General features: G+C 40.6%; 4 protein-coding genes and 2 long non-coding RNA genes across 13 annotated transcripts; 4 read left to right on the forward strand and 2 right to left on the reverse strand.

Moving 5' to 3' along the window:
- Positions 1-555: 555 nt before the first annotated feature.
- Positions 556-20,126, reverse strand: OXNAD1 (oxidoreductase NAD binding domain containing 1). Of its 5 annotated transcripts, none has more exons than XM_064673720.1 (10): positions 20,042-20,126; positions 16,907-16,961; positions 14,544-14,706; positions 14,221-14,284; positions 10,581-10,687; positions 6,943-7,084; positions 4,162-4,198; positions 3,956-4,053; positions 1,569-1,677; positions 556-925 (listed from the first exon to the last, which is right to left on the reverse strand). In XM_064673720.1, the coding sequence occupies exons 3-10, from the start codon at positions 14,672-14,674 to the stop codon at positions 771-773; spliced, it is 843 nt and encodes a 280-aa protein (XP_064529790.1). In that variant the 5' UTR covers positions 14,675-14,706; positions 16,907-16,961; positions 20,042-20,126; the 3' UTR covers positions 556-770. The 5 variants fall into 5 exon arrangements, with proteins under 5 accessions (XP_064529790.1, XP_064529781.1, XP_064529753.1 ...); XM_064673711.1 differs by having other exon boundaries at positions 3,956-4,056; XM_064673683.1 differs by having other exon boundaries at positions 3,956-4,198.
- On the forward strand, positions 20,116-22,440 carry DPH3 (diphthamide biosynthesis 3). Its single transcript, XM_064673758.1, has 3 exons — positions 20,116-20,248; positions 20,394-20,468; positions 20,892-22,440. The coding sequence occupies exons 1-3, from the start codon at positions 20,141-20,143 to the stop codon at positions 20,955-20,957; spliced, it is 249 nt and encodes an 82-aa protein (XP_064529828.1). The 5' UTR covers positions 20,116-20,140; the 3' UTR covers positions 20,958-22,440.
- Positions 22,441-22,592: 152 nt separating this feature from the next.
- On the forward strand, positions 22,593-62,553 carry LOC135423470 (diphthamide biosynthesis protein 3-like). Of its 2 annotated transcripts, none has more exons than XM_064673744.1 (2): positions 22,593-34,617; positions 60,388-62,553. In XM_064673744.1, the coding sequence occupies exon 1, from the start codon at positions 33,476-33,478 to the stop codon at positions 33,740-33,742; it is 267 nt and encodes an 88-aa protein (XP_064529814.1). In that variant the 5' UTR covers positions 22,593-33,475; the 3' UTR covers positions 33,743-34,617; positions 60,388-62,553. The 2 variants fall into 2 exon arrangements, with proteins under 2 accessions (XP_064529814.1, XP_064529804.1); XM_064673734.1 differs by lacking the exon at positions 60,388-62,553 and having other exon boundaries at positions 22,593-33,803; positions 34,459-43,441.
- On the reverse strand, positions 36,339-65,439 carry GALNT15 (polypeptide N-acetylgalactosaminyltransferase 15). 2 transcript variants are annotated; one of them, XM_064673639.1, is made up of 11 exons: positions 65,316-65,439; positions 63,838-64,383; positions 58,463-58,629; positions 57,542-57,746; positions 49,161-49,328; positions 48,444-48,561; positions 47,470-47,664; positions 43,311-43,442; positions 42,127-42,228; positions 41,132-41,272; positions 36,339-40,197 (listed from the first exon to the last, which is right to left on the reverse strand). In XM_064673639.1, exons 1-11 carry the CDS (start codon positions 65,339-65,341, stop codon positions 40,051-40,053), a joined length of 1,947 nt encoding a protein of 648 aa, XP_064529709.1. In that variant the 5' UTR covers positions 65,342-65,439; the 3' UTR covers positions 36,339-40,050. The 2 variants fall into 2 exon arrangements, with proteins under 2 accessions (XP_064529709.1, XP_064529718.1); XM_064673648.1 differs by lacking the exon at positions 65,316-65,439 and adding an exon at positions 64,589-64,756.
- On the forward strand, positions 63,435-65,201 carry LOC135423486 (uncharacterized). Of its 2 annotated transcripts, none has more exons than XR_010434824.1 (2): positions 63,435-63,516; positions 64,755-65,201. It is a non-coding gene; the product is annotated as an uncharacterized LOC135423486 (long non-coding RNA). The 2 variants fall into 2 exon arrangements; XR_010434825.1 differs by lacking the exon at positions 63,435-63,516 and adding an exon at positions 64,035-64,148.
- A 44,541-nt stretch (positions 65,440-109,980) lies between the features above and the next one.
- Positions 109,981-121,458, forward strand: LOC135423496 (uncharacterized). The gene is made up of 3 exons (XR_010434826.1): positions 109,981-110,089; positions 114,830-114,997; positions 119,078-121,458. It is a non-coding gene; the product is annotated as an uncharacterized LOC135423496 (long non-coding RNA).
- Positions 121,459-126,207: the final 4,749 nt, after the last annotated feature.

Here is a 126,207-nt window from a genome sequence, read left to right on the forward strand (position 1 = left end):
AAGCTCTGTGCTTTATGCAGCAGGATTGTGGAGATTTCCAATCTTGGCCGTTGCTGGCCAGTGCTGCTTTTGAGGATGCAGCACACAAAAGCACAACCCTGGATGGACAACCTCAGCACTGGCACGGGATACAGGTTCAGGTGGGAAGCTGTACTGATGCCTAACACTGCTACACTCAACACTTCTAACTCAGGGCTGAATAGGATTACAAAAAAAAAAAATGTCTTTTACTGTCAACACAGCTGAACCACATAAAAGGTTGGGTTTTGCTTTTGACACGAAATGGCGAGAAGGAAGTCACAACACCGCGGCTGTACTTCTATAGAAGTGGTACTGTGTTATGTAGAACTGGGGAGGGAAGGGTATTGACTCATTTGGAGCAGATTCAGAAGTTGTGGCCTCATTTATTTTTATAAACAGACCTGGCATTGCTGCATAACTAATTCTCTGCAATTGCTGAATCAGGCACTGAAAGCCTTTTAAAAGCTGACTAACGAAGTGTCTAAAGTGAAAATATGCTGCTACTCGTAAGAAGAAGCAAACTAGCAAAAACCATAACAGTTAATGTCTTTAATACAAAATCACTTTCTTTCCCCAAAGCATCAGCACTGCATTACAGGTATATTACAGTTAAATTAAAAGGAACACTGTTACAATTGAGGACATCTTCATCTATGAAGTAAAATCTTCCAAATAATTCATAGTCCATTTCTGTACATTTTAGCTTATCAAAATGCACTGGAAAAAAGAATATATTTCAGCAGGTGTCACTACCACCATTTCTCAAAGAAAACACGGTTTCCAGGAACACCAATGTTAGACAGTAGTTTGGATATGGATTCTATCATTGGAGGTGGACCACAGATGTACCATGAAGTATTGTTAGATACGTGTTTTTCTAGATCCTTTTCAGATATTCTTCCCTCTGACAAAGAAAAAAAAAGTAGGAAATGAGAACAGAAATATTAATCGTGAAGTCATTTCAAAAAGAATGTCTGGTTAGAGGTATTTCAAGCACTCCTTTCTTAAAAATGCCTGGCCTGTTTCAGAATAATAGGTATTGAGATTTGAGGCTTCGAAAGCCATTTGTTCTTTTGGGGATTTAGATCAGTACTTCTGCTTGGAATGCAGAGGGTATTAGTCACTGAAGAGAACACAGCTTACATACAAGCAAAAATCCCACATTCATGAAAAAAATAGGTAAGTATCTCTAACACAAATACAGCAGAAATGGAAACATGCTGAAATGTCTCTTACAAGCAGTCAGATTATCCTTCATCAATCCCACCTTAAGCAAAGTAAATAGGAAAGAAAATACTTTGCTTAAAAATTTCTGGAATAAAGTTTGAAGTGGGAAATACCAGTATAAAGTTTTGAATTAAAAGAGGAAAACAAAAACTGGAAAGGGAAAATTTTTCTGCAAAGCATAGTATGGTCAGTGAAATTATTTAGGTTTAACTCACATCTCGATTTGAACCTTTAAATGTAAAAATACTGAGTTATGCATAATAACTTCATCCTTTAGGATGTAATCAGACTTGGACTTTGATACCATTCTGTACATTTACCTGTAACATGTGGCTGAAGTTCTTTACAGATCTGTGAACGCTGTTGGGTAACGTGGAAACAACATGTGATCTTTCCAGGAAACGTGTTCATCAAACCAAGAATATTTTTCTGTAATGTTAAACACACTTGCTTACACCACAGGCCATTAAATCAAAGCAGATGTATGCACACACTCCCAGAACACCAGTGATTATTACCGAGAACCAAGACTTTGCATTTCAGCACCGAGAACCTGATGGGCTTGATTCCACAGGGCTGACCTGCACACCTACACACACAATTCCCACACCTGGAATGTAAACTCCCTGCCAGCTATGTTAGAGCTTGTCTCCTTTGCTGAGATAGGCTGAATCTGTAAGATTTGAACCTAAGAACCAGTTATGTCATTTCCCAGTTTCTTCCCCTTTTAAATTCTCACTATTTCCTCCTTCCACTTCCATAGGGGTTTTCCATTTAAAAACCCCCCTGCAGTACGTATTTACCATTTGTTAGGAACTTTTTGAGTCTTGTCTGCTTTATGTGGTAAGATTACTAGACCTTTTACTGTCTCACATCCTCCAAGTAAAACCAAATACAATGTAATGGTAATGTTACTTTTTACCAGAGTAGAAAGTAGAAACGGTAATTTTCAGTTCCCTAACTCACAGCTGTGATAAGTTACAGCCAAAAACCCAGCAGCTTCAATTCAAATCATAGTAAAAAAATAATGTGTCTCTCAGATGCTGTAGTTAATTCTGAAATTAAGATTTAGCTGTTGTCTAGATTCTGCACTATTTAAGATTTTCACTGCTGGAATGGACACTGGAAATTCTTAAAAATATTTTGAAATACAAATAATGTCTACTCTGCAAATAGGTAAATTAGCTCATTTAGTTGTGTTTGCTTGCTAACTGGTTACTACACTAGAGAGTCTGCCATGGGTTGCTTAACAAAAAACCCTAGACAGATACTACTTAGTAGGCAAATCTGTTCCTGAACCCCTAAAAGACAAGGAATGAAGAGCAGCACAGACTGACACTGTTGGACACTAGTTCCACTAGTACCTCTGCTGTTGACTTGCTATCTTTTGTAACTCTCACACTGTATTGCTTCTACTGTTTGCACTAAGGAGATTTTCAGAAGCAGTGCCTCAGCCTGTGCCATGAGAGCACATCCAGAACAAGCATCACACCCAAGACATTGGTGTTTCCCTTTGCCCTTGTCAGCCTATACAGAGCTGGTCCTTCAGGGAACAGGTCCTCCAAACCATCAGTGACAATCCAGCAGTTCCCCCTGGAGAGTTGTACAGATGTTTCTTGCAAGAGCATAAGGACTCCTAGTGATTCTATTTCCTCACTCCTCTGCACAGAGGTAAAGAATTTTGAGAGACATGTTCCGGACTTGAGGGACACATGAAGCATATTGTAAGCACTGTAAATATCATTGTGTTCTCTTCTGTCCCAGAAGCTTTAATACAAAAGCTCTGCTGTCACAGCACGGCTGAAGTGAAACTCGAGAATGTGAGCACAGGCACTGAAAACACCTGTGCTTGCTCAGAACACGCTGGCACAGCAGCAGTTGGCCAAACGGAGGAGCAGATTATTCTGCTTCTAGCAACAAACAAATGAGTTTTCAAAGAAAGTAAATATCTCCATATCTAGTAACATGGCAGAATTACAGAAGAAAAACTAGTGATGGATCCTATACACAGTTTATTTTCACCTTTATCTTACAATCAAAAGCCTTCAATACTTTGAAGAAACCTAAATCATTTTGGATGCTTCTTTACAGAAGCTGGGCTAATTTGACCCTAAAATGTTATCAGTGACCCTTAATGGCTGAGTGTGACAACTGATCTTTAACTGCTGAGTAAATGTTGATGAAGTGCTGCACAAGAAATTTTAAAAGCAGCTATAAATCCTTCATTCATACAATAGTACTCAATAATAACTAATGCATCATCAATAAAGCTCCCCTGTTATTTTAGAAAGTGTTTCCTTTGGATATAATTGCTCTTCTCTAGTCTTTAAATTCAATACAATCTATACCAAGACTATGTGGTTTCAGTATTATAACATTATGCATACTATTGGTGTGTATATATACATATAAATATATATGCTCTTTATTATACTATGATGCTCTTATGAGACTATAGTAAAATGCAGGGGTACAGTAAAATTTAGGGGTAATTGACTTATCACCAAAGTCACTGAGACCAGGTATATCTAGTAACACTGGCCTAAGAAGTTAACAAAACACACATGGGATTTGAGGCAGGAAGTGAGTTTTGTCTCCATTTGTACACTGTCTTACACAGAAGGACTCTCTGGAGTTTGGCAACCAATTGATACACTCACTAGTAGCTGAATAGCTGAGACCTATTTTTAAAAAAAACTTTATTTACCTTAAATAAGAGTTCACTTGTATTTTTTGCACTGTAGTACAGCTTCACTGTTCCCAATTTGTGTCCATTTCCTTTACCCTCTTGGTATCCATGAAGATCTGCTATATGCAGCAGTATAGAAAACAATGGGTTAATTCCAACACCCCCTGCTATCAGCACTAGGTTTACTGGGGAGTCACCAGGCTGAGGATCAAAGAAGAAATCACCTCCCACTCGCAGAGCCACTTCTGAGTCAAGAGTACACTAGGACGGAAAAGAAGATATTTAATTTCAAAATGAAAAGCAAAACTGAAACCTTATTCTTCTCGCATTCCAGTCACAAGACTTGCTGGGCTGTGATTTTTTATTTTTATTGACCAGTGAGGGAAAACCAGAAATACTTCAGAATATTCACAAAATTTCCAGCTATCTGAGGTAACCCAGTGTCTCTAGGGATCCAGTTCTACTTTCAAAAGCTTCAGTCTTATGGTGAGGCAGGATGGCAACTCCCCCTTTTCATCCCCATAGGACTTGAAAGAGGAACGATTCACACAAGAGTTTTCCAATGCAGGATGTGGTTGTGAAAACCTGAGGTCAACGTGAGATCATACTTCTACCCAAACCCAGCCTCATGTCAAGAAAATTCCCAAAAAACAGAAAACACCCAGAACTGAAGCAGTATCCACAAGAATATTTCTTACAGAATCACTTCTGCATTTGTAACTTCAGAGGCACAGAAGAATAAAAATCAGGGGAAAACCTTCTCTCTTATTCTCCACTCGAAGGTAAGGTATTATTTCTTAGAGAAATTTGTCCAAGCATGTTTTTTTGTTACATGGAAAATGAAAGCTACAACAAAAAAATCCATTTGGGCCAATATCTTCTTGGTAAACCGGCACTGCATCCCGGTATGAAGGGTGAAACTGCAGTACAGAGAAGTCAGGTGAGTTCTCCCACATCACTGCAAGCAGACAGAACAAGTAAGAGCAGAAAACACAACTCACTTCAGGCCATATACAGGTTTTCAAAAAAAACCCCGAAGAGGATAGGGAAACCAAGGAAGGTAGGAAAGGAAGAGGGAAAAACAAGGAAAGCTACAAGAACTGCTAAAAAGTTAGCTTAGAAAATGAAAACGCTTCCTCCAAAGAATCCTGGTATCAGGAAACAGTAAATTGCAACAAAAGGAATTCCATTAATGACAACTGCATAGACAGCAAAGGTCTAAACATGCAACCATTCCACCAGGACGAAGGAGGAGGCCTTTGGATTCAGGTATTGCACAGAACACACAAGTTCCTAAAGTAGTTAGCATGATCATTAAAAAAAAAAAAAACCACCCAGATTTCTTGCCTTTCTTAATTATTCCGTGAAGTATTGTCTCTCAATTATAGTGTAAGACAGTCAGCGTTCATTATCTGAAACCAATTTCTCTCTCCTTGTTCATATACACCACCAGGCTTTCCCACCATGTTTTACTCTGGTTTAGAGATACATGAATCCACAAGTGTTCCAGATTCACATGGCAGAAGGAGGACACAGAATATGGTATTGAGGAAATAAGCCTTTTCAGGGAGAAACAACCTCTGTCATCTAACCTGCCACCTTAACCAGATGTAGCTCATCAAGATTGGACATGAGGAGCTCTCTCATAATCAGCAGTCTCCCACATATTTCCATGCTTTGGCCATGACAGTGATAACAATAAGTCAGTATACAAGAAAAGACAGTAAAATTCTGGAGTAATATGATGAGAAAATGTTGTCATTTAGTCTAGTTTATAAATACAGCTCAGGTAGAGAAGTGAAGCGATCAATGCATTACATGGACATTTTTCTACAAGGCTACATTTTCCTAAAGCTATAAATTACACAGTGCTAAAATTTATGATTTATATACAGTAATATTAAGAAATAAATACCTCTAAAAAACCCCAAATACAGTAAGTAAACGAGTGCTAACTATTCCCATAACATCTTCTACCCTGAGTTACCAACTTCCTTTAGAAGTAACTTCTAAACAATTAAGTACCAGAGCTTTTTCACCACATATACAACATTTTCAAATTCTAGGTTGATATTTTTTTTCTGCTTGTTTCCTAAGGAAAAGCATGTGGTTTTGTTTAGCTAGAAGAGTCCCTGGTGGTTTCTCTACAGCATCAGGTTTGGCGTAGCTTACCCCTTGATTAAAGATTTATCCTAAAATTCAACCAGTAAATTCAGCAACAACAAACTAATTTATGACATCAGAAGTCCTAAAAGAGTCTTCAGAGATTGTGAAAAGAACAAAAGTTGATAGGACAGATCACTGATGAAATATGTGACTCCTCTGACTGTAACTAAATGGGGTAAATGATGAACGAAACACTGCAAGAGGCCAAGTGTCAGGCTTTGCTTTTAATATAGCAAAAAAATCAAGCCTTGAGTAGTATGTCTATATTACAAAAATACTGCATATTTAAGAGAATATTATAGAAATCCTAAAGTATTCTCTTGTTTTGTCATTTGAGAAAACCTGATCTAAATATCTCCCTTGTCTCCCCCTTAATAATCTATATTTATCTGTGATTTATCAATGATTTCCATTTTATATTTGTAGAAATGCTCAGGAATTATGGAATGTTATCAGATTAGCCTTGTAAGGTGTAACACTGTTGTCAGGGACACAATTTAGAACAGAGAGTTTTCAACATTTTTAAGTTCATTAATTCCAAAGGAGTAAGAACCCCTATATGCACTAACTACAATATCACTTTTAGTCCACTGTAAGCACAAGTGGAATCAAAAGGTTGCAATAACCATATTACCATATAAGCATCCAGTTTCAGTCTCTTACTGAACAATAGGTTTTAAGATTTATGTTGTATTAAAAATGGTTGAACAAGTCAACATGAGTTTTGCAGTCAATAGCACAAAGTGGTCTAAAACCACACACACATAACCCCCTCCACATCCCCAAAATCCCACAAACAAACAAACAAAGAGCCAAATCTCACAGTTAATGTAATTTACCTCAGTGTGAACCCAGTGAGCAGGAGGATGAACAGTGTGCTTTACTGCCAGCTCTAGTATTCCTTCTCGTTCTAAGAGGCCAGGGCTTGAACATATTGAGAATCCCCCAACTACAGATACTCCAGGAATAAAGAAATCAACCCTAAAAATAGACCAGAAACAGAATTTTAAAAAAGAAGCCAACAACCTCAAACATGGAAAACAACAGCCAAAACAATATGGCTGCTTTTGTTTCAGTTATCCTTCCTTTACAACATCTTCATTTCCGTAACATAACTTTTCCAGAAAAGGAGTTAATCTTGCATAACGCCATTTCCTTAGAATTAATTTCATCTAGAAACAAGTCATCATGTTTTTTAAACTAGAAGGTTTTAAAACCGGACTGGTTTTAGCGTTAGATGTCACATCTTACAACAGACTAGAATTCTAAGTGTTTTAAATAAATTATTTGCGTATTACAACAAAAACACAATATGGTCTGATAGAGTGGCTTAAATCCCACTCTTTTTGGTCCCTTTGATGGGCTCTTCAATTTTAAAACATAAGAAGATTGGGATTCTAATTTTAGGAAAATTACTTTAGATTAAACACTTTCTTTTCCTGGGAAGATGAAACAGTAGAACCAACAGTGTGTAAAAAATTTCTCATGGGAAAAGTCGGTTACTGGTAGCAGAACTGCAGCTCCCTCTGGTGGCAGATATCACTTTCTAGGTTAGGAAATTGAACTGGAATAAATTCCTGCTTTTTCAGGTTTTGTGTCTGTTTGGGTTTTTTTTAAGTTAAAAGTGAACCACGCCTGGGTTTCTACACATTAGAAAGACTAAGCTTCTGTAACACTAGACACTAGACAATATGGAAGGTAAGCCATTACTACATAGGAACTATAATTCATTCTCATAAAAGTAAGGCTTTGGTATTCCAAATAGTTAGCTATCAGAAAAAAATTAGAAGTTGTTTTATGACCCATCATTTGAACTCCTCTGTGTTCCATAAATCTTAAATACTTTTGTTTTCTACAGCACATAACAAAATCCCTGTATTTCAAAATAAACGTAATGTTTATAACCAGTTCTTCTGCTCCCTTTAACAAACAACCACACTGCAATGCCAAGTACTACAGAATCGTTATTCAATTCAAGCCTGGGTTAGGCTGGCTCAGTATTTGTTAAATGAGGATGCAACAAGAAATACAGACTGGCTTCCACAGCACAGATATCTTCTTTAAACAGCAAAGCTGTATCCTTTACAGAGATCACAATTGCTTGAGGGAAGAGAGAAGCACTTTGAATAGTTCACGACTTTAAACAAAAAATATCTCCCCACACAGCTTCACCCTTTGAAGAACAACATCCTCTCTCTCGAAGAATGCACAAGGTGTGAAAGATACAACAATGATATCATTTTTAACTTTATGCTAATAAACTTGATGGTGTATAAAGGTATCAGACTGCAAAAGAAAGGTTAACAACCAAAAACGTTGAGAAGGCTCAATTCACTGTGCTCAGCTTCTGCAGCCCCACTGCCCCATGGGGCCCAGCTTTCCTGGCAGTCAGGCTCCAAGAAATTAGAAAGGACAACTGTTATAATGCAGCATTTATCAGAGCAAAAAACACCTAACGATGCTACTGAAGCTCTTTACCTCCCTCTGGTGGAAAACAATCTTACTACTTACATTAACGAAAAAATAAGAATTTGTGCTGTAAAGTAACAATTTACATTCAAGTCAATCTGCGCCCAGTGGGGAAACACACACACAAAACCAAACATTGCTGCAAAACCTCAATCAAACATAGTTTTTCCCTTTCTAAAATACTAATGCAGATGTACCTTTCTTTCCATATTAGTAGTTCTTTCCCAGTTACATAATTGTGAGATTGTAGGGCACAGTATACTGTATTATAGTGGACAAGCTCGTATTTCTGATGGCTTGTCTGTCTTAGCCATGTTAGGAAGGATAAGAGGGCTCCTTAAGAAATGCTACCTGTGACAGCTTAAGGGAAAAGAGTACCTGAAGGGGAAAAAAGAAGGAAAACCCTTACATATAAACCCACAACAAGGAGAGGCAAAAAAGATGTAAACCAGAGATCTGAGAGTGGTTTTGCATTTCCCTCCTTTTAAAGGCTAGCTAAGCCAAATCCTTAAGAAATGAACAATAATTACTGATTGCTGGAAGGAGGAGATTAGAAACATTAAAACCACAAACACTTTGAAGAAGCAGCTTTGTAACATGCATATACCTCAGTGCATGTTTTAGTAAACCAAAATGGGTAACAGCAACAAGTCTCTTCATCATTATTTGTAGTCAGATAAAGACCAGTATCTGCCAGCGTGCTTGCAAAACAAATCCACTTTTGCTTCTAAAAATCTCAATAATTAGAACACTTTCAGAAAATTTAAACATTTTAGTGACAATCTTTGGCTGTGACATCTTACTACAGCAAATCCTAACAAGTTAGCCTTTTTTGTTCAGGAAATTGTGGTCTGGTATTTTGTACTGCTCATCAAAAAATGCAACCACAGTTTATAGCTACAAGTACAGAAAAGTTGTTGTGTACCTTACAATAGCATTAGAATACTTTCAAGGAAGGAGAAAATGAAGAAGAGTAATTATAATTAAAGCTTTCAGTTTTCAGCATGATAATTTCAAAAACATTTTTGAAGGGTAAATGCTCTTTCCAAGTACTGGCAAGCAAGAATTTAATATGAGTCACTGCACATGTGCAAAAACTGCAGCAAATTACTTCACAAACAAATTACTGCAATCAACATCTTGTGTTCTGGTTCTAAATTTAAAAGCCAGCATATTAGCACTCCATGAGTAACATATGCTGTTAATACCCTAGCAGCTATACTTTGATTCCAGCAAAACCACTTTCAGATGGCCTAAACCAATAAAAAGTTTAAAAACATTTAAATGTCCATTGCCAAAAGCAACTACTCATAGTTTTAAATTAATTTCTAAGAGAAAAAAAAAGTGACAGAGTGAGAGTAATTTTAACAAGGAGGGATGACAAACGTGAATATTCACTACTTCCTTGGAAAAAAAAAAGAACACCTGTAAAATTGCTTAAACAAACAACCAATTGTTTCAAAGGCTTAATAATTCAAGTTTTTTATTTTCAAATTTGCCTTTCTATATTATTAATCCAACCTAACTGGCTTAATTTTCAGAATTAAAGAAACTTCAAGGGGAAAAAATAAAACTTAGCAAGGAACTCTGATTTAATTATAAACCAAAACTAAGTAACTTGCAAAGCAGCAGTCTCAGCTCCACTGTAAAGTAACTAGTAAATAAAGACAGTAAAGACAGTTTGCAGAATAAAGTGCATGGAACTTCAAAGTACTCTTGAAGAAACAATGTAATATACATAAACCAGAGGAAAACATCAAAACAATCAAACTGAACATTTAAAGAACATCCATTTCTGCCCTTTTATTAGTAATATTACATATTTTATAATGACTATTTAAAAATTATGGCAAATATCAGCTAGTTGACAGGGCAACCAATAAGAAAACATGGTATTATATAAACTAACAATTTTTTTCCAAGGTTCAAGGATCAGAGAGGCCTTTTAACACTTTGCTGTAGTAGACTTCTCCTAGTAATTTCTCCCACAAATACTGAAAGATCTTACCATTGTCCTGCTTTGAACGTAAAATCCTTATTTGCAATAGCCAAACGAAGTCTTTTGACTGTCTCCGATTCATTGGTGATTCCACACACTTTGGCTTGTGTAATTACCTGACAAAAGGAAAATAAGCCATTGTGGTACGTAGATATCATTTGCAGCAAAAGTAGTCAAGAAGTTGTGCATGAAATATCTATCCCTTCCATGTTCTCTGCAGCATTTCATTACCTACAGCACTAATATTTTTTCACTGGCGTAGAAAAACAGAAGTGGATTCCATCCCTGGAATTGTTCAAAGCCAGGTTGGGGGGGGCCCTGAACAACCTCATCTAGTGAGTGGCATCCCCGCCTATGGCAGGAGGATTGGAATTTGCTGGTCTTTAAGGTTCCTTCAAATCCAAATCATTTTTTGATTCTATGATTCACTCACACAGTCATTGAATGGAGAAATATTTTTGTACTTACAGTCCATCATGTCTGTCACTTTTGTCAGATTTATTCTAAGATTATATACAAACTCACTTTCAGTTGAAAGCTTAACTATAAAGAGAAGTGATTGCTACTTATCCCTTTTCAGGTTCTTTACACATCTATACAAGACACACACTCCTGCATCTTCCCGCAACAAAGTAAAAAGATTTCTGATATAAAGACTGACAAAGGGCATTTGTTAAAGATCAGCTGCAACTGAAGTAAAAGGGAGAATTCTGGAGTTGTATCTAGTTTTATTTAAGTAATTAAATGCATTGCTGAAACATATGTATTAGTGCATCCATGCAAGAAAACCAGTAAGCCTTGTGTTCCTGCATTTATACCTCCCCATTTGACCACATATTATATTTATGAACACGGGGTAACTATGACACAAGGTTTTTATTGCTGGTTAACAGAGGAATTTTTGCTTGGCAATCATGTGGGAGGGGATGTCAGAGCCATGGCTGATACCACTTTTAAATAGCTATTAAAAAAAAAAAAAAGATGAAAAATGAAAAGCAGATTTTGCCACAGGGCCATTGAGGACGAGCACCCCACTTAAACTCTTTGACGACCATCAGTACAACATGGATTTTCATCCCCTCCCTGCCCTTCCTTTTCAGGTATTTTTGAGTTATAATTATTAACCTTTTTCCTCCACAAAGAAAGCAATGCCCTAAATATTTTCTACACAGGGTGACACACAGATTTCACTCTGTTAAAAGACGCTGATGTCACTTACCACAGTAGGAAATACTCACAATACCATTGCAACTTTATCATTTCTCATTTGTGTAAGATCAAACAGATAAAAAAAATAATTAAATTTTAAGCAACTATGCTGTAATTTAAAACACATGGCAGGAAATTAATTTATTCATAAAGTAACATCTGAACACGTCCCCTGTCCCATTAAACAGCAGGACATTTGCTAATTTAAAATGAAGTAGCATAGATTTCTGTTCCACTTTGGCAGACAGTATTAAATGGGGAAGACAGTCAGTTTAAGTTAATGAGAGAGATGTCAGATACAACCACTTAAATGGTTGTTCTGATTGAGAAACTTTAAATGCAGGAAACGGACATTAAGTTTAGATCTTCTTCATTCCCTTCTTTACTCTTCAGCACACTCCCTAATTTGTTATTTGGCTGAGAGAGCAGACAGAGCACTGGAAATTTAATTCTTAATCAGTATAAAGTTATTTCAAAAACTAAATTTACATCAGAGTGATTAGTATTTTGGACTATCACAAGAGTATCCAACTGGCCCAGAGCAGGCTGCAGAGAGAGGGAGAGGACACAGGACTCCAGATTTTGCAGCTGTATTTCAAGAAAGCATTAGGCACATTTTCTTATCCTGGTCCTTCACATTATCACTCTTCAACAGGCAATGTTCTGTAGCATTCACACTAATGCAACACAGATTTATGATTCTTTCATCTTTTACAGGACTGAAATAGCCAAATAAGGCAATATTGACTGCGGGAAGCCAACTGCTGATTACATGGAATTCGAAACCAAGCCGAGGATTTAAAATAAACTGATTTTAAAGTGGTCAGAAATAAAGTAACAAAGAATAAATTAAGCATTAAAAAAAGAAACTGTATAATCCTCTGATATGCAGAGAATGTGCAGTAGCAAGAATTGAGCCTTGCTCTTTCAACTATCCCACATAGCTTCTTTCTCTTCCTCGGGCCTTACAGTTCCCTGCACCACCCCAGAGCTTCCAATACCTCATAAGGATCCATTTTCCACATATTATCTAGCTACCCACACTGAGCAGAAAAAGTAAGCAAGCCAAGCAATCAGAAATATCCAAGATAACTAAATCATGGTTGCAAAACTCAAAAATGCCATAATTTTTTTCATGTCAGAAGCAAATGAGAACGTGCATCTCTCTGTGCCTGTCTCTACACTCATTTTCTTGGATAAACTGGATCCACCTGAGCAGCTGTATGTCCACGAGGAATGCTACACTGTACTCAAGTAAGAGCTGGCATTAGGTGTGAGTAGCTGAGGCACAGTTCTGAGACACATGGTTCCCAAAGCTGGCTCACTCTCTGACAGCTCTGGCAACAGGCAGAGCAAGGCTGCATTTGTCTCATCCATCTACAGCCCATGTCACAAGTGCTGAATCGTCTGGTTTGGGGGTGACCTACATATCCTCTCCACCTGGCTTCCTTTTGGGAAGAATTCACTTGGCCTGTGACTTATTCTCAACTAAAGTTAGGGAAAAACCTAGCAGAGAAGCATGTAATTATGTACACATACACACACTGACATCTGTGTGGTGTGTTTGTCCTGCTGGGTGGCTCATGCAAGGCTGGCTCATCACAAATAGCTACCCAAGACTGAGAGAAGCTAATTAAACAATGGAGAAAAAACTGGACACCCTTTCCCAACTCCTGAGCATTAAAGATGGGATTTTTCAGTCAAAAAAGTGCCTTAACTCCTGAAAGGGCTAAGAAAAATGAGGATTTTTTTCACTAGTCAAATATTTTTGAGAACTGAAGTAATATTTATTCTCCCAGTATTAAAATCTTCAAAACATGTACTTCAGCCTAATATAGAAAGGAAATATCTATATGAAGTACAAGAGTATGTTCACCTCTGAAGATTATGAAAAAGAATGCTTTCTGTATTTTGATGGAGAAAATGCTTTATTGCTCTTGTATTTGCGAATTAAAATAGATACAAATGAAGATCCTTTTTACAACTGTCTATCAGCTCTCCTTTCAAAATGTCTATATTTTTTCTTACCTCCCGTGCTATAAAAGGACATTTTCCACATTCTTTAATCTCAAATCTGGATGAGAATTATAGAAATCCATAAAAATTTGAGAATTCTGTGTAGAGGTGATAGATATCCATGTGCTTTCGTTACTTATTATAATTCATACTTGACCAGAGTTCTATTAAATTTCTTGTCCAACATAAAATAAATAGCATCACATCATCGACAATTTTCATAACTCATTGCATTTCACCCACTGAGTACAAAATATGCTAATTTTATAACAACATCAAGTATGAAAAATTACGAGAAGAAGAAGTAAAACAGACTCCAGCAGTACAGAAAACGGAGCCTAAGAATCAAACGTGATTATCCAATACAATTACCTTCACAGCAAAAAAAAAAAATTACTTGCATCCTAAAGAACACAACACTAACCTCCTGGCGAAAATTATTTGCCGTCCTCTCTAGATGATCCATTTTCCTTTTTGATTTTATTGTGCTGCAACAAAAAGCAAACAAAGATAATTGTCATTCTGACAGCTGTGCTACTGTCCCTTACTGATACGAATTTCTATTAACATAACAATTTACCAGTGTAATCCAGACTACAGATGACATAAATCTAAATAAGAATGAAATATAAATATATAATTGGGAGTTAAATTAAGTATTTATAGGTCTGTAGTACTTTGTCAGCTTGATTTTGGCAGTGTTACCATGGCACTGTCTCAAAAGAAAAAAGAAAGTGGATAACCTACCCGTTCACTGTGCAGTAATAAAAAGAAGAGTGCCTCAACACTCCCAATGCAGAATGAGAAGGAAAAATTCTGCTAGCACCTTTCAGTAACTGAGGAACAGTGCAACCCAAATAAATAGTAGTATGAGCCATGACGACTGGGCACTCTTCAGAATCACAGGCTCCTGAAAAAAATCATAAATATTTGTTAAATGAAACACTGCTTGACATGGCTTGTTTTCACCTTTTATCTTCCTTCAAAACAAAAAGGCCAAAGGTCAGCTGGAGCTAAAACTAGCAACAGACATATAGGATAATGAGAGGGAATTTTAGAAGTATGGAAGTATCATAAAGAAGTGAAAATGTGCATCAATCCAGTGAAGGGGTGTTATGACCTGCCCCTGAAGCCAGATAACTGACGCTCTTGTTAATAGATCCCTTGGGATGGATTAGAGTGAAATGACACTGAATGACCAGTGTTTATACACATATATACGGCAGGTTTATTGTACAATAACTCGGTTGCAATGGAAAGTAAGTATGTAGCCGTTTTGGTTATTATCTATAGAAATACATCAGCATAAAAGTATCACTTAAGAAAGTATATAGGTGATACTTATATAAAGAGTGATACCTTCTAAGAGAGAAGACTTGACAGCTGCCTCTCAAATCAGTGTAGTTGAGCCAGTTATGCCCCTTGAGAAGTGATGAATATCTTCAGGCTTACATGTGAATGTTATCATATCTCCCCCGGGGGGGGAAGGATTTTTACACCTGAGCCAGTTGTGTAAGGGAGGAAATTGGCACGATAAAAAGCATTATCCTGCCTCTACAGGATCTGCTTCTTATCAGCCTTTCCCCTTACTTGGCTCAAAACCCAGTTTGTTGTTGAACAAAGGTTGGTTTGTAATGGTCATCCTCCAGGGTGGATACTAATCCCTTCTGCACCTGGCCTGTTCTTATGCAGATCAGAAGTTTCACCACCTAAACCTCTCCTCCTCCCTTCGGCTGGGGGGTACAAACTTTGGCCTAAGCAAAGCACTCGCTGTTTTTGAAAATGGCCGATTGTTTGAGTCATTAACATTTCAGTCTCTCACAAGGGGAAGATGAGCTTGTCATAGATGATATAGAAAAGGCTGAAGTGCACAGCACTGCTTCTGCCCCAGTCTTCACAGGCAAAGCTTGCTTGCACACCGACCTCTGCTTGTACCAGTGGTGTTTGGGAAGGATAGGGATAAGCAGGAGTAGGGCCAGCAACTGCTGAAAGAAGCTGGATGTATTCAGATGCACAGAGCCAGATGGGTTACACTCAAGGTTGCTAAGAGACACAGCTGACATGCTTGTCAGGCAATTGTGTATTATCTATGAAAAACATTTACCACACAAAGTCTACAAACAGACTAGAAACAGACTAACAAATGGTCATTTTTAAGAGAGGCAAGAAGGAGTGCTTATGTCCAGTTGGCACCATCTCAGTCTCTGGAAAAATGCTTAGAGCTTGTCCTGTTAGCTCTGTGCAAGCTAAGAAAGTAATCAGGAATACTGGACACAGATTTACCAATGGTAAATTATGTTTGATAAATCTGAACAGCTACCATGATGAAATAAATGTCTGGTCATGCAACCATGGGGACAGGACACAACACATCTTGATTGACCTGTGGCTCCTGACACCACCTCCCATTGCATGTTAGTAAGCCGAGGCCAGATGGACTGCTGGAGTGTTTGAAAACTGGGCAGACAGAATTCATGGCTTCAAGTTGCTTCAGTTGTTGGCTAACAACAGTAATAAGAGTACCCTGGGGTTGTTATTGGGGCTGACACAGACCAATAAATCTATCAACAACTTGGATGATGACACAGCAGGTGTCCCTGTCCATGGCAGAGGGGTTGGTCTTTGAGGTCCCTTCCAGGCCATTCTATGATCAGCAAACTTGTGGATGATGCTGTGTTAGAGGGATGGTTGACATCCTGAATAGCAGAGCTTCACTTCAAAGTGGCACTGAGAAACTGAAGGACTGGAAAGCAGAAACCTTGTTAACTTAAAGACTTACCAAGGTCTTACAAAAGACTTACCTGGGACTGGCTTAATCCAGTGTGAACAACTGTCCTGCTCCAAGCAGATCTGACTGGATGACCCTCAGAAGTGCCTTCCAGCCAACATATCTTTGATTTTAAATGTTCAAACAATATTTGAAAGAAGATCAAACAGTGACTGTGCATTCCCTTTCTATTGGTATAGAAAGGGTTCTCGTTGGACAATTTCACAAACTTTAATTAAGCCTGTTTGTTCACAGGTTTATTTAAAAGCACATTAATCCCTCACACTTCCATGTACCCTATATAACACATCTCTACATAGTTAAGCAAGTGGAGGACACTTACATGCACTACAGTGGAAACATGGTGTGAAGATTCAAAACTGGGCACTCAAACGGAGCTGTGACACAAAAGATAAACCGACATGGTCAACACTCAAAGTAAGGCAGAACCACAGTTCATTTACAACATGAAAATCAGAGAGCCAAGAGATATTTCTCATACCTTGTAGGCCTTTGTTTTTCCTAAAATGGATTAGAATAATTCTCTATCGTATTATCATCACCCATCAAATTGTATTATTTCTGCGATGCAGTCCATTGCTTCTTTAAAGCATTAATATTTTATTTCCATTAAAATCTCTTCTTCTGCATTCTTTTAAGGCACGTAATTTATTTTCGAAATGTTTTTCATTTTGAATCCTTTGAAATGGCAACAATCCAGCTTGTTCAGTTAATCAGGCCTATACTCTCTAGGCTTTCATTAAAAACTGTATTGGCTGGTCACTTAGTATTTTGTCCTGTTTGTAATCTTGTACAAATGGAGGCAGAGCTTCCTTTAATTAGGCCGCTCAGAAATGGAATGCATTTCTCAAAAGTCACTACTCAAAATGCCCACTTTCAAGCATAAGAAATACTTCCTGCAGTTTTTAACTGTCCATAATTTTTAATAGCTTTTCATCATTTAATTCCACAGCAGCTTGCAACTTTTAAAAATGGAATTATTTAAAAGTCATCTACCACCAGCAAACAAGATTACTTAAAAATTTTTTTTCACCCCATTACAGAGGACTTAAGGTGTACTTAAGTGTTTAAACAAAACACTTTAGCACTTTCTACATGCAAATGTGTAGAAGCTATTGATAACAAAAGTATTAACAATCTTAAAATATTTTAGCACAACAAAGTACACATCTAATGAAGAGTCCCGTTCCTCTACCTTGGCATGCTGTATGTAAAGCCAGAGTGCTTGAAAAACATTGAGTTTCTCAAATTCATGAGGTCAGTTTAGGATTTGGAGTCTTTCAGACAGCATATCCATATACAACTCTGCTTTTTTTTAGGCTTCTTGGTTTTGGATTCATGTTTTCATGCTTTTCACTCTATCACATTAACTAATTCAATGTAAACATGAAGGATGTTTGAAAGTGGACACTTATGTAAGCTGTTAATGCCAATAGCTGTGACTTTAATTAAATCACCACAACATCCAAATGAACCACATATAGTCTGACACTTTGCTTCAGAGGCCTAGGACTGAGAATAAAGATTTATTTTTTTTAATCAACTCACAACTTTCAAAACCCTTTCTGCAATTGCTAATAAATGCAGCAACATCTGCTGGTCAAAGAAGTGGCACAACTTTTAATTCCAATCAGAGATTCTGGACTGTTTATTTTACGTACTCGGTTTAATTCTGCTGCTGAGGTGGACAGTCAGTTAAATAAGCCATCCTCATTCTCCTCCTTTTCACTGTTACCACTTTAGGAAGCAAATATGCTCAGTTCTACAAATGAAAATGTAAAAAACCAACCAACCCAAAGTTCAGTATCAACACATAATGCTGAAAACAAAATAAATGGCAGCCTGATTTTATAGTCATAGCTGAAAGATCCTATTCATACAGACTACTTTAAGACTGAGACTGTCATAAATAAGAAATGACTCTTGAACAGTAGTTCAAGATCCTTGTTCCATTTCCATTGTCATCAATCACTTTCCAATCACGAAGATGACAATAAAGTCAGTTGTCATTTTTACTCTGGAACTAATAAATTCCAAAATGTCTTTTAATGAACCCTGGTTCTCCTCTACCACGGACAGGTGTGAATCACACCTTTACACAGTGTGAACAGCTTCTGCCCCATCTGTCACCCCTGTGACTTTCTCCACCCAACCAGCTCTTTGGTAACTCCCTGCCCTCCATGGAGTGCACTGCTTCAGTCTCCCAAACTCCTGTGGAATGTTCTCCCTTTATTCCCTTCTTACTCTAGCTGGTACAGGAATAGCCACTCCAAATACCCCCTTACTTCACAAAATCACTGAGTGGGTGAGGTTGGAAGGGACCAGAGCGGGTCATCTGGTCCAACCTCCCTGCTCAAGCAGGGTCATCCTAGAGCACATGGCACAGGATTGTGTCCAGATGGTTCTTGAATATCTCCAATGAGGGAGACTCCACAATCTCTCTGGGCAACCTGTTCCAGTGTTCAGTCACCTGCACAGTAAAGAAGTTCTTCCTCATGTTCAGGTGGAACTTCTTGTCCATCAGCTTCTGCCCATTGCCTCATGTCCTAGCGGCAGGCACCACTGAAAGGAACCTGGCTCCATCCTCTTGATACCCCCTCTTTAGATATTTTATATGCATTTTTACACTTCCTTTGCTCCATGGAGAGAAACAAGTGCTACTTTTATGACTGTTATATGACTCCTTCTTCTCCTCACTTATAATCAATCATTCATTCTCCTTCTCCTCTGACCCACTGGCCCTGGGTTAGTTAGTATTGCTTGAGATCTGTGAACACATCTCTTCTTTCTTTCAATCCTACATTACTATCTGAAGGGAGAATTACTTTCAGCTCTACCCATACCACACTGAAGAGCAAATTACTGTGTAAGTTAACGCAAGAGAGTGTTGAGGGGGCATCAAGGGTACTTAAGCAAGCAGGATAAGGAAATCTTTTACCAGAAACTATCTCTCGGTAAGAGGTACAAACAGTGCCTCCTGCAAAAGTCACCAGCCAGAGTAATGTTTTTCCCCTTTTCCCCGGACTGAGGAGCGCACGGTGAGCGCAGGGGGCGCTGGGCAGCCTGTGCCCGGCTGAGGCTGGGCGGCACTGAGGCGGCCAAGGGGCGGGGGAAGGACAAGGACAAGAGGCAGAGAGCAGGACAAGGGGCAGGGGAAGGACAAGGACACGGAGAAGGACAAGGTCGCGGCAGTCCTCGTCCGTCCCCCCGCAGCCGCTCGGGATCGCCAGGCAGGAGGTCAGGGCTGGCGACGGCAGCGCCATTGGCCGCAGGGGGCGGCCCGGCCACCGCTTCCGACCGGCGTGAGGGGCTCCCGCCAGAGCGGAGAGCGAGCCGGGGGTACTCGAGTGCGCTGAGCCTCCGCCTCCCGGCTCTCCCTCGCCCCTCCACCCCCTCCCCAGCCGATCCCTCCCTCAGATCCCGAGGACCCCCCGACCCCGCTGCCCACCGCCCCTACCGGCGCCGCATCACATGACGGGAGGCTCCGCCCGCGTGCCCCGTCAGGCACCGCCTCTTCCCTTCCGCCCCGTCCCGGCTCCCGCCGCTTCCCGCCGCCATGTCGGTGTTCCACGACGAGGTGGAGATCGAGGACTTCGAGTACGACGAGGAGACCGAGACCTACAGCTACCCGTGCCCCTGCGGGGACCGGTTCCTTATCACTCGGGTGAGGGGCGGCCGGGCAGGGGCGGGGAGGAGGGCAGCGCCATACTGCCCATCGGCCGGGCAGGGGCGGGGAGGAGGGCAGCGCCATACTGCCCATCGGCCGGGCAGGCGGCGGGGCCGTGACCGCTTTCCCGGGGCTTTTGCAGGAGGACCTGGAGAACGGGGAGGACGTGGCCACCTGTCCCAGCTGCTCCCTGATCCTGCGCGTCATTTATGACCAGGTGGGTGCGGGCAGGGCCGCAGGGCGCGGCTCCAGCCGGGTCCCTCCGAGTCCCGGTTCGTCGCCATAAACGGGAAGCGCAGGAGCGGCGTTTAAAAATCGCTGATCTAGGACTGGATCTTCTACACCAGCTCTTATTTTTCTGGTCTCCTGCTGCCGTGTTTGGGTTTTAAAACGCACGTGGCTGGGTGGGCGTGGAGAGGGGCATGGACAGAACGATCTCAGTGAGGTGAAGAGCTGCCTGTGACTGACTCCAGCAGCCTTGTCGGCAGCCTGGCAGCTTATGGCATTCAGGTTTTGGGGGACAGATTCATACCAGTTAAAATCACTCGGTTTTTCAGCCTGGGTATCTGGTGGTTTTTTTTGCCAGAGAGGAGATCCAGAAATAATGTAAATCAACTAAAACCCTACTTGCTGTCTTTAGGAGCAGTTCATGCGTGATGAAGTCGTTGCAGAACCTTTGCCAAACAAGGAGTTGGTTAAGTGCTGATAAATCCATCATGGACTGTTGCTGCTTTAGAGTGAGAAAGTATGGGGATGGCGACTTTGGAAAGAGACGAGGTCCTCCTCCTGGAAGTGCTTGCTGCTGTGGGATACAAGTGCAATAAGTGTCCGTCTTCTTAACGTGAATAAGAATTTGCTGGGACATCAAACACATAAATGGGTTTTGTTCCAAAGGGTTATACATTTAAAAAATATATATAAGTTGCTATGTGTGTTCCAGAAGACTTGAGGGTTCTGATCCTAATTTACAGCAAGTCAATATACAGAAGAGGAGCGCAGAGTTTGTGAAATCGTAACATTTAGTCTAGCAGTGGCTTCTTAGCCTGTGGGGATAAACAGGCTTGGTGTGGGTGAAATGGCTTAAATGCCAACTGAAATGCTGGGGGACAAAATTTAGGAGTCCATAGGACATGATGCCATACAGAATTGACATGGTGCAGCATCTCCCAGGATTTGGGCTCGTGTACTTCCAGCCCATACTGAATATGGAGGGAAAATAAGAGACCCAGAGCCAGTGTTTACTCAGTGTTGGTAAATTGTCTTTACTACTGCAGGCATGAGGAAAGTGTAGTTGTCTTTATATCTGCAGTGGGGGCAACATGTGAATTTGGGCAGATGTGTTTCTTAAATTACTTCTAAAGTTGCTTTGAAACATCTTTGGTAGCTGTTACCAAATGGCTCTGACATAATAGTGATGCCCTTTTGTGGGTGCTGTGTGAAATGAAACAAAAGGAGTCAAACCTTTTACTCCTGCACAGCTAGTAATGTGCAAGATTGTAATTTACTCCTGTTTTCTCAACAGCTTTGTGATTTGACTGTTGCAGCAGATATAAAATGGGCTGCAGCTCTTTGTGCCATTTGTAGTACATTTGCTGAATTTCTCAGCCTTCTGTTAGGTTCTGTCACCTCCTGGATAAGAGATGCACACATTTCACTTAAGAAGGCATTTTTAGGGTAGAAAAGTGTTGGGAGAACATACTCCACATGAAGTCCAAGACTACTTCTTGTATTACAAGCCACTGCACTTAAATATTTACTTAAAATTATGGTCATTCCTGTGTTTTAGTAGGATTTGACATCTGTGAAGTTAAATTTGAGGAAAAATACTTGTGAAGCATTTATATAGTTAGTTTGCTCTAGGCACTAAAGATCAGCAGGTGTTACTGGATCCTTGCATTTAGCTATTTTTGTTCTTAAAACATTCTGTGAATGTTGAAGATAAACATTTTAATTACTTTAAAAAAAAAAGGAAAAAATAAAAAAAAGAAAAACTCTACCTTTCAGTTGAAAGTTTTGAATGCAATAAGCACAACCCAGAGTGTTTCCATGCCTAAACCAGGAGGTGGCACTCATGTTACTTTGATAGCTGTGCTTTAAAGAAACAAAACCAAACAGATGTGGTACTTTGGTTAGCTCTATCTTATCAAATATTTATTTTGACTATTTAAATAAAGATGTTTAAGACTCCACCAGTGGTTATAATGGGCTATTGCTTATTCTGTTTCTGCACCAGCCATGATGATTTCCACAGGTCTTGAGTTGCTGCTGCTGCTCTGGTAAGGACACTGGGATTTCTTCAGATTAGTTAATAAAAATTGTTTCAGTCTATCAGTAGATGCTGTAAAGCAGACTTACAGAAACCCTACTTAAGCCCCTGTTCAAATTTCTACTGCATAAATATCTTCAGGATTTTTCCACAAGTATTCTACATAAAATAGAACTGTCTTGAGTTCAGAAAGTGTTTGGACAATGCCCTCAGGCACATGGTGTGATTCTTGGGGTGTCCTGTGCAGGCCCAGGAGGGGACTCGATGATCCTGATGGGTCCCTTCCAATTCAGCACATTCTATGATTCTGTGTCTAAAAGGAAGTAGAACAACTTTCAAATGCAAGACCAGGGAATGTAATGTATCAAAATAAATGGCCAAGTGTAGCTTCTCTAAAGGTGCATAGATTTTGCAGAAATCATTGACCAGATTTCATTTTATATTGAAGATCAGGCCCTGTTAAAAAGACCTATGAAACTTTTGTAGAGAATTATTTGTACTCCATATGGTTAAATTCCTACATGGTTGTAAAAAGTGCTTATCAATTGAATTTCCCACTCATCTAAAATACTGGTAGTGGCTTTTTTAACAGTAGTTTTAGCAAAATTAATTAGTTCATTAAATCAGTTGGGACTGGTTTAAGTTTGTGCTTAAGGTTTCTTACCAGGTGTGAATAGGATCCAAGTTGCAGAATGCAATTTATAGGCACAGTAAAATTACTTGATGACATAGTGTATATATCAAAGATTATGGTTGCTTTTCTGGAGTTTTTTTTACAGCATAACAACACTAAGGTGGTGTGGCTGTTAGAAAAGGATGTGGCCACATTTGCCCACATAAATTGCTTTCAACTCTGTCTCATTACAGTGTCTCGGAGGTCTCAAGGCAGTAGTTGCTGTCCCCCCCAAAAAAGAGGCAAAACAGGAATGGGTGTCATGTATCTCTCTTTTTGTTGTCCTTTTTGGATCTGAAAGAGATGTTTAAAAACTTGAGCTGTTTTGTTGCTTTCCTTTCTGCTGTGCAGAGAGGAGTTCTGTAGCATGAGTTCATTCTTCATGAGAGCTCAGTGATGCTAAAGCCAAAGAACTGCCCACTTCTGTCTTTTGTTAACTTGTAAGAAGCTTTTGACTCCAGTGATTGCAGTCATCTTTTAAAATATCCTTTCATACTGTATAATTCCAGAACACCAGTCAGGGCAGTGTGAGTAACCCGTCAGAAATGTCCCTTGTCAGGATTTCGGTCACAAGGTTTCCTCACAGCACCACAGGCTCTGGCCTCTCATGCATTACTTGTGTATTACATGATCTTTGAAACCAGTGGCTCACTTTTCTTCTGAAAAGGCAATTGTGTAGGACACAAAAGTCTTTTGTTTGCTGTTTGTATCTGACAAGCAGATTGATTGATTATGTGTTTGATTAGGTCCTTGGCTCTGCACAGAGGAGTCCAGTGCAGTGAAAGCAGCATCACGTGAATGTTAATGCAGTAATTCATACTTCCGAGAGACCAGAGAGAGTGGGACAACTTATGGTCAATTTTAGATGTTCAAGCTCTGAAATTGCTCACACTGTAAACACCTCCAAACTCCTGGGTAATACTGAAAACAAGCAATACACTCCATTGCCACAGTTTTATGGGAAGAAATGGAAGAAAATTTGCTCTTCATTAAACTAAAGAGGCTTAGCTTCTCTGAGCTGTCAGATTCTTGTTTGCATTTCAAAGAGACTCACTGAGAAGGTCGCATACTTTTGGCTGATTGTGCCTGTATATCAGTGGCATACATGATTAGCTTTAAATAGCTGTTCTAGAAGTCTGTGACACAGACCCTGGACCTTCAAGAGCTGGGGTCATTAGGCCACTAATTTTGCTGTTACACTTTTTTCATCATCTATATGTTAGGGAAATCATAATGCCCTAGAGGAGCCTTATGTAAATACCGTGACATTTCTTCCCTCCATCATGTTTTTTAATTTTTATTCTCAGCACTAGTCAGAAAAAAAGGACGTTCCTTGCAGAAGATCAGTTAACTAAAGATCATTACATAGATTACCAAGTCTATCTACCAAGAAGCACATACTGAATAATTTCAAGTCAACAGGCAAAATTTCAGTTAAGAAAGTGATCTGACAACTCTGTATTGTCACTAAGACAAGCAGTTTCTGCATATTCCATTTCCATCTCCTCTATTCCAAACTAATGCTCAGATCAAGCTAACTGTAGGGATAGGTGTTTGTTACACTGAAAACTTCTTGAAATGTTTTTACAAATAGGATTTATCAAGATGTTTAGTGCACTAGTTAATGTTTGCCATGAATTTTCTCCTAGCACAGTTCCACATGCATTGCTCTGAATCTACTTCATGGTAACTTAAAATGCTAATTTCTTAATGTCTCTCCATAGTAGCCATGGCATGAAGGAGACAGAGAGGATCCAAAGGATCCTGTGAAGATGCTGAGGTCATCAGCCCTGAAACTGGTCGAACATGTTGAGTGAGAGAGGCAACAACTGACAGAAGCTGTGCCAAGCTGGAAAACAGTTGTCCCAGTGTCACCTGTGGTCAGGGAGGAAGTGGGTCAAAAGAAACTAACCAAAAGGGTAAAACCTTAAGCAACCTGTCATCACTCCTTCCCACCCCTTCCTGTCACCTTTGCAATCTGTTTGCATACCATGTCATCTCTCCAAAATTCTTGGCAGCTCACCAGCCTAGCACAGGCTTCCTGTCACGTGGAAAATGATTGCCATGGCATTTACCCTGTCACTGAGCACAGCCAGCCAAGAGAAGCTCGCTCCAAAGGCAAGGTGGTGCGTGAAGGTCAGAGCAGAGCTGCCCTGTCCAGGGGTCGTCATCTTTTATTTTTAAGTCAAAACCAAGGTCCTTATATTGTTGTTTGAATGCTGAAGCTGTTGCATTATCACAAGGCTCAAGGTAAAATCAACAGGAGCTGGCAATACACTGATTCTTTAAGTCACTTCTTCAGTGCCCTCTTCAGGACCTTTGTGCTCCATGGCAAATGGTTTTACCTTGGTCTCAGTTGTCCTTCTGGACAAGTTGGAGGACAACTTTTTGACACATTCATTGCTTCAAGTAAAAGATTCCCGTCCACCAGAACACTAAATAGCTGCAATGTTTCTGAGCATGATCTTTTTGTGGGTAGTCCTGTGGTATTTACACAAAAGATGAATTTCTGGTATAATCTTAGGAAGAATGACTATTTCACACTCCATAGGAAAAAATTACATTTTTCAAGGGAGGGCTTGTGTTTTGTTTTTTTTTTTTCAAATACATTGAAAGAGATATCTGCTTAACAGTTTTTGTTTCTGCATGTTTGATCATAGCCCTGTTGCTGCTTGTTTCCATGAAAATTGCATACCTATGCAATGCAATACCATCTTAGGGTATTTATTTTTAGGCAATAGTGAGACTGCAGCACAAATTTATCATTTTTATCACTCTATAACAGAAACTAGAACTGATGTTATAGCTTGTGACAGATTTTAAGATTAATATTTCTTTAAATTAAATACAGAAAACAGTACATAAAATATGAACCCTACATTATCCTACCTTTTCTCTCATTTTGGTAGAACATATTTGGCTTCCTATATTATGCAGAGGCTTCTGTGACCCCCAGTGCACTGCACAGGTGTTCCCACAGTGATGGATTCTGGCGTACATCCCTTAAGTAGAACCAGACTTTGAATTTAGGTATGTAAACAGTCCAGAGGCAGTGATACAGACAAACCACTTGTCAGAGGGCCATTTCAGAGCCAGTAGCAGAAGCTTCTGTCCTGGAGGCTGAGCTGAACTGTGGCAGCAAAACAGGTAAGTGCATCAGAGTAGAACTGGCTGTCCCAGGGTAGACCAAGGGTCTCCTTGGTCCCATCCCATCCCCAGCACTGCCCAGAAGCTAATGAAAAGTCTAATAATGACCAGGCCAAGCATTTGGGGGCACTTCCTTAGTACACCCTCCCACACAATTTGAAAGTTATGGACTTCTTGAGACTGATGCATTGGTATTTAATAGCATAAATAAATAGATATTTCCATGAATTTGTCTAATCACTTTTTGAATCCACATCTCAAAATGCACTGCATCCCCTGGAAAGGAATTACCCGAGTTAAGCGTGCTTTGTGAAGAGACATATCTCTTTTTGTTTGTTTTGAACCCATTGCCCTGTAGTTCTTTTGAAGATGCTTTTTATATAGGAAAAGACAGTTTTGTGCTCTCACCTCTAGCCTACTGATGACTGTTTTTTTTTCTTACTTTTTTTTCTCTTCCAGCCTCTAAAAGTCCTTGTCTAGTCAGGCACATTCCACACAGGAGCTGTTCCATACCTGCAATTGTCACTGTTGCCCTCTCTGAACCTTGCCCAGCTTTCCTACACCATTTTTGAGAGGGAGATAAGAACTGTGCACAATTCTAGACACAGGTGCATCACGTTGGCATAGAGATATTTGTTCTCTATTCTGCTCTCCATTTTGCAAAAAGTCTTAACACGATGTGTTTTTCTGACACTTGCTGAGCACTAGGCTGACATTATCTTAAAACTTTTTTTTAATTAAGGGAATAACTTTTTAGAATCTAAGCCTCAGAATAACCATGTCTTTCACCTCCTCTCTCTTGCTCATGACCCAGATAGCTTTTAGAAGACAAGGTGACCATTGGCTCAGGTAGTTTTTCTGCCAGTCCCTCCCAGTAGTCATTCTACCACAGCCTTCTAACAGCAGCTGATGAAGGTGTGCAAACTCCTTGCATTTTGGTAGGACTGTCCCAGACTGGTTTATCTCCACTCCTTTCATTATTTAGCTGGCTTTATTTGTTTAGTTTTGTAATTTGTTACTTCCCTTCCATGTTAGTTTTAATTAGCCATATTGCACTTTTTACATGGCTTCATCTCTTTCTTCAAAGCCGCATCTGTGTGCCTCTTGTATTTCCTTGTCTTTGCTACAGTGGCTTTCCTGATAGGTATCTGACTTTTCCGGGCAGTGAAGCCTTTTATTGGAGTTGGTGGACTGTTTCAATGTGGGATTTCTTTTGATTTTGAATACAATATATTTACTTTTCTAAGAATAATTGTATTTACTTTTCTAAAAGAAGCAGGGATACTGCCCAAGATGCACAAATACAATAGTGTCCTTTTTGAAAGAGCAAAGAATATTTTATTTCATGCAAATCTACTATTTACTTATAACTTTATTTTCTAATATTAGCCCTGGGGGGGGAAGTCTTAGCCTGAATAAATAATGAGTGATATATGTGATAGACTGAAGAATTCTTGCTTTTCCTTGTGAAGAAGGGGTTAACTATAACTCACAGTCTCTCTCCTCTTGCAGAACTACTCAAGATAAAGCTATTTCTTGGAAGAATACCCTTAGGAAGTTAGTGACCTAGAATGAGCTTGGCATAGAAGTGCCTTTTAGCCTTAACTGTGATATTTGCTGCTGCGATCTAGACAAATGGGTTTTGACAGGCTTCACAAACAGCTTGAGGTCTGAGCCTATGAGCTTTCCTTGGGCAAGTAAAAGCTGTGGAGTCAGGTGTTTCTTCGTGAGACAAACATCAAAATTCCCAAACCCCAGGATGGTGCACAGTGGGGCAGTTAGAAGTCCTATCCCTTGTAAGACTATGAAAAGGACATGGCAAGCAGTGAAACATGCTCCCTGCCAGGGACAGGTCATGAAGTTCAAGCACTGCTTTGAACTGGGACCGAGGTTGTATTTTTAATATCCCTTGACATAAGGCCCGGGGAGAGCTGGTGATGGCACACCAAGCTGGCAGCCTGCCTTGGGCATCAGAATATGCTTCTGTGGCCCCGACACCTCCACCACAAGCTGCTGAGCAATCTAGAGACAGGATTTTGCTGTGGAAGCAAGGGGGAGCAGCAGAGAGGGCTGGTACCTAAGCCCTTCCTATGTGGATTTCTCCTGTATGCACTGAGCCCATGGTAGTGGGGCAGCTGGGGGGGATGCACTGATTCAGGGCCCACCTCCTCCTGCTTATGAGAGGAAGGATTTTCCTCCTACTCCAACTATTTTTTCAGGCACTAACCTCAGAATTTATTGCTCGCTTGGTAAACGTAGCAAGTAGCCTAGCAGTTAGGGTTGAGTGGTTATCTCCTGTGCATACACAAGTGAGGGGTGATGTATAGAAGGCACACACTGGAAGAATTTAATCTGGCCCCTACAAAACACTCTGATCCTTGCAAATCTTTTATTTCGTTTGTTTTCCTTGATCCTTTTTTCAGATCTGGGGTTTTTATAACTGAAGGAGAATTCAAATAAATCAGCAACCAGAGAAAATGCCAAACAACCACAGTCAAACTTTCCCAGTATTTTAAACTAATAGACTCCCTTCTCAAGATATTAAGCCTAACAGGATTTGATTGCGCTTTCTCAGCCGGAGAATTTCTGTCAGTACCTCTGCCAAATGCACGGTCTCACGGAGGGAGGATTTGATAGAGATCCAGGTTAAGTCAGCCTCTTCATTCAGAGACAGTGACTGCCAGCCCCACACAGGCTGCAGCGAGGCCACCCAAATGTTGAGTTTCCACTGAGGAAAGCCAAGTTCCCCACACTCGTTTTTTATTTTTGCAACCGTAGCAGGGCTGTGTCCTTGGGTTCTTTCCATGCCAAATAAAGCGTCTGCACATTTTGTCTAGTTCATTATTGTACTGTTGAGGCACTTCATACCAGGAACACCTGCAAAAGTAGAGGTCTGAAGAAACAGAGTCATTTCTGACAGGTTAATCAACTCGAGGGTAAGAAATTATTGTGCTAGATCTGTAAACACATTTGCAGCTTGCCTTGCAAGGGCAGCTTGTGAAGATTAAACTGGCTGGGAATATTCTGAGCCCTAGGCACAGAGCACTCTGTGAGACATGGCTAACATAAAATGCTCCAAGGTGGAACCTGCCATCCAGCACAACCACGTAAATCTGGAGTAACACAGGTTGCTTCGAGGATGTTACTTCATATCCACTTCACCCAACAGAAGGACAGAATTTGAATGAATTACCCATGAACAGGGAATAAAGGACATGTCCAGTAAATAATACATTTCTGGGTTTTCTGCCCTTCATGACTCTCTCTCATAAATGTTTCAGCCTCAGTCTGATTGCTGCTTCACTATGTCAGCCAAAAAACCAAACTGAGCAGGTGCATTTTGGTGTTGTTCACATCTGAGGCTGTTAAGGCTCAGGGTGAGGCAGACACACAGGAAAAACCCCTGATTTCTGAGTGTGACATTGTCCTCTCCAGAGCCATAACCGAAATGCCCCAACACACATTCTGTGACTGCTCTTGGTCAGATATGGCTTTTGTTTATTTTTTATCTATTTCTGAACTGAAAAATAGGGGAAGCAATTTTAAATTCATAAAAATCAGTTTGGTCCCAGAGTGTCAATTGAAGCATTTCGGCATTTATGGAATGATTCATTTCACTCTGAAGAAGTCAGTATGAAGTCTCACAGTATTTCTCACCCTGCACAATGCCGCCACATAGGCTGGCACTTGACACCAACTTCTGAGTAGTTTTGGTTCCTCCAAAACTTAATTTTTCGGGGGATGTTCATTCAGTGAGTAATGAGTCAAATTTATCCCAACATTACTGTTGGATCCTTTCTATTCACTTACTTTATTCAGCAGCTGCACAATCTCTGTAACAATACCTTCCAGAGGTAAGATACCTGATTAGAACCAGCCTCTGTTCCCATAACTTGCTGCATGAGGTCAGGTTGTTGTCCCCATGATTGGATGCACCCGGACACACCCCTACTGTGTCACAGATGCTCCTGGTGCTCCTGACCAGCAATTCAACACTAACTTGGGAGCAAAATGCCTTAGTGAGATTTGAAGAGCTACATCCATGACTGGAGACACACAGACTGTTAAGAAACATCCTTTTCAGAAAATCTGAAACTACTCAGTTTTAATTTCAACTTTCTTGCTGAGCTGACCATCGTATTTTAAGCCTGTCAAATGTGTTTTATCAATGTGAAATACTGTTTATTTTTGCTCATTTTTGCACTCTCCAGATCTTTACTGAGCAGACTCTTTCCGGCATTTCGCCCCCGATGTAGCTTATTGTAATTCATTGCTCGTGACTGCCAAGAAATGACAATTCCAAAATACAGTTATTTTGCTCCTAGAAATTCCATCATTTTCTCATTATAGCCAGTCCAGCAGAAAGCAACCAGAAAACTGAGATGAGCCTCTTAAATAGGGCAACGATGAAACCTCAGTTATAGATTTGTGCATAATTCTGACATGTCCAGCCACAAAAGAGTAACCTTAGTCTCAGTAGAACAAATGACCACCTGCACATTCTCACTGTCTGAGAAATTACTTCCTCCATCTTGTCCATTCTGCTGTTATTTGCTCTCCTGTGTTCTCCATTAGGACTGTCTTTCCATTGCCAAAACCAAGAAAAAAAGGATACGTTCTTGCTGGATGTAGACTTTGTCCTCGTGTAGGGGTTTTATTCACTTTACTATTTATTTTGCAGGAATGTTTTAAACATTTTTAATAGTAGAATTACACTGATGAGACCTAGTAAAGGAGTAGGTATAAATTACTCTTGCCCTTTTTGCAGCTTAATATTCCCTCAGTTCAGAGGGAGAAATTGCTGGCCTGGCAGAACCAGATCCACAAGGGGTGGGGCGTTTTAATGGTACTGGCACAGCTGGAATGATCTGGCTGATGGGTGTAGACAAAAAACAACAGTTTTTTGTTGTCAAGGGTCAAAATGGTAATTATCTAGAGAGACAGCATTCCATTATCTGCAATACATTTCCAATGTTCATTGGTATTCCTACTGGGAAGCAGAAAATTAGGGGCTATCCATACCTGTCATCTACAGAGTCACCTTGAAACCCCATAATGAAATATCAATAACTGAGGATAGGTTTTTGCTAAAAAGATTACTGACAGGCATAAAATAACAATCACCAGTAGCTATAAATGCATTTTATGTCTTGGGTATTTTCCTGGCAGACTATATAGTCTTTCACTGAGTTAGGCAGTAGCAGTCCTAGATTTGGATAACTTGTGTTCAGAAGAATAGCAGAATGTTTTTTGAGGTGCTGGAGGAAAAAAAGTGGAGCTTATTTTTTAAATCAGTGTACCATAATTCTCCTTGGTTAGCACAACAGCATAATTCCCTCCACATATTGAGTGGTCCATTTCAGTTTATTCTTTTTGCAATATGCTGTACGTAAAGAGGAAGGAGATGAGATAACTCTTCCTGGAGAAAATCCAGAATATTAATTAAAGAAATGGCATTTTGGCATTCATTCCTTACTTGCCGGAGTTCATGCCCATACTGGTATTTCATGTCTTGCTTTCCTGTTAAGAGCTTTCTAAGATGACCTTCTCTACAAATGTCTTTTTTTTTTTCTGCCTCTAGAGTTCCTAAAAACAGAGACACAACATAACCACTTATTTGGCACTAGAACAGTCACACAAGGTGGACCTGAGTGTCAGGTCAGCGGAACCCCCAGTGGGCTGGGTGACAGCATGGGTTAGTGCTAGACAGACTGGAGGAACGGCATCAGATTTGGACCCAAAAGATTAGAAGTCACATTCCTATACCTTGGCACATTGTATGTAAAGCCAGAGTGCTTGAAAAACATTGAGTTTCTCAAATTCATGAGGTCAGTTTAGGATTTGGAGTCTTTCAGACAGCATATCCATATACACCTTTTTTTTACGCCTTCTTGATTTTTGATTCATGTTTTCATGCTTTTCACTCTATCACATTAACTAATTCAAAGTAAACATGAAGGATGTTTGAAAGTGGACACTCTCATGTAAACCATTTATGCCAATAGCTGTGACTTTAATTAAATCACTACAACATCCAAATGAACCACATATAGTCTGACACTTTGCTTCAGAGGCCTAGGACTGAAAATAAAGATTTTTTTTTTTATCAACTCACAACTTGCAAAACCCTTTTTGCAATTGCTAATAAATGCAGCAACATCTGCTGGTCAAAGAAGTGGCACAACTTTTAATTCCAATCAGAGATTCTGGACTGTTTATTTTACGTACTCGGTTTAATTCTGCTGCTGAGGTGGACAGTCAGTTAAATGAGCCATCCTCATTCTCCTCCTTTTCACTGTTACCACTTTAGGAAGCAAATATGCTCAGTTCTACAAATGAAAATGTAAAAAACCAACCAACCCAAAGTTCAGTATCAACACATAATACTGAAAACAAAATAAGTGGCAGCCTAATTTTATAGTCACAGCTGAAAGATCCTATTCATAACAGACTACTTTAAGACTGAGACTCTATCATAAATAAGAAATGACTCTTGAACAGTAGTTCAAGATCCTTGTTCCATTTCCATTGTCATCAATCACTTTCCAATCACAAAGATGACAATAAAGTCAGTTGTCATTTTTACTCTGGAACTAATAAATTCCAAAATGTCTTTTAATGAGCCCTGGTTCTCCTCTACCACGGACAGGTGTGAATCACACCTTTACACAATGTGAACAGCTTCTGCCCCATCTGTCACCCCTGTGCCTTTCTCCACCCAACCAGCATCTTTGGCAACTCCCTGCCCTCCACGGAGTGCACTGCTTCAGTCTCCCAAGCTCCTGTCAGGTGGGATGTTCTCCCTTTATTCCCTTCTTACCCTAGCTGGTACAGGAATAGCCACTCCAAATACCCGCTTCCTTCCTTTGCTCCACGCAGAGAAACGAGCGCTACTTTTTTGACTTTTCCGTGGCTCCTTCCTCTCCTCACTCGGAATCAATGGATCGTTCCGACCGCCTACCCTGACCTTCCTCACCCTGATCCCGATCTGAATCCCCCCGATCCCTCTCTCACATCCCGCGAGTCCCCACCGGCCCCGCCGCGCCCCGGGAGGAGAGCTCCCTCCTCCCCACCCCGCGTCCCGCAGGAGCCGCCGCTGCCCTTCCCCCCGTGCCGGCTCCCGCCGCTTCCCGCCGCTATGTCGGTGTTCCACGACGAGGTGGAGATCGAGGACTTCGCGTACGAGGAAGAGACCGAGACCTACAGCCGTCCCTGCCCCTGCGGGGTCCGAATCCTCATCAGGCGGGTGAGGCCCGGCCGGGCGGGCCGGGAGCGGCCTCGGGCCGCGGGTGCGCCCGTGGTCCGTTCTGTGGCCGCTTTCCCGGGGCTCTTGCAGGAGAACCTGGAATGCGGGGAGGACGTGGCCACTTGTCCCAGCTACACCAGAGTTCGACCCAAAAGGTGATCTCTGCTTCCCATCCAGAGTGTTTTTCACGTGTTCCTGCCACTTCCCGGAGGACTGAGAGGTAGGCTTCCCTTAGCTTGGGCGTGCTCAGGTGATTTGTCCGGCCACCCAAGGTAGGGCAGGGAGGGCTGAGGTGTGGAAGAAGCCTCTGAGGCTGACCTGATCCTGACTGTATCTTCCTGACCAGTGAAATGCTGGGGGGCACCCCGAGTGAATCAAATGCCAAGATATTAAACAGCAGGACCGCTGCCTCCAGTCGAAACAGCTTTGAGAGCTCAGTCCTGGGCCCTTTTCTCCAGCCTTCTGCTTTGTCCTTTGCCCTCCAGAGATTGCTTTTGTAGATCAGAAGAGATGAAAATCACCCCAGGTGCCAAGTAGAGCAAAGAGAGAGCAAATGGCCCGAATGCATGATTATTTAGAGAAAACCATTTCCTGCCTGGCATATCATTATGAACCAGTACTTGCAGCATAAACCTAAGGCTATTGTTATTGGGTTGTTGGGTTGTTCTGCAGTGCTGTAAAACGAAATTGGGAATTGAAATTAAATTCAGCCTTTCCCATTTGCCACTTTATTCTTTCCCTCTTAAAAATCAAATATTGATTTTCCTCATTCTGCTCAGTTAACAGTCTTTGCTAGTTTGTAATTGTTATAAACACGTTCGCTGGAGCTGTCAAAGCAAATTCCAGCAAAACAACTTTTTGTTGAAATTTTCCAGCTTGTTGAAAGCAAGACATCCCAGAGGAAAAGGTTCTTTCTTATGATGGGTCACAAGGAAGCAGAGCCCAACACCTTGTTGTGAGCAGCCTGGCCTGGGAACCTCTCTGATCACTGCCTGTGTGACATTCCAGCTCTGTTTCAGAGAGCAAAGGAAATGGTGGGTCTTGGTCCACACTGAAGCCAAACTTGGAAACCTTGGTAATTCCACAAAATGGAATCAGCACTATCTGCCAAGCCTGAGCATCATGTTATGTGTCATCTTGAATGAAACTGTACGAAATTGTGTATTTTTGAGAAAAGACAGACATCTTCTTGTAATTAGCAAATTATAGTCTTGTGGTTCTTATTTTGCTTATCAAGATATTTTCCAGTGTCAAGACCTATTTTGTTTCACCCTTGCCTCTCATTGCTGATTTAAGAGTTGTTCTTGGCACTAGACAATCCTAAGAGTTCTGTCACGGGCTACACTCAGAAGCAGCAGCTGGAGCTGAAACTGTTCATTGTTTATGTAAAACTAGAAGTTACTTCCTTAACATCAGCACCAGGCTCTGTTCCTGGGCTTGTACGTGTGCATATTTACGCAGACACCACAGACTGACCACAATTTGTTACTCTAGGAAATTAACGTTCCCTTTGCTTCTGCAAATAAAGGGATCAACAGCACACTGCCCTGAAGAAGCAGCTCTTGCCTCTGTCTGGGAGCTTGCTAGGGCAGCTGGTGATCCATCAGCTGAACTGCATGAGCTCAGGAAGCATGGATGCTCAATCAGACTTAAGCGGCCTTCCAATGGTTTGGTGACTGATTGGTAAGTGAAGGCAGATCCTGGCAGCACAGATGATGAGTTTTCAATGGGTATGACACATACACGAACTAGATAAGACAACAGAAAGGCAGGGGTTTAGATGGACAACTTGTCTGATGAGAAATTTACTGCAAGGCTTATTTTTTAATTGACATGATGAATTTTATGCATCTACCTGCTTGAAATACTCTGATTATGAAACTCTTTGTTCACTGCTTGGCTCTTGAATTCTAAGCGGGCAAAGTGTGTGCTAATAAGAGGGAAAGAAAGAGAAGATGACAGAATGCAGTGACCTGTTGTCTCTGTAGGACTGTTTTGCATTAAACATTTTGGTTTGACTACAGCTTTTGATCGCTTTTGGTTCGTTCAGTAATCCCAAACTGTATGTATAAAAAGAGATTGACAGAAATAGCCTCCCAGTGGCTCATACTCAGGTGTAAATATCTGATGCTCTCAATCTTGAGAGATGAACTCCTGATAGTCAAAGTAACATCTGATTTTCTTTCAGCGCTGAGGTTAAATTTTTTATGTAATTACTACATTAAATGATGAAAAAGAGACTGCAAAAAACCCCCAGTTTTCACCTAGTAGCATATTAAGTTAAGAAAAAAATACAGTGAAAAATATAATACTAAAGGATGTAATCCTCTAAAGCTCATTTATGCCTGTAACAATACAAATGACATTATTAGATTATTTGTTGTCAGTCTGTAAGACTGAGGGATTAATAAATGTGGGAGCAATAAGCAGCTGTGAGCTGCCTGAAGTGTGTGCCAGAGATCACGCTTTCCAGAGACTCTCCTTTCCAGGAATTCTACTTCTGTAGTCCCTATTCAGACCTTTCCACTGAAACCAATAGAAATTATGGCAAAGGTCTACAAAATCAAGCCTCCTATAAGATGTCAGTGGAGGCAGAGTCCTACTCTACATTTCTGTAAGACTGTTAGGTGATGGCTAAATGAGAATATTGCCACTGGAGGCTTTCTGACTGGGTTCTCTGCAGACCAGCTGTGCTGCAGCATGAAGAAAATGAGACATTAACAAATCATCACACAATGAAGAAAATTAAAATACATTTAACTGTGCACTGATATACTTTATTCAGGGCCGACGTGCAGTTTGCATAGCTTAAAAACACGAGCTTAAAAACATGTGACCAATGTTTGCGAAACACTCCTTTTTTTACTCTCTTCCAATACGTTTGCAATTTGAATCAAACTGATGGAGATAAAATGAGATAAAAAGTCAGAATCTGAAAGCTCTCTCTCATGTGTCACCTTCCAGCTGTTATGGAAACCTAGGCTGTTACTGTTCTTGTCTCAGGTGCCTGAGCATAGCTCCATTCCTTCCTGAGGAAATCTGTAATGGAAGCTATTGGGTTTTAATCAGCAGACAGTATAACAGCTCAATCAGCATCTCTAAGGGAGGACCTGGAGGCACTTATATGTGGACTGAGAGATACCCTGAACATTTCTGTGCTGCAGGATTTATCATGAACGTTGCTCTAACCTTCCTTCCCCCTGTTTAAACTTCAGGTTAACACAGAGAGAGAAACGCTGCCATTGTGTTTTTCTGCGTCAGTGATGGCACCCACCTCACCCACCAGGACAAACCCCAACCATCGGCCAGCACTGACTGCTTCGACTGGGTCTTGGTTTAAAAGTATGTTTAATAATACTTCAAGTCTTTATTTTCTTCCATTTGTCATTAGCTGGGAGAGGAATAAACCAGGCTGTTTAGTTAAAGTGTTGTCAACCATAAGGTGACCTGTTCTTGAATCTGACCTTTTAGCTCAGCTTCACGGGTGGGTTTGGCTCAAAGCATTCATTATGCCTGGATTGCCAAATTCAAGGAAACAGGTGGAGTTAGACTATAAGATGTTTATTTGTGTTTTGCTGGAATTCCTTTGTTCTTGCCCAAGGCTATACTTTGGAGGCCTTCAAAGTTTAAACTGCTTCGTTCTTGCATGGAACATTCTGTTCTTATGTTTCTCTCCTGTCAGTGGGAATTAGCAGAACCTGGAATGTTGACCCTGTCTAAATACAGAGCTGAAAGCATGTTTTGTGATGCTGAAGCCATCACTATTGCATGAAAGATGGGCAAAAATGAGGAAAACACACCAGCACCCTTAGCAGAGACTCTTTGTTGAGCCCATTCCCATGAGGAGAAGGTTTCAGCAGATGGACCCAACCACAGGGGCAGGGTGTAAACGACCACAATAAGGAAATAGTATTGGTACAACCAACCAATGCATTTAAAAGGTATAAAGGAAGGAATCTAGGAAAAACAGGGATAAATGCTTTCCCTTTGGGGCTTTTTTTGTGTGTAATAATAAGCTGTGTTTATATTAGAGGGAAGTGTGCTCCATGGCATGGTACACAATCTGTGTACCCTGGATGTCGCTGTACAGAGACCTCTTAGACCACCTTGTAGCTCCCTTCTGGCCTGTGCTCTGGAGTTTAGTTTGCTTGGAAATCAAACACACATTCACTCTATTACTAAACAAAAGAAGTATTTTAACAATTATTTTCTAAATGGTACCGAACCATATATTTTCATTTTATTGTTGGAAGAGGTATTAGGTAATGTATTTTTCTATTGTACGTATATCTACAGCAAACCTTACTTTCTACATTTTTATCATTATGTTAAAAAGTAACATAAGATGAAGATGTCCATGTCTCTGAAATTTAATTCCAAACATCTCCTTTCTAAACCAAAAATCTTTTCATTCTTCTTTGCGATACATCCCACTTCTGTTCAATTACCATATTTATATACACATTTTTTTAACATTAACCCAAATGCTGAAGGAATGATATTCCTAGTGTAGTGTCCAAAATAAAATAAATAATACATAATTTAAAATCTGGAATACTTATAATTTTAAATAAAGGAATCATGTGTCAATAAAATAGCATTTTACTCAGCTGTTATGCAATTCAAAAAATTCTCTTTTCTCACCCTAAATTTGGGCAATGGTCAGGGATCACTTCGTGCTCTGGAAGAGGTTGCTACCATCTTCTCAGATGAAAGTTGAAGCATTTTAAGAATGTCACAGGAAATTTTAAGCAACACTGCAGAAATAGTATTAGATTCTGATGCTATCAAAGAAAGCAGGAGTAATAATCAGGATGATTGAAGTGATGCCTGAATATAGTGTGGAATTTGTAGCACTTGAAGTAGACAGGGAACTAGACACTGGGAAAAATTTTGGACAACACTGCAAACATGATTTTTGTGTCTTCTGTTGTAACCAATTTTATATGCTCAATATCAGTTTATTATGATTTACCAAGAGCAGGTGACTGGAAGGCTCCGAGCAGAATATTCTGTTATTCCTTCCTTTCTCTAAACAATGTGCTGTACATTAAAAAAAACCACAATTTTTTCTCTTGAAAAACATCTCAAAACCTAACTAAATTTCCTTAATGATGCCCCCCCCTTTAATAAATACATAGGATCATGACTGATTTATACTATAAATGCTGATGTGCGAAGACTCCCAAATCTTTGTTCTTCTGTCTTAGCTGGCTCTTGGGAAGTGTCATCATTATTGATTTTAACTCCAAAATTGAAAGTACCCTAACAAAATACTAAAGTAGAAGTCTGCTTGGCTGCTGCATGCTGTGTGAGACCATTCTTGCTACCTAACCTCAACTCTCATTCACCCCTTTGAAAGACAGCAGGTCAGCAGCAATGCAGGCTCTACAGAAGAAGTTTCTCTAGGAAATTTGGTCTTTTGAGGACCAGCCTGGAGAGCCATGACAGCAAGAATCTACAGTTCCTTCTTGGCTAAAACTCACAGAGTGAAAGACTTAACTGAGGCTGCAAGCAAATGGAAGCAAGCACCAGTATTTTCTTCCTGGGCAGCCACTGTTGAAAACTGTTGTTTCCCTTCACTTGCTGTTTTCTGCCAGCACTTCGGTTACTGTAGTAATAATAATAAACTCAGCCCATGGCTTTACAAGAGCAAATGGATGCCACCAATTCTGCTTATAATTCTCTGCAAATAAGCAGAGAAGCTAAGCTGTTACCCTTCTTTCCACCACAAAAGTTTCCTCAGGAGTTGTTCCTAAATGTCATTAAAACAAAACAAAAAGTTGTTTTTTCAGTCTCATTCTCCCATCCAAAATAGATTGTGGACTGAGGATTTAAGGAAGGGTGTGCCAAACGCTGAGGACTGTTAGTATTCCAAGTCGATTAGTGCCTAATTAAGTGCTACTTTATGCTCTGTGTAATCTCATAGAGGGTAGAAATTTGACTCAGGCTAGTTGGAAAACAAAGTTTTTGCTATTACATGTGGAAACATCTACTACTTTTATACATATAAAACTTACTTTTTTTTTATATGAGTCGAGTGCACTGTTAAACAAGGCTAAACTCTTATCCTGGTTTGGCTGGCTTCCTCTTACAGTTTCAAAAGTCTCACAAACATTAATTTTCCTGTATCCTCCGAAGTCACAGAATATGCTGAAGACAGGCTGTCTGGAAGCCAATTTTCCATGTTGTTTCAAAGGGCAAACTTAACTGTCTTCTGCAATAGCAGAGTTGAGAGAATCTATTGGTGCTCAGTCTCTTTATTCCCTGCTTCTCAGAATAAATAGAAATTTTAGCTAGAGCTGAATAAACGAGGAGCCAGGCTTTTAGATAAGAGACCTTCCTAACTTCCCTGCATGCTACAGCAAACACAAACATCTTTCTTGTCCATGCAGGAAATGCATCTTAAATCCCAAGCAGAAGTAATGTTAAATTTTGGAGACTTGACCTCCACAGAGACTTGTCAGTCATCTCTGATGTAGCCCATGGGAACGTTCAAATTGCCACACCTGATTTGCGTTCTTGTTACACACAGACAAAACCAAGTCCATCTCATCTTCACTCTTTGCTGCCTCCATGCATTTGCTAGAAAGGACGTGGACAATCATTCCATTCTACAAGGTGAGAGAAGAAGGGAAAGAAAGAACAAAATAAAAATAAAGGATTTCCAGTAAAAGCTAGAAAATTTTTATATACAGCAGATCACCAGTAAGGACTTGTTGTTCAAATATTTTTAAGTATTACTCCAAACACAATGAGTAGGTTTAACTTTGTGCTCAGAGCATGGTAAATATTCATAGTTCGTTCTGAAGCTGACAGGAGTGGTAGGTGCAGAATTCTTTTCCACCACTATTTGTTTCCTGTGGCTACAGATTGTCATCAGCATCAGCCTTGCTACTACCAGCCACAAAATTTCACAGTGCTTCCCTTAGGAATCAAACCAAATTACAGCAGGAACTGTCCCAGAGGCTTTCTGCATCCCAACAACTACAGTAACTGCTGTTTTCCAGCTGTCCCAGAGCATGAGGTTATTCAGTCCTGTAGGAGTTCCTGCTGGGTGAAGTCCACTGAGTAATACTGAATTCCTCTGATATTGCTCTTCTCTTACAGTACAGGAGGAAATTTAATGTTTCCCACTAAGAGCTCCTCACAAAGGGCTCTCATTTGGGAGGGTTCAGGATTCCCAGACCCTTTCTCTATCCAAAAGAAGTCAGCAAAGATTCACCCTGCTCTTATTTTCACAACCACTGATTCTGATTCTATCCTATAAGACAAACAGTGAAAACAAGAACATAGGAATAAAGTTAGGATCTCTGTACTTTGTATTTCTAAATGAAATGTATTTCATATAGTGTAAGTGGGCAAGAGGCATCCTATCCTAAGTTTTCTGGCTGAAAATGGTACAGAAGTGAAACTTGCCCTTCAAATACCTCATCCCTTCCCCACATGAATGCCAGTGATCCACCTCATCCCTTCCCCACATGAATCACCCAGTGATCCCACAGTCACCATCAGCTGCCTTCCCCTCACAGCAGAGACACTACTGACCTCCTGGACATCCCAGTGCTGGTGGCTGTTGTCTATCTCCTTTGTACAGTTTTGAGGGATAACCTTCCCGTGTCTGACATCAAAGCAAAACAGTGGAGCAGAACCAAGCCGGATTTCCTTCATGCTGTTATATTCAAAGTGCTGGAAGAGGGAGGGTTTGTTTGAACAATGATGGACAGACATCCCAATTAATTTCTAAATGCTAATTCCAAAAACAATTTCCTGTACATGTTTGTTAAGATGCAACCCAAACATGAGTGACAGAGACCCAACAACCTTGACCCTTCAAAGCAATCCCCCCTGCTAGCTAATTCTGGCATAACTATTTACCTAAGAAAAGGCCTTGTGAACTGCAATTATGTATAAAGTAAACCCATCCTGTAATAAAATTTTCTAGTTTAATAAATATTTGAATAGAAGGGTGTTTCTGGCAGTGTCCTCACACAATGCAGTTAGAAATGTGCCTGCAGCTCACCCTGAGCTCAGTGTGAGCAGGAAAACTTGCCTGGGACTTGGAATAAATATCTGCAGTCAGTCTACATTGGTTTGGCTTCTTTTAAAGCATGAACTTTCTAGACTAATTTCAGTTTGGGAGTCTACATGAATTTTCCTCCTGCTTTACACTGCAGTGTAGACACTAAACTTCAGTTTTAGTCACTAATGGGGGAAACCCATTCCCATTATTCTGGAACTGTTATGTATTTTTTACTCACACGCTTTCTGTTCCCCAGACACTACCAAATATACCAAACAAATAGGCACTTAATGATGTGTGCTGGAGCAAAGTGTGTCTATCAGTGACACATGAAACATTGCCATTTTTCAAATTACTCATCTTCAGAAGTGTGGGCGTCATTACCTTAACATATGCCTAATTCTGAACACATCAGTTATTTCCATGAGTGTCAACCCAGCTACTTACACGTTGGAGTGACTGTCTTCAGGATGGTTCCCTAGATCTGACACAATGCCTGTATACTCAAAGTATACATTACCTGGGTGAGACTGTCACTGCAAGGTGAGAGTTTGATAGAGCTTTCTGCAGTGGCTTTTCCAGGTCTGTAATCTGCACAGAAGCCAACACCAGTATTGTAAAGCTGTAAGTAAAGATTTATACTGACATAACTCACAATTGGATACAACCAAAATATCCTTCAGCTAACATTTTGTAATTGTATCCCTTTATGATACGTTTTTGTTCATAATTCAGGCACTACTTTTTTCCAGCATAGATCTTGAATATTGATCTTGCAAACTGATCTGATATAAAAGACAGAGTTTCATCACTGCTACCCAGTGAGTTTTGTTTAAATTGGAGATACCCACTCCTGGTTTTAACTATTATGATAATGGAAAGAAATCTTTCAAACTTTTTATGCTAATGGAAAATTGCACTTCAACCGGACACTGTAGTCAGAAAAAACCCGAGATGTTCCAAAAGAAAAGAAACGTGACAATTTCTGTCATCTACACTCGGTTCTTGCACTCTTCTCAAGCAAACTTGGAAAATAAAGAGCAGACAAAATAGTAAAAGGACACAGTAAAACCCAGCTCCAGATAGCAGACTGTGAATTAATTAGTAGACCTTGTTGCCTTTTTGGGGGAAACTCCCTTCTGTTAAGGCTGCTGGGAATAAATTGATGTTTAATGAATTATAATTATCAACTATGAGTTATTTTAAAAAAAACCAAAAAACAACATTGAGAATATTGCCTCCTGTACACAGTCAGCCAAGGAACTGCTATTGCTATCACTTCTGTCCTTGGGAGAAGCGCAGAACTGAAGAAATGCTTTTTTCTCTTTGTGCACATGGATCAGCACAGAGATATCTCAGCTGCTGTTGCTGTTGCCATCTGCATGAGGCAACACAATTCTTTTCCTTTACTAATAGCACCTTAAAAACCTAGGATCCTCTGAGCTGTGACACTGAACTGAGTCAGACAATCTGGGTTCAGTTCCTGGCTGTGTTTCAACATCTATGTGAGATGTGTGCTAGCCCTTTGTCTCTGTCCTTTTCTTTCTCCTCCCACCCTTGTTGCATTGTCTGTTTGGACAATAAAGGTTTCAAAGCAGGAACAGCCTCTCACTCACTCTATGCTCCCTGAGTACACGGAAATGGCAGTGGAGTCTTTGAACAGTGAAAAACACTGATCATTCTTTATAGGATGTTTTCTCTTACCTTGCCAGAGAATCTTGGCATGTCCCCAGGTTGGGAGAGTTCAGGGTACACATTTGATACAAACCACTGGAAATTTCTACAGCCCAGTCTCTTCTGTAGCTGGAGGCGCTCGCTGCAGTCTGGCTTCTCTGCCTTTGTGGAGAAAGGGAGAAAGCATAAGAGCAACAAGGTTACTAGTGTATTTGTGTTAGAGATGCTAGGAGTGAAAATAGGAATTGTTTCTACCACCTTTTCTAGCCTACATGTTACAGATACTGATATATGTCTCTTATCAATATCTCTTGCAAAGGAGGAAGTCCAGCTATAGCGTTTCTCAAACTTTGTGCTAAAACAGCCACAGTCTGGCATTGTGAGAGAAGTAAATATTTCAGAATTAGCATACACTGCGAAAATAAGTATTTCCTCTAAAAATGTTATTATACTGCAAGATAAGTCAGTCTTTGTCATATTTTTATATTAAAAAGTCAAGACCAAATTTGACACTTGTTGCACTGAAATTCAGTGGTATTGTATTGGATTGTCATTCAGTATAGAATTTGTCCCTCTGAGTAAAACTCAATTTCCTGGCCTTTTAGCAGCCCAGATTATGCAGTTATTGTCAGTCCTTCATGACCAGAGGGCATAAGTGATGACAGAATTTAGCCCAAAATATATTATCTGACAGTTACTAAATCCAGTAAACAAATTTGTTTTGCAGCTATAAATGCATAAAACCTTTCCTATGATTTCTGTGTTTTCTCGAATTATAAACATACACAATATCAACTCTTCCTCTGTTCTGAAAAAGGACAAATGCCTTCAATCCTTGGTGCAGTTACGGGCATCTGCACTGCAAAGAACCGACAGTCTGAATATTTGAGGGTATTTAGCACTGAGGATGGCTAACAGGGTTCTGAAAACTCTAAGTAGTTAAGTGTCTAATCCTTCAGCTTCAAAACCACACAGAACAGTTTTCTAAGTCTCTCGGTGCCCAAATATTAAAAACATCTCACAAGCCTTAAGAGTCTTTCTCCTCTTTCTTTCCAGCAATACATCTACCCCCTTCATGCTTCTACTTTTTAAAAATGCCGTTGGGATGGGATTCCAGGAGACTGGTCTGGATTTCTACATCAAAAATTAGGATTGGTAACATAAGCAAAGAATTGCCTGTAAATAACTTTTTCCTCAGACCAGCTATTTCTCTGCATCCATAAAAAGGACTTTGCAACATGGAAAACACTGACAAATTAAGGGTCTTGGAGATCAAGGGCAAAGTATGGGCTTCTAAAGACAGGGATCAGTCATGCTATGTGGCACTGTTTGCCAGCCCCTGTAAACTGCACAGGCAATGCTCAGCAGTTGCAATATGTTAAAGAGAACCTCATAGTTTAGTGTCAGTCTTAGATTCAATAAATGTAAGAACAAAGTTCAGCAATTCAGCACCACACAACCCTGTCCCCTAAGAGGTTTTCCTGGAAAAGGGAAGGAGAAGAGTAAAATGCTTCCCTTAAAAAGAGATGTCTCTCATGCGACTGCTTTGGCTGAAGAAGATAATGGCAGTAAATCTCATTTTGTCATACTAGTTACAGTCTGCATTTGATGCTGAATAAATGGTGTAAATAACACAAAGAAAATCATTATCCCTGTAAACCAATCTGAAAGGAAACTGTGCTTGTAAATTAAATAAGCAAACCACACAAGAAAAGGAACAAAAGAGATGGTGGCTGAAATAGCAGAGAGCTGGGAAGAGCCTTATTCATCTGTTTAATGCTCACACCATGAACATCCTGTGCAAGATGTGATTCAGATCATAAACCGAGAGGGCTTATAAAGGAACCTAACAGGGGTCACTGGTTGTTTTCTGCAGTGGGCAGTATCAGCAGTCAAGGCTCACAGAGAATTTTGTGGTGGCCCATAGGTTGCTCTGCTCACTCTCTCAGTGCAATAAATCCCCACAGGGCCCTTTGCAGCTGAGCAGCAATAGTGTCATTGCTTGTTTGTGCCTTTTGAATGACATCCAGCTGCACTGACATGCTGAAAATATTGGCTATGAAAGAAAGAAAAAGAGAAAAAGAGCTGTTTATGTTATGGTGTGTTGGGCACAGAGATAATAAAATGGATCATTTGAGGGAGCATCATACTTAGAAGTACTGAAAGTATTCTGGCTAGAATAAACTCAGGCAAAAGGTCATGCTGCTTACAGCTAGTAAACTGTATCATTGGTGACTGTAGTTTTTAGTACAGAAAATTGCTTCTGAGCTGACAAGAAAAGCCTTCAGGAAATTTTTAAATGATTTAAGGACCTAACTGCCCATTTAAAAAGACTTGGCCTAGTGTGCTCCTTTCGGGTACAAGGCTGAAACCCTTGTGAGTCAACTGACAAACATGTGGCTAGTGGATTTCAAACCTACAACACAGACAAGGAGAGAGAAGCTTTGAAAAAGATGTGAAAATAGAGTAAAAAAAGGAAATGTAGTAGTCACAGACTGTAGGATTAGCAGACCAACTGGAGAGGCAGATCTACCCATGGAGTGTAAGGAGGTCAGACTAGGTGACAAGAGAGAAGTGACGCCGGCACACAGCCCCGTTCCTCTCCCCACTGTAATGCAGCTCCTGCTGGATCTGGCTTTCTTAGGTGATGGCCAGCCCTGCAATGACTGAGCGTGCAGGACTGTCTGGGTATTAGACAAACCAAACAGAAGTGAAGCGTTGCTGGACCTGGTGGTGCTCACCAGTGTGGATGAGCTCATTAGAGCTGCTGGGATTGGTGGCAGCCTGGGCTGTAGCGACTATGGCTTTGTTGAGTTTGTGATTTCAAGGAATGTCAGCCTGGTGAAGAGCAAAGTCAAGACCCTGAACTTTGCAAGAGCAAACTTCCAGCTGTTTAAGGAGCTGGTGAAAGAGATGCCCTGGGAAATTGTCCTTAAGGACAGAGGGGCTGACTGGAGCTGGCAGCTCTTTAAGGCCACTTTTCTTAGAGCACAAGAGCTCTCTATCCCAGTGTGTGCCAAATCGAGCAAGGCAGGCTCGAAACCAGCATGGCTGAGCAAGGATCTGCTCCTCAAACTGAAGAGGAAGAAAGAAATGCACAGACAGTGGAAGCGGCTACACAGGGACAGGTGACCAGGGGACAGTACAGGGATATGGTTTGAATGTATAGGGATGGGGTTAGGAAAGCCAAGGCAAAGCTGGAACAAAACTTGGCAAGGGACATAAAGAATCACAAGAACTGATTCTCTAAGTACATAGACCAGAAAGAAAGGCCAAGGAGAGTGTGTCTCCCTGATAAGCAAGAAGGGTGAACTCGTGGTGACTGATATGGAGGAGGCTGAGGTACTCAGTGAGTTCTTTTCCTCAGTCTTTGCAGGCAGTCAGGCTTCCCACTTCTCTTAAGTCCCTGACCCTCTGAGTGGGTGGGGAGCGGGAGTGAAGTCCTTCCTACTATAAGCAAAGAGCAGATTTGGGATCATTTGATGAAGCTGAATACAAATGAAGGCTTTGAGGAGACCTTAGAGCAGCTTCCAGTACCTAAAGAGGTCTTATAAAAAGGAGCAATGGTTTTAAATTGAAAAAGAGTAGGTTTAGTTTACATGTTAGGAAGAAATTCTTTAATGTGAGGGTGGTGAGGCACTGGAACAGATTGCCCAGAGAAGTTGTGGATGCCCTATCCCTGAAAGTGTTCAAGGCCAGGCTGGATGGAGCCCTGAGCAACCTGATCCTAGTGGGTGGAATCCTTGCCCATGGCAGGGGAGTTGGAACTAGATGATCCTTAAGGTCCCTTCCAACCCAAACCATTCTATGATTCTGTGATTCTGTGAAATACAGAAGCAAAACTGTATGGGAAACTTTGCACAGCACCTACCTGTGTTCTGCCTAAATGCTTTCAGGGAGTCTTTTTCTCCTTAAAAGCATGGCTTTGTTAAATGAACAGGAAGGTGAATGACACTTTCATTCAAAATTGCTCACAAGTTGGCCCACTGCCTTGTAGGAGAGGATATTCTTTCTTCCCTTCCTGATCCGACAGCTCTTCCACTGGAAGGTTTAATAAAAAGTCCATCCCCAGCACCATGCTCATTGAATGTTTGACTCAACACAGACATCCCCACCCCTATTCCACCTTCTTCACCTACCTCAACTCACATGCCTTCCCTCAGAAACAAACCACTACAGATGTCTTTACCTTGCTGATTAAAAAAGCCACTGTGTCGTGCTTGTAGAAGTTCTCTTTAAATGGGCCCAGCCAGGTCTCTGCTATCCGGATTTTGTTCCTCACAATGGCCTCTTCATAGGCGAAAGCAGCGGGAACGTGATGTCGATAGACATGCCCAACTCGGGAGCATGGAATAATTTCTACAGAGCCACCACAGAGCCAGGTCTGGAACACAGGTGAAAGCACAAAAGGAGATTACCTTATTTAGATTACCTTTATCTGAAAAGGAGAAGCTCCTTTACTGTAGACTCTGCCTCAGGAAATCCTAAGCTGAACATTGCTGGAAACAGCAAGAGCCTTATTATATTCTTCTTTATACACTGTTCCCTACAGATGCAGAGGCACAGAGAACATACTGGGCATTCAGACCTCTGATTTGACCCAGGATGGCTATTTATGTGCTTTTATTTTTTTCTGTGCACAAACAGTGCAGTGTAGTGGAAGGACCTGGGAGCACACCTTCTCTTGTCTGGAACATTAAAGAGACCATACCCTTCATGCCTGCAATTTTCATTGCTTTTTAATCTTAGTTACTCTTTGTATTCAGCAAAAATCAATGCAAAGGATTTTATATTAATAATTTGTTATTAAAACTACAGGTTGGCAAAGAAATAAAGGTACTCTCCCTTTGGTGCATGTTACATGCCAAAATAGAAGAGGCAGCTTTCAGAGGGTGCCAAAAGCAGTGACTCAGTCCTCAGGCAGATACTGATAGCCAACAAAACTTCCTTCTCCCAACACAATGCTCCTAAATCAGAGCAGCTGCATGTTTTTGTCCTGACAGACTGCAGAGCGTGGGGATAGATTTCTGCAAAGGTTTTAATCTGAATACCCTGATAAGTTTTGCACTTAATTTATTTTATAAATATCTTCTTGCCTTTTCATTTAAGTTCCTTAAAAGCCCAAGAGTTACCACAGTTTGATGTTTTAATTAAGGTTCTTACCCTTATAGACAGCTCCAGATTTTCTGCTCCCCACATGGTCATGTCAGAATCATAAGCTCCGGTATTTTGGAAGTAATGCCGATCCATGGCCACCACTGCACCAGCTACCACAGGACTCCTGTGTAGAAAGCAGTTTGAAAGTGAACACCTTGAGTTTTGGATAAGGAATTATGTGAAGTGTGAAAATCCCACCGTTTCCATAGAGATAGCATTAAAAATGATTGAATACTGCTCCTATAAGCTTGAATGAATTGATTATCTAACCAAAAGAAAGAATAACTGGAGTCTAATTCTAGGATTTGCCTGGGGAAGGGAGTCAAGAGCTGAATTATCAAATAAGGCTCAGAACAATGGGAAATGTGGAATACGTGTACATCCAAAAAAAAGAAACAAACGGATCATGATTAAGACATCTCTTTTAACTCTTTATGACTTGTTCTTGCTTTCCCTACAAACCTCCACACCTTGTCTGGTCAGGCTGTACACCAGTTGTGTCAATGTGTGGAAAATATTGGTCATGTTGAAAGCATGACTGCAATCTAGTTAGAATAATTACTAAGGGCCAAAACAAACAGTGTAAACAAAAAACCTATCCCTTCAAAAATATTAACTGAGGATATGCAAGTAACCATATCTCTCCTGTGAGCTGGAAGATGACCCAAACTGTACAGTTTGCTGCTGAGCTGAGTGGAGGCGCATTGTCTGATGGACTGTTACCTGATAGGGCTGATGGGAGACTGTCGTACCTTCTCTTCATGCTCTGGCACTGGTTCCCAATGAAAATCTAATTTCCAATCAAAAACACCTCGATGCAGGCCCACAGAGTGATAGTACTGAAAAGTCTTCCAGTCTATGACATCTATGACGGGGGAGACGACACTGTTTCTGAAAAAGACAATACCATTTATTTCCCAAACCAAAGCATAAATTAAGTTCACTACTCTGTTAGCAAACATTAGTTCTCCACTTTGACACTGTCGAGCATAAGCACTCCTCTAAATGTTGAGTGCTCTTATTTTCCCTGCTGATAGAAGCTCAGGTGCTCAGGGCATGAGGCATGCAGTGCAGAATCTAAAGATCAGTAATTTATTGATACCCTGTACCTTGCACTGTCATTTAAAACTATTCAGGATTTTGCTATGAATTAACTATCACAATTCTTATAAAGCTATTTCACACAGAGGCCCCAGCCTCTGATGTTACAGGCTCTGCATGGATGCAAAGTTTATAACAAAAGATGATTTGGGCCTCACACACTTTACCATCCTTTGATTTTTCTGTAGCTGTTCCACACACTTCACAAATACTCTACACATAAACTGAAGTTTGTCACTTCAGGCCAGTGAAGAGTGCACTTATCCTTAGTTTGTTCTGCTGATTGTTTTGCAAAAACATCTATTATTGAGTTCATAAACCAGTTTCTGTTTGTGTTTTATCACAAGCTTAAAATGCTCCTGCAAATGCACTGTCACAGTGTAGAATCTACTTTTAAGAGCCAGAACAGAGCCATTACACCATAAGTGGCAATCCTTCAATTCCTTTCTAACTGGAGTTAAATTTGGATTAGTCTGAGAAGAGGCATTAGACATTTCCCCATGGCAAACAAGTCAGTATTTTGCAGCATGCTTGCATATCATCTTGGAATTAACTGGTAGTTCAGAAGAGCCTTCAGTGTTCCTTGTTTCCAGGTCAATGACATATCATATTTGGAAATTGTCATAGTATAAAGGCAATGGTATTAGGGACTTCAGGAAAAAGTGTTGAAGAACAACATTATCTATTTCTTCTCTGTTATGCAAAAAGGATAGCCTCTGGTCTCAGTGTAAGGGCTTGGCTATAGTTCCTCTAGAGAAAAATCAGTAATATTTAAGAGATATTAAAGTATGTTGGAAAAAATTACTCTTGTTCTAGAGTAGGAATGTCCATATAGGAAATTATTCTTGAGTAGTTATTTTCCTAGAAAATAACTTCTGTTTAGAGAGAGAGAGAAATGAAATGGTCAATTTTGGGGCAAAATGTAGATTTTTTTAATCTCCTCTTTTAAAAATTTGTATGTTGGTCAGAAATCGCTTGAGACAAATTTGCTTAAAACACAATCCTATTAATGAAGAACGGACATTTCAGAAGTCTCCAGTGCAGTGAGGCATTTGTACTTTTCCACAGCAAAGACCAGAACCAGCTGAGAAAGAGGGTAGCTCTGGGCGATGTTAACGTAATCTTGACATATCTTCTCTGCCTCTACAATCATTAATGTTTTTTCAGTATCAGAGTGGGGGGAAACTCCAAACTTAGTTTTATCATAGTTGACATTTCCTGTAGAGAATTTTAGAAGCCCATGGAGAAACAGAGACTACTGATTGTCAGTGAATTGTACAAAGACAAACTATGAAGGGGATTTCTTTAAAATGACTCTGTTATTTTTTTGTTTCCTAATAAAAGCAGACTGTCCTATGATAAGCTAAAAGCAGGAAGATTTAAAATAGAAAAGTGATTATATTTCTCTGCTCACATGTAAAACCATCCTTTGTAATATGCAATAATAGGCACTCTTAGAAACAAACATTCGGTTTTATAAATAGATGATAAACTTTTATAGTCACATGCAGCATTTGTAGGCATATACATTAAGGCAGTGAGTTGCTGTCATCCCTCTTCAGGAATCAAGAAGAAATGGAAAGAAATTATGCTAAAAATAATAAAGCTGATATCCTCCCCTGATTCTCTTAATGATAACCCTGTGACACAGTTTTGCATCCAGGACAGGAGAAACCACTTAGTGCTCAAGCCAGCAGGAGCCTTTCTACTGAAAGTTTTACTCACTAACATCACTGAAAGGAAACTGTTTCTAAGTTACTGAAAGATAGTGTCCTGATGGACTCACGTAAGCAGGTATTTTTGCTTTGATATGCTGGGAAAAATCCACCTAACAAGTTAAATGGATTTTATGTGACTAAACATCAGAAATTAAAAGTCACTGTAATAGTAATTTCCACAGCCTACTGCGTTCTCCAGTGTTTGAGTATCTCTGACCACTGTCTAGTTAGGAGAGTAGCTGCAGCTGTACACTTCCCACCTCGGTTTGCTGCTACTTGCTGAAACCCACACTGTCTATTGCTCCTGCTTTATCCATTCTCATCCAGACAGGACCAAGGAACTAATGACCCCAGGGTAGTTTATTTTGCAATTTCAGAGTCAAGAGGAAAATACCAGGAGGGAGTATTTGAGTGGAAGCCAGAGGAAATGTGGATTAAACCGTTCAAAAGACCTTGACCATGAAGACTAGACCACATGAACTGAACTGATCTTGAATAGTTTGGACAGAAACAGTGCAGATACTTAGATATGCTCATATATAGTCTGGATTAGATGATTTCAGACTATCCTACATTTTCATATTGTTTCATCCGTTTAAAACCTGTCCTTCTTTTTGGATCCACCTTAAATTGTTGCCACTATAAAACTCCAAACTCCAATGATGCTTCTGGTATCAGTGCAACTGCTCACAAGAGTAAGTACCACAGTAGTAGTTCTTGTAACTGGGCATTGATTCTTCAATGCTGTTCAAGAAAAATACCTGTAATGACATAACAGATTCTAACGGTTTGGAAACCGAGCAAATATCCAAACTATCTGCAAAGTATGATGTGAAAAACTACAGTGTTTAAGACAGCTGAAAATAACTCACTTGAATAGGTCCCATTCTACATTCTACCCTGGCTAAATTCAACAGTAAACCAGAACAAAATAAAATCTACAATTGTAGAGTGCAAACTTATAACTGTGTTTTAGAGCTACTAATCTAGTAACTCTTTCAGAATGCCAAGATTAACATTTTTCAAGAGTATGTTTGTAAGAGTAATTCTAGATCTTCACCTAATATAAACTGGTGTTGCTCTGATGAAACTAATGGAAACACACCTTCTTAAAACTAAAAATTGGGAGGATCTTTCTGATCCGAAATAGAGAAATCCAGAAATTTTCTCTTGTGTGAAAAGTGGTTAATGTCCAATTTTAATCTTAATCAAGCACTGTTTACCTATTTTTTTGGTTGGTATTTTCTTTAAAAACAAAAAAATCTGTTTTCTGCATATTCAGAGATGATGGTTCTAAATGCAAATTTGCAGAAGAAGGTAATTGAAAGTTGGAAGATGTTCTTACGTATTCTTCTTGTTTTTAACTGCATAACTGGCAGACAGCAGCTTCTCAGCACTTTGAAGTGAAACACTGGCAAACTACTGCTAATTTTACTCTGTGGAATCCAAGGAAAGGCAAAACAGGAAATTCAAATACGACTAGCAGCAAGGCTTTGAACCATTTGATGAATTTGTGAATATTTCAAATGCTTGGAATGCACATGAACTACAAAAGGTCACAATTCCATGAAAAAGAGAAACCCAAACAAGAACAGTTTCCTGGTTTGGGATTTCTCAACCAAATACAATTGGTAAAGAAATGTCTTCCCATGAGCCTTTACAGTCACCATGGACATTATGTTCTTTTCTGGTTTTAGATTAAGTAACATGAGGAGAGGAAGATTTAATTAACATATCTGTTTTGAAGTTTTAGATACACTTTCTTTGAAAGTGTTTTTTATTGACTTACTTTGTATTTTGTGTCTGTACCATGAAGGAAACAGATTTTAATCTGTTGAAATCCCCCCTTTAATAAGGAGGGAAAAACCACCAAAACTAAACAGGAAGATCATGCATTTTCCTCAGTTTCAGAGGGGATTACTCTTGCAAAAATTAGATATCTAGGAAATTCAGGCAGTTCAAGTTCTCTGTCTCTGCCCATAGTTTAAACTTCAGTGAGTAACTGAGGACCCAAGCCGTTTCCACAGCATGCTGCACTTTCACTGAAAGCACCTTCCTGGCTAACTAAAGTCTTAGCAATGCAGAACATTTGAAATTAGATAAGGTTAATAAAAAGATAAAATGCAGTGATCAGGAATGGCAAAGAATTACTCAAATACTGCCCTACGGACCAACTCCAGACTAACTCAGGGCATACGAACGGTCTCCTTGAATGGACGGACTATTCATATGCTATGCACTAAACAAATCTTGGCTAGGTAGAGTGCAAAGGGAATGCTGTATTAAAAAGTAACAATTTTTGAAGCTGTCTTTTCTGCTAAAATGCTCAAATTTGTACATGGGGTAACAAAATCTGTAGGCGTAACCAACACGTTTTTACACTGGACAGTCAGGGCGCTGTGCCATGAATTGCACCTAAATCCTCATTGCTCCTGTGTTTAGCAGTAATATTTGCTTTTGGTTTTAGATTCTCATCCTCAGTTTCTTTACCTCAACTTCTTTAAAATAGGTCACCTTTTGATCCTGATTAACTGTGAAAGATTGTAAAGAGATAGCACATCTTCCCATAACATACCATGTAAATGCAGAACATTTACTGAATTTGAAATGAAGGTTATTGACAAATAGAGGATATAAAAGGATCAGGCAAACACAGAAATCCCAGGAAACAGGCTGTTAAATGTGAAGGATATGGAAGGTTTTCAAAACAAGGAGAGTAGCATGGACTTGCATGCTCACATGCTGGGGTTGTATGGGATCGGAATGGATAACATCATGCTTGCCTATGAGAAGTTAGAAAACAGATGGCTTATGTATTTTGTAGCTCAAAAAGCTGGGATATGGGCCACTGAAAAGTGGAGAGTCATATGAAAAGAGATGAAGGAGCTGTTCATCGTTGGTGCAAAATATTTGTCTTTTCTCTAGTATATTGCCACAAAATCAGAACCAGACAAATTTTCTGGACAGTAGAGCTCTGTTTTACTTCCTGTATCTGCAAGCTGAGGCTCCCATTTACTCCTGAATGGGAGCAGACAGATGATGAAATACCTTTTCACTGCTATGCTAATTTCTAATTCTGTTTATCAGTATTTTCATTAAAGATTGGTGACCTAGAATCATGGTGCTAAGTGGAATTTTAGAAATTTTTAAATAAAGCTTTTTAAATAATGTTACGGGCTTCTGTGGTATAGGCAGGAAGAGGGAAACACCCTTACAATAAGGAGTGGGAGAAAGGTCCTGAGGGCCAGCTACCCCTTTGCAAGCCACCCCTCTGCCACAGTTATGGTGCTCCGACATTTTTTAGATGTGGAATTCCCTGTCAAAGAAACAACCAAGGTTCATTTTGCTTTCATGAGTATTCTCAGGAAACATTCTTTGGATCTTTTTTTTTTTTTTTTAAATCATCCTGCTTCAGCATGATGGCCACTGGTTTCAGATTAAGGGAACAACATTTTCAAGGCTTCATGGTACAGTTCATTATATGCTCCCTTTGCCTTTCACTGCCTTTGGACGGAATACAAAATAGCAGCTGTCTTCCGCAGTCTCCTGGAAAAGGCAAACCTTTCAAAAGATGACTGTAATAATGGCAGAGCTGCATTGCTATGCACCATACTACTCACCTGGAATTAGCTTGGAACACAAACAGTTGTCAAATGAAATTATCTGTGGGGCATCTGCTCTAGTTTTCTAATATTGCCCAGGTACCTACAGTATTCATCCTTGAATAATCAAAATGTCAAGGAATGCTTTACAAACCGTTGAACCATTCTCTAGGCAAAATACTAGGCTGATGCACAGCTTCCCAGTCAATTTGTTAGGTATGGTTCACAGAACTAATCCCAGTCAAGGTGCCCATAAATGCACGTTCAGTGATTTTAGAAAGACTTAATACTTCTGTGGAAAAATATATTTGATTGTGCTAGTGAATAAAGCCATCATGTAGAGAGATGAAATATCATCACCCAGAGCAAGCCAAATATCTGTCAAATATTTCCATACCTGTAAAACTGGAATAATTTTTCTTGTATTTGTCCTATCTGTCATTTCCACAGGCTACTAAATGCTGGGGGTAACTCTCTTGTTCTATGTTCAACTCACAGTGAGGTCTCAGTTCGGGCAAGGATCTCAGCATCATTCTAAGACAGGTCACAGTAATAGCTGTAGATCTGCAGTCTAGAAAATTAGGCTTAATCACAATTTTCAAAGTTAAAACATCCATCCAGATCCTTTAAGCTCCCGCAAAGGTTTGAGCTTTGGAAGGGCTGCATTTTTCCTTGCCAGCAAACAACTCACACACTCCACATAAGTAATTTCCCATCCTGACTCTCCAGCAAAAGTGCATGAGTTACAGCTTGATTGGTACATTAAGAAGAGGAAAGATGGATATTTCACCAGACACTGTAAGCTTTTTTTTCACTGTACTTTCCTCATTTGGGTAGTCTCAGGGAGTGAACATGATTCAATTTAACAGCTCCTCAGCTGCTAAATGAAGCCAAGTTGACTATGCTTTACATTTCCATGGTGATCCCCATGCAAGCATTACAAACAATTTACAAAAAATCATGAATTAACTTCCTTATCAGGTCAGTGTTATTATCACCATTCTTCAGTTGGAGAAAGAGGGACAGCATGAGAAAGTGATTGCCAGATGCCTTAGAGCTTGTCTTCCCTGTGCAATGGAGAATGTCACAGGTTCTCCCCACTAGCAGTGACAAAGCTTCCAGGGTCAGGCACAATGACTGATAAGGCATAAAGAAAGGGGTGGTGTAGCCCATACTATTATCCAAACACTCTTCCACCTTTGCTTCATTAATCCAATTAGACATTAGCTAACTCAGTGTTAAATTCTGCTCTCCTGGAGGAGTGAATGAGCATATGGGCCTTGTAGAGGAAGAGAATTCCTTCCTCACTCCCTGGTGACAGGGCTACAGAATCTTGGAATGATAGTAGATTTGGTGGCCTTGCATTTCCTCAACAAAGATAATTTTTGACAGTGAATTTTTGACATTTGTGGTGGGGTCCTAACTTCTCTCTTGCCATTGTAATTCTCCCTTCACTATAGCTCTCCTGAAAACTTTTTGTAACTCTTTATTTCAGCAATACACCCTTGAATAAGGACTGACCAACACACAGGAGTTTTGCATGAACATCAAAAATAGACTATAGCTCAAGGCAGAAGAATCATGAAGTATATTCGTAATAAACCATCCAATTAGCCAGCAAACAAAAATAATCTGCTTTTCCAAGGAGGAATCTTTTTAAAAAGAATATTCCTGATGTCCTAGGGCAGCATTACTCTTGCTTTCAGTATTCTTAATGTTTTCATTCAAATGATGTAATAATTTCTAAAAACTCACATTAATTCTCTTATAAGCAAACATAATAAGCCATAAAAGCATCTTGTTCCAGTGCCTGGGAACAGCCTTTGAAGGTCTTTAGTGTGACTATTTAATGGTCTGGTAAGAGTTTTAAGGACTTTTTTTTTTATTTTACCCCCTCTAGCAGGTAATCTTTTCCCAAGTGGTTTATGGGTAATGATAGACAAGTTAATGTACAAATTTTTCTTTCAGAAAAGTCCCTTTAATAAAGGATTTACTGACATGCAACTCTAGAAACATTTGCAGTAGTTTTAATCTCTTTGAAGGACTTGTGGACTGCATAAATGAGCTCAGCTGTACACTAGAGAGCAGGCCCAAGCACCACCCTAAATATGAAAGACTCAGAAATATGAATGTCTACCTTACTCTGTCAATTTGGTGTCAGTGAAAGTACCTGTGATTAACTGGAACTGTCTAGGCTGCCCAGGAAGTCTTTTTTTTTTCTGCAGAAGAGAAATGGCATGGGTGACATTTGTACATAGCCAAATTGGCACAGGAGGACAAAGAATTTTGTTCTTGGCTTTATCACCGAGACAGCTAAAAAGTAAAAGTAATGGAGTCACACAGTAGTTTCTCTGGTGGATGTTTGCCCATTTGCAAAGAAGTTGAGAGTGCAACCTTTTTAATCCAGACCACCAGGAAGCCTTCTTATAGCTCTAACTGGATTCAAACGCTGACATTTCAGTGACACTGAAGTGTGTGAGGGTTAACAGCTGTGTGACCTGTCCTGCTTCCCACATATCAGAGTGATGCCTGTGGGGATAAGGTAGAAAATAAAAGCAATGTGACCAGAAGCAAGAAGGTAACCAAGGGAGGATAAAAAAAAGCTACCCAACACTTTCCAAGTACATTTCTTTCAGCAGAAATGAGCACGTACAGGGAGCTCAGAGGCCACAGGGATATTTACCGGTTGCTGGACAGCCTGGCCAGGAGGGGCTCCAGCCAGCCCTTCTGACACTCGCAGTGCGAATCCATGAAGATGAGCACGTCACCGGTTGCCCGTGCAGCTCCTAGCATCCGACCCCGGATGACTCCAAGCCTCTTGTTGCTCCGGATGAGCTTCACACCATCCAGCTTAGAGATGTATTCACTCAGAGCTGACTTCAGGGGCCCTGTCAGAAACAGAACAGTCACTGAAATGTTTTAGCTTTGATTCAAGATTTGTTAAAGAAAAGCAACAGGTAGTAGGAGATGCTACTTCTTGCTGGTAAAATGTTTTGGGGGCATTTGTTTTAAATGGCCAAGTAGGCCACATTCCAAATATTTCCACAGTGGCATAATGTCAAAGGGAAGTAGAGACTAATGGAAAATGAGATTCACTAGGTGTGAAGTTATTCCCGTGGGAAGCTTAATAGCCTCCTCTCCTGTTTTCAGCAAAAGGTGGATGTTCTCATCATCTCAAAAAAATACACAGACCACAGTGACATACTACAGGTGTTTGGCTTTCCCAAGCACTTTGGATTACTTTAGCATTGTGGAGTTTTCCATTCTATGTTTCAGCCAAAATCCAAGTCTGGAAATTATGGCAGCAGATCTGGTCCAGTGGGAAAGCTAAGATTTGCATACGGTGATCTTATTTTAAAGTAAGAAATTTCAGAGTGGTTGTAGATGATGGGGGAGAAAAAGAAGCATATTTCAAAGTTGAAAGGCTGAATTCTAAGGCTGGAAGAGTGAAATCTTGGAGCCAGCTCTGGGCTCTGCTTAGCTCTCTTTCTGAGAGTCCTCATTGCCTTCTACTCTCCTCATGCACTTCTTGGAGGAGGACAGCTTCTTCCCTGAAGCTTTGGAAAAAAGAGGGCAATTTTACACACAGAGAAATAGGGGCTACCTTGCTGGCTGAGATCGTCAACAAGGATGATATCCTTGAGGGAGGCCTTTGGGGCTGTGTCCATAATGCTGTGCACGGTTCTCAGCAGAGTAGACCAGGCTTCATCATGGAAACAGATGATGACACTTGCAGTAGGCAGACTGGAGTCATACTTTTGCTGTAGGCACCTGCGGGATCAAATGAGGAAGACACTGGAAATGCTGGTACAGCTGGCTACTTTTTTCTCAGAGCAAAGTTGTTAGCAACTCTTAAACCTTCAGGAACGGAAAGCAGTTTAAGATCTCAGCTTAGTTCTAAGAAAAGGAAGTATTAATGTGTCCAAAACTGGAATACAAAGTGAAAACATGGGGATGACACTATAAAGATTAAAATACAAATGAGGAAAGTTTTCCTGTGTTCTGGGATAGTTTGTTTTCTGCTCTGGGTACCTCAAAAAACAGAGCTCAAAATAGAAATGGTCCAGAGAGCAAAGAAAAACCATAAAGACAATTAGACAGAGCAGAGAGGGAGATAAAGCAAGTCAGTCAGCCTCTACCAATTTCCACATTTTCTCAAGTAACAGAGAAAAGAGCAAACTGAAATGCAGTACCTTTAAAACTAACAACTGAGCAGTAGACGTGACCAAGATCCTAGTGAACAAACGCAACATCTCAGTCCTTACAGGAAAGAAATGGATCCCTACATGGACCATGAATACAAAGACAGATATATTTAAGAAAGTAAATGTATTTTCACTATAAATTTTGCTTTTTCCAATGAAAATGAGCCACTGATGAATGAGGCTGACAACTGGGCAGATTCTATCTATACCATTTTCTGCTATTACTTTACAACTCCAGGTACTAACACAACCTACTGCAAGACACCTGGCTATGTGGGTCAGTGTATGGCATTCCTAGAGATGATCCAGACTGCAGCTGGAGCCCATGGCTCCTCAGTTTTCCACAGGGCTAAGATTTCACCCATGACTTTGAAACAACTTCCATCAAAATTACCATGAATTAGATGCTACTTTGACAACTCAAGCATTCAAAGATGAAAAACACTTTCCGTTCATCCTCACAGAAACTGCACGTGAAAACCATAAACCCTCGCCAAACAATGGCTGTTTCATAAATGTAAGGAAAGGACCTACAAATTGCCTTCATGGCACAAAGTGTTTTCTGATGTACCAGTCCTAATTCAGAGACATAGGACACGCTATCCTGGCACGAAGATGCACATTTTCCAGAAAATGCCTTCCAATGCCCCTTGCAGAAATGCAAAGACTGTGTCTGTATATCTGCTTTGCTTACAATAGAACACACATTTTAAAATATTTTCATTTCCCAAGTAACAGTCATTCAGTGCCCTAACTCATTTAATCTCCAGCAGCAAGAACTTCAAGGAATTACAGAATTGGTTGAGTGTGGCCCATTGTTATTTCAGCTTTTTTGTATTACCAAGCAAATCACTATACAGGTTTTACAGTGGTTGTTAAACAATTAGCTACTTAGGAGAAACTCATGTAAGGGATATAATTTTAATATTGCTATGTTTATTAGCATTTTACTTAGTGCTTCCATTTATTACCATTTTATTTAGTACTTCCATTCATGGACTGAGGCCCTATGTTGCTAGACACTATACAGACACAAAGCTGCTAATCATTGAAGAGAATCCATAGTCTGAATGATTTAATTACAAGTACACATAAATGAATATTATAGATACACTTTTGGAAATATAAATTTTAAATGAGCACAATTGTAATGATTTTTTATAGTTTTAAATAGTTCATATTAATATTTTTTTATAGACAGGCAAATTTTCTTGATGATTTGTGCACTGTAATAAATCTATGTTGCCCTTGGTCTACTAATTTTCTGTAATCAATAATGCTTCTTCCTCACAATTTCATATGGGATAATTGTTTCTATTTTCAGCAGGATGGAGAACAGAATACTCTCGTGACTTGGCAGTGAATATTTTCAAGCAGAAGAATCTAGAGGTAATTAAGAAAAGTGAAGATCTGATGCAGTCCTTTTACTACCAAGCAGCTTCTAATCAGAAACGTTCTACAGATATTAGCACCTATATTTTGCACCGTAACACTACAACATCTTGTTGCTAGTAGTGTGGCTATAGCCAGAAAATAAGGCTGTTGTGAAATCTTAATTGGAAAAAGAATTGAAAATAACTGTACTTGAATACATAACCTTGGTGGCAAGTGCTTAGTTGCCATGGAGATTGGCAAAGACTTGCAATATAGATATCTAATCTTCAGAAAAATTCAAAAGGGTACTGGTATACAGAAATACCTTCCCTGTAATTTGGAGCAGTTTCATAGACTGTCCATCAAAAATTGGCATTTCAAAAAATCAGGAGTGTGACTGATATGAGACATAGTGATTTAATCCAATTTGTGAAAAACAAGGAATTGTCACATGCAGCAATGAACAGAGAGCAATTCTGACATGGCAAAGGCATAGACTCCCACTCACCTTCAGGAAAATGTCTCATTGAGATTCAGCTCCCAACAGCACTCCAGTGGAAGCTATACTTTTTTAATGAAACTTAAAACCTTTGTAGATATATTGTGAGTTTCTTTTGCCTGGATACGTTTGACACTCAAGCCCAAGAGACCTTCTTAGAACACCCATCACAAAAGTCACAATGGCAGGCTTGATTGTGGTGTCCCAGGAGGGTGGCAATTGCAGCTGGACCAACTGATAGCAGCAAAAAGTATGAAGGGATGGAAGTACCTCGGAGTAGTCTTCTGGTGTGAAGAATTTCCCGTCCAATTTCAAGGAAAATTAGAGAGACTTAGTCTATGGTACTAACTCACTGAAACATCTCTAACTGGTTGGCTTCCCTCTAACTAAATAATAACAGACATTATTATGAACAACACTACTCAAATGGATTAGAGATATACACAGTCTGATTCTGGTTCACCCTCGTTTTAACACTGGTGTAAAACTGGACTGACACAGTTGTGATCCAGGCCCCCAGACTAAACTACACCTAAAAAATACCATTGTGGTTTGTGTGCTGTGCTGTAAAGGACAGGACTGGCATAGAGATATACCTCTGCTGCAGGTTTCTGGTCTGGATTTAGATCAGCTTCAGATGTTGAGATCTGAATTTTCAGTCAGGGCTCTGTGAGCTGTGGTGTTGAGAGCTCTTTAGGCTGTAACTAGTCAGACAGCAAAATCCATCCAAGAGCTCTGAGACCATGGCTTAAATCTTACCGAGATTAGTATTAACTAAACCTGTCTCTTTTTGGATGGCCCTTCAGCTGCCAAAGTAAAATTGTTTTTTGGCTCACATCACAGGCAGTAAACCAGGGTCGTCATTCCTCCTTTGAACATTACATAGTTCAAAGAGTTGCCAGTGAAGCATGCCAAAAAATAACTGAAATAATATCAGCATCTCATTATTTAATGGAATTATCCAAATTAACACTGAACCTAGTCACCAAGTACAGAAAACAGTTTCATTTCTCTTTCTTTGAGACTGTCCCCTAAATTGTAGCTGCCAGCTGCCTTTAAACATGTGAAAATGAACACTAGAAAGCAAAATTATTCTGTGTCTTGCTTAAAATGTTTTCTGTTGCATCTTTCCACTATGTCCTGGAGGAAAGCTACAATAGTTTTCATTACAGAGGGCAAGAAATAAAGATACCCACCCACATCCTTTCCCTCTTCCTTGGGCAGGGAAGCATATCACAGAATCAATTAGGCTGGAAAAGATCTCTTAGGTCATTGAGTCCAAGCTTTGACTGATCACCCACCTTGTCAGTGAGACCATGGCACTGAGTGATACGTCCAGTCTTAAACACCTCCAGGGACAGTGACTCCACCACCTCCCTGAGCAGCTCATTCCAATGTCTAATCACCCTTTCTGTGAAGAAATTCCTCCTAATATCCTGAACCTCCCCTGGGGCAGCTCGATAGTAGATACACCTCAGATCCTTTTTAAGAAGTGTGATCAGCTGCCCCTCCTGGGCTCCTGGGACAACTGACTTTCAAGTATCCAGGCTCCAAATGTAAGGCAGTGGCCTTACAGCCACTTATGGTGGTGCTGGCAGCTCTGGTCAGACACACCGATCTCCACCTTCCTGCCTTCCAGGAGTTTCCTTTCAATGTTTGTCACAGAATCACAGAATATTCTGAGTTGGAGGGGACCCACAAGGATCACTGAGTCGAATTCCTGGCCTGCACAGGACCATCCCCCAAGAGTCACACCATGTGCCCGAGAGCATCATCCAAACACTTCTTGAACTCTGTCGGCTTGGTTCTGTGACCACTTCCCTGGGAAGCCTGTTCCAGTGCCCAACCACCCTCTGGGTGAAGAACCTTTTCCTAATATCCAACCTAAACCTCCCCTGACTCAACTTCAGCCTATTCCCTTGGCTCCTGTCACTGATCACCACAGAGAAGAGATCAGTGCCTGTCCCTCCTCTTCCTCTCACAAGGAAGTTGTTACTGCAGTGAGGTCCCTCAGTCTCCTCTTCTCCAGGCTGAACAGACCAAATGACCTCAGCTGCTCCTCACACAGCTTCTGCCCTAGGCCCTTCACCATCTTCATTGCTCTCCTTTGGACACTCTCTAATACCTCGATATCTTTTTTATGTTGTGGTGCGCAAAACTGCACACAGTATTCAAAGTGAGGCCGCACCAGCTCAGGGTCGGGTCCATTTTGATATGTGACCATTGGGTCACTTTTATTCTAAAAGACCTGAAAGCCCCAACTCCCGACCGCTTTATCGCTTTGCAAGCCCGTAGCCCATCACAGCCCCGGCACGTGGGCTGAGCCCGGGGCCTGGCCGAGGAGAGCAGCCGCCTTTCCCGCTCGACATCCCGGCGCGGATTCCCTTTCCCGCCCCAGCAGACGGACGGACAGACATCCGCGGCGGCGCTCGGACCTCTCCCTCCGCTGCCACCCGCCCGCACCTGCGGAGGGCGCCGGGAGGGGGCGCTGCCGCCCGCTCGCCCTCAGGGCGGCGCGGGGCCGGGGGGGGGGGAGGCGGCGCAGCCGCGCACACGGCAGCAGCGGTCGGCTCTGCGGAGGTGGGTGCGCTGGGCTGTGGTTTTCTTTCTGACTCAGGAAGCCGTAGCTGCGCCCACCAACCCCGCGCCCCCCTCCACTTTTGCCGCCCGTCGGTTCCTGAGGGCTTGAACCACCTCCGGAGCGAGGGTGGGAGCGCCCCTGCCGCTGAGGAACGGGGGGTGCTCCCCACACAGCGCGGGGAAAAGCGCTCTCCCGACCCGGAGCGGCGAGTTTGATAGGAAAGACGCGGGGTTTGGAGGCGGAGAGGTGCGGGGGGGTGGGCGCGGCGGCGCGGAACGAGAGAGGTTTTCCCCCAGAAGTGAATAGGGTATTTTACTTACAACGGGTGTCGTACCTCAGGCAGGTCCCTGCGCAGCGCGATCCGCTCGCTGAGCGCTTCGTTAAAGCCGTGGGTCTCCAGGCCGAGCGGCCGCTCCCCCGGAGCAGCCCCTTCCCCGGCCTGCAGGGGTAGGGACAGCGGCAGGGACTCAGGGTCCCCCTCCGCCTTCCCCTCTGGCCGCCTGCTCTGCTGCTTCACCACGCGATAGCCCTTCCTGGCCTTGCTGTGGTTCCTTTTGCCCGTGGGCGACACGACGGCCACGATCAGCTCATCCTCCCGCAGGGAGATGAAAGGCGATAGACCATCCAAAGGGTAATACTGCTGGCTCTCCTCCTGGGTCTCCAGCATCTCTTGGGTCTCCGCAAAGTCCATCTGATACCCTTCCCGGGGGTTGAACTCCACAGGCTGGAAAGTCCCTTCCTTGCTCTGGTTGCTGGGTGGTGGATTCAGCATTGTAACCATCAGTAGCAAAAAACCCAGCATCAGAAACAACAAGAAAAACTGCAGCTTACGTGATCCATATCTGCACTTCTTCCTCAAGAACATGCTGTTGGTGACAAAACAATACAGATGGTCATGTTAAATATCACTTCGATCTTCCTCAGATTCCAGTCCTTGGGTTGCAGAAAAGCCCTGTTTTTCACTATCTGCCAAGAGGATTTTTTTGCTCCCCTCACATTTCACTGATGCTGTTTCATGCTTTCCTTTCTATTTACAGAAAAAAATAACATTCCTATAAATATTTTACTTACTGTAGTAAAATGTAGCATGGATCCAGTGAAATAAAGTAGATCCTTTATTGAACGGAGTCCCAGCTTAGTTAGGAAAGCACATATTTTGCTGATTAAAAGAGTAACTAAAGCTTTGATTTTTTTCCCTTTTAAAATTCTAAGTCAAAAGAAATCCCGTTTCTTATAGTTTCCTTCCAGATAGATCCTGTTTCTTCAAAGTTTCCAATTGCTGCCTGGATTGAAGCACTGTATCTCTGAAAGCAGATCTGACAGCTCTCCTCCCTTCAGAGGCTTTAGCTTAACTGCGATCAACAGATGAGAACTAGTCGGTCCGTGACTTTGTTTCACACATAACTACGGCACTCAGTCAGGAAGCACTTTGCCAGACATAATACAGAGCAATGTGTGTGTCTTTCTCTTGGTCCTAATGCCCTCGCTGTGCTTGTCCTATCAAATCAAAACTTTGCAAAAGCTGTAAGAGGTGAAATACAAGAAAAAAAACATTGTATTAGAAAAGAAATCAGGGCACACCATCGATTGCTGTGCTTCTGAGTAGCTGTATTAGACTGAGAATGCTTGGAGCAAGAAGCAAGAATTTTATAAACTGAATAAAAGATAGAGTGCACATGTTTTATTTAAGGTTATATTTATTCATATGATAATGTGTTAGCTGGAGTATATTTCATATCCAATAAATATTTACAGCTGTAGGGATTTTAAAACTGACATAAGGGTGCCAAATTATCACCTGGCAGGCTGAAGTTGTCTCCTCATCCATAAATTTGGTATTGCAGGACAAGCAGCACTTTAAGTTTTCGTTAGTCCAGAAAGGTGTAGAAAGCCTGGGCTGGAACAACAACCACTGACAGTGAGAGAAAGCAACAACTTGAAAGGGGAGCTCAGCCTCTGAGGTCTGTTTGCTAATATTGCTGGCAGTGGTGCTACTGGGCATGGACTGTGGCTTTTTTTGCTGTGAGATGGATGCTTGTCCAATGGGAGAAGGAGTGAAAGAGTCCACATGCTTCAGCATCACACGTCTCTTGGTCTGGCAGAGATCAGGGGTGGAGGTAACTCAGGTGTTACCCACCCTTTTGATGCTGGAGCATGGCATGTGGTGTTTTGCATATCTTGTAATATTTGGTGGGCAGAAAGCTCCAGCTTCAGGAGGCATGTGATTACTGGAGAACTTTCACATGTTTATTTAAAAGTACATTTCTAGACATTATAGCCAAAAGAAAAATCTGAAGATAAGAATGCAGTATTACTCTAAAGGGAACCAAGGATCTGTTCTTTTTTACTTTTTCCCTGTTACTTACTTCCCTCTAAGATGTTCTGTAAGTTCAGCCTATGGTTCCTGGTAGACAGCTTCCAAAAAGTTAAAAATGAGAGGACACCTACTTTCAAATTAAAATGAGTCATAACCTTCAAAACTCATAACCTTAAGATTGCTGAAGGGATGTAGGGTCTCACACTTCTGTGTGTACTCCCCTACAGAATGCCTTGAGGTAGTATGACCAGTCTGCTGTGTCTTGGCACCTTCCCTTCCTCAGCTGTTCTTTAAAAGATACAACACTGCTTTAGTCATATCTTGGGTAGAAGGAAGATTGAAACAATATTTTGATACTTCACCATTTTATGTGTCTCCTTTTTTTAGCTTTAATTCACAGAAAAGCAACATCCCAACCCACCTTCAGCCCTGAGAATATTACTCTTTAGCCTGTTTTTCGTAGAGAAAAATAAGTATTGATGGTTTCAATTCAATAGGGAAGCAGCATACATTTGCATTAAAAAAATCTGAGTTCAAAAGCATTCATTTAAATAACAGTACGTGTCAGCCAGAAAGACAAAACGAAATGGAAATGAAGAGACCTGTCCAGGGCACTCTGCGAAAAGCTGGCACCAGCAACTTGCAAAAGGTTTAGTTCCACAGAGTCCCATTATCAGGCTTACAGAATAAAATAAAAATAAAATTAAATTGAAAGGAGAAACTGTGTGGAATAAATGGGAGAAAGCATTATTGGCTTTTTTTTTCTTTTTTAATTTTTTGGGCTGCCCAGGTATTTTGATTTACTTCAATTAATATTTTATCCTGGGTAAAATATCTTAACCAGATGCTGTAACAACTCTGATCAAGATAATTCTAGCCTGCACTAGTAATTGCTGTAAAAATGCTGTCTTGTTAAATCCACCTAGGTCACTCATGCAGCTAAGTTTCAGCTACAAATGAAAAGAGACCCAATTAACAAATTTACAGCAATCTTAGACACTTTTGGGACAGAGCTGATAGGCAGCATTATCAATGAAACATATGCACATGGAATCCAGCCTTTTAATATGTCCTGACCATTTTAACAAAAAAGATTATAATTACAGAAGATGTTAGGTCAGTGGAGTCAATTAAATGTGCAAGTATAAAACACTGGGTGGCACACTTCCAGCAGCCTCTATTCCCTCTCCTGCACAATGAGCCTGCCTGAACCATCTCTCTTCAACCAGTATGTTTTGCAACCTCATCTCTTAAAATGGTGGTTTTCCATTGTCATCATATAAAAGAGATATTGTCTTTCCAATGGATAAGCCCTTAAGTGTCTGAGAGGACAGGTCTTGCTTCCGAAATGCATTTGAAGAATAGCATCACTTTCTTATCACCTCGCTATCTGGAAGCCAAGAAGACATCATCCATGGTATTTTCTTTTTACCTCTGGTTACTCAAAAGTGGGCCCTTCACTGGGAAACAGAATGGGTTGCTCCTGCTGCCTACTTCTGGGGGGTTCCTTCTAGGACTCTTTCTTGTGCATCTTTTGATGGAAGAGGAAAGAGCACTGTGTGTCCCAGGCTCTATTGTCAGACCTAGAGCCACTGCCTTCTTCCAGAGGTCCAGATTTTTAAGTGCTGCTTCATGCAAGTAGCCCATGAAGAGGCTGCCCACAAATGGTATTGTTGTCCTTGGACTGCTGTTCCACAGCAGACTCTAGAGCTCCTCAGTCAGTGGGAAAGGAACATATTACAGGTTGTGCCAAACATATCAGCAATTGCTCCAAAAAAAGGGCCAACCTGCAGTGCCGATGTTGGCCAGTGCCAATATTGTGTTGACTTTTCCTGCTGCTCAACCTAGGCAAGAACTGAAAGGCTTATGTTCCTACCTGTTCTGCTCAGGTAGGAACATTTATACCTTCACCCAGTTGTGGAAGGTATAAATACCTTCAGTAAATGCAAAGTCAAGCATTATTGACTACCCCATTCTTTAAAAAAATATTCACCATCTTTTACTATTGCAAATTTTGCTCATTAATTGTCAAGAACTAGAACATGAATTCAAATCTAGATCTTATCCGTAATTCAAAAAGCATAGGAAACGTAATTGCCTCATCCAGAGTAATAAACCTTTCAGTCAGTGTGCTGTAGCTGTTTGTACTTACTCTTTCTTCCCCAGCTCATTTTGACTTGCATTTTTGCCCAAACTGTTCCCCATCACATACTCATTAAATATTACGTGACACGTTATGTTATCCATACATGAAGAAACAACAGATATTTTCAATGTGCAGAGCCCATGTTTTACTGCCAGGAATATAACAAAGCAAGAACAAAACCAAGGCTGGATGGAGGAAAGAGTGTGTGGACAGGTCATTACTTACTCTTTAATAAACATCTTGGATTGATTTACACTCCTATGCCAAAAGCAGATGTGCCACTTCCATTCAAAGACTCAACACACAGCAGCACTCACGGTTTTGTAGCTGCATGTATTATATGCCACAGCACTGTAACAATGGCTTTGTTTGCACAGATGTGAAGAAAGTCAATGCATAAAATGAGACCCATTACATGGTGCGCTGGATTTGTGGTGTTTTTGTAATGAAATTACTTTCCCCATTCTTCTCATGATACAATAAGAGATACGTATTTTTAGATCATCAGAAGATGTAATTTATTTGCAAGTGTTGCAGATGTTTTGTGTGCTTGACGTTGTAGCAAATACCGTTCATTCAATGACATTTTCTAATAGACAATACTAAATTAGAACAAGCTCTGCGGACTTGGTTTTGGAGGCTATAAAAGCTTGATAAAATCTGTTTTGATTTTGGCAGGGTTTTGGTACTAGCATTATAATTTATAACATGTTTGCCAAACATTGTCAGTGAAGGAAATGCAGCTGAAATTCTGTTTTTATAAGATTTCTACTTATAAATCATGTGGCCAGTGTAAAATGAAGCATGGAAGCTGTGGACCTTTGCACTGCTTTGCAAAAGCAGTTCTGTGGGCATGAAGGTTGGCTGCACTTGATGGAAAGGAGAGGAAATATATATCACAGGAGGGACAGCTTCTGGATTTGCTGTACCACAGTCCCTGGCTAACTCAGAAATAATAGCTCTCAGGACTTTCAGGGCAGTATTATGTACTCCATGCCTCAAACCTAGCCTCTAACACAGGCTTAGAGAGCTACCTGCTGTCTGTGAGGGGTGATACTATTGATTGTTATTAACCCACCTAGAAATGATGCATCTGAAGTGCTGTGGGCAGTGCACAGGCCATCACTTGTACAGGCCTCTCTTACTCAACCACTGTTAATATCCTTGAGCTGGAGAGGATTCTCTATACCTTCAACACCCAGTGCCCCAACCCAAGGTAGTCTGAATCCAGCTTTGAACTGATTGTGACTATTTTGGTGTTAACATCCTTCACTAGAAAATTATCCCGCATTGAGTGTAAGATCTAACCCAGTATTAGGGATAGTGGGACAGGTTCTTTGCTGGCTTAATTGCTGTAGCTTTGCAGGCGGAAATGGAAATAAGGTAGTTTATTCTTTCAGAATGGCTAGTCTGGCCTCCTTGGCTTTAAAAATGAAACAAATGAGGTAAGGGAAATTGATCCCTCATGTAATACTAACAACATCAATACAGTTACTTCAAGGATAAATTCAGCCCAATGAGTGGAGTGTCACAAGAAGGAATTCTCTGCAATGGGTCCCCCCGGGGATCTCTGCCTGTAGAGTTCCATCTGTGGCTGGGAATTTACTTAACTTCCACAGAACAGGCCATGAAACCATTTGCAAACAGAAATCTCTAGAAATCTGAGTGATACTAAAGGTATCACAGCAAAGCCTTTTTTCCCCACCAAGTACTCTTTTGCTGGTGGGCAGCTCTAACTTCACATCTGCTCTATTTCTTTCTGCATATACAGGCAGTACATAAACAGCATATGTTTCCCAGAAACTCTAAATACAGACAGCATTTAAAAGTCACAATATTCATATGGAGAGGCTGTCCCCATAATAAGTATTTTTAGTTAAAATGGGGTTTAGAAAAAAGAAAGAGCTTTAAATGGCTCTGGCATCTCTCAACACATTTAAGTGCTAAGTGACATGCAGTTACATAAACAATTGCTCCTATTTCAATGCAGTGGTCATCCACATCACCTAAGGTGAAAATTACCTTTTTTTTTAATCCTAAATAGTTACATATTTGTCTGTAGCTGGTATAGTAAATAGTTGCTCTTCAGCTACCTGCTGAATATTAGGGCTTGGATCCATCAAGGAAGTTGGCAGAGAGTACCATGATGAGAAGAAAATATTGAATGATAGTGTGAAAAGCGAATGATTTCACTGTTGCTGGAGTGGGTTAAGAGCTGGGTAAAGCCTGAGTTAAGTCACTGCAGGTGTGCAGCTTAATGATCTGCAGTTGGGTAGCAAGTGCATACAAACTGAGAGTATAGAGGACATACTTGGGAATGCTGTTATGGTGGAGGAACTGAAGTAAATGGATGGAGGTGTGAGAAGAGGCTACAATAGGTATTGTTTTTCTGTGCTTTTGTTTTTAATATGAGGAAATACAGAGCAAATGAAAGTAAGCTGTGTTGATATCATAGGTGCATGAGTGGGACCTATGACTTCTCTCTGTATCTCTCAAACAAGAGTTATATTCTTCAGCTATTTGGTAAGAGGAAAGTGGAAAATACTCATTTTTGCAAGCTTGTTGCCTTTGTTAGTTTTTTTCTTTCTAAAATACCAATTTTGAAAATACATTAAGTTCATAAGACTTAACATTGAAGTTATGATGCAGTTCAGCTGCGTGTATGTAAAAGTTCACTTTCCAGAATAAAGGACTAGATTTCTTCTCCCCCCACTCCCTGCCCTGTTGAAGTGCAGCTCATGATGGGATGGATATTTTGTAAAATATGAAAGATAATATACTAATGTAGATCTTGAATATATTTGTTCAGGAATTCAAAACAGACTCTGTGCTTTTCTTTACGTTTGTTTAGAATCATCAATATTCACATAGCATAAATAAAAGTTAAGTATGAAGCAGTATTAAAAATGAAGCTGGGCTTCATGCCTAAGATATTCTAGGTAAAATGGGTTTAGCCCAGAGATGTGCACTGATATCTGTAGGAGCTGTGTGTGTGGCCTACATAGTTAAGAGCAGTACTGAATTTCAGTCGAAAACCAGAAATATATGTGTTTGTATGTGTATAGAATTTCAGTCTGTTTATATACTATATATATGTGCATATACATATGACAATATAAACATACAAAATAAACCCCCCCGGTTTACTCTCATAGCACACACATCCATTTTCACATGGATTGTCCTACTGTCTTGTCCTCTGTACTCTGTTTGGTTTGTGCCAGGATTACTAAAGAAAGGAGTAAACCAAATGCTGAAGATACTTCCTTTCTTGCTTTTTTTTTTTCTAAACTGCAACAGATTGAGATGAGAATAGAAAAGCTCCTATTCTCATCCCTTTAGCACTAGAGAACTGAATTCTGTACAGATGAATTAAGTATATGACTTAAATAGGTTAATATACTTTAAACTTTGCTATCTATATACATTTTTGGCTAACACTGACTCTCTGGGAAGTTGCTCAGTAATGTCTGACCTTACTTCCATTTTGGAGAATCTTACTTCCATTTTGTCACTGCAGATCTGGGTTTGTTTTGGATCAGCTATTTTCTCTGTCTTAAAATAGAAGACCCAATCCTCAGTTAAGGAAGTCTGCTAGGGGACATGAAACCCCTTTGTTTACTGTTTTGTGAAAATATCTACACATTGGCAAGCCATTAGAAAGATTAAGGGTGTGGAAGGAAGTGGCAAGATAGCTAAAACGTGTTAATGTAAAAAGCTCCATATACAAGTCTGTGTTTCCAAAGGAACCACTCTGGTAGAAAGGAAAGGAGTGTCCTTTCCAAACAAAGTCTTTGAAGGAGGTGAAGCAAATAGCTACAAGGGACATGTGCTATGAGAAAAGCCTCCTCCTGCCTGTAGTTTGCAGGAATTTTCTTCGAGATTTTTTGAGCTTTCTTCTATTCTTAACAAAAACTTAGACAAGAATTGGGAGTTTGAAAACCAAGTTATAAGAACTAGGATGGTCATAACAACAGCTTAGATCTCTCAAACTCCTGACTTCTTGGCAGCTTAGGAAAGGGGCAGAGGTGGTGGAAGGTACAGGCTGTGGTCACTTCTGACTGCCAAAGAGGCAATAGGAGCAGTCATGAACAGTGTTATTGTTGTGATCACAAGCAAACAGGTTGTTAATAGATACTGAATAATCTGTTAAGATATGGGTCTGCAAAAATATCATCCATGTTGTAAAGGTCATTGAGGCAGGGATTTTTGACTGTCAAATGCTAGGAAAACTGCTGTCATTCATCGGATTCTGGACATGCTTTATGCTGCATAAGAACACAAACCGAGATATGTATCTGATTATTCCAGTTTGTTTTTTCTGTGTTCGTGATTGAAGTAAAAGTTTGTTTCTCCTCTCTTACTTAATTGCTGCATATGGTACTACACAACTGTGATTTTTCCCTGACTCCTTTTCAAGTGAAGTCTTGATTTGTGTTTTCTTTTTTCTTTGTTTAATTTTGGCTTTTTGTTTTGGTTGTTATTATTATTTTACTTTATTTTTTCTGTTTAGGGAAAAGTCTCTCTAGGCATAGATGGAGTACTTGGTTTGTGAAGGTGGTTAGCAGATGTCTGAGAAGCCAGTTTTGTGGTTAATGGTCACAGAAATTGAAACAAATAATAAAGCTTTCGAATGAGTAGAAAAGGAGGTAGGCTAATTACAGTTAGTAATTTCAAGGTTCTTGAGTTTTTCTCAGAAATCGTACTCTTGGCTTGAAAATGTGAAGCAGACAATTTTGGTAGGAAGAGTACTACTTTTAAAGGTGAGTACCTGGGGATATCATCATTTTTGAAGACCCTTGTGACTGCAGATTTGTGTCTTGGTGCAGGTACTAGAAACCTGGGCTGTTCTTTTGCTACTCTAAGATTTTTGTCATCAGCCTCAAAAGACTAAGCCCGTGTGAGTTTTTGGACACTGTTTTGGGAAACAGTGATTCAGAGATTCTGCACCAAAGGGGAAGAAGAGGGAGCAAAATTTTCAGTAGAAGCTAAAAAATGGTGCTGCAGGCTTCTCAGGACTTTTCCTATGTACAGAAAGTCAACATGCAGGAAAAGGTGGTCACGGCTAGAATCATCACGGGAGATTTCTCATTGGGGTCAAAGATGGTGAGAATTTTGGCACTGCCACATCTGAGCCCAAACCCACCAGTCCAAGGCCTAGTCAAGATCAGCATCAGGCTATGAAGCTGGTCTGCTGGGTCATCTCAATATGTTAAAATGCTGTACCATTCCTACCTTACAGTAAACCCGTATCTCCAAACAGCTGTCTGGGTTATAGAAAGGCTGACCTGTAGTCCTAAAGCAAACAAGAAGCTGTACACCAAAAGCTGGAAAAGTGTCCTACATTTTAAGAGGAGTTCTCCAAACCAGAACACCAGAGTGTGTGTGTTCAGGGAGTGCCATTAGACTTCTGGAAACTATCGCTCGGCAGGTATATGAGCAAAAATAACAAGTCTTTATAGTGGTTTTAATAAAGTGAACTTTATAGCAGCTTTCATCTTCAAAGAATGAACCACACTTATTGTTGGTATAAACCGATGGGAATCAGTGAAGATGAAGAGGGGAGTGCAGTTACCCCTTTAGTAATCAGGGTCATGATTCCACAGGACTATTATTTTGTACCATGTCAGTAACTATTACAAAGTCTGGGAGGCTGCAGTACAAATTTAGCTGCAAAAGGCAAACTGAATCTTGTGACTGCAGACTTAATGGCCATCATTAAGTATAATATATATGCATAGCTGCACTTCTTTTGCCAAGATTCTGGAAAGATCAGCTGAGTAACTGACTACAGGAGTGTAAAATTTATAATTCATCTCACTAATGACTACTGCGTGCAGTATGAAATTCTGTAAATCATATTACACACAAAACTGCACTTCATTTTCTCTCTCTCACCCTCTTGTACAGCATCACTTTCAGTGCATTCCTTGACAGTATGGAACCTGTCAAACTTTGAGTTAAGGTAAGTAAAACACTGAACATCATACAGGCGCCCAAAAAGAAGCAACGCGTTTGTACCTGTTAGTAAAGCAAAGACCTTTGGAAACAAGGACACAAGCAAGCTGATGTTTCAGCAGGGTATGGAGAACATTTCTTCCATGTTGCCTTAGTCATTTTATGGTGTGGAAAGGGCACAAGGCAAACATATAGGGCTAGTTTGTTTTCTCCTTGGCTCTACATACTGGGAGTGTAAGCTAATGCATTTTGCTTGGCTCTTGCAAAGAAGTTTGAGGATCCCCTCTTTATCTTAGCAAGCTTTGGCAAAATCTGTCTGCATTTTGCTTCTTTAGTGTGAGCTTTACACAGAACTCCATTTGGATTACTAATGGCTGGCAAACTAATGTGCTGGAATGTCTTAGATGTGACTAATCTGTGTTACACCTTTGATGTTTTATTTAGGGGGGAAGGGTAAAAAACCAGGAACACTAGCAAAGCAAAGAAAAAATTTAACATTAGATGCTTGAATACAACATGCAAACCCAAAATCTTTCAAGGTAGATGTGAAACTGTATCATTACTACCAGTATTTCAGTAGTTTGTGGATGGGATTCTTTAAGCAAGCTTTTGGTCTCGTTTCGTTTGACTTGGATGAATTCTTGATGGAACAGCTATTGTCCATGTAAAAGTAACTGGTTAGTGTGGGACTTCTTGAAAATATTTTGCAAAGTTCTGTTTTAATTACAGAATCCTGCAGTAAGGCCAGATTCCAGTCTTACTTTTCAAATTACCTTTTCAGAGTTTAATTTAAAAAATGAATGGCTGGGCATTGTCTAACATGGAAAAAATTATAACACCTATATATAAATAACAGCTTGTATATATTAAATACTTGAAACGCTCTGAGAATTTAACCTACTTTGGTAGTGCATTGCACCAAATTTTTTGCTTTGTGGTAATTTGTCTCTCCTCTCGTTTATGCTCTTTGGTTTCTGTGAAATGATCATCTGTTCTTGGCGTATAAACATCGCAAAGAGCGGTAACCAGGAAACACATTGGTATTATGATAAACGCAGAGTAAGCGCCCAGGAATTCCTTTGGAAGCTGCACAGACTACTCTGTTACTTGTTGCTCTGTAACAACACAAAGCATATGCCTTGTGGTGGACTCTATGCATGGAGGAAGGTAGAGGGAATTAGTGAACTCCTTGAAAGTTGCTTCAGAAAGATGTAGTGATTGCTGACAGTGCCCTGGAAGCTGTGCAAAGGGGGGATATGAGATGTGGATTCCTCCCCCTTCCTCGTATCTTAGCCTCTGCTGGTGGATCACTCACTTATGCATTTCCTACATTTCTGTCTGTTTAGATTTCCATGTTCTCTAGACAGGACCTGTGTTATGTCAAGCGTTCTCGCAGCATCTCTGTGATGCTGGCCTTACTTTAAAGGTAGTTGTTTCAAGGCTGGAGTTACAGTGGACAGTGAATTGAGGGGGTGCTTCAGCTCAGGGGAAGCTGTTCGTAGCTTGGATCAGGATATCACACAGTGAGTCCCCAGTTACAGTACTGTAGCATCAGATGTATTAATAGCCATACTGAGGCCCTTTTGCAAACCTGTAAAAGAAAGTAACCTCACAGCTGGAACTGACTCATAGATGGAACTGACTGGTGTGAACTCCTGTAGCTGTGAATGACAGATCCTTCTTCATAAGAGAAAATTCACTGGTGGAACAGATTTGCAGCCAGAATGTCCTTTCTACAAGGAGGCTTAAAATGGTTAGGATGTCTCAACATAGTAGGATAAGAGATTTGTCTACTGATCCTCTACTGGTTCTTCCAAATGTGGGCTCACTAACCACAACTTACAGAGTGCTGTGAAAAGAGCTTATGATGTGTTGCTATTCACAGCTCAGTGTGCATGTTAACATCTACAAAAAATTACCTGTTCTCCTGCAATATTTAATTATTTCCTTGCTGTTCAGTGTATTTTTTAAGCTATTATATGGATGAAAATGATATTCACAAGTAGTCTGTATCCTTCAGACTTGCTAATGGTCTTGGTCACCTCTTACAATAGCGCAGTCTATACTGTTGCTTAAAAAATATCCTTTTAGCAGTACAGTACTAGATAATATAAGATGAAATAATGTAATTTATACAAAGATTGTAATAAAAATTCCTAGGTCTATATTGTCACAGGCATTATTCCTGCAAGTGATCAGAGGACTGTGTAGTTTGGTCCTCTTTCCCACAAATAACAATGGCTACCACAAGACTGTCATTGCCTATTTCCTGACAGATTTTGTATGAGTGTGCTAAAATCAACTGTCCATGCTATCTTCTTGTTCCACTGAGCTGAAAGCAAATCCACAGATTACCAGGCTGCCTTAACTCCTCATCTGCTCCACACTTCTGGCATGGTGTGGAGTGATGAGGGACCTGTGGTATGTGAGGATCTTGCCACTGTCTTCCAATACTCAATTTTTTTGCATGCAAAAAATATCTGCCATGGCTAAGAGGGCAGCCTCCAAACAGGGGAACCTTGATGAGGGGTAATAAATAATGCTGGATATCTTGTATTTCTTGATGCAGGGGCTGCCTGCTAGTCAGCGAAGCAGCTGTTCATAGACTGAGGGATGGCAGCCCTGGCTTGCAGAGGTTTGCACCCCTGATACATCTGTCTCTGTGATTTGTGCTCTGTGTTGAATCCATGGCAGTGGAAATATGAGATACATGCACTATTGCTCAATAATTGCTTAATGCCAAGGGTGGACTGAGGCAGAAGAATAAGTTGTAAACAAAGAAATAATCAGCAGTACATTTATTTGGACCTGTTGCCTCAGCTGATGTGAGGGGTGTATCTAGTGACAGGGTACCAGGCCACGTGTCTGAGGCCTACAGCTGTGGTAAACAGAAAATGTGATTTATTTTTGTGGTGGCAACTCTTTAGGCTCATAGAAGGAGATTCATGATTACTTTTGGAATTGGGCAATGTGCAAAGGGAGGGTCAAACTGGTTGAATCCTGATGAGGACTGTCACTCCTGATGCCCGATCAGTACCCTCAGCCCCTTGAGATGCTCTATATCTATACTGCCTTCTGCTCATCTATGCCTTCGTCATCGCATGCTGGTCTGCACTGCTCCATTTGCCCTTTGTTTCCAGCCAGCAATTTTCAGCTATCCACATGGCTCTGTGGTTTGCCCCTTGTTATCCACAGTTGCTCCATCCATACAGATGTCTGGGCAGCAGTGTGGCAACCTAGGCAGCAGCTGGTGTGCATCATCAGCACACAGATACCAATGGCATTGACTTATCAGTTAGACAACTGAGATGATTCCTACCTGTTCTGTGATGGGGTGTGGCTGGATGGAGTTGAATTCTGAAAGCTAAAGAGTCGAGTGTTGCCTACACAGCTGAACATTCCAGCCTTGTGGAAAGCCAGGTTGCTGTCTTCTTCCTGGCTTGGCAAATCTGGAAAGGGGATGTTGAAGCTGCTGGCCTCTCCTAGTGCTGTCGTTGGTGTGGCTTGTTGTGGTAGGGAGCAGCAGTGTTTGGTGTGGTGTGTCATCAGCGCTGGTGGAGAGTCTTGGGCCAAGAGCTTCTTTTAATGTACATGTAACAACCTTTCACATCTCTCTGCCCAAACAGACCATGTTGCAACAAATATCGTAGTTGTGTATGAGTTGGAGTTAATCTCTTCCAAGTTGTTAATATATTAATTTCATGTGGTCAGTTTAGTCAAACGTATTTTGAAGTTTTCCTGCTTGACAAAAGCATGTCAAGCTTCTCCTGCTTTTGATTGTAAAGCGAATCTAGGAGTTGCCACCATCTCTCTGGAAATAACAGCAAAGACTTAGCAAAACACAATTAAACTCTATCTATGCTATCTAAACCTAATTAGAAGTCCAGATTTGTTCAGGCAAATATTGTTTGAAATGGTACTGACTACAAGCCACCTGTGTAAAGTCACTCATTTTAAAGTGACAAAAGGGTGGTGAGGAGAACAATTTTGAAGCTTTCTCTCATCTAACAATGAGCAACTAGCTAGAGAAACATGTATGTCATGGTATATATTCTGTATATATATATATATGTATATATAGAAGTGTATTGAAGTGCTTTCAAAATTAATCTAGTCATAAATTAAGTCAAAATAAAATTATGATGGTGAAGAAAAATGTTTTACTGTTACAAGAATTCCTTCTCTTAGGGAACTTTTCCTGAAAATGCCTGTTTCAAACAAATACTAAATTCCCTGAAAACAATCAGCCAACTTGTTCTGCATTTGTGTGGTTAAGGATCAGTCCTCATCTCACCTAGATTAGTGTCTGGAAGTCTTGCCATTGTTTTCAGTGGATGCAAAATCAGGTTTCTAACTGGGAACTCCAAGGTTCCAGACAAATCATATTCTGTACATCACCATGAGCTTGTCTGCTCTTATGCCAGGAAAAACGCGCCTTCATTACTTTTGCTTCTGCCAAGCTCATCTAAGTCTTACAGTGAGGGGTTTTTTTGTTTGGTTTTTTGTTTGCTTTTTTGTTTTCTGGAATATGTCTGTATTGCTCCCCTGCCTTTCCTAGAGCAGGATGCCATTGACATGTCTCTGAATTGCTTTTAGACAAAGCAACTAGCTCTGCATATTCTGCTCCATTTGCTGTTGTACAGAATTTGTCAGAAATTGATACTGCAGAATATCCCTGTGCACTTTGCCCTGTGGAAATGGACAAGGATATTTGTCTCCCATCACTTGCTGCCCAGTGGGGCTGTCCCCCATCAGAGGAGACTCAGGGCTCTTGTGCAGGTCTTGAAAATGACCCTGTGTCATGGTCCAGCTAATGAGCGGTGCCCAACAAGAGATCTGTTCCTGTCGGGTCTTCCTCTTAAAACTGAAAATATACTTGTATGGTGCTTCTCGAAACAAACATGTAAATGACAGTGATGTAATATCCACATTGATCTGATGCTGAATTCCAGATGCGTTAGAACAACCTAGGGCCTTTTATACTCAGTTAGTCTCTGAGGAATGCTCTGATATTTATTATATGATCTTCTGGTCTCCCAAGGAACATGGGCCATGTTGGTGCTGGATAAAATCAGTCCATTTGTGCCCTGCCATGCCAGGGTGGATGGCTGACATGGCCTGTTGCCTTATTGCCCATCTTGCAGAATGAGTGGCCTTGAACCTGATTATCTCACACCTTTTCTGGAACAAGAATTTTCTTCCACACACCAAGTTCAGTTGCAGTGGTGCTTTTTGTATGTTATTTATGTATATATATGTGTGTGTGTGTGAGTATTTATATCTTATGGAAAAACAGACATTTTAATCTTACAAATCATATGCACAGAGTCATTCCCAGGACACTGAAAGCTCCTGGGGTTCCTAATCAGATGCAGGGTTTTATCTTGCCTGTTTATGGCTCTCTAAATCCTCAGCAACTAAAACATGAGTTTGTAACAGAGGAGACACTCTTGCTTTCAACCTTCTAGCAAAGTTGCATCAGACAACCATCCATTCTCCACTGGTGTCTTTTAATTTAAGAGTATTAAATATGGATCACAGTCTCATTCTATAGCTTTCACAGTAGGCGTTTCATTTTGACACTGTTTTCCCCAAGCCTTAATTGGGGCTAATGGGAATTGCTTGTTACATCTCTAAATTCAAACTTTATTGCGAATGATTTAGACCCACACTTGTTAAGCTGTAGCCTACTGTCATACATGGTCTCAGTTGTGCCATTCCTAATGAAAATTATTATTAGGCTCACTGCTGTAGTGTGCTCATTTCATTAATGTTTTGCACAAAGGTCTAAGACAAGTACATAATATTTTTTCCCTGCTAATATAAAAAAATGTTTGCTTGTGTTGCTTTTGAAGCAAAGATGGGCTTGTTTACCTGAGCTGCTCTCTGTTTTTTGAAAGAATTCTTGCCATACGTTCCCTCTGTGTCTCTCTAAGTCCAAAGGTAGTCTGTTTCTCTCATGGTCTGGGTTCTTTCTGATTAACTCTCTTTGTAATGAGAATGTGGATACAGTGCATCAACTGGTTCTTAACAGTATGGTCTTCTGCACTTACTTTGCTAGTGACTCACCTAGGCTTAGGAACATCCATGCTATTTCTAGTCTTTCAGATCAACAAATTTGCCTCATTCCTAACCACATTTAAGAGATAGGCTCCTCTTTGGGCATGGAGTTCTTAGTCTTGCTTTTTCTTCAAGCTTCAGGAAGCAGCTGAGAAAAATCAAATCTGGCTGCTCTGCACTCCCATGTATCATGCAAAGGAGATTTCTAGCTCTTAGAGTTTTCTGGTTCAAGCCAGAGAGATTGAAGACTCACTGCCAAGTCTAGAGTGAGGGAGGATTGGAAAGAGCAACTATAGTCCAGGTTGAAGTCTTTATGTCATGTTCTCTGTATGTTCAAGGCAAATACTCTGTACAAAATTGTCATTAGAGCAGCCATCTTCTACCATCCCTTGAAGCTGCAGATCACATCCATGGGACCTCATTTGTTGTCTCATTTTCCCATGGAAGATGCCATCCTTGCAGTCCACTCAAGGGGTCATCCCAGCAGCTGCCCTATCTTCTTGTATAGCTATTCCTTCTGGAAGATTGTAGCTTTCTCTAGCAAAAGGTGCTGTGCTTTGAATGCAAGCAATTATCTCTGGCCAACGTATTGTCTATTTCTTAAATACATTCATGAAGAAAATCTTTCCCTTAGCAACCAAAGGCCCAAGTTTAGGAGCATGAACAATCTTGGGATGCAGGGCTACTACTTAACCAGTTTTTCATTTTGACATTCAGTCTTAGTGGGGATTTTTTTTTTTTTTTTTTTTTGTTTTTAATCTTGGCAACATCTTCCCTATGTTTTGCTGCCTTGGGGAACATGACAGTGATACTTGTTTTAGATGCACCTCTTAACTGGGTGGGTTTGACCTGTTGGAGGCAATCCGTGAAAATAACCCTGCAGTGAATCTTTAGATTGTAGTGAAAATCAGCACAGGAAAAAGTTCTCCCATCTGGAGGTTTCCCTATTACGTCATAGGGGTGACAGACTGTCTGGAAGAGGGAAGACTGTTGAATGCTGGGATATAACCTGCTTGACTGTTTATGTAAGACAACTTTATGAGCTGCATCTAATCTTTGTTGCTTCTGTTCTAAATGGCTCAGTGCTTCATCCCACTATGAAACTCTGCTTTTGCTCAAATGCAGTGTGCTAACATCTTATTTCAAGGACAATTTTTGCAGAAGTTGGGAGTGCTGTACCTTAGCCTGCTTGAATACATTCCATTATTTTAAAAATCATTGAAGAGTTCAGAATACCTCAATAACACTGTGAGGTTGTGGGATCTGCTTCTATGCTTTTATATGCTGTTGCTGTAGCCAAAGAGGCAAGTTTTAACTTCTCATGCAGAACCAGTACGATTTTAGATATGGGTTTCCGCATTTTAATGTAGCTCCTATGCCATTTCTTAAATCTGCCTCCTCCGTGGATACAGCCATATCTGGTTTTCATACTTAATTTTACTAACCATTTCTTCCTAGATGAATTGATGCTACTTGGAGGCATTGAACTGGCTATATATCTCATCTACTGAGCTGCATAAGTTGCAGATGTTTAAGTTGTGTAAACCCACTGGAGTTTGCACAGCTATCGGAAGGCACAGTATATGAGCTGCCAGCTGCGGTATAGCTGTTGTGATACTTGAGAAGAGCTACAAGCTACAATAAGTGAGGTTTATTTCACATTTCAAGGGGTGTTTACAGAGATTGTAATCTGAAAAAAGGAAAGGCTTAGAGTTAATGGTTGACATAGAAATGACAATAAGAAGTGGAACTTTGCAGTGCTACATTGACAGAGTTAAAGTAGAGTTGGCAATCACATTTCATAAGGAAAATTGTATTTCAGGCTTTGATACCATATAAATAAAGAACAGGAAAAGAACACTTTCACGTGATGTTACAGAATGCTTAGTAGGAGAGGCAGCTGAGGCAGTGCAGTATGGCTTGCCTGCTGCTTTAGTCTTTGTTTAAATTTCCTGCCTGTGCTTGTTGTTAACATTCAGAGTAGCTATTTACTGAACTCAAAAGATATTTGCTATCTCTGTATTTGACAACTGAGAGATACTTGGCATATCTGCTGATGCTCTTTATCTGTGCTTTTATTAATATATATTTATCTCTATTTGTTACATCTAAGACTGGATTACTGCATCTAGATCCTTCATAAATAGATAGCATTATTGTAGCCACAATCATCTAGGGTATAATGAAAAAGCCTTACCTCCTTGTATAAATTTTAGCTTTCCTACATGATTATTAAATGGTGTGATTTTCTCCCATCAGATTTTTTATTATTTTGCCAGCCAAAATAGTTTGATATTGTATTTTTTCTGAATAATGTATTTCTGATTATTTTAAGAGGGTGTTTTCTTGCACATAAATGAAATCCCATCACAGCAGCTGTAGTTCTCTTTAAAATGCTAGCTACATAGCAACATGTTCAATGTTTAATTAGCTTTGCCATGTTATTAACATCTCTTTAATATTCACTCAGAAATACTTGGCTGTTAAAATGTAGAAAAGATAATGTGTGCATATAGCTTATTTATATGCATAAATTAGTATGAACATGAAAAACACAAATGAAAAATGTAGGCTAAGTGCCCAGATAATCTCTTTTTGACAGTCAACTTTGCCAGAGTGTGGAATCAAACCTCCTTGCAAGCAACCTTGAACACCAGAAGATACACTGTGGCATGCAAGGGACAGAGATGTGGTTTTGCCAAGCTGTGGGCTTGTTTGATTGCCACTGTAGTGGCCTCTCTACTGATGGCAGTGCTCAGGTGCTTGCCTGGTGAAAGGCTGGTTGAGGCTTCCTGCCTCCATGTAACAGGGTGATTTATGCTTTATCTGACAGGCTCCATCTTCTGAGTTCAGATTTGAGAAGAGGATCTTACAAGGGACCACTAGCAGACACTATGGATAGAGAATGAGTAGACACCTCTGGAGAATCAATGGAGAAAAACACTACCCCCAGAGTGAATGGGGAATAACACTCCCTGTGTAGTGTAGTGGAAGAAGGAAATGATTGGGCTTTACATCACAGTTTCCAACTTACTGATAGAGGAAACCTTTCTGACGTTTCAGACATTCAGGTTTCCTGCTTCAGCTGTTCATGATATACTTTTTAATGCCTTCAGCTAGTCATCACCTTCTCTCCCATGGAGTGCTTGAAACTGGAGGAGGGAAGTGAAATGGAAATAGTTATCCTTCTTTCCTGGCATTTTAAAAACATGAGAACATGCTTGAGACATTGACAGTTTTTGGCTCTTTCTGCTGTTCTTCTCATATTCTTCCTCCCCTTCCTCTTCTTCCCTCTAATAGCAACTGCAGGGGAAGAAGGATGGGAAAATTAATAAACTTTCTTTCCAAAGCAAAAATTAAAGGACATAGGAACTGAGAGAAAAAAAAGCTCCCTTTGTTTCTCACTGCATAAGTAGACAAAACATGTTGGCAGTCAGTCAGAATGGCAGCTAAGGTACCGGCAGGCAGATGACTATAAAGCTATAAGATTTATGGGGCAGCTTGATGTAAATGTAGATTATGCACCATTCATATTGGGCAGGGGCTAATTGAACCCACTGGGATTCTGGCAAGGTGTCAAGTTCATTGCCTAATTTTGTTACTTTTGCTTTGTCCACTTTCATAACTGCCTAACTGTAACAGAAGACAAGATGTCAGTGTTGGGTCCTTACCTCTTACTCAGCTGCTGTGACTCATTACAATACATTGAGGAGTTGTGTTATGGAACACAAGATTCAAAGATCCTGTTTGGAACAGAACAGAAAGGTTTTGTCAGCAAAGTCCAAGGCTAATTGGTGTCCATTTAGAGAAAGAATAACGATAAGTACTTTCATTATGTGACTTTAGTAGTGTAACCTTGGACATGTCTGGCAATTGCATGCAATTATTTGCTTCCTTCATTCTGAAGGCAAAACCCTGCAAACATTCCCACACTACTGTCTGACAAGGCATAACTGTGGCACCCGCAAGGCAGAGATGTAAACTGTTATCCTTGCAGTCTCAAGTTGTACTAAAGCCAAGGCTTTCTGCCATCTCATTGATATATTAAATGCCAAGCAGCTGAGAAGAAGAAACTGTTGCTTCATCCATCTTCATGACTGATCACCCTTGCTTCCCTTACATCTTGTTTATTCATGAGTATTTAGAGACATTCCTCAGTGTGGGTTCTGTAGCTGCAATTTTGTCTCCTGTCCACTTCATTAAACCTTGTTCTTGCGTTTAAGGCAATGCTGCTTGTTACTTAGTCCATGACAGCCTGTTTTAGGAAAAAGTAGAAACTACAGTTAGAGGAACAAGTGCAAAGAGGTGCGTGTGCAAGAGGCAAGGAATTGGGTAGGGAAAAGGACAAATATTGCTTGCAAGGAGGGCAGGGGGAGAAAGCCAAGCCACTTCCTAAAATAGGAGGATAGAGATGATGGGAAAAAATATGAATTCCTTTATTAGTGTGTAACATATTTGTAGGGTAGTTTCATTCTTGGGTGGTGAGACATGGCTGATTACCAATTAAAGAGAATGAAGAGGGGAATGGACTGTAATGGCTAAAGTTGAGGAATAAAGAAATTTGGCTCCCTTTTTGGTCAGCCCTGTGGTAGCACTGGGAGCGCTCTGGTTTTCCTTCCCTACCCATTCCCCCACTGTAATCAGATTGGCCGCAGGTGATTGAGCATGGAGGGAATGGAGGGAATTAATAAACTTTGTTTTGATTCAAACTGAGGTAATTCCATCTAGAATTGTTACCAAATCTTGTAGTCTATGAGTCTGGTCTCATTACCCTTTTTCTAGAATTCATTTAATTCTTATTTTCAGCTATTTTGGAAAACCTACAATGTAGTCAAAATACCACACATGATTTCCAGCTTAGTGGAGGCCTGAAGGCTCAATATTGGAATATTATAGGAGTAGTCCAAGAGTGTCAGGCAGGCAAGGAATTGAAATCCCCAGATTTAATGCATTTCAATGTTATTTGCCTCCTAAGTTTAAAACTGGCTTACAAGTACACAATCTTATTTGGCCCCCATTTCTGATACAAGATACTGAGATAAGCTGGCCTCCCGGCTGAAGGAAAGGACAAGAGTTTCAAGAGGAACCTCAAACCGTGCAGTGAGGCAAGGGAAGACATGGAGAGCAGTATCGTATTTTCAAGGCACAGTGATGAGCAGATAATACCTGCAGCTTTTAAAATGCTTTGTGCCAGAGCTGGAAATGCAGGTGCTGGGGCATCACATAAAGTTAGGTTCCACTACAGAGAGTAGAACAGAGATCTTGGCACTTTGGAAGAGTGAGTGGAGGGTTGGATCATATCAGCCTGTGGCCTCTGTCCCACCTCAGCTGGATGGGCTGCTGTGAGCCATGTGCTGCTGCCTGCAATGGGTGTGGAGGAAGCTTTTGGGACAACTGCACTGTCGGCCACCGTCCCTGCATGTGTGTTCTAGGCTGTGTCTCTGTGAGGGCATTTGGTCTTGTTGAATGGGCCTAGCCACATATGGAGGCTGAACTTCTAACCACACCCTTTGTGTTCCACATCTCCCTACTTGTATATGTCAAGCCCCATCAAAGCAGTACGAAGTGGAAAGTCTTTACCTACTTGCAGGTTCTCTTCCACCATATTTTAGCATATTATAACAATGTTGTCCCTGACACATTGAATACTGTTGTGGTATTTTTATGTTCCTTTCCCGAATTAACTGTCTGGGCTAGATTCTGATTGTGGTTACAATAAACTGTTCTGGATTTAGGTGGTGTATATGGTAAGTGAAATCCAGCTGAGAGACAGGATGAATATTATGCTTAAAGAAAAGCATACACTTAACTGTACCCATAGAGAAGCCACAAATTGTCAGCTCTGAAGTCATGATAAATAGAGATGATTAGTGCTGGGAAAATAGTATTTTTGTTGTTGTTATTACCAAAACTGTGAGAACAAAACTTGTCACAAAAGTAGCAACCACTGTTATTCTGGTGTAAACAAAAACAATGCCCAATCAATATCAGCAAGTAGGGGGAAAAAAAAAAAGAAATGCATGTTCAGAAAACAGTTTAATGAAAATGAAAGTTTATGTAACCAATAAAAAGTGTGACTCATCTGTACTATTTTTACCCCAACTGCAGATTGGTGTTCCAAAAATCTTTCCCCTAATTACTGTGTAGAGAGTGTTTATAAGTTGAAGTCTGCTTATTAGTTTAAAACTCAAAAGCAGGCAGCTAGTGCACAGAGGGTTTTGTTTTTTCATCTTACTCATGTATAATCCATAAAAAGGGTGGCCACTCAGATCAAATAGTCTATGAATGGTCCATGAAGATTGAAAACTGAATGAAGTCATTCTCTCTTTCTTTGTGGCTTTGGGTTCACTGGTGTGTATGGGGGAAATGGCTGTGCAGTGTATCTGAAGACTGATTTCACTGTACAGCCTTGCCCACAACAAGAATAAGCCACACAGCCTGCCAGGCTGGAGAGGGCTGGGCGTTGGTGGGTACAACTTGCTCAGCAGTGTTTCCATCTTCTTCCTTCTGTTATCGGTGGAATCTGTGTTTGTGGTTCTGTGCAGCCATCAGTAGTGATGCATTGATTGTTCAAAGCTGCCTTTTGTTTCTCTTATCCTTCCATTTCCAGCTATTGTGAGTTTGTTATGATCCTCGTAACTGCAGGTCACTGTAACAGCCTTTTCAGGTGTTATTCCAAAAACATTGTTAGAATGTTTTTATTTATTTTGATTTGGTATTATTTAGCATCATTATGTAATTATTTTGTTAGTCATGGAATAGTAATTTTTTAAAATAGCTAAACCACCAGGTGTTAGATGAAAAAGATAATAATCACACTTAACACTATGCTTTGAGGACACTTAAGTGGTCATTATAATGCAATGATGCATTTAAGGGTTTTCTATATGAAGTATCAGAGGTTAAAAGTTGTTCACTGTTTTAGATGATAAGGATACCAAAGACATCCATCCTAACAGATCAGTTCATTAAGAAGTACTGCTAAGCACTTGGCCAATGGAAATTCATTCTAATATGAAGTACACAAACCAAATGATCTCTTTTTATTAACAAAACTCTTTTCAGTTGGCGAAACTTCTAGTTTTTCACCTTCTAGAATGAGCAAAAGCAATGCATCAGTGTAATGGAATGATAATTGCACAGTTGGACCCCTTTGGGAGCAGTGATAGGCAAAGATGAAACTTGGGTCTGGCGAAACTCATTCATTTATGTCATCATCTCATGACGTAGTTTGTTTATTTAACATTGGCCTTCTTACAAAGAAAAGATGTTTAATTGTTACTTTTTGGTGCATTTTCAGTGCTAGTTTGTTTCTTTCAGTGCAAGCAAATAAACCCACTTTTCTTCCTTATTTTTTTCTTTGATATGTACTCTTTACTGTCTGAGTAATCCCCTCCAAAACCTGTAGTATAATGGATTAGGCATACTCATGCCATCTGGCTCTGATCAGATCAGGATTTGTGATCTGTGAATATCAGGAGGAGTAAAACCATTAAAAGTGAAAACTTTGAACAGACTTAATTGACTTTAGTTTCTTATCTTCCTTGATTAAGATGTTATGTGGCTCAAAAGAGTAAAATGTTATGAAAACAGAGCCAAAATATATAAATCAGTCCAACTGAGGTAAGACTTGGTAGGTAGTGCAACCACACAGCAGGTGTATTTTATCTGAACCTCATGAATATTTTATATAATCCTTTGTGGAATAACTGCATACTCTTAAAAAAACCCCAACAAAACAAACCAACAACCAACAAATCAACACTCACAAATCATTTATATAAAGTAGATAATACAGAATGGGGAAGGAACTGGCTTAACCATTTCATATGCAGAACACAGCAGGCCAATTATTGATTTATTGAAAAGCAACTTTTTCTGCTGGTGTAGAATACTGCTTCTGCAATAAACAAGATTCACCCAGTGCCCAGCAAGTACCAAAAAGGCAACACAGCTGAAGAGGCTATACCAAGTGTCACCTCTAAAGTTCTTCTTCTCACATGTTCTCACTCCTCTCTCTGCTTGCAGTTGCAGGGTTTTTTCCACTTCTTATATTTGTTATCACATGGGCACTACCATCATCGCTGACAGGCTCAGTCTTGGCCAGTGTTGGGACCATCCCAGAACCAGCTACCATTGACTCCATTGGATATAGGGAAAGCTTCTAGTAGCTTCATACAGAAGCCACACCTGTAGCCCCTCCTGCTACCCAAACCTTGCCACACGAACCCCATACAGTAAGTAGCCAGAACTTTCCTTCAGATGTCAAATTGCCCTGGGTAGGAAAAAACCTGCAAGCTAAAGCAAGCAAACAAAAGTGCCATAATCCTATTTCATTTGCTTTGAAGCACTCAAAAGCCAAGGTGTTTGTGCTAAGGGAAGTACAATAGGTTACCTGAGGTATGACTCAGTAATATGGACCAACAACTTTCCTCTTCTCTTCTTAGGATAGCAGATAGCCAAAGGTTCCCAGGTCTTTGTCTCTGCATCCCACTTGTGCCCACTTTTTCTTTTGTTCTTCCTGTGGTAGGAACAGCTCAACCTTGAGTTCAAATCCCTTCTTCCAGGAGGCAAAATCCAATTTTGCCTACCTTGCTGAGAAGTCTTGAGATTTCCCTGTTTGTAGCCATGATTCTATGTGAATGTTCCTGGTTTTGTCTGTTGGTTCCTCATGTTTCTGAATCTAATTTGACAACAAAAGTTCAATGTCTGCTCTTAGCAGAAGTTAAACCTGGAGTTTGCCCCTGAATATCTTTATAGACATAGCTGATCATCACTAAACACTTTTCCTCATAGCAGTTCTTTTGGAGCTGTTCCTTGTTTTCCTTGTTTTGCAGAAGACCTTGTAATTGGAAAGGAATTGAACAGAATCAGGCTTTATGAAGTCTTTCTATAAAGACTTGAAAAGAACAGAGTTTTAAGACTGAAAGTGAGAAGAGTAGTCAATTATTTGAAATCTTACTCCTGGGGAGAAAAAGTAGGAAACACTGTTACATAAATAGGGGTAGGAATATAAGCAGTGACTTCACTGTTAAAGCCTGGAGGTTTTTTTAACTCTTTGCATTTTTATTGGGGGAATATTGTTCAAGCTTTTAGTGTTGCCTGTCCAGAGAAGTGTAACCCAAAAGCATCTGGTCCTTTTCTACATACAGTCAGTGATCACCTTATACCCATTATGTTCTTAAAAAAATATTCAGCTGCAGAGCACAGATTGTTTAAAACCAAACAAAAATAACGGGGGCCTTTCCCGTAATCACACTTGTGTCACAACTGACTTTTATTTAGGCTTTCATAGCAGAACATCTACTGCATATGAGTTGCAATCTCATTCCATGTTCCTGATAGGTTTGCTGTCTTGATTGTGTGAGAGGCAGGGGGAATAATTTTCTGGGGAAAGTGAGATGCTCTCACAGGTAGACAAATAGCAACACTGAAGCTGTGGCATGAGCAGGGGAATGTAACCAAGACATTTGCTGTGGATTTTTCTTCTCCACCTTTCTGCTCTGCAGCAGAGCACAGGGCTTGTACTCAAAGACACACTGTCATGACTCTGCTTTAACTTTCTTTCATCTGTTTTTCTTTCTTCCCTTCCTCTCTTACATATTTGTAATGAAGCTTGTTTGACCCAAGGACTCTGTTGATGCAAAATCTAGCCCACAGGTCTGAGACTTTACAGGCAACTCTAGAGGCTGGCTGTAATGATAATTTTCATTATCTAAATAATTGCATTTTCTTTAAATTTTTCTCACTTCCATTAGCAAAGTCCTTAGAGAAATAAAACCAGAAAGCTGAGCCATGACTTTTTCTTTTTGGACTTTGGCTGAATTTGTTTTGGTTCTGCTGGTGGGCTCATAACCAGTTTAAACCCATTTAAGTTGGAAAATGGACCATCTCAAAATGGAAAACAGACATTGATAGCACATAGCATGAGAGTCCTTGTAGGGAACAGATGCCAGGCGGGACCTTGAGCAGCACCAAGCCCTGTGGGCAGCACAGAGGCTGGAGTTGCACCTCTTGGGAGCTCTATGGATGCTGAGGACATAGGCTAGAAAGGTATAGGATATAACACAACATTGCAGACTTGCCCAGATGCAGACAGTCCTGGTGCCTGGCAGGTGCCTGTCTGGAGACAGTGGTGATAGCTTTGCTGTTACTCTTTCTGATTAGCAGAAATTGCAAAGCTGGTATGAGTTTAAAAAGACCTTAGAAACATTGGTTCAAATGTATTTTGATTAGGGTTAAGTCTGATTCAAACCTATTTTGCAGTTTTGCAAGGGAGACATAGAGACTGCTTTCTGATCCTGGGTGTTTGCAAATAGCACATGCTCTGGCAGCAGATTCCTCTGAGGAAAGGTCTGAACATCAGGCCTGAGGACACAGTTTGTTTCTTGTCATAGTTCCACGTGCCAGGAGAGCCTTTACTGTCCATGATCTGTCTGCTCCATGTTTCTTTGATCACCTTGATGCTCCCAGCCCTTGTCCTGGCTTTGAAATATGGTAAGCCCTTGGCTCTTCTAAGGTCTTCAGCTTTGGCTGGCAAGCCTGGCATACTCAAGAGTTTTATCAAACAATATTAATTGAAGAAAAGGGTTTAACCCTTCATAGCAAGCCTCAATCCTGTGGCACAAAGAGCAGCCAGATAAGTGAGCTTAACTGTAAATAAGATTATCCTCATCTTTACAGGACAGGAGGATACACAGCAGGAGAGCCATGATTCAGTTAGCAAAAGTCCATCTCAGACTTGCACCACATCTCAGTTCCTGAGCTGGTTTTCAAAGGTGCAGTATCTCTGGTATCTGCAGTTTTCAGATACCCTGAGAAACTCTGTGGTTCCTCAGACTTGCTGTCAGCATTTTTAAAGAGCCTGGAGAAGGTTCCCTGCAGGAACCTTCCTGAGAAGGTAGTACATTACTGGGGGAGCCCTTCCTTGTTTCATCCTCAGTTCCAGGACTCTGGAAATAGGCCACTACTTTCTAGAAATATTTTTTGCCGATTTTTGTTGTTGTCAGATCCAGGAAATAACCTAATTAATTCTCCTTTAGGTTGTACCAGTCATTTCAAGCACTTTTGATCAGTAGAGATGGGGGTGAATATGTAGCAGAATTAAACCCAGAAAAGATGCCCTTGCTTCTATTCATTACTTTATACAGTCCTCTTAGAAGTAGCCTGCAAACCTCCAGAGTCCACTGAACTCAGGTTGAAAACAACTGTTTATCACTATATGCACAATTATGGGAATTGTGACAAAATATTTTCACATTTTCCATATAGCTATTAAACCCCTTTACCTAGTTTAGATCAGCATGCCCATAAATTTAACTCAGAAAATTTTTAAAAATGTAGAAGCATTAATGTGTTCAGTGATGCTGCAAAGCCTGTGCAAGGTGCAGCACATTCTACTTTGGTTACTTGTCAACCTTATCAGGTCTGTATTGATCTTAAAATCCATAGTTCATGACCTGGGGACTTATTTTCTAACAAATAAAGCACATTTTAAAAATATTTAAAAGATCTTCAATCTCTTTGTTGTTTGGAACTCTCAAAATAGATGTTCACTTTTGGAATCCAACTGGAACACTCAGCGATACTCCACATTAAATTTCCATCCAGAAAAAGATTAGTGGAAGTTCCAATGAGCATAAATATAAATGCAAGTTCTACTTCCCTGGATTTGAAGTAAGTGTTTTGGTTCATATTAGAGGAATTCTTCTGTTGACACTCATGCAACATATTTTGTGGTAAGCTGGAAATATGAGCAATGAACAAAGGCTGCAGGGTGGACAAAATAAATTATAGAAAAAGCTGATAGGAGGAGGTTGTGCCATTGAAAAACAGTATGTTTATTAACATCTGGATGCTGTTTGTGAAGAAGTGAAATGATGGCTGATGGAAGTTTGGAAGGAAAAAAAACCTAGAAGGGTATTGAATTTCTCATGCCTGTTTTCATGCAGACTGAAACAGCACTTGACTGAACTGGTGCATTTTACAACATCTGAAGCAGCAACAGAACAACTGTAAAAATGTGTAGTGATGAAAAAGGGTGAGGTGGTTTTACACTACTTCTCTCTTAAAGTGAGATGGAGCATGTTACTTGGCAAAAGAATGTGCTACAGATTACATAGTTTGCTTTACAGGAGGAAAATGCCCATCCCTTTCAAAGGTTCAGTAATCTATTTTAGGCTGTGCATCAATATTTTGTTTTGCTTCGTAATTACTGGGGTTAAAAAAAAAAGTAAGAAGTGGGGTGTCTACAAGAACTATTGCTAATACTCCTTCTAGTCAAAGCTCAGCTGCAAGGTGAGATACCAGTAGAGATGAATGGACATCACTACTTGAGCACAAAATGTGGAAGAGGAGAAAGCTTTGGAAGAAAAAATCCTTAGGGAGTATCTCATTACTGTTACTGTCTGTCTCTCTACGAAATCAAATCAGGAAACATTTGATGACTCTGGAGTTGTTGGACACTTTACTAACCAGGGACACGTTATAAACATTACAGGAGCTAAAAAAGATCACAAAGGGCTGGCTCTAATAACATCTAATTGTGCACATATACATGGTTAAAGAAGGAGTGCTCATAAAGCTGGACTTTGGAAATGCATTTAATGTATTTTCACCAATGTATTTGCAAGCCCCTCAAACAGCAAAATTATATGAACATAAAATTCTTTTGTCTAAGCACCCTTTGATGTTTAACTTGTAAGGTTTTGTGCTGGCTGCCTCACCTTTCAGTTTAGAAATACCTTCAGCTGATGGCCGAAATCCTGTCCCTATTGAACTCAATGGTAGACTCCTGTGCATTTCAGAAAGGACACGGTTTCACTCCATATACTTTTGCAAAGGCTGTGGTGCTGTCTATATAAATAGATTTGTTGTTCTTTGAATTAGCCAGAATTTTTTTTTGTCCATGAATTATCACCAGACCAAAATGAAAATGCTGTATGCATAAGGCAAATAGTAAGGAAAAGCATGAACTTTAAAAACAAAATCCAAAAGTTTTCTACATGTTAATTATCCATAAGGATCACCATCTCTTTATTTATGACTGTAGTTTAGATCAATGTTTTTTAACTGTTTCCTTTCCTAAACTATTACAACCCTCTGTACTGATGGAGGAGGTCCCTTTCCATACCTATGACAGTGAGCAGGATATAATAGGAGTCACCTTGCCAGCAGTGTACAATATCAAGGTTGCAAAACTTTGTTGCCCTGTTTTGATAGACAAAACCAGGGGGGAAGGGAGACTGTTTTTCCAGCTTGGAACATAATGCCTTTTTTTCTATATAACATTTTCTATATAACAGGATGGTTCTGTTTTTCAAAAATGCAGGTTTGTGCCAAAACTGGCAACTTAAATGGCAGTACTGAAAGGAGCCATCAATTTCTAGATACATACATGCCTATAAGCAATGACTTTGTTTACAAAAAATGTTTGCATTCTATTATGAGCAGCTCAAGATATCGCTGTCATATTGCTGAGAAAGAAGCATTTCATCCAGCAGACTTTCACTCAACAAAACTGCATGGTATTGTATAGGAGAGGGAGGAAAGAGGATGTTCCTTCTGAAAGTTGCTTTAACTCTGAGGGTTTGTTTTGCTTTAAGTGAAGTCATCCTTTCCCCTTTTCTGTATTTCCTCTTTACAGATTTAAGTACAACATACTGATGTCTTCTGAATAGTCTCTGCTCTTATCGTTCATAATTTTCCTTCTCTTCCTAATTAACAATCCTTACAGGATAGAAACAAAATATATAACAGGCAGAAGGATGTTACCAGAGGCAAAAATAGCAACCTCATAGCCCAAGATGTGATATACAATCATTTGGCTATTGCCTACCCTCTACCATTTCTCTATCCTTTAGGGTTTCAGCATATAGCTATTAGGCAGATAGCTTGTATTGAACATTTCAGTGTGCAGGGTGTGTAACCTGTTTGTTTTGATTCAGAGCGTGATTCATTCGTTGCTTTGTGAGGTTTTGGTGCATGCCTTGTGCATGCAGCCACATGAATTATGTCCCTGTAGGAATGCTGTCTATTATTAGCTCTGCGAAGTAGACACCAACTCTCAAGGAGGCTACTGTGATAAAAAGCCTTATCATAGAAAGGTTATGTGCTATTTCTATTAACTCTTTTGAGGCAATTGAGAAAAAGCTGTAGACTAATAAACTGAGAATGAGACTGGAGCTGGGACTTTCTGATCCTGCCTGTGAGAGTAATAGCTCCAATGGCTTTGCAAAGATACAAAGGACCAGATCGTGTGAAGTGTTTTGGTACCTAAATCCTACCAAACTTGGACTAAATGAAATCAGGAAGCATTTAGATACCTGAATACTTTTCTGTATCTGGCCTTCTGAACCTTTATCTACTTGTTGAATAGGACATATAAAACTCATAGTAGCATTGTTGGAATCAATCTATAAATATGGTGTGGTTGTTATTTTTGAAAATATCTTAAAGAGAAAGCTGCTTTCAGTGCTAGACTTTGGTGTTAAGATTTAATTCCCCTGTTATATTTACTAAAATTTCCTAAAAATCTTCCCCCCAAAATAATGATTTGATCCGTTAGGATGTAGTGAAGAGCAAGTATAAATAATTCAGAAATACACACAAAATGGTGGGCCTCTGGTCTCCAGTGTTGGTTTCTCTAACTCAGGCTCATATATGGCAAGTTTACTTCAGATCTTCTATTTAAGTATGTATCTGTGTCTATAGTTATATGGAGCTCTGCTTGACGGTTTACAAACTCTCTGCAATTAAATGTTACAGAATACATATCACTTTCACAGCAGTTTGTGGCAAGAATCCCTTGAGAAGTGGTTGAGACAGCATAAGTTTGTTGCCAAATAATAATGTTAAGTGACTCAGAAACTGCCATTTCTTATATAGACACATAGCTTGAACTCTGCATATTGACATAGACCCTGAAACATCTGCAGGTTTTCTCTTAATGTTTAGGCTAAAGCATCCACCTAGCTGGAATCTCCCACCTCAATCCTCAACCCTTCCCCCAGACATATTTACTTATCATGGTTGTTTGGGGTTTTTAACTTCCCATAACATACCCTCAACCATATCCGCTCTTAATATCTCTGATTTGATGCTGTTAAACTAATGCCTTATTCCAGCTACTATAGCCCAGTATTTCTACAATGTTCCCAAGGTGAAAATTATGCTCTTATAGACTTTCGAAATCCCGAGGGGGAAATGAGAGTTGTACCACCTGTGGGTAATACCTGAAGGATATGCTCCTGTCCAAATTAGAGTTTGTCATGTGAGCTGGTTTGCTGCTGGGCACCTGGATTCACCATAGCAGCCCCAAGCACATCCCACACTGCTGTGTGCTTGGGAAGCAGCTGCACAGCCCTCTACAGAGCTGCTGTCTACTCACTTGGCATTGGCCACCTGCTCTATGTCTTGCTCTCTGGATGCACCCTTGGCGACTGTGTGTGCCCCTGAAAATGTGCTGCAGGAGTGGAGTAAGACACAAACGGTCTTGTAAACTTGCAGTTCCTCATCAATCTGGCTCTGAAGTCTTCTGCACTTTGTAGTCAAAATTCAGTCTGGTCTCTTTTAATCTTCCAAAGCTCCCTGCTGCTTGCCACTTTGCATAGCACAGAATTAACCCTAATTCCAGTATCTGAAGGAGAAAAATAGGCCATTGCATTAAGTGGTGTGGTGTTTTGGTACCACTGTCTCTCTCACACTGTTGTGATCTACTGTGCAGTATCCAGAATTCATCCCTATGCACAGGGATATTGCAGGCAGAGGTGAGCCACAGCAGTCTACTGAATAGTCAGCATAGCTTGACTTTCATCTTAGATTTTCCTTCTTTTGGGGAAGGTAAAGAAGGAGGAAGTTAAGGAGCAAAGGCTGGAAGCTGAAAATAGTGTTAGACCTGATGGAGATCTGCGCAACATAGCTATGAAATACAGAGATGAAGGTATTGATACCGAGGCATTTGTGAAGGCACATTACACACTCTATTCCTTTCGTGAAAGCAGAATGTTAGAGGAAGTGACAGGCGTATGGTTTTGATGCTTGGGTTTGTTTTTATACACTGAAAATGAAGGTCAAGGAACTGAGAGAGAACTCCAAATTACGGGTCAGCCACAGGGAATGCCTTTCCATTTGTTTATTCTGTAGTTGTTCCAATATGTATAAAGACATTGTAGTCCAGGAAAATGTCCTAATGCATTTATATGATATGATACTGGCTAAGGATAGGAATAATGTATAGCAACACACTAGTTTTAGCCAGAAGCTGACCTTGTCCAAATATTACCACAAAATTCAAGTTTCTTACCAGAAGAGTAGCTATGAATAAATCTTTTCAGAAGCACAGAACAGAGACATTTTGCATCGGATGTTTCAGAGAAATGAGATCTCTATAAAGGAGTAAATTCCGTCTGGAGATAGATTCTTTCATGGACAAGAGCAATGATTCCTCTAAAAGACCTTTACATGATAGTACTCGCATATGATTTTTTTTTCCTACACAAAAGGAGACATTGTTTAATTAATTCAAACAGTTACTTACATTTTGAATTTACAAGATTTGAATTCTTAATGATGGGGATGACTCATGAATTAAACATCCCTGGGAAGCTTTTACTTCTGTCTCACCAGTGAAAATCCAGATATATGATCCATACCCCACTGCCTTTCCCCTCTTTAGTGGTGGCATATGCCCAGTGTGGGCACAGCAGCAGACAGATATTTGAGCAGCTGGGGCTGGTTTCCTTTGAAAGCACAGGTGAAGGGAAAGATGAAGAAAGAGTACTGAAAATGGGGGCAGAGCCACAGAGCTACAGAGAGCTGAGATGTTGCTGCGGCCCTTTGGGCAGCCATGGGAAAGAACTAAAACATAGGTCCAGCCTATACTGTAGAAGTTTTGCTGGCATAGAAATGTCAGTGGGGAGTGAGAGCCTTTTGCTGATGTGGCAATAGCAGTACAGCTCCAGTGCAAATGCTGTCCAAAAAATCCATTTGCTACCATAGTATGTTCTGCTTAAGGACTAGATACAAGTCATGGTAAAGAACTTTTTTTTGGCCAGTTCCTAATTATGCTTACCCTAGGAGGAGTTGCTGGTATGGCTGTAGTTTTTAAATGCAAAAGGGCCATAGACCAAGAATTAGAAGCATGTCCTCTCTCATTTTGTCATGATCACGGCATGTGGGTAGGTTACAGATTAATTCATGGATCTGTTGTCTGTATCAGGAAAATTGTAGGAAGTGTAGTCAAAAGTAGATATACTAGGAGATACATAAACAAATAATGTGTAATAGGAAGGAATCATTGCTTTTCTAGAGGGATCTCAACCCATGTAAATTTATTAGAGGTTTTTCTAGAGTAATTACTAGAATAGTGAAAAGTTGATATGGTAGGTCTGAATTTCCAAAACAGCCTTTGCCAAACACTTGAAAAGGAACAAAACTATTAAGCAATGTGATTGTCCTTATATGACTCTGGAATTCATTAAGAAACATGAAACAAATAGTTGGGTTCAGTGGCCTAAAAATAAGCACTTTGTGCCACCTGGGATGCTCCATGGTATCCAAGACATCTGCACAAAGCTGACAGACAAGACCTGGGATTTAAGGGACACCTGCTTGTTGGCACCGTACAGGCTGTGCAATACAAAAAATGACATAAGATATTTTTCTTTGTACACCGGATCTCACTCAAGCTGTAGGAACAGACAATGGGTTTTCACAGGGAAGGAGATCATTGGAGTCTCCTGGAGATCAATACTAGAGCCAGTGCAGCCCCAGTTGTTCATGGGTAATCTGACAAAGGGGGTTAGAGAATGATGAAAGGAAGTTTCAGGGAAGAAACGGAGCTTACTACAGAAAGGTGTGGAAAGATCACATTTCATAGCTAGGTGATAAAGTGCCATCTGACACTGTTGATAAAAGCCAAGTAGCTGGGAGAACAGCCTTAATTTCACATATACAGTGATAGGCTGTGAAGCAGCTATTAGTAATCACAAAAGAACCTGGAGTAATTTTGGACAGTTCTGTCAAAATGTCTTTTGAGTGCTCACTGAGGGTCAAAGAGGCAAAAAGAGTATCAGGTAGTGTTAAGAAAGGAATAGAGTAGAAAAACAGAAGAAACAGTGGTGCTGCTGTAAGAGTCAGTGGTGTGCCCACCTCATGAATCCTCCATTCCCAAAAGGGATGAGTAAAGAGAATGGCTTCTTTCCAAGGCATGACTTAGTAGGTTACAGGTCTTCAGCATGAAAAAGAAATTATTAGGAGGGAGGAATATGACAGAGGGCTATCAAAGAGTAGAGGAGAAGATAGACAGAGAAAAGTTCATTCACTATTTTCTCCACTTTGATGACATGTTGCCAAGTGAAATAACAGGTTGAAAAGTTCAGAATAGGCAGAGGAATTTTCTTCTGTGATCCATAGTTCAGCTCTGGCAGCCTTTGCTACAGAGCATTGTGGGGACCAAAACTCTACCCAGGTTCAAAAGCAACTAGATAAGATCATAGGTGCAAAGTCCATTAGCAGTTAGGACACATGAGCATATGCTTCTGGTTTTGGAAGTCCTGAAGCTGTTGATTGCTGGGAGTGCATTCTGGCAAAGCATCACTGTATGCTTAGCCTGTTCAGATAGTCTGACTTCAGCATCTCTTACTGGTCTCTGTGCAAGGAAGGATACTGAGCTGGAGGAGGCAGCACTCTGGCCTACTGTGTAGCTGTTCTTACCTTTCTAACCTGAGTCTTTTTTCCTTGTGAGAGAAGTGTCTATTTGATTCAACAGCTCTCCTGAGATACAGGTGATAAAAACAATAACTTACATCTGGAAGTGAATTAGGCTTCAACCAGTGGTGTCCCAGTTTTCCATTCTGCAAACCTGTCCATAGTGTAAAGTGCTGTGAGACTGTGAGCCAGTAATACAAGCAGTACAGGATATTGATGCTAATTCTCACCTACTGATACCTTGCAGCTTTTTTGAATGCTGCATTTCTCTAAAAAGCTCCAGTCTTCCCATCCTCTAGTGATCCTCAGGCAACTCTTGAACTACTTGTGTTTTAGCTTGATTTAAAAGTGAACTCCTTATCCAGATGTGTAGAAAATTAAAGGATATCTTTTAGACATAATTTGGAGCTCTGTTAACCTAGTTGAGAGAAATACTCCCTTATTATATACATTTTACAAAAGGGTGAGGGTGGATAGAAACAATACTGTTTTTGGCATTTCTGCAATGTTTATAATCCTCTTAGCTTTAACCTTGCTGTCAGCAACTACCTTCAGACATTATACTTTGAAATATTTTTTCTCCATTTCTGTTTCCTGACTCTCCCAATTTTTCAGTTTATGGTGCCTTTGTGGGTTGGCACAGAACTCTCCAACTTTTGACTTGCTACAAAACAAGTTGGCAATTATTAATCCACTTCAGAATAAAATTCTGGCTTGCATAGGTTTGTATAGTTACCACAATCTTTTTCAAACAGCAGACATATTGTAGACTCTAAATGCTGAAGTCATATATAACTGCTAAGTCGTAGATAAGATATTATCAAGAAACTAATTTTTTTTTTTATATACATTTTTCATAGTTTCTTGGACTAGCCAACAGGAGAAGTTCTTGGGGAAAATTGATAACAAAATACTCACTGGTGTTGTCTGATTCCCTTTCTCTACCGCATGCAGAAAACATGCCAAGCAATCAGTTAGGAAGTGGCCCTATGTCCACCAAATTTCAATTGGCATAAATGACAAGTCCACACTGTCCTCCCTGGTTTGTTTTTTGTTTTGGGACTTTGGGGGTTGGGGTTTTTGGAAATTTTTTCCAAGGTTGGGATGTTTTGGGTTTTTCTGAGTGTGGGTAATTTTAATGAGTTAAAAGTGTTTTCTCAGAGGAAGTTAAAATCCAGATAAAAGTGGGTTGTCACATAGGCCACAAAAAAGTACAAATCCAAGTTAAAATACTTTTTTTTCTCACATTTCTACAAAATTTTTCTCAGACGTTGACAGTGAAAGGGTGATAGAGCAGAGATTTAATGGTAGAGTGAACTCAGTGATCCTCACTTACCTGAGTTCAAAGCCCTGCAGAAGTAAAGAGATGCATTCAGTTCCTGGGACAATGAGGGCCAGAGCCTGTTATTGTGGGTTTGTATTTTCCATACGTTTTGTGGGGATTTTCTGGCTTTCTTTTATTCCTATTAGTGCACTTAAAGGAGAAGAGAGGTGAAGTTTTACAGGATTGGCTTCTTTGAAAAGCAGCAATCTTCTTGAGAAAGACAAACCTACCCAAAAAGTACGAATTTATTTGGAAGAAAAGAAACCATTAAGTAGGAGTATTCACTCTTAAGTCAGTCATCTCAAGAAGAACAACTGAGGATTTGGGGACAGAATTGCATTATTGTTATCACAAATTCATAGATGGCACACTAAATAGAATTGCTCAGTTGATGCTTTTTCTCCTTCACTTTGCAGAGTAACAGCGAAAGTTTCTTTAGAATATAGTTCATAGGCTTTGCAGTGAGGGGCCTCAGGAAATGTATGAGTTAACTGTCCCCTTTTATACTTGTCAAGGATGAAGGAAGTGTGACTGGAAAATCTAATGGAAATAAAATATCTCCTCTGCTGAAGATGGAAAATATAAGCATGGACAATCAGAATGTTATTTGCTACTTCAGTGCTGTGGTTGCATGGTTTCTTTAGGCTCAGGATATTCTTCCCTGCTCTAGGAAAGTATATATTGAATAGTTTCACAGTGGCAAGGGGGCCACTGGAAGTGTCTTGGAGCAGAACAAAATGCTGCAAACACCCTTGCTGTCTCATAACCCTCACCAAAGATGAAACCAAAAGTTGTTTCTGTTTTTCATAATTTCAGTAAATCTCTGTATTGAGTCTGGACATGACAGTTTTTCATTAACTTTATTATTTCCCAGAAAGTTCACACAGGAGGGTTCAAACCTATTTTCCTTCTGTCCCAAAAGCTCCCAATAGCTTACGGCTCTGACCTCAGTCTTGTGTTTTTATTCTGTTTACACCTGCACCAGTTTGGACAGAGAAAGTTGTTGGTTTACAGTGCCTTTATAGCCCACTACTATTTTTGTGATTCTATAGCAACTAAAGTCCTTGAAGAGGATGTGGGAATTTTCTGTCCATTTTTTTTGACAAATATCTGTCACTTAGTTTGCCTACTCATTCCGTTGTTACTGCCTACGTAGCCTTCAGTTCTGCCCTGGAAAGATGGAAAACTCACAAAGGCATGAGAAAACCTACTCGTTAGTGCTGACATTTAGAAGCTGGGGGTGTATTACACAATTCTGGAGCTTTGTGGGGAGCAGCTTATGACATTTCTGCTTCCCTCTGCCCTTCACTCCCATCCCTGCCTTGTGCTTCATCATCCCTCCTCAATTTTACTAATAAGATTGCTAAAAAATAATTTTTCTTGATGCTTCACTTTTGAAAGAGATGGCAGATAGAGAGTAGCTTGTACCTCCCAGGCCAAACAAGCTCAAGTGGTGCAATAGCAAACTGATTTCTCTGCTCCAGACTGGACTAGATCCCTCAAGCTATTCAGGGCCTATTGTGCCAAACCCTGTGCCTACACACATTCGTGCTGATCCCGGATCAAAATGCATGTAGTAACTGCATGCACATAGCATGCATCAAAATGCACATAGCCAGGTACAACATGCTCTCAGATGAGAAGGTAATGGGTGAAATGGTCAGGTAGGCTGGTTGGTCACTGACTGCATGTCTGAGATGGTCATGACTGAGATATCCCACTACCCATGCAATGATGTTGTTGGTGGTGTCCTACAGGAAGGCCCTAGTTGAAGTCAGAAAAGACATCAGTGATATCTCTAGGATTTCAAAAGGAAGCAATGTATGATGAGAATGATATCCACCCCTTCGGGCCTAGGTATGTGACTGTTATTCTGTGTGCATGTTCTCAGGCTGAGGACATTGTGGGTTACTGTATGGCATCAGTGACAGAGACTAATTTTTACCTCTGTCTGAGTAAGTCTTTCTGATGAAGATCTCTCTGTGGTGACATATGGTGCCAGTGTTTGGCAGATTGTGGAGCTCACCAATTTGTGGCAGGAAAACGTAAAAACTGCTTGTTACTGAAACTATGCTGGATTCCTTGAGTAGCCTTACATAGAAAAATGTAATTTTGTTTCTGTGAGGCCATGTCCTTCTGTGCTCACAGCTGAGGGTGGGTGTGTTGCTTTTAGGAGACTTGCTTATTGCCAGGTGTGTGTCAGGCAGCTCTACCCCTGGCCGTGTGCCCTGTCTCTGCTCCCTGACTCAGAGGGTCTTGCTAGACTTCATTCTCATCCCTCTGAGAGGCTGAGTAACTCTTGACCACAGTTGTCCACTGAACTTTGTTATTAGGTTATACCAATTGCATAATGGATGGTAGAGCAGAGTATAGCTACAGGACTTCTTTTGGGTTGACTTGAAGATGGAAGTCAAGCTACAGGACTTCCTTTGGGTTGACTTGAAGGTGGAAGTCATGGAGAGGGCTTGAGCAATTACCGCCCCTAATTCATGCCACAAATCTTTTTCCAAAGGTCTTTATCAGTGCCAAGCAGAAATAAACGTGACCATGAGCTGCAGCTTGTAACCAGTGCATAAATTTGAAATCAGTAATTTTATTTCATGTTAACGTGTTGGACTGTAAACTCTGGCAGGTAGATACTCCATCTGGCAAGCTCTTCTGCAGGGATGGCAGTATTTGAAATAGGGAAAAAGGACAACTGAAGGTCAGCAAAACACATTTTATGTTATAAATCGGAAGCTTTTGTTTTGCAAAAGAGGTGGATGAAAAGGTCTTGATGTGTCTCAGGTTTGAAGTTCACATAAAGGGGTTCATATTTTTCCAGAGAAGCTGACATTTAACTTGATATAATTTTCCAGTGAAATACTGAAATCTGAGGTCTTTGACCTAGCAAACTGATGACCTGCAGGAGTGTCCCATGGGAATCAGTGTTCAGGGAAATAGGGCTTGCAAGATTAGGCAACAGTTGTGAATTTCAGTACTTTTGGTGAGACTGCTCTTTGTCATTTATCAGTAACTCCATTCCTGCAATAAGTTATGCAGCCCCATATCCTTCTATCTGCTGGCATTGTAAGACTGCCCCATACTTGTGATGGGTTACATTCCTAGAGTGCTCAGGACTCTCATCAGGATGGTGCTGTCTCAGGCTACAGTCAACAAAGGAGGATCTCTCTGTCACACCCATTTGGTATGATTTGGTTGACTATAGGAAGGTTACACACTCGCATATGAGACTCTTCCAGGCTCTGTTGGAAAAGTCTTCACAGAATATTTCCACCTAGGTTTTGCTTTAAAAGCTGCTGCCTAGCGCTGGCTTTCACAGTTTTATACTGCTTTAGGTCATTTGCCTGCTTAAATATCTCATTCAGTGCAATGCTGTAAACAAGGGAGCAAACAGCCACATAACTATGATTCCCAGGAGAGAATTATCTGTTAAAAGGGAAAAGTACTTGTTTTGTCACAGCTGAATTACTAATATTCCCATAAATTGCTTCTTTGGGGTTGTGCAACGTGTTTGGCAATGTGGCAGTAAGAGATGTTGAAATGGGGAACAGACTTAGAGGAGTAGAAATGGAAGGAAGCCAAGCCAAAATACACAGAGAGCCTTTTCCAAAGACAGGTCAGCAATGATCCAAGCGTATTCCCACAAAATGGAAGTTCAGAAGGGAACTGTAAGCAGTGGAAAATATTACATGCTCAACTTATATTACAAACTTCAGTCACTCTGAGTTCACTGCAGAAAAAAATGTTTCTAGAGTTTGAAGTCCTTTCTTTTTCATTTCTTTCCCCTTTTTCTTCTCTAAATTTAAATATTTTTGTGTTAGGTAGGCTAAAACCAGGAGAAAAAAAGTAATTGTTTTGCTAACACAGGAAACTTTAACAATAAAAATACTTCAGTACTTTTCACTATTGCATTTGTCAGGATAATGCATTCATTTCTCCTTAGGAGGAAGGCAGCTTAAAGGACAAAAGTTTTATGCAGTATGCTTCCACTTTGGTTTTATCTTTGTTTTAAGCTTGAAAATTACTTGCTGCCTTGCTGCTTTCTACTGTTTTTGCTGATACGGAAACTGTCCCTCTCTAAAAACAGCTGCCCAGGCAGGGGCAGAGGCAGCACCTCTGCTAGTGGCTGTGGGGGAATGCCCTGGCCTGAATTCACTATTTGTTCTCAGCTGAACACGTTCCATGGGGAGCATCATGCAAACAGTAAGACAGCCTAGGTATGCTTGTTACATACTCACAACTCAGGCTGGCTGTTCCTGTGTACATTTGGCCTGGTAGTTGCTGTTTCTATTTCAGACCTGGAGAAGGGGGCATGCACCCAAAAAAAGCTCAAGAACTGCATCAGATGTACACACTGATCTGATAAAAACTATTACACCTTGCCTTTTCTTATGATAACTTGCTTGTTTAAGATGAGCTACCAGCCAGCCAAACAACCTGGTGATAAACTTTCAACAGAAGGTGGGTTGTTTCTGTTTGCTTTATGTGTATGTGTATATACACGTCTAACCTGTCATCTTTATTTTGAGTTCTTTAGTGTCCTAGTGGCTACACATTATCCAGCTAGGGGATATTATCAGTGACCATTTACAGTGATGCCCCGTGCTTGCGTACTCCTGTATTTTCTTTCAGTAGGCCCCCATGAAGAAGACTTTGTCATGCTTATTAATATTTAGCTTGTCTTTCATTGTAAAACTACTGTTTGCTGTGTGCATATCTGGTACCATTGTGTTGGTATCTAATCACAAACTAGATGCAACCTGTGCTTTTCTTTTGTTTGCAAGCAGACAGAAACTATTAGGAAAGATCAGAGAACAGCTCTACAGCTGTGACACTACAAAGAGAAAAGACAACCTGATAGTACTAACAGCATCAAACTTCTGGCACTGATTACTCTCCGAAGTCAGGAAATATACTCCCTAACATTACTAGTGGAGAGAGAGATGTTTCCTATATTGAGAAGGGGATTTATAGCAGGAATGTAATTTAGATAAACCGACTGACCCGAAAGCGGTGAATCTGTCTCACTATTACCTACAGAGAACCTGAAAGATTTATCATAGGTATCAGCAGTTAGGTCATATAAATATCCACCTCTGCCTCAACTTCTCAGTTAATAAGGAAATGCTGTATCACACTTGTTTGTGGGGTTTTATTACTGCTCATCAGAAAGCAAACTAGACATCTCTGTGGGTTGTCCCTGTTCATGTTCTCTCAGTATGCCTTCTCCCCTTTCTGACTTCTGGGGCTGCTCAGGTTGCCCATCTGTTTTCTTATCCCTGTGTTTGATTATTCTGTTGTCCTGGACAGATTGCTACCTGTTAAATGTACTACACTTAAATGTGCTACACTTAAAATGTCTCCAGGCTGGAAGCTTCTGCATTTACTTTGTATTGAAATTGAAGTAAGTGTCATGGTTTGAGATAGTCCCGAAATCCAATTCCCTAGCTCCATCCCCCTCCCACATCTCAACCTAATGTGAGATGGGCTTTTCCAGACAAAACACACCAGACTCAAAGTGGGGGAAAGGGAATATATTACAATGACTATACAAATAAATACCATATCACATTATACACTCGATCACAAACTATCTCTACCATGACATATAGTATTTACAATGGATCACATCTCTTCTCCCCTCCAAATAAAAGTCCAGGAGGGAAAGAAGGACAGATCCCTTCCAGTCCTTAAGCAGCAGCATCTTCTGAGGCAGCAGTCTGTCTGTCTTCTCCACATGCAGCAGCTGATAGCTGGCTTTCTGCCAGCACTCAACGAGGGAGGTATCAAACTCCCCCGGCCCCATCGCCTCAACCGAGGGGTCTTCCGTGGACTTCGTAACCCCAGACAAGGTCGTATCACCACGTCATATCACGAAGACACAGGGGGGTCTTTGTGAAGGTCTGGTATCTCCAGGAGACTCAGCTACTTCTTGCAGGGCCTCTGTGCCCTGTCTCTCAGGCTGCCATCGTGGCAGCAGTGCGAGGGGGGAGCCAAGGTCAACTCCCCCTGCATTCCATCTGGCCGTCCCGGTCCAGCTCCGGGATGCTCTGAGCTTCTCAGCTCCTCTCTCTCTCTGGTGCTGCATGTCTAAAACTCTTCTCCTAAATAGGAGTCCATGTCCCTCTTCTCCAAGAGGGTCTCAAGGGAGTTTTGGGGAATCTCGTGCAGTCTTACCCCAAACTCTGTCTCTCAGGCTGCTGGCTCTCTTTCTCCCGGCTCTCCTTCCAGGAGTCTTCTCTGCGGTGCTGCATGTTGTTTCTGCTGCTCCTCCAGTTCAGGTCCTTATCTCCTGGCTCTCTGCCACCGTTTCTCTGGTCAGTGTCGGCTGCTGTTCTGTGCCCATGGAGAAAAAAAATCATCTCCCAGCATAACTACAGGCACCCAGCCCAGCTTTATGCTGTTCCAGGTCCCTGCAGGCCCCCCAGCCGGGGCTGGGAGGCCCCAGAGGGCCCAAGGGGCTCTGAGCCCCTTCCTCGTGGCCCTACAACATGGCCACCTCTCCTACAACAACCAAAAACTACTACTCTTTTCTTCCGGTCTGGTTGTGATATGTTTACATTTCTGCAGGAGCGCTCATTGGGTAGAACTTCAAAACTTCCAGAGGTTTCCACCCCTTGGGGTCTACCACTTTTTAGCTTCTGGGGAAAACAAGGCCCAAACCACGACAACACTCCACCCCTCGCTCCTGCGAAATTGTCAACATATCACAACAACTTAAAAAAAACTCTAATCAACGTTCAATCTTCAATAAACTAAAATATAATCAGAATTTTTCTACTACACATCAATATAGCATTATCACAAACTTAACTCTACCCTTAATACTTAACTTACATTACTATAGCTTTACTCTCACTACAATGGTACAGTCTGTGTTTTGTCTGGAAAACATTTTCTGTTACAACAAGCATCATGGCTCTTATCTCTTTCCCCTGATGGTTCGCAACCATCCTCTGCTACCATTTATGTCATGGTTTGAGATAGTCCCAAAATCTAATTCCCTAGTTCCATCCCCCCTCCCACATCTCAGCCTAATGTGAGATGGGCTTTTTTAGACAAAACACACCAGACTCAAAGTGGGGGAAAGGGAATATATTACAATGACTGTACAAATAAATACCATATCACATTATACACATGATCACAACTATCTCTACCATGACATATAGTATTTACAGTGGATCAGGTCTCCTCTCCCCTCCAAATAAAAGTCCAGGAGGGAAAGAAGGACAGATCCCTTCCAGTCCTTAAGCAGCAGCATCTTCTGTCCTCCATGCAGCAGTAACTGGGTTGTTGTAGCTGGATCTCTGTTCAACATACACAAGGGGGTCTCCAAGCCCCTCGGCTCTCCTTCGGTCCAAGCGAAGGCCTCACCTGTGGACTGCCAGCAGGGACAAGACTCGCATCACCACAGGCATATCACGAAATGCAGGGGCATCTTCGTGAAAGTCCCTTCCTCAGGGGATTCAAATTCCTGTTTGCAGAGCTCCGTGCTCTGTCTCCAGGCAGCGGGGGGGGGGGGCGAAGCCCTCCTCCACATTCCTTTGGCTGTCCTGGTCCAGCTTCAGGACGCCTTTGAGCTTCTTAGCTCCTCTCTGTAAGTGCTGTAGCACTCCAAGGCTCTTTCAAGTAAGAGTCCATCATCTTCCTCCTTCCAGGAGGTCTCAAAGGAGTTTTGGGGGGTCTGGTACAGCCTTACCCCAAACTCTGTCTCTCAGCTGCTGGTTCTCCCTCTCTCTCTCTCGTGCTGCATACTCCAAGGCTCCTCTAAAATAGGAGTCCATGTCCCTCTTCTCCAAGAGGGTCTCCAAGGGAGTTTTGGGGGATCTGGTACAGTCTTACCCCAAACTCTGTCTCTCAGCTGCTGGCTCTCTTTCTCCTGGCTCTCCCTTTCCAGGAGTCTTCTCTCCGGTGCTGCATGTTGTTTTCTGCTGCTCCTTCAGTTCAGGTCTTATCTCTGGCTCTCTGCCACCGTTTCTCTGGTCAGTGCCTGCTGCTGTTCTGCGCCCATGGAGAAAACATTCTCCCAGCATAACTACAGGCACCTAGCACAGCTTTATGCTGTTCCAGGTCCCTGCAGCCCCCAGCCAGGGGCTGGGAGGGGGCCAGAGGCCCCAAGGGGCACAGAGCCCCTACCTCGTGGCTCACAACATGGCCACCTCTCCTACAACAACCAAAACTACAACTCTTCTCTTCCGGTCTGGTTGTGATATGTTTACATTTCTGCAGGAGCGCCCATTGGGCAGAACTTCAAAACTTCTAGGGGTTTCCACCCCTTGGGGTCTACCACTTTTCAGCCTCTGGGGAAAACAAGGTTCAAACCACGACAGTAAGGGAGAGGAAGAAACATCTTCCTGATCTGAACAATCCTGGACATTCAGCTGATTTGAAACTTGAGACAGGGAAATTCCCTTTGCAGGCCAGTAGTATTGAGATGGTCAGGCCTGTTAGTGCTCTGGTTTCTGTGCTGCTACCATGAGAGATCTGAGACCAAACTCAGTCTCCTGGTTCATAAGGGCCTAAATAACTGGGGATGTAACAACTGCCAAAATCATGCTGCTGCAGCATTAACAGAGCTCTTTCCCAAGCTGCCCTTCAGTGGTTATTGTACAGCTCCACTCTGTGGGCTTTTTCCTTGTGGAATGAGGTGTATGATGCCGCATTGCTTGGGTGGCTGCTCAGCCATCCTGAGGGTGTGGGAACCATGACTCCTTGCAGTGTCATCTTTTTCCCAGCTGCTGCCACGAGGAACTTGTTTTTAGCTTTGGTAGAAGCTCCCCTTCCCCCAGCCATGGGAATGCAACCTTTTACTGATGCAGCTGATTTACAGTTACTGGTTTCTATACCTCTTGGCTGTGCTTCTTTTTTACATCGCTCCTTAAAATATGCTTTTAAATGACATGTTGCTAGTGTTCACTGTGTGATATGATCATGGGGAATATAGGTATGTTTTTCTGAAAGACATATATTAAGAAAGGCTCATTATTTGCCTATTCAAATTACATGCACTGGGGTCTCCAGCTGCTCTGGAGCGCAGCTTCCCACCTGCAAAGCTGAGTCCATCATCCTGCCACCTCTGCCAAGGAAAGAGAGATAAGTTAGCCTTCTTAGAGCTCATGGAGAAGTGAACTAGCTGTCTGTTGGAAAACCAAGATTATTTCAAAAGTAAAATGTCCAGGTATGGTGAAAAGCCTGAAATTATAGTTCACAGAATGGCAAGTGAAGAAAAGCATTAATTCAGATTTGTTTTTATGGTGCTGATGAAAATATTTTGGTATAGTATGTTGTATAGAGTAGGAGTATTCCTTTCTAGCTCAGGGCAAAATGAGCCTTTGTCCCCTCTCCTATTTCAGTGCCTCATGATATTTACAGTTTGACAGTCTCATGCTTCAATTCTGTATAACATTGCTCTCCAACTGACCTGCATTTCTTGTGCTAACCTATGATCAAAATTCCCATGAAAGGCAGCATTGATTTGACAACAGTTTCTGGTAAAATGCATTGGAGTAAAATGGGAGCTAATGCTTCGAACTGCAGCTCTCAAAGACTCTAAAAGCAGAAAGAGCAAACACTTTAATTCAAAAACTCAGAGATGTATGATTTAAGTAATCTTACCTGTTAGATTTTTTTTTTCATTTTCTCAAAGATAAAAGAAAAAAAAAAAAAGAGGAAGCTGACTCTGGTTTTGTTTTTGTGACCTGAGAAAGAACTTCAAAAAGAAGCAGCTTCCTGAAATTTTTCTCATAGACCTTAAAACAAAAATAACAAAACACACTTCAGAGTAAAAAAAAAACCAACAAAAACTCCCCAACCCACAAGTGTGCATGAGTATGTATAATATGGAAAAAGAATTAAGTATGCTCTCCAAGGTCATGTTAAAAGCGGAAGTCAATAAAAACTAGTTAAATATGGGTTCACCTTTGCTTTTTTTTTGTCTGCAGATCCCACCTCTGGTTACACATACAACTCATGGAGTAGAAATTATATGTAGTGGGTGTTCATGTGGAAAATCTGTATGGCCAAAGCATCCTGACAAACCACAGTTCCTGCTGGGTGAGTATGTCTTGAGGGAATGAGGGATCCAAAACTCCTCATGCAGGTGAGTGTAAATCTCTTCCTCCCTTCATGGTTTTACCTTTGCTGTTGGTTTTAATTCCCAATTAAAACCATTCACTGGAATGAAATTAAAGTCTCAAGGTGCTGCCACATGGTTCATTAACCCCAGGGGTTTTGATGGACTCTCTCCTTGCTGTGGTTTCTATGGTTAGCTCTGTTCATTGGAGTGATCCCGAACCTGCTGCCAGTCTTACCTGCATCCACGGCATAAAGGGAAGGTGCAGCCCGTGTCAGTTTGCAGAGGGAGCAATATCTCATGGCTTCTGAGTCATGCTCTAAAGTCCAAAGGGGCTTTTCTTGCATCCCTTTCTCCTGTTCCAAGCAATTTTCCAAAGCAAGAACTCTGGGAACATTAAACTTTAGATTTTTATTTGCTTTTTCAGTAGAGTAATGCATTGGAAGTGTTTCTGCATTATGTAATTACATATGTTAGTTGGTTTTTTTTTTAAAAAAAAAAAGCTAGAAAATAGAACCCTGGGCACTGTGAATTTATCCCTTAAAAAATAGTACAGCCCATAAAAAGGAGATGGGATGATGATTTGTTAAAATTAGTCTCCCCCTGAGCTTCTGGCAAAGGATTGCAAAATGTAATTTATGCAGCTGCCTTTCTAATCCATCAGGCTTCAATAATGTAGTAAAAATATATTTGTAATGTAGATACACATGGCTGAGGTTGAGTACCTCTGTTGAATTTTCCAAAGGAAAAAAAAAAATCCCCTTTTCTTCAGCAAGCTATGAAGGTCACCTTAAGCATCAAGTACAAAACAGGTATTTCAGTTTGATCAACCGAGCCTTTGGGGAAAAGCTTTTGTCTTGAAGAGCCAACAGAAAACGGTCACAAGCACCTTGAATGTCTACTGAAGACAAACCCCAAATCTGGCCTGGGATGCTGGAGTGTTGTTGCCTGCAGTCAGCTGGCCTCATGTCTTTGCTATTGTAAGCTGTAAAACACAAACATCTGGCCTGCATAGGTAGACGTGGAGCAGAGCTTCTGCCAGGACTGCTCTATGGTTTGTGGGATTGTGCCTGACCTAGCGAGGAGATGTATTACCTCACTGTGCTGGCAGCCAGGTACCATCAAAAATTACAAACTTCAACCCATATAAGGCTTTTAGCAATTCACAAAAATGGCTTTGTGTCCTGCCCTGAATGGTTGAAATTGCTTCAGTGCACTTTACCTCTTACAAGGCATAAATCCCTGATAGTTGGTGCCAGGTTGCACTGCCAGATTCCATGGCTGGTAGAGGGAGGGACCCCTTCAGCACTCCTCTGGCCTCCCCTTAGTACAGTCTCACAGGCTCAGCTGCTCCTTGATTTGCTCACCTGCGGTGAGTCCACATGGTTGCCCAGAGCCCCTGCCTGATAACATGACAGCCACTACCAGGGCAGCTTGCCCACATCATTGCAGGTTTGGGGCCATCTGAGGATGGACAGCATAGCTCTGCAGAAAGCCCTTCCTATGGGGTAGGTTTGCCATATGTGGTTGCTAGCAGCCTCTTCACATGCCAAATAAAATTCCTCAGCAGAAGAAAACAGTGGACCAGATATTTATCCAGATACACAGAACTCTATCAGCCTCATAGAGGGCTTGTGGTGTGAAGATTGTGAGGTGTTTCTGTTAGCTGAAAAAAGAGACAAACTTGTACTCTGTGCAAGATTTCTGTTTTTGGAGGGTAATCATTCATTTATTTTAAAAATATTTAGCTTAGCCCCATGTTTTGCTTTCTGGAAATGGCTCAGCAATCTAAGCATTACCCATGCAAACCTCCACAGAAGAAAAACTTGCAAACTACGAAGGCTCAAGGCTTTGCTCTGCACAGAGTAATTTGTGTTTGTGCTACTGAAGTCAGTAACACTACACACTTTCACATCTGCTGAGCATATTGTCCACAAGTATTTGCAATAATCTGGCAATGGTATTTATTTCATAGAACAAGATTTTTTTTACTTCTCTTCGTATCATCCAAGATACAGACTTCGAGAACTGTTTCACATTCTCTGTGTCTTAGTCCATGCTCACGTGAGAGCTGTCTGTGAATGTGACCAGAGAATTGGGCTTCTGGCCAATAAAGCTAATATTTTATAAAAGGACATATCAGGCAATGTAAACTGCCCTCACAAGGAAAGTTTACATGTCTGAAATGTCTAATGCTTTTTTAAACTTCTGCCTCCCCACGTACTGCCAACTTTCTCCAAGAGAATTAAACTTCCTAAGACATCCTTTCCGACTGTAGATTATTCTTACATATCTAGCCAGCAGACAGACTGTGGCTGGCCTGTCTTAAATGGATATATCAGGTAATTATTAGTCTCTGTAAATAACTCACAATCAGTGAAAAAAATTTTGGTTTAATTGTATGCATGACAAATGAATACATTAAACTTTAATCTGCAGTTTCATTAAACAAATGAATACATTAAACTCTCCTCTGCAGTTCCATAAGCAGCAGAGGAGCTAACTTTGAATACATTATGAATTATTCTAAATCCTCTAATCCTGGAGTGAAGAACTCCATTTTCCTTTACTTCTCATATCCCACTCTTTCTAGACCTGAACAAAACACCACACCCCAAGGTGATCATGACTGTGCTCCGCTGGGAAGCAGTACTAAAAGAGTATGCTAGATTTGCTTAATTCCACCTACATTCACTGCCATTCTCAGATATAATTTTTCTCCTCCTTTGGCTCACACTACCTCTCCACTGGGGACTGGGGAGTTCCTTTAGAAATTAGCCCATGCTGCAGTTGCCAGAGAAATGCTCTTTCTCTCTAGATTCATGGTTTGCTATTTTTTTACCATGTGGTAATATGTGCATGCCTGGGGACTCACTAAAGCCTGAGGCCTCTCACTGTAAGTTTCTCTGCTCCTGTCACAGATGCACAGAGTTTAAGTGCTGGCTATATGTCTTTTACTCTCATGCAACCTCCAGTGACATACTGACTTTCACCTCAATCTCATCTCGTTTAGGTGAGGGTTTTTTTCCTGCAACATCTCTGTGGCTAAAGTCACTGTTCAGTTTGCTCTGAAAAGCTGCTCCAATTCCCACAATACTTTTGAAAGCTAAAACCCAGTGCCATGACGGAGCTAAAAAACAAAGGCTCGTGTTGTAGCCAGAAACATAACAGTCAACTCACAGAAGCAGCTTCACAAAAGACAGATGCCTCTGGGAGGAGGACTATGTGTTTGTTACTATACATGCGAATAGGCCTATGCCTGTGATGCTTTTCTTTGTGTCACTTTTTCTCATTGTATTTTCAAGAACTTACAATACTCTTATTCTTAGCATTAGTGGCATATTTCTAAGACTTTGGTATACAGTATTTCATCAGGTGATAATCCCAGATGTGTTGTCCTGCAGGTTAATACTCCTTACCTATGCGAACTTATCAGTTTTTTAAAATGTCATTTAAACAATATTGACACTGTTTTCCATAAAACAGTTTAATTGTAATTCTCTGGTTATGAAGTAATATCTTTCAAATCACAGTTGTCACAAACTTAACAATCAAATTGTGATCCAATGTGTGACATTATGCTCTGCTGGTTTGTCGTAGGTATTAAATACAGAGTTTACATACGAGATCATTCTTTAAAGAGATCTGGATAGTGACAAGAGTAGTGCAGAAACACTATCCATAGTCAACATCAACAAAGACTGCCAAGCAAAACCTATTTGTTTGCATATACTGGTGTGTGTAATTTCACAGTTTTCACTATACTTTTTCTTTTTTAAACAAGGTTTTAAACAATGGGTTTTTTAAAGGAAGTTTTCTAATATTAAAAGCAGACAGTAATGGAGTGTCTATGGTATTTCTTTACTTGTTGACAATTCGGTGTTCTCTTGCTCACACCGAGTTTTGCATCACGCAGAACTTGGTCTAACTGCAGGCTGCCACCAGAAGAAGCAGTCCTGCTCCTCCTCCAGTTCCTGTTGTGCGCAGCCTGGTTACGGTAAACAGCTGCTAAATGTCTGGTCAAGGCAGGAATTGGTTCAGTGCACAGATCCAACATCAGGCTAAGTCCCCACAACAGCAACTGTCTCTGTGGGAAATGAGCAAGTTGGATTGATGGAGCTGGACTGATGTATGGGAGGACAGCAGATGCTGCAGCCCTAAAGGAGGTTGGGGAAGGAGCTGGCCTTCTCCCCTCGGTGGCTGCCCACCATTACAGCACATCAACTTTCATGCACAGCTGTGCTCTATTTTCTTCCTCCTATAGAAATGGTTCCCATTTTCAAGGTTTTCTCATCCTCTGCACTATAAAGCCTCTAAATGGAATATATGCTCCAGTACGTTTTCAACCTAAGAACAGATATTCCATTACTATAGGCAATTGCAAACTTTTTTTTCCCTCAAGACTTTATTTCCCCTTAAAAGCAGCATGCCTGAAGTTTTACCCATCTGTATTCCACGAGTCAACTTTCTTTGCAAAATCTTTGGTTTATATTCTGATGTCACATTAATCAATGTAGTTATGTCCTGTTTGTAATAATCATCTCATCTAGATCCAACATAATATTCCAATCAGTGGAACTATCTAAGCTCTTGAATTCTGATATTTTTTCCTTTCCTTAGCTGAAATTTCCTTTCTATGGAATATATATACTTTGGACTGGTTTTGGGTATAGTCTTTTCCTTTTCACAGACTGATGTAAAAATTTCTGCTTTTCCTGCAGACAGAGAAGTTTTTCCCAACAGCTGGACACTCTGCATTGCTCCCATGTGTGCTCCTTACCTCCTGCAAGGTTGGGCTGTTCACAGACTTTGTAGAATAAGGACACTCAATTGCCTGTGCTACTTGCTGTCTGAGGGTCTTCCCACCAAGATCTGATGGGATCTAATAGGTACAATGTATACATCTAATTAATCTCTATGTTTCTTATAAGTTTAAATCTAGCAAGTCTTTAAAAAATTTTGGATTTCTGACCCCCAGTTAAAACAGTGATGTGGCTAAAAGACTTTGTAAGCAATCCAGAGGAAAGTGTTTGACTGCACAACTGACATCCTTTGATTCTCTGTAAAGTTATAGCTACTAAATGTCTCTCTAATGTCTAAGAGACAGAAAAAATACAAAACTATGCTAATTTATGCTTTTTTTTGGTGTGTGGTTCTGGGGTGTTTTGTTTTGGGGTGGATTTTTTTTTGGAACTCTGTGCCTTGTCGTGAAAAGACTATGTCACTGCACAAAAGACATTGAGGTGCTGGAGTGTGTTCAGAGAAGGGCAACAAAGCTGGTGAAGTCATATGAAGAAAAGGAAGCTCAGGGGGGCCCTTATCACTCTCTACAACTACATGAAAGGAGACTGTAGCAAGGTAGGGTTTGGTTTCTTTTCTCAAGGATAAGGGATAAGACAAGAGGAAATGGCCTCATGTTGTGCCAGGGGATGTTTAGATTGGATATTGGGAAAAATTCTTCACTGAAAAAGTTGTCAAGTGTTGGAATGGACTACCCAGGGAAGCGAGTGGAGTCGCCATCCCTGGAGATATTTAAAAGACATATAGATGTGGCACTTGGGGACATGGGTTAGTGGTGGACTTGGAAGTGTTGGCTTTATGGTTGAACTCAACGATCACAGAATCTCAGGATGGGTTAGGTTGGAAGGGGCCACAGTGGTCATCTGGTCCAACCTCTCTGGTCAAGCAGGGTCATCCTAGAGCACATGGCACAGGATTGCATCCAGACAGTTCTTGAATATCTCTAGTGAAGGAGACTCCAGAAACTCTGGGCAATCTATTCCAGTGCTTGGTCACCCACACAATAAAGAAATTCTTCATGATATTCAGGTGGAACTTCCAGAAACATCAGTTTCTACTTGTTGCCTCTTGTCCTATTGATCGGTCTTTTCCAACCTAAGTGTTTCTATGATTTCATTTGTTACATTTCTGGAAAGTTCAGGACACAGAGGAGTTTATGTTCCCAAGGTTAGGTGCCAGCTAACGAGAAGTAAGCACCAGAACTTACGACTTAGAGGGGTTGTTGATACAACTAAGAAGCATTAGAAGAAAGTGCCTGAAATGGAAAGAAAGCAGAGCATGTCTGCCTTCGAAGGGTCCAAGTCAAAGCTCTGTATGGCTAACTAAACTTGTCCTTCTAGACTGCTGCATTTCAGCCCAAGCTTTAAATTAGGCTGCATAGCCTTACAACTTCTAAAATAACCTGGTAGCTCTGCTACTGATTTGTGGAGGCAAAAAGCTAAAATTTGGCTTATGTTTACCTCTAAACTTGCAGCCATGTGATTATCTTTCTAGGAATGGCTGTCACAGCTTTTCTTAAGAACCAAATAGAAATGAAGCAAAGATTTCATCGTTCAGCTCTCTGTACCAGCACTCACACGGCTGATGCCCATGTCTATCACTATACATTATGACTTTAAAAAGTGACTTGAAACTAATAAAAATAGGGATAGTTTCCATAAAGTGGTGCTCTCTTGCTTTTCCACTGAACAAACCCAAAAATACTTTGGCTCATGTTAGATAACACAGTGAAAGAGAAAATGCTTTTTCTTTGATCCATAGAGTTTGGATTGCAATGTAAACCAGATGGGAAAATCCCAGCAGAGATTTTTCCCTTCTTTTGACCATTGAGAGCCATCACTCCAATCACATGAGCTCAGAGAGCCCTTGAACAGCTATAGCATATTTACAAAATGAGCTGGATGGAGAATTTTATTGTTTGAACACGGTGGCTGTATGGAAATAATTTAACGATATACCTATCATATTGTCTAAGGAAAGACTGAATTGTATAAAAGACCTTTCAGTCTAACATGGATCTGAGACAGAGTGACTGGGGCCAGGAAATCAGGAAATTTGTGGAACTCGTAGTTTGATATTCTTTATTTTTAGTTGTCCTAAACACTATGGGCAGCCCAGCGCTTCAATGTCTGCCGTACTTCATAATTTTGTCTAACCCTACTGCAAACAATTGAATTAAATACGTATTAACTTGATCTCAGTTTTACCAAGTCAGTTTCAAAAGAACATTAAAAAATTGCAAACTGAAGTGGAAGAATTCTGAAATACAATCAGCTTGTAACAGGCTATTCATCAGATACACATGTTCCACCTTTAGGTTTTATATGCTGAATATATTTCATACAGATACATATTTGCTGCGGAAAAAATACTGTTAGGGAAGCAAAAACATACTGTTATGTAAACAGGCTATGTAAATACTTTAATCACTTAATGAGCATTCTTTGAAATGTCTCTGTTTAAGACTGATGTACACTAGCATTTACTTTACACTTTCATAGCACTTTGGTTATTTAGGTACACTTTACTACACCAATGCTAAATTCTGTAGTAGCGTTCTCATGGTCAGTTTTCAATCAACAATGAAAAGCAAAGTCTCACGTTGCTTTGGTTGTGCCCAGGATCTCCCTCTTCCACCACACCCCTTCCACCTCATCAGACACCACCATTCTACAGAACGGCACATCACAAGACCCACAAGGAAAGTTTAAGAAAGATAATTTTATGGAAAACTTTTATATAAGGGGGTACTTGCTCCAAAGCTGTTGACACCTGGTTTGTCTCTGCTGTAGCTGTCTTAGCCACACCTGTAATTTTCTGATTGAAGATTCAGCAGTAATGACATTGGCTCCATTTCAGTGGCAGGTACATCTTTCTCTTGGCCTCCATAGAGATCAGCAAAGACACGAAAGCCTCCAAAGGTAGAGAGACTATAGTCTTATGCTGCTGCAACTCCACTGTTTTTAACAGCTTTAGTGCCATACTGGCATGAGCCAGCATTGGAAAAGAATCAGGTCCAGACACAATCCTGTATAGTGAAAATACTTCAATCAAGCATTTTCTGTGGTAGGGCTGTTCGTTGGCAGCACGTAGACTTCAGATCTTGGAGTGGTGATCACAGGCAGGCAGATGTGTTGCATTATAGAAACTGCCGTGCTTGGCACTTCAGGGTGGCATCTATTGTCTTTGCAGGAAGAAAGAAATGTTTACTTTGATAAAGCTTTCTGATTCGCGTTCTGCAGAAAGCTTGTTCACCTGGATCGACTGCTGCGTGCTTGGGTGTTAAACTTGTCAGTGCAGGGAGAGCTGCATTCCCTCATACAAGCACATTAGATAACTCATCTGCCTTTAAAGCGATCTTGGCATTTATTTTGGAGACTCATTTGATTACATGAATACGGATGTTCTTAATGCTGCCATTCTTAGCTCTTCAAAGTTCTTGTCAGTGTGTAGATTACAGAATTTGACCTTTTTCATTAGGAAATGAAAATTGCCCTGCCTGGATCCTAATAGATATTTAAGAAATCAGTCTGTGTCTCAGTAGACCCTGTTCTGCTTAAGTAGATGCAAACGACCCTCTAGCAAGTGGCTTAGTGATCCAGTACAGCCAACATTTGCATACCTATTTTGGGCTAAGTTGCTGTGTCGTGACTGCTCTTGAACTTGCAAGCAAGTTACTGTTTTAAAGATGCTGTAGAGGAATGTAGGACTTTGTTCTTAAATTGTGCCAGCCAACTGGTTTATTAGCTTGAGCAAACACTTTAGCAACTTGTTCAGTTATTTGGAAGCCAAACACTGGAGACTGAAATAGAGAAATTTTCCAGAGAAAACCATGGATAAAGTTTCAGAGAGAACTTTAGGTTCATATTTATTATTGAAATTATGAGTGATACCCCAACTCACTGAAAGAGAAGGCAACTACATTGTTCATGTGTATTCTTGGTAAGACAAAGTTAGGTCTGAACAATAAGAAAGGATTCAGAATAAGGATAGTTTCGATTTTGGTCACTGTTTCTGCAGTTGTTACCATGAGGCTGAATTACAAATTGGGAAGTGCTTTGCCCAGCTGTTTAAATGAAAAAAAAGTTAGAATTGCCAGTAGTTTTTCCATGCTGGGATTATACAAAATCTCAGTTTGTAAGTTTATTTTTTTCTCTTGCAAAATCCAGGTATTCCCAGGTTTGCTATGAAGAAAACCAAGTAGCAGTCCAATTGCACCAAAAGAACAACTTCAAGTAGTGCAACTGGACTGTCAAAGAGGATAAAGAGAGGGGACAAATGTTCAGCATGATCAAAACATGTGAGGTTTCTCATGCTCTTTCACCTTTTTTCTTTTTCTGAAAATGTTTCATTCTGTGGTTCCCCCATTCTTCTTGTTCAGACCTGTGTAATTTAAACACTGATGCAGACCATGTTTGGTACTCAGCATGGTTACAAACATCATGATCAAACAGTGGTTTTGAAGTTTGTCAAAAAGCCTTTGGCGGCTTTTTTCCTTAGCTTTACAAAGTTGTAGTCCATGACAACTCATTGGAGACTGAGGTTTTTGCCCAAGTCCCAGACGATATTACAGTTCCACCCAGGGAAGCTTTGAGATTGGTTACCTCATCTTTTCTACTTTCTTTCTGTTAACACCAACTCCCTTAAGATGCTGTTGATTTCTTACCCTTCCCATTGCTGCAGTTTCTGGGCACCAAATTCAATGGACGATTATGGGAGAACAGTATAATGAGGAGTACTGGTCACTGCAAGTGCCTCTCCATTGCATTTTTGTTTGCCCAGTCGTTCAGGTGAGGATAAAGGCATTAGAGTATGGAAAAGAGACATGGATTCTGCTTCCATCTGTCACCAAAACATCACATGGTTTTGGGGAAATCACCCCACTCTCTTCCCTGCCCTCTTACTGCTTACAAAATGGGAGTGCTGGGCTCCATTTTCCTTTGGGGGTATGTTGAAAACCACAGACATTGGTTTCTCTATGAGAGCCCTGGATGAACAGATTGTCTGCTTTGCACTGTGGAATGTGATGGTCTTAAATAGTTCTGCTTATTAAGAAAAAATGAAAAGAAGAAAGAAAGGTAAAGGGAGGTCACACTTCACAGCAACCTTCTCCACTGAAGTGTCTGTTCTCCAAGGTTTACTTCCAGCACACTGCAGCTACTTATAGAAAAGATCCTGCTGGTGTAATTTGAAAATCTGCTTTTGAAACAACTGTAATATATGATGTTAATATGTGGGTAGCTCTAACCAGTCTCAGAGTATTTATATACTCCCAAAGTGGGTGTGCTTTTGACTAGTTATAATGTACTTATGGAATGAATTTGTCATCCAAGAAGATATGTTTGTGAGAGTGGTGCTTGAAATGACTATCTTCCAAGTCATGATTCAAATTATGGTCCTTTGCCACAAAGAATTTCTGTTGTCCCTTTCCTCCCTGACTCATTCCCTGCTGAAACTTGAGTTCACCACCGAGTTGGTCTGTAAGACCCCTGTCAAGGATAGGATATACAAGTGCATTAAGTACTTTATAAAGCAGCTCAATTTCACGAACAAGTTCTCATAAAGTAGTTCAGGCAAAAACAGTGTGTAGAATAATGTTAGCAAATGTGAAGATTGTAAAGTTCAAAGTTAGGTTTCCAAAAGTGGTTGGAGGATGGGATTAGGCTATGGTTCTGTTGAATAATTCTTCCTCTTAGTAAAGTCCTAGAAGAAATAGAGGTGGATTTGAGGGATCCCTTTTTTTATTTTAAGATCCATTTGTTGTTTTGCTGCAGCTTAAACCGTGAAAAAACACTTATGCCACCAATACTTTAAATACATTGTTCATAGTGATAAATAGTAATGTTTTTTTCATATTTCATCACATCTCTTTTGTTGCGTACATGGCCTTTTTTATTTTTTAAGCAACTACAATAGACAGCTTTTATGTTTCCCTATATTCTTTGGTTCCCAGATTACCACACCAGTTTGCCAAGCATTCAAAAAAACAATCACTGCTTAAGCATTCAGTGTATTTTATACCTGCTTCAGTTTCTCTTGGTATTCTTTTCTCCTTTCTCAGTTTTGAAGTAAATTATTTTTTTTTCTATTTTCTTTTTTTCTTTTTTTTTTTTTCTTTTCTTTTTTCATCCCTAATATGCATTTTATGACTTTGTCCTTTCTTTTGGCAAGTTAGCAGTAGCTGGATTTTAAAACACTTTTGCTTGAGTGTTAATTGTCCTTCACAAATCAGCCAAGGTCTCTGGCTTTTGAATTAATGCAATCTGCAGAAACAAGCACAGGGCCAGGAGTAAAAATCAAAGCAAAATTCCCTTGACATGATAATTGTCTAATATACAAGCAGGTGTAATATTTTGAGCATAAGTCAGTGGTGTGGCCTATTAGATATTGATTCAAGTGGAGGCTTAAAATGTGTAAAGATTCAAATCTTTCTTGAAAAAAATCAAATTTTTCTTTGTTGTTCAAATACCTGCATCTCAAGCATATCTTGGTTTATGCTTTTGCTTATTTGTAGCATAATTACAACATAAAGGCCCAGTCTTGGAGCTGGATTGTAGTGATTTTGGTTCTGGTCAAATACAGACCAAGAAGCCTTCTTGCTTCAAAAACTTTAAAATCTAGTCTTTTTAAAAGTAGTATAATGAATTACTGGGGAGAGGGTGTCTAATAAAGTATAGTGCAAGTGGTGAATAAACAACAGAAATGCACCTGTAGTGAGTGCTGAGAGGCAAGAAAATCACATATGACAGAATGTCCCAGCCCTTGTGTACAAGGGCTATCACTCTAGGCAATTCCTTTGAAGTCAGTGCAATTCATAAGTAAAGGTCTGCATATCTGGGTGTTAAGCAGCACAATTTTCTCAGCAGACCTCTTCCTGATAAAAAATATCCCAGTTTTGAAAACAAATCTTTTGGAATAACATTTTATCAGAGTGTTTTTTTAAAAGTGTTCGGATAATGTTAGAAAATATCTGACACTGCATAGTTTTTCCTATCTATAATAAGTGTTATTATAATTTTGAGGTGTGAGCAAACAGGAGAATTTATCCTAAGAAGAAAGTTACAAGAAACTGAAGACAAGGAAATTCCTTATCATTGTTTTAGCTCAGTCCTAGCCAGAAATAAAGGAAGCAGATAGTATTCAAAAGCCACCATAAAATTCAATTAAATTAAATACATGTGAACATGTGTGTTCATTAAGTAGATATTTATACACATTAATAATGTTAATTTTGTACATGCTTTAACAGTTCAAGTATGTAACTGAAAGCTGTGCATAAGACTTTCTAAGTGACTTAGATCTCGTTTTCAACAATAATATTGTCACTCATTAGCCTTTATTTCCTTGAAAGTTAATGGAGCACATAGTCCTACATCTTTGAAGCATTCACATTTGCAAAGAGAATTTTTATTTGTGCTTGTTTAAATGCTATTTAAAAATGAATTATGTATGGAAATGAATACACATGAAGAAGTAACATTAAGAACATCTTTCATCTGAGCATTTTTTAATGCCTGGCTACCTCCTCCATGTATCAGTGGCACAAAACAACCTGAACACAGCAGAGATCTTGGGTCCATACCTTAGGCTCGAGGCAGATTAGATGTTGGGAGCCACAGATCTCCTGGAATGTGGTGGAAATGCAGCAGTTGTGTGATGGTGATACCTTTGCTGGCATACTTTGCCCTTTGTCAGGTCAAAGTGACTAAGGAAGTATTTTAGAGGGACTGAGAGGCAGACAGTTTCTGCTCTGATGGCTTTGCTGAGACCTCCTCAAAGAACAAGTCTGTGCAGGAGGCATGCCTGGCACTTTCTGTTTCTTTTCCAAACTATACGATGCCCTGCTTGTGGTTTCCATTTACTTCCACTGAATCAGTATGAAGGGCATATCCCATCCTTGACTTCTGTAAGAAAAGTTAGCCTTACGATTTAGAAAATAGGGGTGCTGAGTCCCTTAATAGATCATCTGGTAATAACCAAGTTCATTTGGGAAAAGAGAGCATGAAAACCTTGCTCAGGAATGAGCATGAAAACCCGCTGCTGCATGACTTGCTCTGCAAAGTGCACCTGGTCAGTAGCAACATGCTTTCTGCGGAGGGGAGCCAGCCCTGGAAGGTCATGCTAAAGGTGTGAAGGAGCTAGTCGCAAATATTCTCACTGTGTGAAAGTCCTGTTTTCCCACTGTGCAGCAGGGAAGACCAGGGCTAAGTTGGTATAAATGCAGTTTAAAATACCAACATGCTGTGGCTGTAGCAACTGTTGATAAGATTTTTGTGGTGTGCTTCCTCCCCAGTTTTATGGACAGGGTTGTGGCAATGACACTGGTAAGATGGTTCAGGCGTGTGTCTGCCTGGATCCTTGGGAATACAAAGCTGCTCCACTACTGCAGCACTGATCATGATATGTCTAAAAGAGATTTCGGCACAGTGCACGCTGTGTTCTCTCTCTCCCATATGGCATAAGAAGCCCATGAAGTCCTTTCTGAACAGCACCAGCCTTACCAGTGTCTGGGATGTGTTTAGCAGGAGCTTGATCTTCAATCAGCTACACTCTGCTTTAGCCACAAAGTAACTGAGAACAGATCAAACTCAACTGTATATGAAGGAGGGGCCAGCACTGGTACTTTGCTCATCAAGTTCACATCAATTAAATCACAGAAAAAACCATCAGCAAGATGGTGTCACACAGCTTTCTACTAAACCTTCACAGTGATTTTCAGGAGTTGGTGGGGAAACCTGCCTTTGTCACTAGTTTTTGTTATGGAAAGCATCTGAACTTGGATATTTCTTAGCTGCCTTCAGTCAGAGAAAGAGCATGGAAGATTTTAGACCTTGAAAGTTAAAGTTACAAACAACTGGAAACAGTGGATATGACGGAAAATATTAGACTGGGGTAACAATGGATGGAGCAGTAGCAACACCTATAATTATGATTTTAAGTGATAAAACAGAGAGGAAAACTACAGTCCACGGGATTTAAAAGAATTTTTTTTAAACCTGGGCTAGATTGTCCCCTCCCACAGGAGGTGGTTTCTGCTTGGAAACTGCTACAGGGTGATCTGCAGACCTCTCCCAGACCAACTCATCCCTGAGGCAGAATCTCCTTTTCTGCTCTCCAAAGGGCACAGGTTTTGCCTTCCAATTGAGCATACAGATGCCTTAGCTATCTTGTTTTAAGTCTTGCCCCAAGGATCTTTTTTAACACTTACCTCGCCCTTACTCCCAGTTAGCCTGTTTTCTTTGGAGGCACCATTGTATCTGTCATGGTTTGTTGGGAACAGTCTCTGGAATGGAAAGGGAGAGATGGAAAGTATGCAGCCTTTGGCCCCTGAGCTGCACAGGTTATACAGAAAGGGAAGGGAGCAGCAGAGATGGGTAAAAATCAGATTTGGCTTGGATGCAAGGAAGAATCTGCACAGTGTGAAGAATGCTAGTACCTGGCTGCTGGCTTGCTGTTTTTTTAAAATATTACAACTGCCCTTCTGAGTTTGCTACAATACCTAAATAAAACAGCTCTGTGCTATATTAACTTTTTTTCTATCTTTATGGTATGATATTTTTAATATAAATTTTGGCAGCATGTGCTGAGAAGCAGAGATTTTCTCTGAAATGTGGGACCTCAGAAGAAAGTCTGTTTGTCCTTAAGTAGCATGTTGTTTCTTGACCTTTCACAGATGTTTCATGAATTTGTCATCCTGAGCTACAGAATTGCTTTTGTTAGGATGTAGAAATAGCTCTGTACTTGCAGAGCTGTTGGTGACATGACTCATGGTCCCACTGCATGGGCTTAGACTAGTGCAATAGCTGGATAGAGGGAGGGATTTATTATTTTTTTTTGCAGTCTGTTGTGGTAACAAAGGAGAGAAATTGCACTAACCTTTGCTTTCTACCCCTCCAAGCAGTGGTAAAAGTCTTATATATATTCATAAGAAAAATGAGTGATGATCTGTAGGAAGGATTTATTACTTTACCAGTTACTTGAATTTCTCCCTGAAGATTATAGAAAGGGCAATTGGAGGTGTTTTCCTCATTCATAGAGAAGGGTGTAGGCAAAACCAGGTAACAAAGAGCAAAGCTCAAAACAAATTACGACACTGGGAAAGAATCTGCCTTCAGTCACTGAGGAGTCCTCATAAAATCATCCAGTTTATCAAGAAAACACAGTCTGGGATTTATTATCTAACAAATGTTTATTGTTTTTAATATCCAGTGAGTGTTTTTCAGATTCATGTCCTAGAAAATGAGGGAAACATTCCTTCAAGCAGTTGCTGAAACTCTCTGTGGACATTATGGAGCCACCATCTCTACCCTCTCCTTAATGACAGGAGACACCCTTTAAGACAGCCAGCTGAGATACTTAATGCCTCTCTTGGATGCCCAGATTCCCAGACAGAAAAAGCAGGTCAAGCCACTCTTCTGGACTTCAGAAACCTAGCTGAGGACAGAGAGCTGAGTACAAAACTGGTGGATGGGCCAAACTGTTCCCTAAGGCCACTGCAGGTGCAGTGACAGTACAGCAAGGGAGACAGAAGCTTCCCCCCAGAAAGTTACCCTGTCCTTGCTGTGACAGACACCACTGTAGTCCTACTTGGGGTCAAGGCAGCTGTGATGCAGACAGCTCCCACCACCTTCCCAGCTGCATCCTTTTATATCACCCTTGGGTCCCTGCTACCTCCCCTTTTCCTATCAGCCTGCATTTTGGTGAGGGATGAGGATATGGCAGTCTCTGCAACCCCAGGACGAGCAACCACCTGCAGCAATACACTTAAGAAGTCTTCTTGTAGCTGCCCTCCATTTTTGTCATTTTGAGCTAGGAAGGTGTTTTAATTAGGGGGGAAAAAAGGGCAAAAAAGAAATATGTCCTCTTTTGCCCCTACATATTACCGAGAGAAGTGAATTATCTTGGAGTTGATGAGCTGTAAGAGGGGGCAACACTTTCCCTGAGAACCACTGCAGCAGCGATGCACATGGTGGGAGGCGCTTGGCTTGGCCCTCCCAGTTCTGGCCAAGTTTGCAGGGTTGTCATCAGAAAGCATGCCTGGTGTTAGGAAAGGTAACCTCAGATGCAGCCTGTACAAGCCCTCAGTGAGACTCAGCTTCCTGCCCCATGGTGTCTTTTTCAGAGAGACCTTTCTCAGGGCTGCCCTGCTTTTGGTTCCTGGGAGGACAGTGGGAAAAGCAGTGAGACAGGGCTGTGAAATCAAATGAGATGAGTTGCGATGTTTGTAATTATGGGGAAAACCTCTAAAAATCTGAATTACAACATATAAATTCTGTTGCTTACATCCTTCCTTTGCATT

Source organism: Pseudopipra pipra, chromosome 1 (genome assembly GCF_036250125.1).
Source record: "Pseudopipra pipra isolate bDixPip1 chromosome 1, bDixPip1.hap1, whole genome shotgun sequence".
NCBI classification, from domain to species: Eukaryota; Metazoa; Chordata; class Aves; order Passeriformes; family Pipridae; genus Pseudopipra; species Pseudopipra pipra.

Bases quoted from the DNA above. Each gene is read 5' to 3' on its own strand.
- OXNAD1 (XM_064673683.1), bottom strand. From the start codon at position 14,674: ATGGCTCATACTACTATTTATTTGGGTTGCACTGTTCCTCAGTTACTG. The intron at 14,285-14,543 runs GTAGGTTATCCA...TTTTTGTTGCAG, and splicing joins TATTACTGCACAGTGAACGG to CACAATAAAATCAAAAAGGA. The intron at 4,199-6,942 runs GTAAATTACATT...TTTCCGTCCTAG, and splicing joins CTCACTGGGTTCACACTGAG to TGTACTCTTGACTCAGAAGT.
- DPH3 (XM_064673758.1), top strand. From the start codon at position 20,141: ATGTCGGTGTTCCACGACGAGGTGGAGATCGAGGACTTCGAGTACGAC. The intron at 20,249-20,393 runs GTGAGGGGCGGC...GGGCTTTTGCAG, and splicing joins ACCGGTTCCTTATCACTCGG to GAGGACCTGGAGAACGGGGA. The intron at 20,469-20,891 runs GTGGGTGCGGGC...TGCTGTCTTTAG, and splicing joins TGCGCGTCATTTATGACCAG to GAGCAGTTCATGCGTGATGA.
- LOC135423470 (XM_064673744.1), top strand. From the start codon at position 33,476: ATGTCGGTGTTCCACGACGAGGTGGAGATCGAGGACTTCGCGTACGAG.
- GALNT15 (XM_064673639.1), bottom strand. From the start codon at position 65,341: ATGAGGAGACAACTTCAGCCTGCCAG. The intron at 58,630-63,837 runs GTAAGTAAAATA...TTGATCCCGCAG, and splicing joins CCTGAGGTACGACACCCGTT to GTGCCTACAGCAAAAGTATG. The intron at 40,198-41,131 runs GTCAGTAGTGTC...CTCACCTTGTAG, and splicing joins AGCACTGGGATGTCCAGGAG to AATGGAATGATTGTCCACGT.